At 38.9% G+C, this 144,179-nt stretch overlaps 1 long non-coding RNA gene across 1 annotated transcript; it reads right to left on the bottom strand.

The window, feature by feature from the left end:
• Window positions 1-1,532: 1,532 nt before the first annotated feature.
• On the bottom strand, window positions 1,533-64,146 carry LOC141419225 (uncharacterized). Its single transcript, XR_012443925.1, has 6 exons — window positions 64,055-64,146; window positions 56,952-57,004; window positions 54,272-54,390; window positions 53,099-53,311; window positions 3,712-3,805; window positions 1,533-2,503 (listed from the first exon to the last, which is right to left on the bottom strand). It is a non-coding gene; the product is annotated as an uncharacterized lncRNA (long non-coding RNA).
• Between the last annotated feature and the right edge of the window lie 80,033 nt (window positions 64,147-144,179).

Here is a 144,179-nt window from a genome sequence, read left to right on the forward strand (position 1 = left end):
GAAAAAGTCATGTCTTCCACAATGTTTTTGGCAGGACCATGCAGATGTGCTCCCTGACACTGTTTTAAAATGAGGTTCTCTGACATACATGTGGTACACTACCTTTTTTGATGATGGATGGCAGTCACAATATAAATCACAAGAGACTATAATGCATGCATTAAGATGAAGAAGAAAGGTGGATTTGAAAGTCATGTATCTGTTTAAGGAACTCCAGTTAAATAATATGAAGGAAAGAGCTGGAGGTGTGGCTCAAGTTATAGAGTACCTGCCTAGCAAGAATGAAGCTTTGAGTTCAAGCCTTAATTGCATAAAAATAAAACAAAGCAAATTATATGATGGGAATTATCGTGTTTTGTGCTTGACTAAGTGTCACAACCCCTTAAAGAATGAACAACAATCATTGTCTAACTCTTCTAAGGAAACAAAACTTGGCAAGGAAGAAGTGGTTACTGATACTTAAAACTGGTGACTGGGTAATGGGAGCATGATGAAACACCAGAGACAGGGAGAGTCATGGGAGTCTGATGGTGACTTCTGGAAGCAGGTGCACCACAGTTTGGAATGGTAGATAATAAGGAGACTGCTTTAGGATTCTCACCTTATGTACCTGTGCATTCCCTGAGTTCATGGTTTCTTGTTTATGGATGATTTTGTAGAGTTGTGCCATATAATACTTTTAGAAAAACATTTTTTAACAAATATGTAGGTAAAAATGACCCAAACATTGTATGCACATATGAATAAAAGAAATAAAAAAACAGAAAACCCAAATATGTAGGTAAGAAGATAGCACAGATACTATACAGATTTTCATATGCCATTCAACTTCCTGTAGTGTTTTTATTTCCCATTTTAATTTTTTTCTGGAGTGCTAGTTAGGCACTCTGCTGTTTGAGCTCCAGCCCTTCCTGTAGTGATTTTAGTTACATAATGATACACATTTATGAAAACACTGCAAGTATCACTGGGTACAAAACTAATAAATATACTATAAATCTTCATATTTTACCAGGTTCAATACTAATGCCATTTTTGTGATTCAGGATGTCATTCGATGCCATACTATATTACTGCCAATTGTATTACTTATAAATTGTTGCCTAACAAGTTACTATTTAGCTTACTCACACACACACACACACACAGACAGAATTACCCTTGGGTTAGAATCCAGATGTAGATGACAGAGAATTCTGAAGTATCAACTGAAGACTCAGCGTTGGAAAGAACCCTTCACATACTTATGTGATTGTTGTTTTAAATCAGTTCCTGCCCAAGTTGAGAGGACTTCACAGGTGGATTATCATACACCTTTAAAGAATTAATAACAGTCTTTCTCTAAGAAAATAAAACAAAATGAAATAATTGAGAAGAGAAAGCTTCCAAATGCATTCTGTTAGGGCAATTTACCTTACTAACGAAATGAGTCAAAGACATTATAACAAGGACAAAAGTCAATATGCCTTATGAAGACAGAGTACATCCCAAAGAAACACTAGGAAAACAATTCAGCAACATGTAAAAAGCAATTAAGCAAGGGGATTTTATTTAAGAAAGCAAGTTTTCTTCAATGTCCAAAACATAATCAATATAATATAACACAATACAATGTATTAATAGAATAAACAACATGTTTACCTATAAGTATGGTGAATAAATATTTGACAAACCAAAAATCCACTGATGCAAAAACACTAAACAGATTAGTCAAAGAAGGGAATTTTACTTAAGAAGGGCATCCATGAAAATTAACATAAAACAAAGGGTGTCTTGGCAGTCTCTGAGATTTTTTAAATGTTAGAATTATGATAAAGATGCCCAATCTTGTTTCATCATTGTTCTGGGTAATGCAGCCTAAGTCAATAGGTGAGAAAAATAAATATAAAATATTCATATTGAAAAAGAAAGTGTGAGCCTGATGCTGGTGGCTAATGCCTGTAATTCTAGCTAATTGGGAGACTGAGATTGGGAAGATCATGATTTGAGGCCAGCTTGGGCAAAGAGTTCTTGAGACCTATCTCCAAAATAACCAGAGCAAAATGGACAGGAGGTGTGGCTCAAGCAGTACAGTACCTACCTAGCAAGTGCAAAGTCCTGAGTTCAAACTCCAGTCCTGTCTCCCCCCCAAAAAATAAGAAAGAAAAATGACTTCTCTGAGAAATATGGTTGCAAGGCTAGTCTTAATGAAATCTGCTAGCTTAGTACATTGTTGGAAGTTCTATAATTCATACTATCAGAGAGTCATGTCTGGTGACTTTATGTGTAGTACTGTAGATCTGTGTCCATGACATCATGCTGATAAAGTCTTGAGTTATCACCATTCTGGTTCTAACTGTGGGCAGTCAGAACTCAGGGATCTTGATTTACTCTTATGAGATGGAGCATTCCTTCTCCAAATTCTCTTCTGGCTCATTTATAATATTTTACTCTGCCTTGTTGTGCCCAGAGTGTAGGGATGAATGACATTCAGTGTATATCATGATACATGAAAAAGTTTTCACTGAAATGAAAAAGAAACAAAGATTGGATAAAACATTTAAATTTGATAGAAAAACCAGTTATAATGAAATGAATGCAATAATTAAACATGTGTTAAAATGTGGAATATAAAGGAAGCTATCATGTCTCAGAGAGAAGTATAATGCTAGGTGCCAGAAGATTTTTTATATTACATGTGCTCAAAACAACAAAGCCTAAATATAAGAAGTGAGAAACTTTTTCAAAGTCAAACTCGAATTCTCATGCAGGTATTAAGGTGGGAGGATCTCAGATTTCATTATCTATGTGGATATAAGAATATACCCATGTTACAAACAGTAAAATCATGGGTGATGACCTTATGGAAGTCCATGTAAGTACAATATGTATTCCCATGACTTTCAGAAGGCTTTGTAGACATGTTTCATGGATACAACCCTGGAGCTGACCAACAGAAAGCTATGGATGTGAAGAGGCAGCTATGTGGGAACTTTCTTCATCTTAAAAGAACATGGACAACAAAAAAATCACATAACATCATAAATTATGTTAAAGTCTCTATATTTTCCCCAATGACTAGAAATAAGACAAAGATGTCCACTCATATCACAACTACTCAACATTCTATGCAGGGGGGTAGCCTATGCATTCATGATAGTAAAATGAACATGAGGTATCTAGATTGGAAACGCAGACTATCTCTGTTTGCAAATGACTTGAGTTTGTAAAGAGAAAATTTTAAGTATTCTAACAAAATTCAAGTATTATTAAAACATAAAAAAGAATTTAAAAACTCCAATTTCAGCAAGGTTGTAATATACAATGTCAATATAAAATAATTATATTTATATACAGTAGCTAGTAACAAACAATCTAAAATAAAACTCAATTGAATTAGCAGAGTGCTTCAAGTGATAGAGTGGCTGCTTAGCAAGGGCAAGGCCCTGAATTCAAACCCCAGTTCTGCCAAACAAAATAAATAAAATAAAACTCAAACAAATGTTTCAATGAAAACAGATTCCTAAAGGAAAAATTGGAAATAAAAATAAAAAATGTGGAAAGCATGTACAGTGAAAGCAATAAAATTTACTGAACAAAATTAATGAAATGCTAAATAAATGGAAACATTTGATGCTCAGTGACTAGACAGTGAATTAGTCTGTTTTCAGTGGCTACAATAAATACTTAAGACTGGGTACATCATAAAGATAAGAAATTTATTTAGCTCACAGTTTTGGAGGCTGAATGTCTACGATCAGACTGTGTCATATGAGAGGGCCATGGTGAGGGTCTAATGGTGGATTGGGTCATAGGGGATGAAATCCTGTAGAAGACATTATATGGTGAGATCCAAGATAATGAGATTCATGCCAGAATTGACCTTTGATGACAACTCATTACTATGGAAACTAACTGGGGTTCCATGAGAACATGAGTCACTTACAAAAGTGGCACTTCTCATGATATGATCATCTTCTTCTAGACCCCAGTACTTAGAGGTCCCGATACCTGTCAAAATCAGCACACTGAAGACCAACCTTCTAGCACATGAATCTTTTGGCAATGTAGTCAACCATTTCTCGTCCAGGTGGACAATAATTAATTATTCATATGGAAATACTATCAAGTGTTTCTTCAGTTTAATTGGAATTCCTTTTCAAAATCCTAGATGGTATCTTTTTGTCCAAATTGACAAACTGATTTTATGATTCATATGAAAATGCAACACATCTACAACATTCAAAATAATCTTGTAAAACAGCAAATTTGGTGTAGTATTTAAAGATTTACTATAATTCAATAATAATCTGTTTTTTGTCATACTGGAATAAGGTTAGACACATGGATGAATGAAATAGGCATAACAGATTTTCACCACTGCCAAGTCAATACATTGCATAAGAATTTTTTCCATCAAATGCTGTTGGGATAATTGAATATCTACAATGCTAACTGGACTCCTTCCTCACATTGTATACATAGTTCACCAAATACTGATCATATGTATAAAAGTAAATGTTGAAAAGACAAAATCCAAAAAGAGGACATAGAACTACATTCCCAAACACATAAAGACACGATAGCAAGACATCTTTGTGGGCCTAAGTTATATAATATTTTCTAGGATAGGATACCAAAAGCACAAGGGACAGAAGAAAATTACATTGAACTGTATCAGAATTAAAGTCTCTTACGATACAAGGTACACCATTAAAGTGAAAAGACACCCAAATAAATGAAGAGAACCTTTGCAAGTCACATAAATAATACGAGTGTCTATCCAGGATATATAAAATAACCTTACAACACAAAAATAAAGGAGCAACAGTCCAATTAAACACAAATTATTTGAATAGATGTTGCTCTGAACTCTTGTGTTCAATCAGCACATATGACACACGCACATGGAAACATGCTACCAGGGAGGAGGGTGCCCTTCTGGTCAAAGATCAGCTTACTCTGTCCCAACTGTCCCACAGTCACCCTTAATTTACCCAGACAGAGCAGCCATTGACTATACATGGCTTCCTTAGAGCCTAGGATGCTGTACTAAAGCTGCACTTTAACCCCTATGCAAAAATTACCCCTACAACACTGTCCCTAAGCATAACACTAACTAAAACCTGAGCCTGCCCCTGAGCCTTGTGATGATCACTGTAACCCTGAAACTGACCCTAATCCAGACCCAGTCTCTAACCTTGATTAGAACCTAACCCTGACCCTATTCTTAATGCTAACCTTAAGACTCATCCTATTCCCTTAAGATTAGTCTTAGTCTGAATCCTAACCTCATTCTCTTGTTCCTATGCACTTGTATGGCTATTTGCATTTGCCTCTGGGTTTGTGAGTGTGTACTTATGCACCTGCATTTGTATGTCTGTGTGTGCTGAGAGTCCCTGCATATGTTTATGTGTACCTATTTGTCCACGTGGAAATGAATGTGTATTTTCAATCAATTTCTGTAATGGTCTCATCACCAAGTTTTTTACTGCTGAGGCAGTAGATGCACTCAGGCCTACCTGAGGATGGTTGAGTAGGACAGGTGTGCTCGTATAACTGTATCCAGATGTGCACATGGTGATGTGAGAGTGAGCTGTCAGTAAGCAAGGGGATCTTTGGGAGGGTCTTGCTCAGGTAAAGGGACCCCAAGAGGTGATCCTAATTCCTAGATAATGACCCAACAGAACATGGAACCCTGGGAGACAGGCAGCCACATTCCAGAGTCAGTTAGAGCCAGTTCAGGCCAGAAACCCTGTAGAGAGCAGGATGTTCTCTTGCTGTCTCCCAACTTCCTCTGCCTCCACAGGAAGCCCACAAGTGCCTTGTCTACCTCAGGAGATTCTGGATCAGGCCTGGCACCAAACCAGGTACCTCTGGCCATTTTTCCAGAAGGACTCTAAGGGGACACAAAGCTGTCAAGGGCAGATGCAAATAGACCAAGCAACTGTTCTGACTGCCCCCCCTTCCACAAGTCTCCATTCCCAATATCATGTATGGTTCTTAAGTCTGAATACTGAGGACAATCCTTTCTGTGCAGTTTTCACTTCACTATATGGCAATGAGTAATTTTTCAGTTTGCTATAGTTTCCACATTTAAACTGTTCCTCCTTGATTCTGCCTCAGGGTGAAACTGAGTCTATTCCTGCCCTGGATGAGATCTGCAGGGTGAGGACCCTCGAGTCTAGCCTGATGGAGCAACTTGTGAACCACCTGGTGCCCGCCCTACAGAGCAGGGGCCCCTTCTTGGTTTCTGCCTTCCTGTGTACCTACTAAAGGTTCTCCACCACCCTGAAGGTGTTGTCTGGGGGCATGGCACAAGCAACAGAGTGATGCCTAGCAAGAATTATATACTGAGTTTAAGCCCCACCTTTTCCCCGACAAAAACAAAAATGACTTGTAGTGGGCCATCGTGCACACTGAGATATCTGGGAAGAAGAGGTCAGGTTCACTAATTGCACAACTGTTTATGAATCAGGTACAATGTGTAGTCACTCAGTATGCAATTCAGGGAAGAGTACAGACAAATTTTCCATCCCTTCCCAGATTTCCATTCCTACCTGGGAATTAACCCATTCGCCTAAAAGTCAGAATATTATATGATGCCTTCCTGGCTTCCTGTAGGTATGGATATTTCCACTTTGATTGTGAGGAGGATGAGCAAATAAAGAAGTGAGTGGACTCCATCCCTGAGGATGTTAGGGGGTTGGCAATGGAGGGAAGATGAGATTTATTGTTTCAATTACAAGGATGAAGCCTGAGGGTTCAACCTACAGGTAGAAAAATACAGAGCTGTGGGTGGAGTCTTGGGTATCAAGACAGCCTAGGGGATCTTGAAGTTCAGAGCCAGCTCCTGTGAAAATCTATACCTACCAACATCCATCCAAGCCAGGCTCTCCCTGCACTATCTTCCATGAGGGCATGTAAAGGAGGTGAGGTGAGCACTCTGATTTTACATGGGCCTCACACATCTCCCAAAAATTCCCAGCTGCACGAGGCTGTATAGCTCGGCATGATCATCCTGGCAAGGTGCCATTTGAGGACTAGGAAGGAGAGGTCAGGATGTGACACTACTAACCAACATGCCCCTAGTACCATATGCTCCTTCCTGGGAACATGGATGGTAAGAACCCTGAGAATTTTTACACGTCCAAAGACCTGGCCATCTTTAACTAGCTGATGGCCTATTTGCTGCTCAACACGCCCTCATGCTCAGAGCTGGCAATCTGTATCCACCTCCTGACCCAGCTGGAGGACCTGGAATCCTGTGAGGTAGAGATCAATAATAGTAAGAAGGCTTTAGGCAAGTGCCTGAGAACATGTGAGTATGTGGATACTGGGTCACCTGGAAGGAGACTCCAAAAAAAATGGTGTCAGGCAAGTAGACACTGGTGGATCCCAGTCTGGGAAGATGTGTTGTTGCTAGGTGAGGGACTGGGACTAATCTGGAAAGTAAGGTCTTCTGTATGGACAGGCTCAGGCAAAGCCACTCATCAAGGGAATCTTGTCTCCTTTTGCAAGTGCAGTGCAACTTAACCTTCTAGAGTTGCCTGCACTAGCAGTGCATCTGTTTCCAGCCATAGACTTGGAGCTTGCATAGAACATTAATCCTGAGCTCAAGCAAAAGCTTCCATCCATAATACCAGCAACTCCAACTACTACAAGTTTCTCTAGAACTATATGGAGGTCGAGAGCCACCACAGCATTCTGTGTCACTTGTGAAGATATTGCAGGTTGTTTCTGGGGCAGAAAGGCCAGAATACCTTAACACTTCTGTGAGTCTCCACCTGGTTTGCACATCTCCACCTGGCTTTGAGCCAGCCGTGGCAAAAACATCTGGCTATTATGGATCTCTAGTTGCCTAAGCCAACATTAGCTAAAATTGAACCACTTTTACATGTAGAGGAAAAACTACCTCTAGGAGATAGAGTCAAGTCAGATGCTAATCTAAGCCTGCCAGAACATCTTTTGGTTGCTACAATGGTAGAGCAAGTTCTACCCCTGCCCTTGGTATCACCTGATGAAATCCACCTAGCATCAGCGCCTGCATCAGAAGTGTACCTCCCCCCCGCCCCAGAAAATATCTGTTTTACTTTTCCTGTTGCATTTTTCACTGTTTATTATGTCAGTTTAATTATCAGTTTTAACAAATTTTCACTGTTTATTTTGAGTTGCATATTTCAGGAGTACCAAATCCACTGACCATGATGTAAAACCATGAGTACTATGTAGCTGCAGACTGAAGACCAAAGCACAGCATGTGGATCCTGTACACATGAGCACAATCCTGAGCACAATCACAGCCCATCATGGAGGAAGTAAGAAGCAGACTTCTGGCTTTACAGTGAATGCCCAAAGAGGCAACACATCCAGGCAAAAGGGAGATACTGACGTGCTGAGTTAGGACATCTGATGGTTAGGGGCATGGGCTCTTTGCTCAGACATACCGTATGTCCTAGAAAGGTGCTCCACTTGAGAATCAAAACTCTCATCTATGAAATCAGGTAAGAATTTCTCCTCCTGGTTTAGGATGAAGACCAATTGCATGCAATGGCATGAGGAGCATCCCATCAACTCTGACACAAAGTTGTGGGCATACACCTATTCTGGTTTGTATAAATATACAATGCAGAATTTGAAGGAGGAGCAGTTAATATTCAAGAAACTTTTTACTCTATGTTAAGGGCATGATTCATTTCTTAAAGATTTGCTAAGGATTGGAGGTAGGCTGTGAAGGATGAATCTGAGCCAAATAAGTTTGTGGGAATGGCTTCTAAGAAATCCTGCTACCACTGATCACCACCACCAAATGGCACCTGTCATGCTGGGCATGTGAAGTGTTGCCTACCCAGTGAGAAATGACCCAATGGGAGGAGTGTTATCTCAGGATTACTGGGTAACTCCGTTTGATTTCTGAGGAAAAAATCAAAGCTAGGATGCCTTTCATCCTAGCTACTTGGTAGATGGAGAAAGCAGGATCACTGTTCAAGGTCAACTCTGGTGAAAAGCATAAAACACTATCTGAAAAATAACTAAAGCAAAAAAGGCTGAGGACAGCTAAAGTGATAGAAAGCCTGCCTATGAAGCGTGAGTTCAAGCCCCTGTACCATCAAAACATAAAAAAGAAAAGTGAAATTAAAGACATCCATACACAAAAGTGAAAGCAAAATCTATATTCTCATGCCTTGGATCACCTAACACTATGTACAGAAAATCTTGACAGATCTGTAAAATACCATTAGTGTTAGTAAAGAAACTCATCAAAATTATATGCAATATATTGAAACAAAAAAGTGCAGTGGCCCACAGAGCCCATGAAAACAGTGAAATTATGACTGTTGATTCACTGTGGAACAAATGAATAGCCAGAAGAGGACACACATGGGAAAAGATAAGTAGCACAGGGATAAAGTTTACATGTCCTCTCTTGGCAGCACCCTTCCTTCATCTCCCTGTGTTCAGTAATATTGAAGTTTTACAAACCCTGTCCCTTCGGATGTCTCTACAGTTTCTTAATGGATTAATCATTGACTAAGTCATTAATCGGTAGTGATCACATCAATGTCCTGACCCTATGCACACTGCATATGTCTGGACAGGCCTCAAAACTTCTACTATTTGATCACATGATGTTTTTCTCTGCAACCAAGCATCAGGGCCATTGAGGGCCCTAAACCATCAGTCACCTCACTAGCTTACAAACAAACTAGTCCCTTAGACAGTCTCAAGGCTCAAAAGATAATTGCTAGAAAGGGAAAATAGAGATCAAATATTTATTTAGGATTATGTCATAATAGCACACAAAATGGAAGAAAAAAATTCATATTAAATATCTGAAAAGAGTCTATTATCTGAAATATACAAACAATATTTATGTCACAAGGACAAAATATAAATAAACCAATTAACAATTAACAAAGGAATATACACTTTGTCAACAAACATAAAAAGTATGCTTATCATCAAAATCACCTTCACTGCTACTAGAATAGTTACAGTCAAAATGATTAAAACTAGCTGGACACTGATTTTCTATGACTGTAATCCTGTCTACTTGGGAGGTTGAGATTGGAAGGGTCTCAATTTGAGGCCAGTCCAGGGATATAGTTCATGAGACCACCATCTCCAAAATAACCAGAGGAAAATGGACTGTGGTGTGGCTCAAACAGTAGAGGGCCTGCTTTGTAAGTACAAAGTCCTGAGTTCAAAATCCCAGTCCAACAAAGAAAATGATTAAAACAAGTGTTAGCTGGGCAACAGTGGCTCATTCCTATAATCCTAGCTACTCAGTAGGCAGAAATCAGGAGTATATGGTTTGAAGCCAGCCCAAGCAGTAGCTTAAGAGGCCTTACAAAGAATATACCGAACACCAAAATAGGCTGATGGAGTGGCTCAGAAGGTAGAGTGCCTGTTTAGCAAGCATGAATCACTGAGTCAAACCCCAGTACCACCAAAAACAACAACAAAAAGGATGCACATGATTTGGAACTCCTAATCATTGCTGCGACAGTATAAAATGGTGCAGCCTATGTGTAGAGTACTTTGGTGCTGTCACAAGGAGTTAAAATCAATTACCATACACTCATCAATTAAGCTTATATCCAAAGAAATGAAAAAGGGTGTCCAACCTGAAAGGAAGGTAATAAAAATGTGAGGCAGTCTCAGGAAAAGAAAATTAGATCCAAATCCTCTTTTGCCAAGCCTAAGCTTCTGGCTACTGGCTTTCCCCACCTCCAACTTTTTGCATTAGCAACAGGTGACACCAGCTATTATGGTTCATTGGAAACACAGATGATTATGGACATATAACCATGATAGCTGGCATGGACACAGAAATTAAAATAATCCCAGGGAATAAGTGGGGATGCTGGAAAGACCCTGAGAGGTCAAATAACTTGTCCAGGTTCACCCCTGGTAAGGATGGGCTCTGTCTGAAACTAGTTCTGCCTCCTTGAAGCTAAGGCACTGGTGATTATGCTATAAAGAGAGGATCATATTTTCTCAATCCTGGCTCTAGTATTATTTTTTACTATTCATTTCATAATATATGTAAAAACATGCACATGTAATGTATATATATCAACAAACATATATAATGAAACAAATTATCAATTGTTACAGTTTCTCAAAATATTTGTTAAATTTAGAAAACAAAGTTTATATACTAGGACAACCAATAATATAAGTAAAACAAAGATTCATGTTTGATATGCTAAGAGAGAAAATAGAATCACATAAAATGCTCAAACCTCAACAAGCAGAAAACAAGGGGAAGATACAATAGAACAAAGAAAAAAGACAGTCACACATACCTGTAATCCCAGCACTATGGAGGCAGATATCAGAAGGACTGAGGTTCAATGGTAGTCAGAATGAAAAGTTAGTGAGATTCCACTTCAAAATATAAACTGGGAATGGTGCTTTATATCTAAAATACAGCTATGTCAGAGTAGTAGTTTAGGGGATCATGGTCCATGGTTAGACCTGGGTTAAAAAGTGAGACCCTATCTGAAAAATAACTAAAGCAAAAAGGGGTGAGAGCAGGAGTCAGGTGGTAGAACACTTGTCTTGCAAGTACTGCCAAAAAACGTAGAAAAAAGTAACAAATATGGTAGATATTAATAGATTTATGCCAATCATTGATTTGACGTGAATGGTCTGAATGAACAAACTAAAAGGAAAAAAGTATTTGGAATGAATAAGAAGACTTATGTACATGTGGTCTGTAAGAAACATTTTAAATATGAAGATACATTTAAATAAAAAGTAAGAGAAAGTAACAAAAATATGCCATGAGAATAATAATGACAGAAATCAAGAATTGTGGCATTTAGTTCATAAGGAACAGTCATGAAATCAATGAGGGTTATGAAGAATGAAGAAGAGTATGAAGAATGAAGAAGAGTATGGCATAAAATAAAGGGGACAATCCTCCAATAACATATAAAAAGCCAAGTGTATGCACTAACCAATAGCATCAAACTATGTGAGACAAAAATGATCAAACTGCATTGACAGACATATGAGTCTACTGCTACCATTGTATTTACGAACACCCTGTAACAGAAACGACAGACGGGGGAGGGAGAAAACTACTAAGAACATAGTTTGCCTAAACATAAGGACCAATCAAGTACATATATTGTGCAAGCTGTTTTAGTAATTAATGGACAAATTACACATTCTTTGACCAGTCCACTGGACCACTCACCAAGATAGACTGCATCAAAGACATAAACACACTTTAGCACACTTATGAGAATGAAAATCATGCCATGTTTTCTCTCAGAACACAATGGTATTAAAGTGGAAATCAATAACCAAGAGTAAGTGGAAATTCCCAAAATATGTCGTAATTTAATAATGTACCTTTAAATATGTATCCATGACTCATGAAGAAAGATCAAGAGAAACTTTGAAATACTTTGAAAATTCAACTTAAAACACAACTTATCAAAATTTTTGTAAAACCAGCAAAGCAGAACTTAATTGGAAATGTAGAACATTGAATCCATAATGTAGAAATCATAAAACATCTAAAGTCTATTACTTAATTTTTCACCTTTTAATTAAAAAAATGAAGGCAAACTGAATTAAAGTAAGTGGAAATAAATGTAGTATTGTTAAGGAGAATAATACAAGGGAAAAGTTAGAACAACTACAAATTACAAGTGAGTATCAATAGCTTAGTAGCTCTCGGGCATTGAAGTCTACCAATTAACCAAAGAAACACACACCCAAAAGAATCCCATTGCTTAAGGACATGCAATGATGATGACCAGGTGAAATGAGCAGATTTTTCTCCATTTTTTAACCACACAAAATAATGGGCTTCTCTGTCTTTGGCAGGAGGGAAAATAGGTCTTTTCTGGGGGTTAGTAGTAGTGGGAGGTAGGTGGACACAAGGAAAGGGGGAATGAGAGAGTGAATATGGTGGATGTATTTTGTGTCCATATATGAAAATAGAAGGTTGAAATTGTTCTAAGAAGGAGGAAGGGAGGGAAAGGGAAAACAATGGAGGGGACAGATCTAAGTAAGATATATTGTAAGCACATATGCAAATATTACAATATATTCCCCTATACAACTATTATATGCTAACAAAATTAAAAAATAGGTTTATGACATTTTCATACATGTATAAATGAATATCCATCATGTCCACCCATAATTAGCCACTCCTGTCCCCCTTCCACCTCATACGGGCCTTCTTCCTCTCCCCAAATCATGTCCCTTCTGCTTCTATGAAAATGAAGAGATATTAATCTCAGAAATGATAAAAAAGGCATAACAATGTGTTGAAATTTCAATTGTTTATGGTTAACAGACACTTCGCCTATGAATAATTCATAAAATGAGAAGTAAAGTAACTATTGCTATGTGCATAATGTAAAAGTTTAGAAACAATGAAGACCAAACATATATTATGACAGAGACACACAAGAAAATCATGTGGACTGAGTTAGTTATTATAGTTAGAATACATAAGAGTTCATGTAGGCACAGATGTTGGCCATGTCCAAGGAGAAACATCTCCTAGACACCTACCAAGTCTTGTGCACAATCCATTGCCTGAGCTTGCCCTGTACCCCTCAATTCTGCTGTTTCTCTGGGATCCCTTCTCCTGGGCAGCTGGAAACATTACTGTAGGCACGACGCAAAAGTTTTCCACTCATCTCCTTCTTCACTTCAGAAACACCCAGTGGTCACGAGAACAGACCCTGAAGAGGAACTCCTGGTGCTAATTGAACTCTCTTTGACTTGTTTGTTTTTTGAAACTGGGTCTGTTGGCTCAAACTCATGGTCCCCTCTACCTCAGAGTACTAGGATTAGAGGTATGCACCACCAGGCTTGCTGTGAACTCTCTTAATAACAAGCTGTATGTACACAGAAATAGAGAGAGAAAACCAATGAAGGAAAAAGTGATCTCAAAAACTAATACATGTATACAGAAGGAAACCATTTTAAAGAACACAAGTGGAGAAAAGACTGATTTTCAATTAATAGTCCAGGATGTTTAATAGCCATCTGGGGGAATTATATATAACTTTAAAAACATATAACACAAAATCAAGCCAAGTAGATTACAGACCTAACTATCAGGATAATTTACTTCAGTATATATAATGTAGATTAGGAAAATAATTTCTTGACAAATGGCTGTAATCTGGTCTACTCAAGACACAGAGATCAAGAGGATCACAGTTCAAAGCCACCACATGCAAATAGTTAATGAGAACCTATCTCAAAACAAAACAAAACAAAATCCATCACTAAAAAGGGGCTGATGGCTCAAGGTGTAGGCCCTAAATTCATCCCAAGTACTGCCAAAAAACCCCGGATAGAGTAAGAAATCTTAAACTAGACCTAGAAATTGTTTATTGTATTGGAGAAAAGTTATCCACACACAGTTGATATGAGCAAGACTACAGAGACAGACTGGAGGGGGCTCTTCATTCTTCTTTTCCTTTCTTGCAGGACTTTATCGCAGATTCAGAACTGGACCAGGGGAGTGGCAACAGTGCCTTTCTCTTGACATGTGGTATGGACTCAATGAACTAGTAAGATGTAAAACTCGTAGACTAAAGCTTATTGTCAAACAACTTTTCACCAAAAACTTTAGGTAGGTAACCAAATTAGATGCAGAAAAACCACTAAGTATTTGGGAAAATTAAAAAATAGGTGTATCAATTATAAAATATATCTCCTTTATGTCACGTTGAAATATTGAAACAATTGGAAAATTATGTCAAAACTGTATAAACTCAGTGCTGGTGGCTCATGACTATAATCCAGGCCACTCAGGAGGCAGAAATCAGGAGGATTGCAGTTTAAAGTCAGTCCTGGCAAATAGGTCCCTGAGACCCTATCTCAAAAAAAAAAAGTCACAAAAAAAGACTGGTGGACTGGCTCAAGGGATAATCCTGAGTTCAAACTCATTACATCACCAGAAACAAAGGAAGGTTTATAGAACAAATTCTGGTCTATGATGATGTTAATCACATTATGGTTGCCTCTGGTCAGGAATGATTTCACAGTACTAATTTATAATTCATCTCTTTGAAAGATCTGAAAAATTTCCCTGTAAGTTCCATGGGCTACTATTTTTTCTCTGTTTCTGTCCCTTTCTTTGTAAAAACATGAGGACTCATCTGCTGTGTTATTTAGAAAACATGAAATATAGTTTCATATGTTAACAAACCATTCCTAGTCATGGTCTTGGAGGTGCCTAGCAGAGAGCTGTGAGTAGGAACAGGAAGCTGTGGGGTGAGTGTACAATCATTCCTGCTGTGGAATTCTTTGTTTGTGCATCAACTGTACAAATATAATTCAGCCTTTTTCATCTCTAGATCACTGTATGCAGGGTTAGGATGTCTTGTGATTTACTGTCCTTTTGTTTTCTACCAGGCTTTCTACATCTGTACACAACACCCATGTATCATCAACTTACCTTCACCTTTCAAGTAACTGGGGTTTAGAGGTTCATTTTCAAGTCTATTAAAGCAAGGACTGCCCTTATCCTCATAATTCTTTTGTTAATTTTATCATCTGGACTATGGCATCTCTTCTCGGGGTGTGGAGTTTGGCAATGGGTAACACAATTCTTTGAGAGTGTGAAATGGAAAACATGACTCTAAAGAATTATTGATGGTGTTTGTAGAAAGAAAAGTACTCAATCATGTCAATATTTTAGTTATGGCAAAGTGAGCCAACATGTCAACTGATGTTCCACATGTTTAGGAAAATGTTCTTATTTCACAATTTTTTAAGCTGGGTGCCAGTGGCTCACACCTGTATTCTTAGCTACTCAGGAGGCAGAGATCAGGAGGATCGACGTTTGAAGCCAGCCTGGGCAAATAATTCACGAGGCCCTGTCTTGAAAAACCCTTCACAAAAATAGGGCTGGTGGAGTGGCTGAAAGTGAAGGCCTTGAATTCAAGACCCAGGACCACAGAATAAATAATACAATTAAAATGGTTTTCTTGAAAGCTTGAAGGTATGACTGTTAATTTGAAGCTTGAAAAAGGAAAACCTATGTGACGAAAATAATTTCCAACATGCAGAAACAATATTTATGTTGCCTATGCCTGATTTTAATCTTCACTGCTTTTATAATTATTTTTTAAATTTTCATTTTAATTTACCTGTAATAATTTTCTCACATATGAGATACAGTATCATAATACAATACAAGCATATAATATGCGGTCAAAAAGCATTACCATCATCTCAATTATGGCAATTTCTATGTACTGTGTCTTTCTTGGCTACTAATGAACAGAAGTCATGTTTTCCAAAAGATTTTTGGTAGGATCCTTCAGATACAGCCATGGACACCTACAGAGAATGAGGCTTTCTGAGATACATGTGGCACAGACACCTGTCTATCAAGAAGTTACTACTGACACTGAAACTGATGATGGGGTAATGGGAAAATGATGAGGAAGAGATTTCCTGGAGCTTGGTGATGTCTTCCTAAAGCAGGTGCTCCTGGGTAATAAGGAGGGTATTTTGATCTTCACACCCTACATGTTTATATATTACCTTATCCTATGGTTTTTTCTTTACATATGATTTGAGTAGTGTTTTGGTGACCAAATCAAAAGTTTGGAAAAATATTTTGAAAAAAATTCAGATTTACTTAAGGTATCACAGAAAATATATGAATTTTCATATATCCTTCACCTTCCTATGTGGCTTTTAATTAAGATATTATTTATGTGTTATTGATAAAATTAGTACATGAACTAAAAACATTTTTCATATTTTACCAGTTTTGCTACTAATACCATTTGCTCTGTTCCAGGATCTAATTCACTGTGAATTGCATTTCTTATTGATTGCGTCTTAAGTTAACATTTAGCTTAATGGTTCAACACTCCACCACCCCCAACACACACACACCCCTCACAGTTTCACTGTGTTAGCAATCCAGTTGTATATGACAGAAAATCCTGATGTTTCAATTGAAATCTCAGCTTGGGAAGGATTCCCTTGCAAACTTAATTTATGTGATTGTTGTTAGGAGTCAGTTCCTCCCACTTGTTGTTCCCAGTCTGAAATTTTCAAGATACGGTTTTTTAAATCCAAGATCTAATGTGCATTTATTCTTTTATTTAGTGGGACTAGGTTTAGAAATCAGGGCTTCATGCTTACAAAGCAGGTGCTCCCCACTTGAGCTGCACCTCCAGTCCATTTTCCTTTGGTTCTTTTGGAAATGTGGTTTAAAAACTATTTTCCTGGCCCAGTCTCCCAATCTCAGTTTCCCAAGTAGTGAGAATTATAGGCATGAGCTACAGGTACTCCACTATGTATTTATTCCTAACTCATCTAACATATTAGTATAAAGGTTTCATACTAAATACATGATACTCAATAAGCCAAAATAACACAAAAGGAAGAATTTACATAAAGTTTTAGTAGTATTATTGAAAAGCAAATGTGCAAATTTTATCATTGAAATAATATCAATTGTGTTTCTTAAGGAATTTCAAATAAACCTAGAAGTAGGTGTGAAAAAGATCTACTTTTTATGTCTTTAGCAAGTTTCCCTGTAGTAAAATTTTCAGAAAATACTTTGACATTAATATTTTCTTTAATAAGTTTCTTATAACATATTTAAAAAATATTCATCTCCACATTTAAAATAGAAATTTCACTAACCCATTAATAACTCCAGTGTTGCTAATTGATAGATGAAAGAGAAAAGAATGGGACAGGAACAGAAATGTTGCCATTTTATCATGTGTACCTGTGAAATCAAATTAGGAATTTTGATATCTGTGAGGTGTCCTCTCTTACGTATGGAACTCTTAACTGTGGTGTGTTAGTCAGTTTTCCATTACTTTCACAGATACCTGAGTAAATGGGCTGAAGAACAGAAAATGTTTACTTTAGCTCACTCACTGGATTGGAAGTTTATGTCCATTATTAATTGGCTGCATTGTGTTTAAGCCTATGGCAGTATATCATGGCAGGAGTGTGTGGCAGAGGAATCTGATAATCTCATGGCATCACGGAAGCAAAGAATAGAAGAGGAAGGGGCTGGGGTCTAATTTCCTTTGAGGTGTATCTCTCAATGACCTAAAATCTCCCATTATGTACCACTTATTAGAGATTTGTACCACCTCCCTGACAATAGGGTAAACTGGGTATTAACCCTTACACACATAGGTCTTTGAGGGACATTATTGATATAAACTATAGCATGTGAACTCATTGATCATTAGCCAATTTGAGCTGGATGATTTCTTGTCAACATCTACATGTAGCCCTTTTATGACATGTAACTCTCTTGTGTGTTTGTGTATATGTGTGTGTGAAGGGTTTGTTGGCAGACAAAATTCATAATACATGCCACACATTATATAACATATGCATTGGGATGAAGGGGAAAAGGTGATTTCACACAATAATTTAGCTACTAAATGAACTCTAGCTAAAATGCAATGAATTTTTTCAACAACTCTGAAGAACATTATTGGTATTTTGATGAATCAGCATTGAATATGCAGACCATTTTGAAAATATGGATTGTTTAGGAACATTAAATCTTAAATCTTCTGAGTGTAATGGCCTTGTCTTCTGCCTTTCTCTTTTCCTTGCTCATATGCTATGTTCCATTGCTTTCATCAGTCTCAGGGTCTCCTTGAGGCCCTGCACCCTGCATTCAATTTATAATTAGTGACTGAGGGATACTCCTGGGGAAAGTCACCAGATGCTCAATATAGAAAATGACTTTACTGAAGAGGAGGAATCCCAGAAAAAAGGCACCAATTGTGTGCAGAGAAGTGAAATGTTGTGGTTAGCACTGGAACACTTTAAAGATGATACAAACAGTAGATGTGCTTCTCTGTGTCCAGTTGTTAATATTAAGCAGTAGACATGTGAAGGTCATATTGGACAAAATATAAAAAGAGAGACAGTACAGAATTTAGCAACTCATACTGTCTTGGCAGAGAGGAAATGTCAAAAGATTAAGCAAAGGGCATTTCTTCTGGACAATAACTGTATTTCTGTAATGGTACATACCTGATACTGTTTTGCAATTATTACAGACTTCTCTAAAAAAATGTTTTGATTTTTAGAATTTAGGATTCAGAATGAATCCATATTGGCTTACATTTTGTAAATATTGGATTTCCCATTTTTAAAATTTTCAAATGCTTAGCTCTAGAATTAACATAAATATGAATAAATTAAAAAATATGTATTACTTCATGATTTGGGATCCCAGGTAAAAATGTAGAAAAAATGGTATAACTGTATAACAAATGTATTAAACAACCCACTGAAGGTTGCAGGTTAAAAGTGGATAACCTAAAATCTTAAAAAATAAATGAAGAGGTAACTCTAAAGTTGAAAATATTTGTAAATAAGCATTGTACTTAGTTAAAGTTATTTTACATGGGGTATGCACCAAGAATTCTAATATCTATTTACACAATTAGATAGGCAGCAATCAAATAAATGAAGTAAATTTTTTCACTTGTGGAATGGGATATTACATACAGTAAATGAAAATGGCTAGATGGGTTTGCTTTTCTGGTGTATTAGTAGTTCACTTTAGAATTTTATCCTATTCTTCCTGTCTCACTCACAGGTGTAAACCCATAGCAAAGAGAAGAAAGGAATTAGATGAAGCGGATTACAAATGCACAAGGCAGGGAAGGGAGTGGAGAGTCAGTAGGGAGAGCTATATCATTGGAAGAGGGCACCAGGACCAACCATACATGAATAAAATGGAAATATAAGATAGGACATTGGTGGTTCATGCTGGTAATCCCAGATACTTAGGAGGCTTAGAACAGGAGGATCACAATTTGGGGCCAGACTGGTCAAATATGGAGGCTCCCTCTCCAAAATACCCAAAGCAAAATGGGCTGTAGGTGTGGCTGAAATGATAGTGTGCCTGATTTGCAAGCATGTAGCCCTGAGATCAAATCCTAGGCCCTCCAAAAAAAAGAGAATGGAAGGGAATTCAAGTCCCAAAAATGTGACAACAAGCTGGGTGTAGGTGGCTTATGCCTGTAATCATAGTGGCTCAGGAGGCAGAGCTCAGGAAGATCTCAGTTCAAAGCCACCCCAAGTCATATAATTCTGGGAACCCTATCTCAAAAAAAAAGATCACAAAAAAGGGTTGGCAGAATTGCTCAAGCATTAAGAGTGCATGCCTTGCAGGCACAAGTCCCTAAGATCAACTCCACTGCCATCACAAAAAAAAAATTCCAACAACAAATAAGATGATCTAATGAAATTGAAACACTTCTAGAGGGACAAAAACACCAATTAAATGGATTACAAAAGAACGAAAAATCTGAATGTAATAATAAGAATTTAAGATTAAATAAATAAAAAACTTACCAATGAAGTAGTTCCTATCAGAGATGATTGTACAAATCTCTCCCTATGTTAAAGAATAGTTCACATATTCTTAAGTAAAATATAAAAAGTAAACATAAGAGAACAGTTTATAACTGACAATATCAGTGTACCCTGATCTCAAAAGTAGGTGAAAGTAAACTATCTCTATTTACAAATGACATGGCAGTGTGTGTAGAAAACACTAAGAAAACCACAAAATACTATTAGATCTTAACATGAGTTTAGGAAGGTTGAACTACAGGCTATGGTTTGGATTTGAGATGTCCCTTCAAAAGGCTTCTATTTTGAAGGAGTTATTCACAGTAAAGCAGCATACAGAGCTGGGGCTTTTGGGTAGTGATTCAATCATGAAGACTCTGATTTCATCCTTGAAATGATCTCTTGAAGTATTTATAATATGGTGGCATTAGTGGTAGATGGTTGAAAGTAGGAGCTGGGAGCTTCTTTGAGGAAAGGGTCACTGGGCAGTATGCACTTGAAAGATATACCTTGCTAAGAGAAAGTATAGACAAGCGGGACTTCATAAAACTAAAAAGCTTCTGCACAACAAAAGAAATGGTCTCTAAACTGAAGAGACCACCCACAGAGTGGGAGAAAATATTTGCCAGCTACACATCAGGCAAAGGATTGATAACCAGAATATACAGGGAACTCAAAAAACTAAACTCTCCCAAAATTAATGAACCAATAAAGAAATGGGCAACTGAACTACACAGAACTTTCTCAAGAGAAGAAATTCAAATGGCCAAAAAACACATGCAAAAATGCTCACCATGTCTAGCCATAAAGGAAATGCAAATCAAAACCACACTAAGATTCCACCTCACCCCTGTTAGAATAGCCACCATCAAAAACACCACCACCAACAGGTGTTGGTGAGGATGTGGGGAAAAACGAACCCTTGTACACTGCTCATGGGAATGCAAACTAGTGCAACCACTCTAAAAAAATGTGGAGGTTTCTTAAAAATCTAAACATAGATCTGCCATATGATCCAGCAATCCCACTCCTGGGGATATACCCAAAGGAATGTGACACAGTTTACTCCAGAGGCACCTGCACAGCCATGTTTATTACAGCACTATTCACAATATCCAAGTTATGGAAACAGCCAAGGTGCCCCAATAGTGATGAATGGATTAAGAAAATGTGGTATTTATACACAATGGAATTCTACTCAGCCATGAAGAAGAATAAAATCTTATTCACAAGTAAATGGATGGAACTGGAGAACATCATTCTGAGGGAGGTTAGCCAGGCTCAGAAGACCAATAATTGTACATTCTCCCTCATATTTAAACTTTAGATCAATGGCAAATACAGCAATGTGATTGGACTTTGATCACATGATAAGGCAAGAGCACACAAGGGAGGTATGAGGATAGGTAGGAAACCCAAAAACATGATAGTAATTGATGTCCTCAATGCAAAAGAACTATTGCAGAAACTTTAAAGCAACAGAGGCCAACAGGAGATCAGGAACTAGAGAAAAGGTCAGTTTGAGAAGAATCAACTTAAAATGTAACACATTTGTACATGGAAGCAATGCTAGGAATCTCCTTGTATAGCTATTCTTATCTTAACTAGCAAAAATGCTTTGTTCTTCTTATTATTGTTTATACTCTCTCTTCCACAAAATTAGAGATAAGGGCAGAACAGTTTCTGCCTGGAAGTGGGGGGGTTTGGGGGGAGAGGGAGGAGGCAGGGGAACAGGGGGGAGAAATGACCCAAATATTTTATGTACATAAGCATAAATGAAAATAAATAAATAAATAAATAAATAATTCTAAATCAATTTAAAAAAAAGATATACCTTGCTCAGCCTCATGCTATCTTTTTTTTCCTCTGGTATTAGGGATTGAATTCAGGATCTCAAGCATGCTGGGCAAGTACACCACACTTGAGCCACACTCCTAGCCTTTGTGTTTCTGGGTTTTTTTTGAGACAGGCACTTGCTACCTTTTGCCAAACTGTCCTTGAATTTATGATCCTCTTGCATATTCTATTGGATAGACTGGGATTACAGGCATGTGCCACAATGTTCCCATGCTTGACCCTTCCTCTCTCTCTCTCTCTCTCTCTCTCTCTCTGTCTCTTTCTCTCTGCTTCCTGTTTACTAGGAGCTGAACTGCTTTGTTCTACCAAATGCTCCCCAGCCTCCCCAGCCTCCCCAGGTCTGCAAAACAAATAAGCCATGATATATGGACTGAAACCTCTGAAATAATGAGAGAAATTATACCTTTACTCCTTATAAATTGTTTCTCTCAGGTATTTGTAGCAATAAAAAATTGATAATACACTTAAATATGCATAAATCACATTTTTATGTATTATTTGTTCACAATATAAAAGTAAAAACTAAGAAATGAATTCAACTTAAAATAGCATAAAAAAGCACACTCCCTAGGAATAAATTCAACAAAATAAATATAAAACATACATAATGAAAACAAGAAAAGTCACTGAAAAAAGTGAAAAACAAAAATAGAAGGGTAGCGGCATGGATGGGTCAAGTGGTAAAGCTCCTGCCTGGACAGTACAAATTCTGAGTTCAAAATCCAGATATCCCCATCCCCCAGAAAATTAAAGGAGACTTATCTAAATAGAAAAATATTCCTTGTTCATTAATCCAAAGACTTACTATATTTTAAATGGCAATGATTTCCACATTGGTCTATATATTCAATGATGTCCCTATCAAAATTCCAAGTGACTATGCTTTTGCATAAATTGAAAATTGAATATAAATGCATAAGGAAAGACAAGAAAACAAGAACAATCAAAACAATCCTATGAAAGAAGATAAAGTTGGAATGCTCAACTCATACTTCCTGACTAAAAATTTAATACTGATAAGCAACAAGACATTGTGATATGAAAATAAAGATGGATCAATACTCTAGTGATTAAATATGAGCACTGAAATGTTAATCCTTAATTTTATGGCATGTGATTTTGTAAATGTGTCAGATCAACTCAATGTAAAAATATATTTTTCAACAAAAAGTATTTGCTAGGGCACTTGGACTCTTCCTTCATATCATACAAATACTGGTATAAAAAAAAACAGTTCATATATCTCTTAGAAATGAAAGAAAGCCCAGAATGGATAGGTGGGAAATGGCTGATATGCTAGTATAGGGTTTATTATAGAGAAGTTGCCCTGTGGAGGGGGTTGCAGCAAGAGAGCTGGAGCTTCCAGTCACTTACAGACTGGTAGTATTTATAAAGTGGGTGGAGCAGCCCCAGGAAGGTCACTGGGCTGGATAATCCTCAATGGTCCTCTGACCCTCAGGAGATCATGGCTTAAGGGTAGGTTTTCCATCTCAGCCAGGTGAGGAGTTTCTATTAAATGGCTAAAGGTGTATGTCTATTTTTATTTAGGGCTGGGTGGAGAGTTTTCAACATGTCACCTTCAAGGTGGAGGGGTCCAGGCACCCAAGGTTCATGCTTGCAATCCTAGATACTCAGGAGGCAGAGATCAGGAGGATCAAGATTCAAAGCCAGCCCAGGCAAATAGTTCATGAGACCCTATCTCAAAATGACCAGTCACAAAAAAGGACTGGTGGAGTGGCTCAAGGTGTAGGCCCTGAGTTCAAACCACAGTACCACAAAAATAGGCACGGGGGAGGGAAGGGGTCCATTTCTAATATGGCTTCCTTTTGTTCACCCTAATATTCCTGCCTTTTGATACATATCTATAAGAGGGAATGGGATACCAGATGTTCCTCTATCCATTTCTGCTCACCCTAACAATACCTAAGTATAAGAATAAGAACTATGAAATTTATAGATGATAGGAACACCCAAATGACAAGTGACACAAGAAAATAAAAGTGAATTGAATTTCATTAGATAGAACATATTTTGTGATTCAACTGGCTCTCTCTTGTAATCCTAGTTACTCAGGAGACAGAGAGGCTGGTGGAGTGGCTCAAGTTTAGGAGTGCCTGCCTAGCAAGCCCTGAGTTCAAACCTCTGCACTGCCAAAAAACTCCTTTTCACTGGGCACAAGTGGCACACGCCTGTATCTTAGCTACTGAGGAGGTAGAGATCAGGAAGATCACAACTGGAAGCCAGTCTGGGCAAAGAGTTCTGGAGACCCTATCTTGAAGAAACTCATCATAAAAAAGGGCTGATGGAGTGGCTCAAGGTGGAGGCCCTGAGTTCAAACCTCACTATGGCAGAAAAAATGCAGAAAGAGATCAAGAGGATAGCAATTTGAAGTCAACCCAAGCAAATAGTTCAGGATACCAATTTCGAAAAAAACCCATCACATGGGTTCTTAATTACCTATATAAATATGATAGGAAAATAGATTAATACATTTACGTATATCGATATATTGATATAGTCCACGTTTTTTGTTGTTATTTTATATTCCATTTATTGCTTTATATTTTGTTAGCCATTCCTTATTTTTGGGCTTTTTCTTTGGAAATGGGGTCTCAGTAACTATTTGCACAAGTCGGCCTTGACCCTCGATCCTCTCAATCTCAGACATTCAAGATGCTAGGATTACAGGCATGATGCACCAGTGCCCAGCTCAGAGAAAATATTTTCAGAATCATGTAGTTGACAAGAATTTATTTTTAGAATATATAGAAAATAAGGTACAGATGAAATAATATATTTCTAGAGATAATAATCTATGCTTTGATAATGTAAACAGAGGCATAAGCAAGAAAATTACCTATGCATAAAATATTATTTCCCTTATGTAAAACAGTATTTTCAACAAGATTGCAATATATGATGTCAATACACAAAATAACTATTACAACCACTCTGGAAAAAAATCTGGAGGCTACTTAAAAAGCTGGACATCGATCTACCATTTGATCCAGCAATACCACTCTTGGGGATATACCCAAAAGACTGTTACTCCAGAGGCACCTGCACATCCATGTTTATTGCGGCACTATTCACAATAGCCAAGTTATGGAAACAGCCAAGATGTCCCACCACTGACGAATGGATTAAGAAAATGTGGTATCTATACACAATGGAATTTTATGCAGCCATGAAGAAGAACAAAATGTTATCATTCGCTGGTAAATGGATGGAATTGGAGAACATCATTCTGAGTGAGGTTAGCCTGGCCCAAAAGACCAAAAATCGTATGTTCTCCCTCATATGTGGACATTAGATCAAGGGCAAACACAACAAGGGGATTGGACTATGAGCACATGATAAAAGCGAGAGCACACAAGGGAGGGGTGAGGATAGGTAAGACACCTAAAAAACTAGCTAGCATTTGTTGCCCTTAATGCAGAGAAACTAAAGCAGATACCTTAAAGCAACTGAGGCCAATAGGAAAAGGGGACCAGGAACTAGAGAAAAGGTTAGATCAAAAAGAATTAACCTAGAAGGTAACACCCACGCACAGGAAATCAATGTGAGTCAATGCCCTGTATAGCTATCCTTATCTCAACCAGCAAAACCCCTTGTTCCTTCCTATTATTGCTTATACTCTCTCTACAACAAAATTAGAGATAAGGGCAAAATAGTTTCTGCTGGGTATTGAGAGGGGAGAGCGGGAGGGGGTGGAGTGGGTGGTAAGGGAGGGGGTGGGGGCAGGGGGGAGAAATGAACCAAGCCTTGTATGCACATATGAATAATAAAAGAAAAAAAAAAAGAAGAGAAGTGAATACATAGGGGTAGGTGGAACAGAAAAAAAAAACTATTTCAACACATTAGCAATTGACAATCTAAAAATAAACTGAAAAATATCCAATTAAAATAGATTCCTGCCAGTAGTGGTAGCTTCTGCCTCCAATAATCCTAGCTACTTGGGAAACTGAGATCAGCAGGATACTAATTCTAGGCCAGCCCAGGCAAATAGTTTGTGAGTCCCCATATGCACCACAGTGAACACAGCTAAATGGACTAGAGCCATGGATCAAGGGATAAAGCATCTTCTTTGCAAGCACAAATCCATGAGTTCAAACCCCACTCCACCAAAATAAATTAAAACAAAAAAAATTCTTAAAAAGAATCCTGAAAATGTAACAAGGGTGCCCACTTTCTCTACTACTATTCAATATTGTCTCTTGGCTAGGAAGCCAGAGCAATAGGCAGGAAGAAGAAATAAAAGGAATATAAATTGGTAAAGAAGTCAAACTATCCCTGTTCTCAGATGACATGATCTAACACCTGAAAGACATGAAAAAATTACACAAAAAACTCCTGCATAAGCAGGATACAAAATCCACTTGCAAAAATCAGCAGTCTTTCTATACACCAACAATGAACAGATTGAGAAAGAATATAGGAAAACAGGTCCATTTATAACAGCCTCAAAAAAAAAAAAACCTAAGAATAAACTTAACATAGGACATGAATGACATCTAGAAGGAAAACTACAAACCACTAAAGAAAGAAATTGAAGAAGAATACAGAAGATGGAAAGATTCCCCCATCTCAGGGACTGGCAGAATCAACACTGTAAAAATGGCTACACTACCAAAAGCAATCTACATATTTTAACATCATTCCCATCAAAATCCCAATGACATTCATCACAGAGGTTGAAAAATCAACCTTAAAGTTCATTTGGAAACACAAAAGACCTGGAATAAGCCAAGGCAATACTGAGCAAAAAGAGCAACTGGAGGTAACACAATAACAGACTTTAAACTATATTACTGAGCAATGGATCAAGGCTCTGTGCAAAACAGATATGAAGACCAGTGGCACAAAACAGATATGAAGACCAGTGAAACAGATAGAGGATCCAGATATGAATCCACACAGCTACACCCACCTAATTTTTCAGAAAGATGCTAAAAACATATGATGGAAAAATGACAGCCTCTTCAACAAATGTTGCTAGTAAACTGGATATCTAACTTCAATAAACTGAATCCATGTTTATCACCCTGTACAAGTATCAACTCAAAGTGAATTAAGAACTTAATATCAGAGCCGAAACACTGAAGCTAGTACAGGAAAGAGCAGGGAATACATAGGAAGCAACAGGCATAGGCAAGGACTTTCTCTGTAGAACTACAACGGCTCAGCAACTAAGAGAAAGGATTTAAAATGGGGCTACATGAAATTAAAAAACTTCTGTACAACAAAAGAAATGGTATCGTAATTGAAGAGGTCACTCACGGAATGGGAGAGCATCTTTGCAAGCTATGCATCAGACAAGGGACTGAAAACCAGAATATACAGGGAGCTCAAAAAACCAAACTGCCCCCAAATCAACGACCCAATAAAGAAATAGAACTTTTTCAAAAGAAGAAGTCCAAATGGCTGAAAAACACATGAAAAAGATGCTCACCTTTCCTGGCCATACAGGCAATGCAAATCAAAACCACACTAAGATTTAACCTCACTTCTGTTAGAATAGCTACCATGAAGAATACCAACAACAATAAATGTTGGCAAGGATTCAGGAAAAAGAAACCTTCATACAGAGCTGGTGGAAATGTAAGCTAGTAAAACCACTATGCAAAACAGTATGGAAACTCAAAAAACTAAAAATAGATCTGCCATACGATCCAGCAATACCACACCTAGGGTGATACCCAAAGCAATGTAACTCAGTTTACAACAAACTCACCTGCACACCCATGAGGACACCATGAATTATTTTTGACATGGGGACTCCCCTTAATCTGACCTTCTACTAGGCCCCATCTCTTACCGGTCCCAGTGATTGTTATCATCAGTACACTGAAGATCAACCTTCTAGCACATGAACCTTTGTGGGGATATACTCAAACCATAACCAGACCAGGGGAAGAATATTTAATTGTTCATATGGCAATACATTCAAGTGGATTTTCAACTTCAATGCAATTCCTTTTCAAACTCCCTTATATTTTTTCCTCTAAATTGTCAAACTGATTCTAATATTCTTACAGAAATGCAAAGATTCAGCACTCTCAAAATGAAATGGCTTTATTTCAAAACTTAGAATACAATAATAATCTGCTTTTTTGTTAATGGTCAAAGGTTAGGTTTGTACATGAATGGGATAGAATTCAGTGCTCAAAAATTAACCATTACATTTAGGTTCCACTGATTTTCAATATTGTCAAGTCACATGAAGTTTGAGTTATATTGTTGAAATACAAATATGCAGATTTTATTACTGATAATCTATGAATTGGGTTTCTTCATCAGGAATTTCAATTAAACCTAAAAGTATGTGGGAAAAATTATTCAGTTTTTTTTTGGTGGCACCAGGGATTGAACTCAGGGATTTGTGCTTGCAAAGCAGGCACTTTACCCCAGAACCCCACCTCAGGTCTAAAGTATCCAGATCTTTATGTCTTTAGGAAGCTCCCATGGAATACAAACTTTCAGTGAGTATTTTGCTATTAATATTTTCTTTCTTAATAAGTGTTTTGATAAATACTTTTAAAACTTTCAGGGGGCACTGGTGGTCAACACCTGTAATTCTAACTACTCAGGAGGCAGAGAAGAGGAGAATCATTGTTTGAAGCCAACTCAGGCCAACAGTTGACAAGACCCTATCTCAAAAAAACCCTTCAGAAAAAAGGGCTGTTGGAATGGCTCAAAGTGTAGGCCATGAATTCAAACCCCAGTACCTCAAAAAAAGAAAAGAAAAGAAAACTTTTCATTTCCACATTTAAAATAGAACTTGTACAACCTCATTAATAACTCTGATGTCATGAATTGCTAGACAGAAATATAATACTATCAGTCAGAAGACACAAATAAAGCCAATTATGTCATCGGTACCTGTGAAATCAAATTAGTACATTTTGGTGTGTGTGTGATGAGGAGATCACATAGGGAACTCTTAACTATGGTGGGTTAGTTAGCTTTCCATTACTGTTACAGATATCTAAGAAAATGGGCTGAAAAACAGAAAAGGTTTACTTTAGCTTACTGATTCGGAAGTTTATGTCCATGGTTGATTGGCTGCACTGTGTTTAAGCCTGTGACAGTACATATCACAGCAGGAAAGTATGGTAGGGGACTCTGATCATCTCACGGCAGCCAGGTAACAAAGACTAGAAGAGGACGGGGCCAGATCTCATTATTTTCTTCAACTTGTGCCCCTGAAATACCTAATGAGACTGGAAGGTAGGAAGAAGGGACCAGTCAGGCAGGTTAGGGAAAAGGGGACTCATGGAATTTACCTTTGGCCCAGAGGCAAGATAGACAGGATATGGGGAGACTTAAAACTGCTTTCTGGAACCTTGTAAGGGCTGCAGCCAATGGACCATGAGTGAATGAAATGCAGGACCAATTAGATCTGGGCAGAAAAACATACATAGTAGACTGAGGGCATCTACTAGTTGATGCCGGTGAACAACTGGAATTAGCTATGGTGTTGCAACACAGAGGGCTTCCCTTTACCTGGAAAATAAGAATCTTATTCTTAAATAAAACCTCAAGATAAAAGAGTATCCATCTTCTCAGCGTTTCTGACACCCCTTCCAGTGCAGGGCCTTTTTCTGATCTTTTTCTCTCTGCTCAATAAAACTCTGCTCTTTTGCTTACCCTGTTGTCTCTGACTTTCTTTTATTCTGCAATGTTTTCTGCACAGTTAGCACAGGAGAGACCACTGCATTACTAAGATCTCCCTTTATGGACCTTTTATTACAGATTTCTACCACTTCCCTGCAAATAAGGCCAGCTGGGGATTAATCCTTTAACACCTGGGTTGTTGGGGGACATCATGTGAACTCATTGGGCACTATTAGCAATTCAGATCTGGGTCATTCCTTGTCCATATCTACATGTAGCCCTTTCATAACTTTTAACTCTGGTGTGTGTGTGTGTGTGTACATGAAGGTTTCTTGGCAGACAATATTCACAATATAATCTATGTTATGTAATACATGCATTGACATGAAGAGAAAAGGAGATTTCACATATATTTAGCTACTAAATGAACTCTTGCCAAAATGAAATGACTTTTGTTCTACATCTGTGAAGAACACTGGTGTTATTTTGATAGCACTGTATATTCAGACCACTTTGGGAGATAAGGATAGTTTAAAACATTGAATCCTATGAGTACAGTGGCTTTGTCCTCCAGCTTTGTCTTCTCTTTGCACATATGCTGTGTTGCACCACTCTCATCAGCCTCTGCCACACTGTCTCCTTGAGACTGAGCATCATGCCTTCTATTAAGCTGCAGTGTTTTGCTGAATAACTGTTTGAAATTGGTGTAAAATTGCTGAACAATATGTGACTCTGAAGACCTTGTTGGAGGATTCAGTAGACAATGGCCCAGTTCCTCTACCAAGTATTAATGTAGCAGTAACTAAAAGCTGTGTGACCCAAAAGGATAATGCTCCTTCTCTGAGGATGGTGAGAACAAAGAAAAGCAGACTATTCCTGCTAGGATCCAAGATTCCCTGACATTTACCTAAGACACCTAATACGGGTGAGGAGGTTATACTGGATATACTGCCCATGTTTCAGTTGACTGACATAGGGCTGAAGGAAGGGCATAGACATGACATTGGAGAATTTCCCTCAAGCTCAAACAAAAAAGGACATTTTTGAACAGCATGAAGGTTCCAGTCCCTGGGATATGTCTTGCTTCCAATGTTCCCCTGTAAAATGTTTGGCTGCCTTCTCTAGTTCTGGCCTCTTAGAAGGCAGGATCTGGGAGCATAGGAAGCAAACAAAACTGAACCTCCTTGATCACAAATGGAAGGGACAACACTCCTCACACCACCTCCCATGTCTTACTGCAGCTACAATTCTAACTCCATATGTCTTTCTGTGACATCAGACTTTCTGTGAGTTTAGAAAGTTCTGCTGGCAAGATTGAGAAAGAAGCACTCCTTGTGACTGTACTCTTTGCTGGACTGCTCTTAAGTTAAATTCATGCCATCTGGCATTAAAGGGAGGTTGGGATCTCTCCATGCATGAAAAGTGAGTCTTCCAACCAGCTTCTTCAAGAATAATACACCCCAGAAGTTCCCACATGGAAAAAGGTCTGAGATATGTATTTGCTTGCATACAGGACAGAACTTCCTATGTCTTCTTACAAGACTTGCTCTAGAGATAATTCCAGGTCTGCATACTTCCTTTGGGACGAGGTTGGAGTTCTCTATGAGCTAGAGGGTCTCTATGCAGCACCCCCATTGTCCTCTTTACCTGCTTGCTCTGACAGTAGCTCCTTGAAATGTCTCATTGGGAGATATTGCATGTGTGTGAAAAGTAAATGGGCACACCCTTGCATATTCTTTACAGGCTGGTTCACAAGTAATGCCAGACCAGGAAGTTCAGCTGCTTGTAGAGTGTGAGACTGCTGCTTTCTTGGACAGAAGAGTGTATTCCCAACAAGACTGGGTTACTGTGCTCCATTATTTCTACACTGATACATAGATCACATAAGATGGAAATTCTGCAGAATAAAAATGCATAGCCACAAGAAGGAGGCATTGGAATGGCTTCAAAAACCAAATATTATCAGAACTCAAATCATAGATAGACCCCAACACAAAAATACTGGGAGACTTCAACTAACCATCCTCATTTCATCCAGATAAAAATCATCAACAAAACAACTACAGAACTAAATGACACTATGCAAAAAAATCATCTTATGATGTGTATAGAATATTTCACCCAAAAACTACAGAATGCCCATGCTTTTCAGGATCCCACAGAACTGTCTTCAAAACATACCTTATTTTAGGACAAAAAATCATAACAAAATTAATATAACTTCCTTCAATTTTTGAGGTATAGTGTAATAAAACTGAAAATCAACAACAAAAGAAGCTAGCAAAAATGTAAAATTATCCTGAAACACCATTCTGGGAATATGTATATCAATGGAATATATTCAAAAAATAATATGAAATCTTTAAAAAAGGATGAAATCTTGCCCTACATGACAATATGGATAAGCTTTGAAGGCAATATGTTAAGAAAAATAAGCCACTCCTAGAAAGACAAATTCTGTATGGTCATAGTTATATAAAGTATCAAAACAGTCAAGCTCATGGTTTGAATAGTAGTTGGCGGAGATGGGGGAGAATGCTATGGAGAGTCACAATTCAGGAAGGGTAAAAGGTTCCCTATACAATAATTTCTAGAGATCTTCTTTGCAACAGTAGGCCTAAACATAACAGTATTTTCCAGAACACATTACATTTGTTAGAAAAGTAGATATGGTGTTAATATTCTTACCTCAAAAACATAAATGAGTAAATGGGAGCAAATCTTTTTAACCTAAGAACTCAATGTAATAAATATAAAAGGAATAAATGAAGCAAAGCAACAACAGAAGGCCATGATAACAGTAATAGAAAACATCCATTGGTGATGCTACAATTGGTTAAGGAATCATTAAGGATAAATAGGACACTTAAAACTGTCGAGCTGACTCCCCATCTTACATACTGTGCTGTGTTTAAAATATGGCTGCTAAATTACTAAACAATCCTTCCTTTAAGAGATGAAACTTAATTCCTCTCTCCTGTTGCATATGGGATGAGCTTCATGAATTATTTCTAAATCATACAGGGCAGAAAAAAAGAGAAACTGCAACTTTACAGAGAAGAAACCTTGCAGACATTATCTTAATGAAGTGATTTTAACATCTCCTGTGAAAATCATGCTTATATCATGTATCACCAATATAATGAGGACATGTGACCCCATATTATTCTTCCCAAGCATCCGTATTACATACATATGGTTTCTTCTCTGAAATGAAAATAGTTTGAAAGTTATTATACCTACCCATGTAATAAGAAACAGCTGAAGAGACAGAAAACCAATTACTTTTCTGGGATCCCACCAGAGAATAGGAATCATAGTGCAATCTGAACACCAAAATATTGAGAGAAAAGCAATTCAGAAGAGATACAAGTAAGATTTTCTTACCAGAAGTGAATGGGATGGAGCCATAAACAAGTAGGGGCACCTGTCAGCATTATACTGACAAATTTGACTAATTTCCTAGAACCTGAGTTAAGGTAGCAGGAGAGTGAAAGATTCCCAGAATTCTTGGTCCAAGAGGGGTTTTGTAATTTTATGGACTTTCCTCCAATGCCCAGAAACTTCTCTCTAAGAAGGGGTCACTTTAGAAACTTTATTCTACCTCTGTCTCACTCAAGGGGTAAACCCACAGGACAGAATGGAAAGGGATTAGAAGAAATGGATTCCAAGTGCAATAGGCAGAAAAGGGAGTGGAAAGACAGTAGGGAGAGGTGAATCATTGCAAGAGGGCACTGCTATCAACAACACATGTATAAAATGGGAATCTAAGGCAGGAAGCCAGTGGGTCATGCCTGTAATCCCAGCTACTTAGGAGGCTTAGATAAGGTGGATCACAGTTTGAGGCCACTCCAGTCAAATGGTTGGAGGCAATATCTCCAAAATAACCAAAGCAAAATGGGCTATGGGTGTGGCTCAACTGGTCCAGTGCCTGATTTGTAAGCATGTAGCCCGGAGTTCAAATCCCAGGCTCACAAAAAGAGAGAATAGAAGGGAAATCAAGTAACAAAAATGTGATAAGAAGAGACACCTGTAACCTTCCCTACAATCAAGAGAATCTCTGTTTCAAGCCAGCCCCAGGCAACTAGTTGATCTACAATGCATATGGAAATACAAGAAAACAAGACTAGTCAAAACCTGTGAGAGAAGACAAAATTGGAGTACTCAAGTCATACTTTGTGACTTTAAAAACTTATATCACAAACTAATAATCAAAAAGATATTATGACATCAAAAAAAGCTGGACATATATCCCAGTGATTAAAAATGAGAGCTAAAGGTTAACCCTTAATTTTATGGAATGTGATTATACAAATTTGTCACATCAACTCAATATAAAAAAATATTTTTCGACAAAAAATATTGCTAGGAAAATTGGATTCTTCCTCCATATCATACAAATACTGGTACAAAAAAACAGTCCATATATATAAGAATAAGAAATATGAAACATATTGATTATAGGAACTCCCAAAGGACAAGTGATACAAGTAAAAAAAGTGAATTGAATTTCATTAGATTTAAGATTCTTTGTGATTCAACTGGCTATCTCTTGTAATCCTAGCTACTCAGGAGGCAGAGAGGGTGGTGGAGTGACTCAAGTGGTAGAGTGCCTGACTAGGAAAAATGAGGCTATGTGTTCAAATACCAGCACTGCAAAAAGAAAAAAAGTTATTTTTGCTGAGTGCTGGTGGCACATGCCTACAATCCTAGCTACTGAGGAGGCAGAGATCAGGAGGATCACAATTCAAAGCCAGTCCAGGCAAAAAGTTCATGAGAGCCAATCTCAAAAAAACCCATCACAAAAAAAATGGCTGGTGGAGTGCCTCAAGGCATAGGCTCAGAGTTCAAACTCCAGTATGGTACAAAAAATAAAAATAGGAAGCAGAGATCAAGAGCATAGCAGTTTGAAGCCAACCCAAGCATATAGTTCAGGATACCCTATTTCAAAAAAAAAAAATCACAGTTTCTTTATTGCTCAGATAAAAATGATGCAAAAATGGTCTAATACTTTCCTGAATATTGATAAAGTCCACTTTTTTTGTTGTTATATTTAATATGCATCTTATTGCTTTATAATCTAATAGCCATTTTCTTAATCTTGGGCCTTGGAATTGTTTCAATTTTTTTTCCTGTTTATCTGAGACAAGTTCTCACTATGTTGTCCAGACTGGTCTCTAAATCACAATCCTCCTGCCTCTGCCTCCTGCATACTGAGATTACTGGCATACACCACAGATCAATTCAGGTTAAATTTGTTCTATTCAGTTATGGTGTTGTCTCAATGAAGGACAGACTGAAGGAGGTCAAGGAGACACTTCTCCTCCCTTGGAAACGGCAATTTGCATCTGAAAGGCATCTCCGCCCTCAGGCAATGCAAAAAAAGGCTTTATAAAACCCACTCCCCACCCTGACTCAAGGGATCACAGGTTTCTGGGTCCCCCTGCATTCCCCAATATGCAGTCTTTCTCTTCTCTTCTCTACAAATAAAATCTTTGTGACCTCTGCTATTAGAGTCTGTCTGTGCTTTCATTCTCAGAGCAGGCTCAAGAATCCTGAGTACCTGAAATTCCTGCACGTGTCATCTGTGCATCATCAATATTTACTTAATTTGAATTGTTTTGTGTTGGTTGCATTTTAAATTTATTTTACTACTGGAAAACTTTTGGGCAAGTATTCTCTTTAACGTGTTCTTGTGGATTTTGTCAATTGTAGCTTTATAATGTAAAATTCGGATGAGTTCATTGCCATTAACTTAAAACATAATTTGGTGTTGTTGACCACTTTAACATCTTATAAAATAAACATTGATTTTCTTTAAAAAAAAGAAAAAACCCAACCAAAAAGGGTTGGTAGTGTGGCTCAAGCAGTAATGGCATTTGCATAGCAAGTGTGAAGCCCTGAGTTCAATCCACAGATTTTTTTTTTTAATTCAAAGAACTCTATCAAAGGCAGGCATGGTGACCCACCTCTATAATCCCAAATCTTGAAAGGTAGAGTAAGGAGAATCAGAGATTGAAAAAAATCTGGGCCACTCATCAAGTTGAAGGACAAACAGCTCAAAAAACCAAGAGCTGGGAAATTTAGCTCAGAGTTAAAGTCCCTGACTAGTATTTGCAAGACCCTGAATTCAATCCCAGGCACCACAGTCAATTGACAGATTAACACAATCTCTACTATGAATATGTGGAAATAAAATCCAAAGACAGAAAAAAACATTGGGGGAATGGAACTGGGGTTGGAATTCAGAGCTTTGCACTGGCAAAGCAGGCACTTAGCCAATGGAGCCATACCTCCAGTCATCATTGCTCTTGTTATTTGGAGATGGGTTTTCACAAACTATTTGCCCAAGTTGGCCTTGACCTCAATCCTCTGGATCTCAGGCTTCCAAAATGCTAGGACTACAGGCATGATGCACCAGTGCAGGCTGAGAGAAAATATTTTTTGAATCATGTTGTTGACAAAGGTTTGTTTTCAGAATATATAAAAATTATTAGAAGACAACAACAAAAAGAAAAATATCCCATTAAAATGGATGAATGAAAGCATGGGAACATGACTCCAGTGGGAAGGCACCTGATTAGCAGTACTAAGCTCACAGCATGGCATCTGTTCTGCATTTCTCTATCTGTCTTTGCTCTAAGCCATTCTCTTTGAAGTCACTTTGCAATCACCTTGAATTCCAAGAAAGACAGATACTAACATCTTCATGACAAGGGACAGAAACTACCCCCAACAGTAGACCTTCCTCAGGATGGATCACCTGCCAGTTGAAAAGGAACTCAGATAACAACTCTTGGACCTCTCCTGAGATAATGACCCATCAGAGCGCACCTGTGATTGAACTGTTTTTACATACCTTTTGTCCCCTAGACCCAATTCTTCACTATTTAACCCTATCACTCATGCTTGTTAAAGAACACTCAGGTAGACATAATGTCACCAAATGGATTGAAAAAGTGCCTGTGTCCAGTTTTCCATGAATGGAGAAAAAATGGAATGACAATGAATCGAAGTAACTGTTTTAGGAATCTCATCTTTAAAAATCTACAGAGAAATATAACAAAATTTTCAAAAAGAAGTAAGTAATATATTCCAATCATCCAGATTTGCCTGCCTTCCTCTGTGGCAGTCCCCACTCCACACCCCCACTAAACTGCTTGCCACAGGGAAGCCAGAGGCAACTGTGTTCTCTGTTTTGTCTTAGTAAACCATACCCCACCTCACTGTAACACTTCTAGGAGGGGGCTGGGTGTGGCTGAAGTTCCAGCCGGGCTGAATTTAGCAAATAAACTGGGCCATTCCCTGACTTTGTATAATGTAAGGAGCGGGATGATGGCCCTCTTTCCTGCTGTGCCTTTGCAGACCTGTGCTCCTGCACCAGTGGCCACATGAGGCTGTCTTGCATTCCCCAAGTGTGTTTCAGTCTTGATTCTCAAAACTGAGAGCGATGAAAACAAGACTAGGCCCAGTGCTGGGTGCCTGTGTGTGTCTCACACCTAAAATTCTAGCAGAGATCAGGAGGATCACTGCTGTAAACCAGGCTAGCAAATAGTTCACCAGACCTAATCTCAAAAAAAGACATCACGAGAAAGGCTTGGTAGAGTATCTCAAGGTGTAGGCCCTGAGTTCAAACCCCAGTACTGCAAAAAAATAAAGGTAAAATGACTAGGTCCTGTGGCGTCACTTGACACAATTCTCACAATTCTGCACAAATATGCAGAAGTCACTTCTGCACATTTCACTATTTTACGTAACAGACACCAAAGTAATGATTCAGAATATAATAGGCAAATAAAGTAAACAAAATATTTCCCTTTATTTCAGGAATGGGGCAGGTTTCCAAAACCAAAAAAAATGCACAGTGGACCACCATATAAAAGATCACTGAAATATGATCATCTCCTTAAATAAAATCTCTGCTCACCCCTTCCCTGCTTCTATTCCTCCTAGGACACAACACAGTGTTCATTCTGCTCTCCACGGGTGTCTCTCATTTCAGACACCCAAGTGATCCCAACACCCACCTAGCTCCTGGTCCAGCATACCCTTACCATCACCCTGTCATGGACATCGCAGCCATCCCAACATGCACTCTTTCCAAATCATGTCAGAAATCCTGGCACAAAATGCTGATCTCAAATAGACTTGACCACCCACCCGCAAATCCCATGTTAATACAAAGCATTCTCTAAACCTCAGCTCAGCCCTGCCCACCATCTTCAACTCTTCACACACCAGGGCCACTGAGACACATAAGGGATCCTGGCTGAGGTCGGTCACCTTGGCGTACCATCACCCAAAAGGCGGCATTAAGTGCCTTTCCCTCAAACTGTGTAGTGGTGGCTCTCCCTCTTTACAACACACCACCATCCAAAACAAGTTCCAAGTCCCTCCGACTTGATGGGCAAACTTCCACCACGAAAACACCTGTGGTGACAGGACAGGAGAGATGGGGCACATGCGGCACTTTGCCGCCAGGACAAAGCGGGACAGAATCGCTCAGTCTCAAGACTCCAAGTTTACCAGGGACTTTAAGTGCAAGTTCTACAAACTCAGAGTATTTGGAGAATAAAAACAAATTCTTCCTAGGATCAAAGACACCTCCACGCTGCTGATCTTGTTTAGTTCATCTGCTGGTGGCCTCTCTGGCGGTCTCCCACCTCCGCACAGGACTCGCATTTCAGAGCGGACTTCTCAAGCCATCTGCTGTGTGTGTGTGTGGACCTCTCTGTTCCAGGACAGGGGCCCGCTGTGCTACCTGACCCGAGATACCAGGCCCACAAGTTATAGGCAGAACAATACCCAACCACTACCTATAAAACCCCTGTCTCTCAGCCTCGTAAGAAGTAGAAGACTTTCCTTAGATTTTTTTTGGTAACACCAGCGTTGGAACTCAGGGTCTTTAACCTTGCTACCCAACACTGCTACTTGAGCACTGTTGCTAGCCCTTTCGCATTACTTGTTTTTCAGAGATTGTTCTGTCAATTTTTGCCCCTGCGGTCTCACTACGAATATTAATCCACTTCCACACAGTCTAGACTGAATTTAACAAGACTAAGTTAGCAAACTCAAATGGCTTTCACATGGGGTAACCCCGCCCCCTCCCCCACTAATTTTTTTTTTGTAACATTCTCTTCCCTAACTCCACAGAGCTGTTTAACCACAACTTGCTATTCCTCTTTATCTCTTATAGCAATGTTGCCTATGTACAAATTAAAATTTACTTCCATTCATGACGGAATTTTTCCTATTGCAATATTTTTGGCTTTACTGGGCTTGAACTCAGTGCTTCCTGGGCAGGTACTCTAAAGCCTTGGCCACCTCTATTGCAATTTTTTACTGACTAAACTCTGCACAGGCCTCTTTTTTACTATATAGTTTTATCTTTAGCACAGTAAGACAGAAGAATCATATGCAATGTGAGGGGCTAATAGTGAGAGGGTCAGCAGAAAAAATGAAAAAAAAACCAAGCAAATTATGAATTTCCTTGTAAGAAACTAATGATAAAATTTTAGTAGAATTTACAGACAAGTATAAAATAACTTCCTTTAAAGTGTGTTAAAGCACAGATATACATAACTGAACATTTTTCTGGGAAAAATAACCTATATTTTAATAATTTAAACCAAGGCAACAGCAAGAAAATGATCTATGCATAAAATATCTTTTCCCTTCTTATGTAAAGCAATATAATTTTCAACAAGGTTTCAATACACAATGTCATCATACAAAGTCTATTTCTACATAGTAGCAACTGACCATCTAAAAATACACCTCAAAAAATGTTTCAATTAAAATAGAGGCCTATCAGCAATGGAGGTTCATGCCTGTAATTCTAGCTACTTGGGAGGGTGAGATCAGGAGACTTACACTTCCAGGCCAGCCCAGGCAAATAGTTTGTGAGTCCCTATATCCAAATTAACCAAAGCAAAATGGACTGTAGAGATGAATCAAGGATTAGAAGCCCTGCCTACAAGCACAATTCCCTGATTTCACACCCCAGTCAAACCAATATAAATTAAAACAAAAATAAAAAATAAACTGCTACAAGAAAATTGGGAAATAAATGTAACTAACATGGAATGCAAGTACACTGAAAACAATAAAATTCTGAACTAAATTAATGAGATGCTCAATAAGTGGAAAACATTCGGTGTTCACTAACAACAAAATGCTCTAGTCTGTGTTCAGTGGCTATAATAAAATGGCTAAGCCTGGGTGTTTTATAAAGATAAAAAATTTATCTAGTTTATAGTTTTGGTGGCTTAAGTCCAAAATCAGGTTGTGCCATCTGATAGGGGCATGGTGAGGGTCTCATGGTAGATGGGGGTCACAGTGGATAAAGTGCTTGGGTGCTTGCAGAGGGCATTACTTGGTGAAACAGGAAGCCAAACATATTCAGGGGCAAGACTTTTTTTGTGTAGTACACTGGTTTTTAAACTCAGGGCCTCATACTTGCTAAGCAGGTGCTCTACCACTTCAGCTATACTGCCAGCCCTTGATTTCTTTATTTTCATTGTTTTTCCCAGTTTTTGCAAAGCTAGGGATTGAACCCAGGGCTTTGTTTGTAAATGCTAGGCAAGTGGTTTACCACTGAGCTATACCCTTAACCCAACTTTGGTTATTCTTTTAACGATTCTTTACTATAGCAACCAACTAGAGAACTATTAGACCAACATGAATCATTTATGAGAGGGGCACTCCCCATGTACCAGTCTTCTACTATACTCTACCACTTACAGGTCCTAATGTATGTTAGCAATCAATACACTGAGGATGAAACTTTTATCCCATAAACCTTTGTGGGGATATACTAAAACCATGCCCAAACCAGGGGAAGAATTTTTCATATGGCAATGTTTTCAAGGGGATCTTTAACTTCAATGCAATTCCTCTTCAAAGTCCCAGATATTTTTTCTCTAAATTGTCAATCTGATTCTCATATTTTTCTAGAAATGCAAATATCCAGCATATTCAAAATGAATCTTTTGAATATCCAGCATATTCAAAATGAATCTTGAAAAAGAAAAAAGATTTTGTATTAGATTCATATGGCCTCATATCAAAACTTAGTATACAGTGTTAATGGTAGAAGATTAGATATGTAAATGAATGGAACAGAATTTGGTGCTCAACAATTAGGTGTGCTGACATTTAGGTTAAAATGAATTTCAACATGGCCAAGTCACTTTGTTGCATAAGATATTATTTTCTTCAAATGTCCAAAAGTGGACATTCACAATGGGAACTGGATTCTTTCCTCACTACATATACATAGTTCACTGGAAATGGTAAACTTGCCAAAATCATACAGGAGAACATAGAAATACATACTTAAACACATGAAGACGTTATAACAAGACATCTTTGTGGCATGGGTTAAATAATATTTTCTACTTTATGACACCAAAAATCACAAGTTGTGGGCTGGCAGAGTTGCCCATGTAGTAGGGCACCTGCCTAGCAAGCGTGAGGACCTGAGTTCAAATTCTAGTTTAAAAACACCCCCACAAGTTGATAGAAGAAAATAAGAAAATTATACTGAATTTTCTCAAAATTAAAATCTTTTGTGAGTCAAAGCACATCATAAAAATGAAAAGACACCTATATAAAGGGAGGAAATATTTAAAATCACATAGATATTATGAGTCTCTTATCTAGAATACATAAAAGCAGCTTACAACTCAAAAGGAAAAGAATAAATATTCCAATTAAAGACTCAAATTATTGGGTTCCAGAGTGGCTCGAGTGGTAGAGCACCTGCTGAGCAGATACAAGGCCCTGAGTTCAAGCCACACAACCATAAAAAGTCAAATTATTTGAATAGACATTGCTCCATAGAAACCACTGCTAAGCACATGTAAATGAAAAGATGACTAAAACCTTCTTTCCTTAGAGAAATGCAAATCTAAGTAACCATGACAATACTTCACAAATCTAAAAGACTTATTGTTCAGTGAAAAGAGCAAATCAGAGACAGCAAGATTCTGTGTAATTGCACACATATGACACTCAATAAAAGGCAATATAGTAATAGTAAAGAGATTAGTGGTTACTAGGTTCTTGGAATATAAAACATAAATCCAGGAGACTGTGCCTGTGGCTCAAACATGTAATCCCAGCTACTCAGGAGTCAGAGATTAGGAGGATAATTGTTAGAAGCCAGCCTGGGCAAAAAGGTAGGGAGGACCTATCTCAAAAAAACCCTTCACAAAAAAAGGCTTGGTGGAGTGGCTCAAGGTATAGGTCCTCAGTTCAAGCCCCAATAATGCAAAAAAAAATGTATCCAGGGAATTAAATAAGAGACATATAGCATTCTCTTTTATACTGTTACTGTGCTTGCTTCACACTGGTTTTCAATAGCTAAAACAAATACTGAACCTAAAATACTCAAATTAAAATCATTATTTAGGAGGCTGAAAAATCCTATATTGAAATGGAGACAAAATATGATTACAGTAATACAAATACATGAAAGGACAAGAATATATATGCATATTATATTTATATATGCATATATATGTGTACAGATAGATGTATATGAAAACATTAAGTAAAACAGGCGTTGTGAATGAGAAGGAGGAGGGAGAGGAAAAGAGAAGAATGAGGTGGAATAATGCTGAAATATAAAATCATCCTCTGGTCATTCATCCGAAGCTTAAATAGTAGTAAACTGAAAGTATTCTCCAGAGTGATAGCTCTAAACCTTATGGAAATAGCAGTTCACTTTAAATATTTTCTCTACTTCATAAGTTGATTCTAAAATGTATATGATTATAAATGTATAAGTTGATTCAAAAACACAAAAGTAAATAAGATAAAAAGACCAACAGATCAGAAAGAAAAGGAAAGTTATGAAATAGCTTAAAAGGCTATGAAATGATATTAAGGAAACTCAGTGAAATACAAGGGGATACAGATAAATAATTCAATTAAATTAGGAAGACATTTAAGGAATGTAACTGTGCATGTGGACACATGCCTGTAATTCCAGGATCAAGGAGGACCAGGGTCTAAGTTGAACCCTGGGTAAAAGGGAGGAAATTCTACCTGGAAAATGAAGTAAAGCATAAAGTACTGGGGTGTGGCTCAAGAGGCAGAGCACTTTCCTAGAAGAGTAAGGGCCTAGGATGAAACTCCAGTATTGCCAAAATATAAAAAGATGAAAGGAAATTGAAAGAAGAGAAGATGACCATCCCACTGGCTTAGACCAACTAGACCAAAGGCATTTCTCAGAATTGAGACCTAACTGCATTTTTTACCCCAGCACACCAGAATCTTCATAAGGAATGCCATGGCAGATAAACAATTTTGGCTTATCAACAACCTAGAAGGCATTGTAGAACCATCCTCTGCCAGGACCCTGCTGTTGGGACTGTGGGCACCTGAGAGTTTTCCAGTGTTCAGTGAGGACAGGGTTTCCAGCACTGTCTCCCACCTCTAGAAGTCTCCACCTCTAAATTAGTAAATGAGCATTTCCACTCAGCAGTACAAGTATATCGGTTCTTTATGATTTCCAGACATTTGAAGGGAAACAGGGATATATTTGGCCTCACTGGCTCTTAGAGAGAAAAACTTGACTTCAAAGCAGTAGACCTGACATGCCTATGTGGATACACAATGTCAATTTATTGGGACCAGGACAGCAACTGATCATTCTTGCTTTCCTTGGTGCTTCATATACTATACCAAAGCTGGAGGTTGTACTGATCAGTACTCTTAACTCCTATCGGAACCCTAGTTCTATACCTCTCTAAGTCTTATAGAGACTAACCTAAAACCTGACACTGACCCTCACAGGCCATGAACCGCAGCCAAACACGTGAGGTGAACCTAACCTGATGCTGCTCTTAGCACCAACCCTACCACTAATTCATTCCCAGGACTCTAACTTCATTCTGCTGCACTTGTGAGGGTCAATGTTCGTGACTGTGTGTTCATGAGTTAGCATGTACCTAGCTATCTGCATTTGTATATTTCTGTGTGCTTGCAGGTCTCTACTTGTGTTTCTATACATTTATTTGTCTTTGTGGGAATGAATTTGAGATTCTAATCACTTCCTATGGTGGTCCCTTCACTAAGCTTTTGCATTAGCAATAGTTGATACCAGCCCTTGTTCACTGGGAACAACTGATGATGGGCATGTATAAATGACAATATCCTAGTATACAGAAGATAGAATGATAACCATGGAGCAGGAGAGTGGGATGCTAGTGAGGCTGTGAGAGGCAAAATGACTTGTCCGGAATCACAGAAATGGTAAGGAGGAGCTGGGTCAGTTTCTTGAAGTGGAGGCACTGGATGCCCCCAGGCCTGCCAGAGGACAATGGGTGGGATAGTATGTGTTGATGTAACTGTGTACAGATGTACCCATGCTGTTGTGGGAGGGAAGTGATCAGCAGAAGGGGGTCCTTTGGAGAAATCTTTTCTGAGGATGAGGCTTATGTAAGGATATGGACATGATAAGTCTACTTCTTTGATGTTGACCCAAACAGAGCATGGAACTCTGGTAGCCAGGCAGCCACGTTCCAAGGCCACTAACAGTCTGCTCACATTGGTAGAAAACCTGTATAGACCAGGATATTCTCTGTCTCCCAACTTCCCCTACCTCAGGCCTAGGAAATCCCAGAGGTGTACCTTGTCTCATTCCGGAGATGCTGGATCAGGCCTCACCATCCAATCAGGCACCTCAGATCATTTTCCCAGACAGACCCAAAAGGGACATTGGGAAGGTATACACAAACTAGGCAACTGCTCTGACTGAAATCCAATCTCATTAGTACCCCAAACACTCCTCCAATGTGTGTTGGATGTGAATACTGAGGATAAGTCTTTCTGTGCAGTTTTCACTTTACTATGTGCCAATTAGTCAGTTTTTAGTTTGTTACAGTTTCCATGTTTGAACCATTCTTCCTTGATTAATTCAGCATGAAAATAAGTCTATCCTTACTCTGAATGAGCCTGGTCAGGTAAGGACCCTTGAAACTCACATGCTATGGCAGCTTGTGAACCACTTGTTGTTTGCATGGCTGAGTGGGGACCTCTTCTTTGATCTTGCCTTCCTGTGCACCTACTGAAGGTTTGCCACCACCAAGGCGGAGCTCTATATACTCTTCCCAATATGAGAACTGCAGCTCTAAGGCCTTGCAAGCTGACCACCTTCTTTCCTAGTGTTGTGAGAGATTTGTAACATTCTGAGTCTGTTTGTACCAATACTGTGTGGTCAACATGAAGTGCGATAAGCACTAAACATGTTTTCTCTAGACTTATCCATGTGGAGGAATCCTTCAAGGGCTGTTGTGGCTTTTGTGTTTGACTGACTCCTCTCCCATGATGAAATTCTCTGCTTCAGGCCTCACTTACCGGAGGCCTCCTGGAGGTTCCAGATCCAATTTTGGGGGAATCCCTGAAATAGCTGTAACCAAAGTAAGAGCCTCTAAAGGTTGCCTGAGCATTCTTCTGCTCAGCGAGATATTTGGGAAGCAACTGGCTGGGTTCACCCATTGCACAAACATATATGAAGCATGTACAAAAGGTAGGCATATTAGGAGTCACTTAGAATAGAATTGAAGGAACAGTGCAGACAAACCTTCCCTCCCTCCCATAACTCATTCCCATCTGAGAGTCAGCCTCCTGGAAGTTGAGAGACATAGAACAGTACAATTGACACCCTCCTGGCCTTCTGTAGGTACGGATACTTTTGCACTGATTTTAAGGAGGCTGAGCATGAAAAGAAGTAAGTAGATTTGGGTAAAAAGAAAGGACTCCCATCTAGAGAGTGGAGGCTGGCATTGGAGGATGGGCAACTCTGGGACCCCACACTTAATGTAATTTCCACTAGAGGGATGAAGATTGGGGCTTTAACTTCATGTAGAGAAACACAGAGCTGTGGCGGGGAGCATAATCCTGGACACTCAGAGAACAGAGAGAAGAGGTTGGGTGTCAGAGCTGGTCCCTGTGAAAATTCATACTCACCACAGTCCATCCTAGCCAGAATTTCCCAGCATTGTCCTCCATTAGTGCTAGACAGGAGGTGAGGAGTGCTCATAGGCCCGTACCTCTACCCTTAATGTCCTGCTCCATGTGGGATGTGGAGTTTGGCATGGGAGCCCTACAAGCAAAGGTCATTGGAAGCCTGGAAAAGAGAGGATGGGGTGTAACACTTCTGCATGCCAAGATGCCCCAGCACCATCTGCTTCTTCCTGGGAATGTGGTTTGACAAGTACCCCAAGGATTTTTGCAAATCAAAGGACTAGGATGTCCTGAACCAGCTGATAGCCTACCTGTTGCACAAAATGTCATGCTCAGAGCTGGCAGTCCATATTTATCTTTCCTGACCCAGATGGCAGACTTAGAATCCAATGATGCAGAACCCAATTATGGGCAGAGATCTTGGATAAGTGCCTGAGACCATGTGAGGAAGAGTGGGACCCACCAGGAGGGCACTGCACAAAATGGTGTTAGGCCAGTAGCTATCAGTGGACCCCAGTCTGGGAAGGGGTCCTGTTGTAGGTTGAGGTACAAGAAGAGGAACTTCACTCTGTATTGAATGGCTCAGACAAAGCCAACTAATTATGGACACTTTGTCCTCCTGCAAGTACAATGTAACCTTGACTTCTAGAGTTCCCTCCATAAGTATAGAATCTATTTCCATCTTTAGATTTGGGTCTGCACAGAGAAGTGATCATAAGTCAAGCAAAAGGTCCCATCAGTGATACCAGCAACTCAAACTACTAAAAGCTTCTAGATCTACATGGAAGTTAAGAACTACCATAGCATTTTGTGTCACCTGTGAACACATATCAGGTTATTTCGGTGGAAACAGAACATCATAATGCTAGTATGACCGTACACCCGGCTGTGCCCACAAAAACTCATATACACAATCCTCTGGCTGTGGCAGCAACAGAAGAGCCTGAAGATCTGGTTACTGTGGATCTCCAGCTGGCTCGTGTGGTTCTCCAACAGGGTCTCTTAACATTACCAAAAACTGAACCATCTCAACCTTAGCAGGATAAGCTAGCTCTCCATAGAGACAAACCAGATCCCAATCCAAGTCTGTCAGAACATCTAGTTGCAATGATGCTAGAACCAGTTCTGGCCCCTACCTTGGAGTCACCTCCTGACATCTACATAGCATCAGCTGTTCTTCCCTTCACCTGATAATGTTTTATTTTCTGGTTCATTTCTTTCAAATGTTTGGTTTGTCAATTTAAGTGGTAGTTTTAATGAAATTTCATAATTCATTTCAAGTTACATGTTTCTGGTGTACTAACTGAATCCACTGACCATGATGGACAACCACGAGCACTACGTACCTGCAATCTGAAGGCCTGAGCACAGCATGTGGGTCCTGTGTTGAGGACAATCACAGTCCATCATGGAGGAAGTGAGAGGCAGACCTCTTGTTTTTTTGGGAGTGGATGAATTGCCCGAAGTAGCAACACATTCACGCAGTAGGAGGATACTGGCATGTGTGGAGGTAGGACATTTGATGGTTAGGGCATTGGGCTGTGTTCTCAGACACTCCATGTGTCCTATACAGGTGTTCTACTTGAGACTCAGGATTCTCATCTGTGAAATTGCATAAGAAGTCTCTTCCTGGTATAGGATGAAGAACAACTGCATGCAATGGCATGTGGAGCCTCCTGTTAACATTGATCACAAGGATACATGAACACACCCATTCCTCTTTGTGCAAACACAATGCAGAATTTAAAGAGAAGAGATGTTAATTTTCAGGAAACTTTTTACTCTACGATGTTTAACGCCATTACTCATTTCCTAAAGATTTGCTACACATTGGACGTAGACTGTGGAGGATGAATCTATGGTAATGGAAGTTGCAAAATGAGTTTGTGGTGATGGCATCTAAGAATTCTGCTGAAGTTCATCACCACTCCCAAACTGATGATGTCAAATGTCATCCTGTGTATAAGAAGTGCTGTCTACCCAGTGAGAGAAGATACAATGTGAGAAATGCCATTGTAGGGTAACTGAGCAACAGAGTTTGGTGGCCTAGAGACAGAGGGAGCCCCTATCATTGGTCACCAGAATATTTGGTCCAGGAAATGATTATACACATCAGGACACTTTAGATGCAAGTGTCAACATTCAGGATTATTAGTGCATGAGGCATTCAGCTACGATGCATAGTTGTTCCTAAAGGTTGGTAGACTGATGGGTCTAAGGGTAGGAGGACACATACTAAAGAGCCCGAAGGAAAAACCCTACTAGACATGAAGACAAGCTTGCAGTGGAACATCCAGTCACAATGAATCAGGACTGCATAGCACAGGGAACAGGGTAGGAAAAGGCCAGATCTGGTGGCTGCCGTAGGCTGAAGATGTGGTGACATCAACAGGAAATTAATGAAATAAGCCAGTTTGTGTGGTTCATGCCTCTAATCTTAGCTACTTGAGAAATGGAGATAGGAGGATCCTTGTTCAAGGCCAGCCCAGGAAAAAAGCATAAGACCCTATTTGAAAAACAACTAAAGCAAAAATGGCTAAGAAAGTAGCTCAAGTGAGAGAGGGCCTATATACCAACTGTTAAGAACTTGAGTTCAATTCTTGATACCATCAAAAAGAAAAGCAAAATGAAATCAAAGGCATCCATACACAAATGTAAAAGTAAAACATATAATCACATTTCACAAATTATCTAACATTATACATAGAACATCTTGCCTAATCTATAAAGTAATATTAGTAGTTGTAAAGAAATTCACCACAGTTGCAAGCAAAATATCAAAGCCAAAAAGACCCATCTTTTATCTCTATGCTAGCAATGGACAATCTGAAAGTAAAATTAAGATCAGCTAACTTAAAAAAAAGTCCACAGTAAAAATATACATAAGAATATACTTGGGCTGGAGGTGTGGCTCAAGTGGTAGAGTCCCTGCCTAACAAGCATGAAGCCCTGAGTTCAACCCCAGTACTGCAAAAAAATATTCTTAAATAATGGTCAAAAATATTACAAAGAAAATTACAAAACATTGTTGAGGGCCAGAGGTGTGGCTGAAGTGGTAGAGCACCTGCCTAGCAAGCAGAAGCTTTGATTTCAAATCCAAATTGTTGTTAAAAGAAACTAAAGAAAACATACATAAATGAAAATAGATATTTCATGGGTAGAAAATTATAATAGCTTTAGATGGCTATATTACACAAATCAATCCACACATTCATCCTATTCCTATAGGCAGAATATGAAGGCTGATCTGAAATTTGTGTGGAATTTCAAGGTACCCACACAATACTGAAAAAGAAAACCACATTTTGAGGTTATACTTCTAAATTTCAGTTCATACCACAAAACAAATATAATCAATGCAACGTGATATGGAAATAAGGATAAACAAGATCAATGAAATGAGAATACAAAATAAAACCCTATACCTATAGTCAATTGACTTTTGATTAGTGTCAAAAACATCAAATTAGGAAAGAATGTTGTTTTTAACAACAGTGTGCCTTTAACACACATTGGTTACTGAAATGCAGTGGAAGGAAATTGTATGCTTAATGCATGCAATATCCATAAGTCAAGTTTCAAGGGAACAAAGGCCTCAATGTAAGAGGTAAAACTGTAAAGCCCACATGAATGCAACATGGTTAAATCTTCATGAACGTACATGCAACAATAGTTTATAAAATATAACATGAAAATCACAGTGAAAAAGGAATACTTGATAAATCTGATTTCCTCAATATTCAAAGCTAGTATGCATCAGAGACACTATGAAGAAAGTTAAAAGATAATTCTTTCACACTAAGAAAAAGCAAACTATTTCTCCTAATCTACTCTCAACACTCAGAACACATCTGGAACCAAAATAATAGGCTTTCCCCACAACAACTCATTGTCAGACACCAGTAATGCAATGGTTTTCGAACTTGGTCCCTTTGGGTGTCTCAGGAAGCTTCATTATGGATCATTTATTGATTTAATAATTGGCCACTGGCAATCAGATCAACCTCCTGATCCCTCTGCCCACTCATAAGTGGGATCACAGTTCCAAACATCTGATCAAATATTGGGATCCCTTGCAACCCACCATCAGGAGCCTGAACCATCCATCCTTTCCCTAGCTTACAAACAGCCTTGTCACTTAGACCAAATGATGCAAAGGTAAGTGCCAGAAATCTGGAAGAGAGACCAGTAAAACATACACACAGAAGAAGACCTCTCTCCAGGTACAGAAGGTAATGACATTGAAGTGGCTTGTGAATTGGATTATCATGGAGATACCACTTTGATTTCCTGATTTGGGGTTATATGATGGTTACATGGAAGTGGTTCTGCTGTGGCTAAAATACAATGGAGTATTTTGTGTGGACTTCAAATGTGGAATAGTAATAACCATTGGGGAAAATGAGTGAAAGGATAAAGACCTTGTACCACGGTTGCAGGTTTCCTCTAAGGTTGGAGTCATTGGGAAGAAAATTACTTTATAAAACACCCTGTGAATACCACACCAGAGAAACACGTATCAATCTTCACTGCATTCATTCATACATGCATTCATTACATGAGAAATCCAATTACATGTAAACTGTGAAACTTTTTCCCTTATAGGAAAATCTGGATGTTAATAGAGAACACTGTGTGAATGTTTTATGAGACAGTACTGAGTAGATAACACATTAATATTAAAGTCACTGTGTGCAAATCATATTAGTACTCAAGAGTCTACTGTGGATATTAGATAGGTAGTAAAGGTCACTATCTGGATGTTGAAATAATAGTTTTAAGAGTCTGTGGTGTAGGGCTGGTAGAGAAGAGCAACCAGTAGACTGCCTGCCTAAGAAGCATGAGGCCCTGAGTTCAAACCCCAGTACCACCAAAATGTATGGACATTAATATTAGAGGGCACTCTGGGATATGATACTTGTGTCTGGGGTCACTGTAGATATATTTGTATTAGATGAAACTATGGATATTTTATTAGTATTAAAGGCATCAGTAAGGACATTGAAATGGTATTGGGGCAGTGTGAATATGAAATAATATTAGAGGCAGCCATATGGATACGATAGTAGTATTTGAGTCCACTGTGTAGATCTGATAGGCCACAATTGAAGATATGAGTGTTTATGTACACAGTATGAATACTATATTAGTATTTAATGCCATATTGCGAGCCACTGCACCAAGGTAAATTGTACACATGAAATGGGCGAACTTCATGTAAAAAAATCTGAATAAATCCAAGTGATTTCAGGCAGGAAATGGAACAGATTTGTCAAGAGTCAGGGCTGCCCACATATAACCCAGGGAACAACATGGTCTCCTGTGTACTTTATGAATAAAGTTTATTTTGGGGGGCAAAAGGCTGACCTCAGGGTTTCATGCTTGCAAAGCAGGTGCTCTATCATTTCAGCCACATCTATAGTCCATTTTGCTCTGGTTATTTTGGCTGTTCTGGAATAGATATGAAAGAGATTGTGTGTCTAGTAAAGCTTGGTGGCATTTACTATCCAGTCCTTTGAAAACAATTTACCTAACTTTTGGACAAAAGCGTGAACTCAGGGGCAAGCTTTAAGCTCAGATTCAGGCTCTGCTGTATGATAACTACAAGCTTTCATTGTGTGTGTGTGAGAGAGAGAAAATGTGTGTCTTTCTGCATGCATGATATGGGTGTGTGCATGTGTGTGAATAACCACTCTGTACAGCCATCATCCCATTACCTGTACATATACTTAGTTAAGACATGTAAAGTGTAAGAACAATAAATGGGTGGACTCAAACTTTGGTCTTTCTGTTTCCAAGAACAGCTTGTGATACCCCAAGTGTTTCATAGAGCTCCCAGTCTCTAAGTGAACTTTTCCCTTCCTTGACTCTGAGACAAAGGGTAGATTGCCTGTACAAACAGGACTCTTCGTATTCTTTATCCCAGTCTTTCCATGCTCTGTCTCTTTGTAATTAACACCCACACCCCACCTGACAAACACACAGCCCACAAGTCTTCAACATCATGGCCTCTGCCAAATGGTTTCCAACCTCTGTCCTCTCGCACCAAACTTAGCCATGACCAAGGTCACTTCCATAAAATTTATGATCTCCCCCCATTTTGATTTTATACAACATCAACATACAGTTTTTATATTCCTTATCCAAAATGTTTGGTACCAGAAGTGTTTCTAATTTTGCAGTTTGCAAATTTTGGAATGTTTGCAACAGACTTTTTTACTTCTTCAAAAGACTTCACAATTTGGTGTACTTGAGATTCCAAACTGTACAGTACTTTATGCGCCTCTGAGTGTTAATTCACATTGGAGCTTACCCTATTGCCTGAACTTCTGGCAGCAAAGACCAGGACCATCTTTGTAGCATTCTTGGTACTTTGACAATGCCTACTTTAAGAGATTTCTCAGATTTTGTCTACAGAGCACCCACCCAGAACTATGTGTGTAACAGATTTGTAATCAAATCCTTTCTGGCTGGGTGGTAACCAACCTATCTCAAATGGGGAAAACATGTCTAAGAGTTTAAGTAGTTAAAGGGATGAATGAATACAGGGAGGAAGAAAGGGTCTAGCAGATGTTCAGAAACAGGATTTTGTCCTCCACCCACATGGATATATGGCCATGTTTGAGGATATTATGATTATCCCAATGTGAGGGTCATACCAACATCTAATAGGTGGCTAAACAGCTCCCAGGTAATTATCCTGCCCCAAATGCCAATCTATACTGTCTAGAACAAGGGATATTCATCTACAAAATAGAAAAATAAGAAAACAAAAAAGGAAAATAGAGACAAGGACCAATTAGCAAAGCTTACAAAAACAAGGTGACACTGGATCCTGACTTGTAATTTGGAAAGATCATCTTCTGAGAAATCTCTTGCCTGACTTGTACTATCTTCAACAAGAATCTTCATTTTTATCATCTGTAGCATAGCACTACCCATGGAAAATGAAAACAGTGACAGACTATGACATAGAATAAGTACTTAATATAGTAAGTAATCAATACGTAGTGACTGATAACTGGAAACATTTACATTCTATGTTAAATCCCTCCCAAAGTTAGGCTACCTTCAAAAAAATGCCAATTTCATGGCAGTATTGGGGTTTGAACACCAGGCATTGAGGTTTCTAGGCAAGAAATCTATCAGGTGAGCTATGCTCTGGTCTATTTATGTATTTATATGCAAAAAAAGCAAATATTAATGACCCAAGGAAGGAGTTCCTCAAAAATGCTGTTTTCTAGCAAATAAATGCATTCACCTGGATCCTCATAAATTCTGTAAGCTTCTGGCAGACTCTGCTTACCTGTATAAAGTGAATCTTCTTAAACATGACTGTGCCTGATGTCTTCCCAAAGCTGATCTTGCATTTTCAGTTGCATGGACTTTGCATTAGATGTAGTCCTATATTAAAGATATCCAGTCAGAAGAGTCTTGGTTGACTAGAATTTTGTAGCTGTCCTGAAATCTATGAGTCTCATCACCAGGTAAATCAGGAAATGTCCATCAGTTAGATATTCTGAAATAGGAGAGATAGATAGAACACCTCTACCACACAATCTGTTTTGTTTTGTTTTACAGGGGATTGAACTTAGGGTTTTCAGGAGGGTTGACCCAAACCTGCCAAGGGCTCTATCCCCATTGCAAGAGCATTTTCTTTAAATCCTTGCCTACTTGCAGGGAGACCACAACTAACTATTCCAGACAAGCAATAAGCTTCAGCTGATTTAGGACACAGCAATAAAACATTAGCCATCCAAATACCCTGTGACTTCAGCTTTGCTTCCACTACATGAGATTTGGGAGGCAATCCAGGTCAGAGATTCTCAAACTATAAGGGGCACATGGCTAATTATGGATCCTTTTGCAGTAAGTATGGGGTTAAGTTTATGATTTGATTTGTGTATTTGACTCTCAGCAGCCCTTCTTGACCCTTGAGGGCATTTGGGTATTAAAAATATTCATCTTCATATTCAAACTGGGATTCAGGTCTGCTTTCCTTCACCTTCTGTACACTGCAGTGATTTTTCTCCACACCAGATTTTCTAACTCTAATTCTAGTAGGGGAGCACCTCTCAGTGTCATTCTCATCAAAATATTTGATTTATTACAGAACACTAAAGGACCATGTGAATTTTAACCCTATGAAGTAGTTTGTGCTCAGTGTTTTTAAGAAGCCCCCAGGTGATGCTCATGCACACTCAAGTGAGAGAACAATTGCTTTTCTCAGAAGGGCATAGGAAAGTCAACCAGACCCACTGGAAAAAATAAATTTTCCAAAAGATATTACTGACCAAACCCTGCAATTTAATTGTAAATAAAATTATATCTGCAAGAGCAATATGAAAATTTGAAAATTTTATGATTAAGAAAAAAGTTCTCTAGTCATCTATATCTGAACGGGATGCAGACTAAACAGAATGTGTATGAAAGCTGGGGTAAAGAGGAAGAGGTTAAGATATGTAACACTTTTACTTACATAAGATAAAGTGGCTTAAGCATTTTGTTGCAAGGGCAGCAAAATCTGTGGTGGAGACTCTGCTGAAGAAGCAGGTTCAGGGAATTTTGACTTCTAAGTTACATTATTACACGTGGAATCTGAAAATCACAGAGAAAACATAAAACAGATCCTTCACAACACAAGTGCATGAATCTAGAAGTCATGCAAAATGCTGTGTTCCCTAGAAAGGGGAGGAGAGAGAACACTTTATCAAAACTTGAATTTCTAGTGACTCAACCCAAGATCGGCAAGCATTCTACCAATTTAGCCATGCCTCTTTAATCAGGATTTAAAAGATGCTTTTGCTTTGAAGCACCAAGTTCTTTCTTGGGCCCACAAATTTACTAAAGGCTGGAAACAGGTGATTGCAATGTCTCTTTTCTATATAAATGGATGGAATAAATGGACAGTGGGAAAATGTAATGAGGATGACTAAAGGGAAAATTTTTTGGTTGTAGCCAGCATGTGTACTGGCCAATTTACTCCGCTTGTCAACTAAACTGATATTTTTTCTCTTTTTCTACATGCTTTAGAGTCCAAGCTTAACTTCTTTTACTTTTCAATTAAAACAGGCAGTCTGTATCCCTTCTCTCTCTCTTTGACCAACAGAGTAGTAAATGTGTGAGCTAAGACAACTTCCGAGATTTGGCACCAGACACCTGGAGGATCATGGCCAGCAGTCAGCCTGCACATGCATTTTATCAGGTAGTCAAGCTGAGCCCCTGACCTTCCCTTTAAAAAGTTTTCACTTAGCTGGAGTCTGTGACTTATACCTGTATTCCTTGCTACACGGGAGGCAGAGATCAAGAGGATCACAGTTCAAAGCCAGCCCAGACAAATATTTCTAAAAAAAAACCCATCACAAAAAAGGGCTGATAGAGTGGCTCAAGGTATAGGCCCTGAATGCAAACCCCAGTACTGCCAAAAAAACAAAAAAGCAAATTTTTCATGAGACCCCCATCTTGAAAATACCCAACAGAAAAAAGGAGCTGGCAGAGTGGCTCAAGTGATAGACAGCCTGCCTGGCAAGTGTGAGGTCCTGAGTTTAAACCCCAGTACCATCAAAAAAAGAAAGAAAGGGGCATTTTATCTCAGAATTGGGACAGAGCTTTCAGAGGGTTATTCTCCTGTCCTCATTTTTGTCTGTTGAATAATAACCCTTGTTTTCTTTTCCTCAAAACTTGCTCTCATCATTTGTGAATTGGCATTGAAGTAAAGGGACCAGATTTCCTGTAACACCTCCATTCCTTCTATTTTGTATTTTGTTGTTTCTTTTGGGGAAGTATAAAGGGAGTTTATTAAAAGTTTAGGGAAGAGAAATACAAAGGGAGGCATGGTCAGGCCCAGATGGAAGCCAGAAGCCAAGAGCTCTATTTTGTTTTTGAGACAGGGTGTTGCTAACTTTTTCTGGGGCCAACCCTGAACTTGTGATCTTCCTGTTTCTGCCATATACAGGCTTACACCACCATTCAAGGCTTAGTTTTTCTTTTCCTTTTTTCTTTTACTTATTTTTAATTTAAATTTTTTTAGTATGGGCTTTAGAGATGCTAGGCAAGTGCTCTACCACTAGAGTCATGCCCCCATTCCTTCAGGTTTAAAAAGTAAATAAAAAGATTTTAACATCTATGTCAATTCGAGAGATTGCCCTCACTTTTTCTTTTATTAAATGGTTAAAATATGAAAAAAAACCTTTAATTTCTGGTCTAGGGGTATAGCTCAGTAGTAAAATAACTCCCTAACCTGTATCTAGAACACAAACAAACATCACCACAGAAACTTAAAGTCTTCAAACTGAAAAAATACTTTGCTTAACCAAACACTAAGCTTCATAACCTTTTTTGATGTCTTTGCTAAAAGTCCACTTTTAGCAAGTTTCCTGCTCAATTAATTTAGGAAGACTCATATAGTGTGGATATGTTTTCTCATCTTTCACTATCCCCTGGGTTTTATCTAATCACCATGATCCATTCTTAGCCACAACCTCCACTTAATACTTAATAATATTTCATCTGCTAGTCCCCTCTAGAAGATCATTGGCTATAAACAGCCACTTGCCTATGCTGTATTCTGCATTCAGTCCAATAATATTCACACATAGGAAAACAATATTGGAATGAATCTTTAACATATCCAGACCTCGAGTTTATCATTGCTTAAAAAATATCACTGAATTGTGGAAGAGTGGCTCAAGCAGATAAGAGCACTTGCCTACTAAGTGTGAGGCCCTGAGTTCAAACCCCAGGGCCAACAAAAATTAAAAAAAAAATCACTGAATACATTTTCATTAAAACACATATGCACACTGGAAATCAAAATAAACTGCTTCATATTGATATGTTAGCCAAGATACATATCCTCCTATGAGAGGAACTGTGTCACAATGTGCAATCATGCGCTACATAGGTCTTGTTTGGGGCCACTTGTTTTACAGTCATTTTATAGAAAAATGATAGAGTGGTGCAATTAAAAGCAAACTGTGAGCCGGGTAATGGTGGATCACGCCTAACCTTGGCTACTTGGGGACAGAGGTTGTGAGGATCCAAGTTCAAGTCCAGCTAGGGAAAATATTTCCTGATACCTTATCTCAAAAATACCTGACACACACACACAGACATATAGACACACATATACTCACACACAGACATGGTAGAGAGCCTACCTTGCAAGTATGAGGACCTGAGTTCAAATCCCAGTGCCACCAAAAAAAGCAAACTGCACAGATGAGAAAGCATACACAAACACAATATTTAAGGGGAATCTCACTTAAAAAGGAATAAATGTTATCATTAAATCTACTGAATAATTCTTTAAGTATTTTTGGTAACCATATTAACAACACCACAAATATTTTAAAGGATGAAACATAAATAAAATGGTTAACAGATGATTTCTGTAACAATACAATTAATGCAACACAATTTTCATTTTTTTATAGAATCAAAAGCACATATTAGGTCACATTTGAGGCCCAGACAGAAGGAAGCAAGAAAAAAATATTAAAACAGAGATTGTATATTTTAAAATCAGAACTATATACAGTATATTGTTAAGATTTTGGATGTAAATTTGTTTGAAAAAAATTAAGTGGTAAAAATAAAAGAAAAACAACAACAACAAAAATGTAGTACACTGGCACCAGTGGCTCACCCGTTAATCTTAGCTACTTCAGGGGGATTGGGTTCACTGTCTGCCTAGGCAAACAGTTTGTGAAACCTTATATAGAAAAGACCCAACACAAAATAGGGCTGGCAGTGTCTCAAGAGGTAGAGCACCTGCTTAGCAAGCGTGAAGCCCTGAGTTTAGCCCCAGTACCACCACTACCACCACCGAAAAAACCACACACATCACTCCCCAGTGACTGAACCTCCCTGCTCTTCAAACTCCAACAGCAGTTCAGGCCCCTGAAGACCGAGGTCCTCAGCTGCACCTCTTGTGCCCATAGAGCCCATTGCATGGAATGGTGATACACCTCCTGCAGGTCATTTAGCCTTAGAGTTCACAATATTAACTGGTGTTTTGTCCAATACGACAGGGTCTGCATATCTGTGAACCAGGAAGTCAGTATTTTGCAGGAATATACTAGAAAAGAAAAATACTTCCCTTCCAGCTATTTTAAACAAAGATGTCATTTTTTCAAAAACAGGGAACAGGAAGGTAAATCAAGTCCTTGTCTGTGGTTGGCACAGTGGGAGGGGGAAGGATATAAGAAAAACATATAGGAGGGTGAATATGGAGGAAATATGTACTCATGTATGAAAATGGAAAAATGAGACCAGTTGAAACTATTCCAGGAATAGAGAGAGGCGGAATAAAAAGAAGAATGACAGAGGGGGTGAATTCAACTCTGATATATTGTAAGAACTTTTATAAAGTCACAATGTACCTGTAGCACACCAATTCAAAAAAGACACTTAGGAATTCCTATTTTCTTAAATTTTTCCCCTTATGATTTTCCAGGAATAAGAATTTAATAACATTTACCACAAACTTTTTTTTCATAGTATTTGACCCAGAAGGAATTTAATATTTGATGTGTGTTGGGAGTGGGTTTTATGAAACCACAGATTGCAAAGAAAGTTTTCATTCTTTAATTGTATTTGTACTTCAATGTAAATTCATCACTTTCAAAAACTGGATCTTAACTAACATTTCAAAATTGTCCCAAACTACTCCATTCATAAATACTTGCTCTTTCTTTGTGTGAATCTATTATAATATTGTAGGTAAATAATACATGTAAATTACAATAGAGCATAAAAATACAGAGACTTCTTTTTCCAGGTTGGGATTGAACCCACAGATTAACATTGAGTTTCACTGGAGTATAGTGTGTAGGATGCATATGTGAAGAGTGACAGAGTATTTGCTTTATTAAAACTTAGGCTTCTGGATTTTTGTTTGTTTCTATTTTGGGTCCTGGTACTTGAACATAGGCCCTCTGTCATGCTAAGCACCACTGAGCTAAAACCCAGTCTTTATTCTGGCTTCTGAATCTTCCTTAAGGACCATTCAGTCTTTTTTTTTTTTTTGTAAAATACAGTCATACCAAACAACTCTGCTTAGTCACTAAAGGCAGAAACCCTTCTCTCTGCAGCCTTGACAATGGATCACCCTGAGCATAAGATTAGTTTCCCCATCCTCCACCAAAATTCCAGTGATGTTTGAACATCCTGTCATGTCTTTAATAAGAAACCTTAACCATGGTGTTTTTTTTTTCTTCGTAATTTTCCATCCATTGAACTTTGTATTGTTTGTTGGTTACAAATTTCAGGTTATCCCTGAGTTATTCAAAATTGAGCCCAATGTCTACCTCAACATGACAGACAAATCCCAACACAATTAAATCTTATAATGTACCACGGTATCCTAATAAAGTCTTCCTTACTATGCTTGTACTATTTTTCAGAATATGACCATATATGCCATTTTGTCCTTGAACTTATCATCCATGTGAGTTAGAAACACCTATCAAGACCCTTTCTCAAATAAAACTATCTAAAAAAGGGCTGGCAGAGTGGCTCAAGCAATGAGTGCCTGCCTAGCAAGCATGGGGCCCTGGCTTCAAACCCCAGTGTAGCCAAAAAATATGTAATCAATAGATGCTGAATAGTACTCACAACATTTACAATAAATGTGAATTCAGTATGTTAAATTCAACCCCCAAAACCCTGGGATTCTCCCTGAAAAGAGCATCTATTTTTGGTCAGTACTGGGGTTTGACTCAGGGCCTTTAGCTTGCTACCAAGCACTTTAACAGAAGAGTCATTCTCCAGCCCATTTATTTATTTATCTATTTATTTTAAGAGCAACTATATAATAAGCCAAGGAGTACCACAGAGAATTGGCTTGCATCACTGTGCCCAGATACTGCCTATCAGTTATGAGACAATTGGCTAAACATATGTTCATTTATCAAACTCTTGAAGCAAGCTTCCTGTGATACTGAGCTCAACTTTCTGCTGGTCCTCTTAAACCACTGCATGACAAGGATGGACTAACACTGCCTGCTGTCTGTATTTTAACCATTCCCTATGCTTAGGTTTCTGAATCCTAATTGCTCCCACTGTCTAACCTGGACAACAATGTGGGATCTCCTTAAGTTAATAATGAAAGCTGCTGCCTGAATGCACACTGATAAGCTTCTGGGGCTATCTGCAGGATTACTATCTGAAAGGAATTTCTCAAAAATCCCACAGTTTTGTCACAAATCATGCATGCATCTGTATCTTCACAAATTCTGACTGAGCTTCTGACAGATGCTACTCCTCTGGTTAAACTCATTCTTCTCAAACATGATTGACTCTGAAGTCTTTACAAAGTTGAACTTGCATTTTTCAGTTGCATGAACTCTTTGTCATATATGGTCCTGTATTACAGACAGCATTCATAAGAGCCTCGAGTGACTAGAAATTTATAAATACCTTTAGCTCTATGTAACTTCGAGAATTTGTGAGTATTGCTGCCAGGCAAATCAGGGAGGGTTTGCTACACATCAATTAGATGTTCTGAGACAGGAGGGGAAACAGAGCACCTCTAGTTACATACTCTCTCATACTCCATATGATCTGAAACACTGCCACAAAACATTAACCATCCAAATGCTAATGCGGTTGAAGTTTGCTTATGGCACTTGAGATTTGTGAGGGAATCTAGTTCAGTGATTCCCAGGAGATATGGATTAGTATGAACTTTCTTTAAGTATGTCTGGGGTTGACTTTATGGTTCCATCTCTATATCTGATCCCTTACCCACCCCCAGCACTTGAGGGCCTTTGATTAGTAAAATACTCATTTGCATATTCAAACTAGAATTCAGCTCTCCTGTTTCTTCATATTCTGTACACTACTGTGTACTCCATGGCTTCTCTCAGTGTCATCCTCAAATCAACACAGGCACTAGTTAGAAATGCAAATTACATTTAGACCTTGTGAATTTTTACCCTAGGTACAATTTTGTGCTCATTGTATTCAGAAACCTTGAAGTTCCAGACACCAGTGGCTCATGCTCATAATCCAAGCTAATAGGGAACCTCAGATTGTGAGGATCACAGCTCAAAGCCAGCCTGAGAAAAGAGTTCATGAGATCCCAGCTCCAAAATAACCAGGTCATAATCGATTTGATGTGTGGCTCAAGTAGTAGAGAGCCTGCCTTGCAAGAAGAAGCCATGATCTCAAGTCCCAATCCCCTCCCTTCCACCCCCCACAAGAAAAAAAAACAGGTGATGGCTTTGATGTATAGGAAAGTCAAACACAACCACTGGAGAAAAGTCAATATCCAAAAATGCAAACTTAAATTTAAATAAAATTATAACTGCAAGGTCAATATCAAAATGCTTTCATGATTAAGAAAAATGTTTTAAAATCATCCATATCAGAAGAGGTGGCAAGCTAAACAGACTGTATGAAAGTTGAGGGTAAAGATATGCATAGTTTTTCTACTTACATCAGAGAAAATACCTTAAGCATTTTGTGCCAGGAGCAGCAAAATCTGCAGAGGAAATTCTGGTGTAGGAGTGGGTTCAAGGAAATTTCACTTCTAATTTCCACTACTACATGTGGAATTTGAAAATCAGAAAAAAACAAAACAGGATTTTCAGAACACTGGTATATAAATCTAGAAGTAATATAAAATGTGCTTTCTGTTCCTTCAAGAGGGGAGGTATACCTATACCAAGATTAACTCAAAATGGATCAAGGATCTTAATATCAGACCACAAACTCTTAAGTTGATACAAGAAAGAGTAGGAAATACTCTGGAGTTAGTAGGTATAGGTAAGAACTTTCTCAATGAAACCCCAGCAGCACAGCAACTAAGAGATAGCATAGATAAATGGGACCTCATAAAACTAAAAAGTTTCTGTTCATCAAAAGAAATGGTCTCTAAACTGAAGAGAACACCCACAGAGTGGGAGAAAATATTTGCCAACTATACCTCAGACAAAGTACTGATAACAGAATATACAGGGAACTTAAAAAACTAAATTCTCCCAAAACTAATGAACCAATAAAGAAATGGGCACGTGAACTAAACAGAACTTTCTCAAAAGAAGAAATTCAAATGGCCAGAAAACACATGAAAAAATGCTCACCATCTCTAGCAATAAAGGAAATGCAAATTAAAACCACGCTAAGATTCCACCTCACCCCTGTTAGAATAGCCATCATCAGCAACACCACCAACAACAGGTGTTGGCGAGGATGCGGGGAAAAAGGAACCCTCTTACACTGTTGGTGGGAATGTAGACTAGTACAACCACTCTGGAAAAAAATTTGGAGGCTGCTTAAAAAGCTGGACATCGATCTGCCATTTGATCCAGCAATACCACTCTTGGGGATATACCCAAAAGACTGTTACTCCAGAGGCACCTGCACATCCATGTTTATTGCGGCACTATTCACAATAGCCAAGTTATGGAAACAGCCAAGATGTCCCACCACTGACGAATGGATTAAGAAAATGTGGTATCTATACACAATGGAATTTTATGCAGCCATGAAGAAGAATGAAATGTTATCATTCGCTGGTAAATGGATGGAATTGGAGAACATCATTCTGAGTGAGGTTAGCCTGGCCCAAAAAACCAAAAATCGTATGTTCTCCCTCATATGTGGACATTAGATCAAGGGCAAACACAACAAGGGGATTGCACTATGAGCACATGATAAAAGCGAGAGCACACAAGGGAGGGGTGAGGATAGGTAAGACACCTAAAAAACTAGCTAGCATTTGTTGCCCTTAACGCAGAGAAACTAAAGCAGATACGTTAAAGCAACTGAGGCCAATAGGAAAAGGGGACCAGGAACTAGAGAAAAGGTTAGATCAAAAAGAATTAACCTAGAAGGTAACACCCACGCACAGGAAATCAATGTGAGTCAATGCCCTGTATAGCTATCCTTATCTCAACCAGCAAAAACCCTTGTTCCTTCCTATTATTGCTTATACTCTCTCTACAACAAAATTAGAAATAAGGACAAAATAGTTTCTGCTGGGTATTGAGGGGCGGGGAGAAGGAGGGGGCGGAGTGGGTGGTAAGGGAGGGGGTGGGGGCAGTGGGGAGAAATGAACCAAGCCTTGTATGCACATATGAATAATAAAAGAAAAATGGAAAAAAAAAAGAGGGGAGGTATAGATGGAAGAGAGGTAACATTTCATTATAACTTGATTGCCTGGGCTTAATTTATAGCACATTGCTGCAGTACCTCCCCAGCATGCATAAAATTCTCTGTTCCAGCCCCTAGCCCACACCAACAGACAATACGACAACAACTTAAATTCCTCAATTCAGCAAAATTATTTACTTAATAAAATTTGGTCAGGCTCCATAACTTTTGCCAAGGAATTTCCATATACTTTTTTTTAATATTATCCAGTTTTACCATGATCTGTGCTAACTTCATTTACAAACATGTTTGTACTCTTGATATCTGACCTAGATGATATCTAATCACCCTGGTCCCATCTTCAGCCAGAATCCCCCCCCCCATAAATAATATTCCATCCACCTGCCCCCTCTAGATCACTGTCTACCACATGCCTATGGTATGTTCTCCATTAAGCCTGATATTCTTTTGGCAAAAACACTATATTGTTGGAGTGGTCCCTTTTACATATACAGAGGGTCAGCTTTATCATCATTTAACAAATATAACTGAATAAATTTTAACTAAAACATATATATACACTAGAAACCCAAACATCTTCTACTAGTATTAACTTGTGCAAGATCTGTTTAATCCTTTCACATGAACTGTGTGGCAGTGTGGCAAAAAGAAAAGCCCTTGTTTCTGGGCTCTTTAATTATAGCATTTGTAGAAAGAGAGAGAATGACAAAATTAAACGATAATACTGTACCCTCCCACACACAATATTGAAGAGTTATCTTATTTAAATAAAAAAAGAATAAACTACCTTAACCTACTGAGAAATTTGGTGAGCACTTTGACAAGTATATTAAAAAATAAGTATTTTTAAAGGACGAGACACAAAAAATTGGCTCACGATAACTTTTGAAATAATAGAATTAGCTCAAACCAATTTTCAGTTCATATAAAATCAAAAACACTCTTTAGGCCACATTTGTAACAAAAGATTCAAAGCAAGAAAGAGAAATATTAACAGAGAGATTCATGTATATATATGGTACATTAAGATTTGAAATGTAAATTTGTTTGAAAAACATAAAGTGCTAAGCAGAAGAAGGAGAGAAGAACAACAAAACACAACATAACTGCGACCCCTAAAACTGAAAGCAACTAAACACACTGGCATCCATCCAGGAGTCTCCCACAGCACAGGCAGCAGTACTTTAGGCTCCTGCCAGCCATCATACTCCGCCGCACATCACCTTCCGGCTGCGCACTCGGCGCAGAATGAGGACGCACTTCCTGTTGGCCGCTTGGCCTTGGAGATCGCGAGTTTACCTGGCGTTTTAGCCAGTGCGACTGGATGTGGGCCGTTCCGGAAAGTAGTTGGAAGTCTGTGGTTAGGTTGGTTTTCAAAAAGTCTATGCTGGAGAAGAAAAATACTTCCAAATTGTTATTTTCTTAAATCTGTCCCCTCATGATAGTTCAGGGAGAAGAATTTTAAGCAACTATGGTGCATAAAATAACATCTACCTCCGAACTATAGTTTTACGAAGTATTTGATCCAGAAGGAATTTAATCATTGATTTGATGGAGGGAGGAGTGTGAAACAACACATTTCAAAGAGTTTTTTACATTGTGTTCGTATTTCAAGGTAAATTCATCACCTTCAAATCCTGGTTCTTTTAACTAACATACCAAGCTTTGTGCATACTACATCGTTAGCAAATACTGCCTTGTGTTTCCTGTCTTGATTCTGTTACAATATTGTAAGATAAATAATTCATATTAAATACAATGGAGAAACAGACTTCTTTTTTCCATGTTGGAATTGAACCCATGGATTAACATAAGCTAACAAGTGCTTATTTCATAAGAGTAGATTTAAGTAGACATATTTAAGTGAAGATATTGGAAGGTAGAACTGCACAAATAAGAAACTGTGGCTAAATGTTTATTTCTAAATGTTCTGAATCCTTTTAATTTGATAAATGAGCAGAGAATTCTTACAAAATAAGCCAATATGACCTAAAAGTAAGTTTCTTAATATGCATGTGTTTGTGTGTATATATGTATAAGAATATCACCTACGTGTGTATAAATGTATACTATGCTTGAGTATGTTCACTTTGGTACTAGCAGAAGATTCCTGAAATTGTCGTAGGAGTTTTCTGATTTTGGAATTATTCCCTACTTCTTACTTTCTTTTTTTCTGTTTTTGGAGGTAGTGGGGTTTGAAACCAGGACCTCACAAGTGTTAGACAAGAGATCTACCACTTGAGCCACTCCCCAGCCCTCCCTACTTCTCCTTAAATTTCTTATAGTAGGAGGATTTTAATATTGCATAATTTTTAAATGTTAAATCCTGGGACTTGGAAGTATCTCAGCAGCACAATATGTGCATAGCATGTTCCATGCCTTGTTTTGATCCCCAGATCGAAATACACATACATATACACACACACACTCCAACACACTGAATTAAATTATGAATGAATAATGAGAAAATGAAGAATTCATAAATTGGAGAAGTTCTCCATTTCCTTTTAGGATACAATTGAACCAAAAAGTAAAGATAGTATTGAGAAAACAAGTCAGCTCATAAAAATATTTGGGCGACAGTGTGCGTTCCATTGGAGTAAAGAGTGTATGATGAATATGTAAAGAGTGACAGAGTATTTTCATTATCCAAACTTAGGCTTCTATTTTTTTTTTGGTTTGGTGATGATAATTGAACCCTGGTCCTCCTGCATGCTAAGAACCATGAGCTAAAAAACAACCCTTAGTAAGGTTTCTGAATCTTGCTTAAGGACCATAATGCTTTTTTTTTTTTTTGTAAAATCTAATTATTTCAAAGAACTCTGCTGAATCAGTATAGATAGAAATCCCTTCCCCACCCCTGATAACTGATCACCCTCAATATATAAGTTTTCTGATCCTCCCACAGTTTCCAAAATATGATCATCCTGCCCTGTCTTTGATGAGAATCCTGTCAGGTGAGTTTAGCCACTATCCCCTCCTTAACCCTGATGTTTTTTCTTAGTACTTTTCCATCATCCATTAAGCTTTGTTCTGTTTCTTAGCTACAAATTCAAGGTTACCCCTGCTGTGTTCACAGCAGTCTATCATAGTGTCCTAATAAATTCTTCCTTACTATGCTTTTACGACTTTTCACAGACACATTTTCCATTTTTTTTGCAGTACTGGGACTTGAACTCAGGGCCTTCACCTTGAGCCACTCCACCAGTCCTATTTTTGTGAGGGATTTTTTTTTTGAGGTAGCATCTCACAAACTATTTGCCAGGGTTAGCAGAGATCCTCCTGATCTCTGCCTCTTGTGTAGCTAAGGTAACAGGTGTGAGCCACAGGCACCTGGCTCATTTTCAATTATCACTGAGTAACTTTTCTTTCATGGCAACAATGCCATAATTTGGGTGTGATCATATCGACTGTTTTGCCTTTGAATTTATCATCCATGTGAGTCAGACACCTAAAAATATCCAACATGCTCGGAAAAACAAGTTTTATCAATTAATTGATTTTGGTGGCATGGGTGGTTTTTTTAAAAATAATTTTCTATCTATTGAACACTGCATTGCTTCTTTGCTACAAATTCCAGGTTACCTCTTTTGTACTCAGAATTAAGCCAAATGTCCAACTCCAACACTACAAAATTCCATCAAAATGAACAAAATGAATCCTATAAGCTACCACCCTTGACCTAAATGTCTTTCTTGCATTTTTTTTGGCAGTACTGTGGTTTGAATTCAGGGTCTCATGCTTATTAGGCAGGTGCTGTACACTCGAACCACTCCACAGCCCTTTTGTGTTCAGTGTTTTTAAGATGGGATCTTGTGGATTATTTGCCCAAGAAGGCTTCAAATCGTGATCCTCGTGATTTCTGCCTCCTGAGTAGTTAGGATTATAGGCATGAGCCACTGGTACCTGGCTCTTGCAATGCTTTTACAATTTTTTTTACAAATAAATTTTCAACAAACATTGAATAAATTTTCTTTCACAGCAACACATCCATAACTTGGATTTGACCATATTGACCACTTTGCCCCTGGAATTCTCAACCATGTGAGTCAGACACCCGAAGCCACTGATGCTGGTATTGACAACTTTTGTTAACTGATTGATTGATTTTTTAGTTTGGGTGATTAAACTCAGGGTTTTACACGTGCAAGGCAATTATAAAACAGATTATTATGTTTTTCAATTTTTTGGCAGTACTGGGGTTTGAACGCAGTATCTCACCCTTACTAGGCAGGTGCCCTACCACTTGAACCACTCTGCCATTCCTACACTTTTATTCTTAAGTTTAGTATACTCTCTGAAGCTGAGTTAGTATCTTAGGTTTCTCTTTAAGAGCACCTAATGGGATGGAAGGTCTTCATTGTTCCACTTACTGGGGAGATATATTCCGTTAATACCTGGCTATCAGTCTGATTTTCCCTGGCTCTTTTGAGTGGCTAGGAAAATGTTCCCCCAAAACATGAAGGATTGTTGAGGTATGGATAGTTAAGAAAAAGAAAATTCAAGAAAGTTCTCTTGGGGCTGGTGGAATGGCCCAGGCGGTGAGACCACCTGCCTAGCAAGTGGGAGGCCCTTAGTTTTGGCTGCTCTCCCCTGCCAAAAAAAAGAAAGCAAGTTATCTGAGGTGGTGTAGGTATGGCTCATGTGGTAGAGTACCTGCCCAGCAAGCATGAAGCTCAGAGGTCACACCCCAGTACCACCAAAAATAAATAAAATAAAATTTAAAATTTAATTTCTGTGTTTTCTCTTTCTGTGACTAATACATCACATAGTTACAAAGACAAAATTAATCCTACCCCATTTCTAGCAGTGTGAACAATTTAACCACAGAAGGTAACTTAGAGTCTTATCATGAAATAACAGAGGAATGTCCATTAGCATTGTTTAGTAACTTTTTCTTTTCACATATAGTTTCACTGTTTAGTCCAGGTGGTCATGAATTCAAGTTCCTTCTGCTTCAGCCTACTGATGAAATATTCATAATAATAAATGCTTGGAGCTAGGATGTAATTAATGTGTAGAGCACTCTCTTTTCATGAGTCATGGTATAAATTTTTTTCCACTGCTTCGGCACACCCACCTTTTAATATTTGTTTTATTTAAGGTGAGATTTTTAGCTCCCAAATCATTCACTCTCTCTCTCTCTCTCTTTTTTTTTTTTTTGGTGGTACTGAGTTTTAACCTCAGGGCCTCACGCTTGCTAGGCAGGTGCTCTAGCACATTAGCCATTCCCATCTTTTCATTTTTATTCAAGGAAAACACAGAAAAACACAATTTCACCAGCACAATATAGGGAAGTCAGTTGATAATTTTGGAAAAATTATTTTTGTATTTCTCATTAAGACTTGTTGGCAATAATGGCGCCGATAGGTTTCAGTTCTTTCTTCACCCTTAAGCTTCTGTTTCCCAGGGTCACAGGTCCTGCCTCAAGTCTAGCTTGAATTCTCCTTCTGCCCCAACCTCCAATCAGCATGAACCATAAGATCCTAACCAATAAGATCATGCTGAGTCTCACTGAGAGGTATTTAAGCCCCCCCCCTCTCTTTCTCTCTCTCTCTCTCTCTCTCTCTCTCTCTCTCTCTCTCTCTCTCTCGGCTCTCTCTCTCTCCCACCCAGCAATAAAGAATCTCTTGGCCAGATCACTCCTCTCCAAGTGGTCACTTTTGGGGCCTACAAGACTGGCTCATGAAATATTTTGGGATAAAAATTTTCAAGTAAATATTTTGCTGCTGATTTTGAAAGAATAAAATACTTTTAAAAATATGATTGTAATAGCAATAAAGGGTTTTTTTTCCACTACTGGAATTTGAACTCAGGGCCTTGGACTTGCTAGGCAAGAGCGCCCTTGCCCTAAAACATTTTTTGAAAAGTCTTCAAGCTTGCTAATAGCTAACACCTAAGTTATGCCAAATATTGTTTTTGGTTTTGTTTCCCTTATTGTTGTTCTAGGTGGGAGTACCTTGTAGCATTTACAAAATTCTTACAATGTATCAAATATCATACTTGAATTCACCCCTTCCACAGCTCTGCTTCATCCCCCTTCCCCTCCATATTGTTTTAATAAGTTATATCCTAACATTATATTGTCCTAAACTCTAGGAGATAGAGAGCAGCATTGTCTATAAAAGTAAAGATAAAGCAGTTAAGTAGCTCTCTTGAAGTTGAAGGTCTTTAAATTTTCTCCCATCCAATTCAGTCCTTATACTTTCTTGTAGAAATAAAGCAACACATAGCTTACAGTTCAGAAATTCTTGGTGAGGCTCTATCAGCTCATACTCAGCTTCTATTCAAAAGCAGGAGTGTACTGAATACTGATAACATGAATTACCTCTTTATGTCAAGCTGCAATTACTGAAAAAACATTCTTCTGCCCACAAATGCTTCTCACTTTGGTGAGAAGTGACATAAGTGAAGATGGAAATGGGGAGTGAAATACAACATGCTTTTAACACTCCATACGCAAAAAAGACCAGGATTTTGAGAAGTTTCTTCTATAAATATCACTTTCTAGGCAAGTTTTTATTATTTTCAATACCTTCTCCCTTACTGATGAAAAATTTTAGGACTGGTTGTAAGTATAGCCTTCTTCATGAAGGCTTTTGATAATGGTTTGACATTCACAATCCTGTCTCCTTTGCTTGGATGTCATTTTCTCAAACTCTTCTGGATCATGTGGATTCACAGATGCAGTGACAGGGACAAAATACCAGCACCCTGCATGTTGAGAAGGGGAGAATTGAGGCTCACGCCTTGGCACAAGTCCAAGGTTGCACACTGCATATGGCAAGGCACAGACAAGCAGAGTTGCCATTTTCTAAGGCTGTGGCATAGCGACAGCCATCATTCCTCAAGAGCCTAGCAAGGAAAAAGTTGCATGTTCACTGATTCATGCTTTCTCAAGGGGGCTGACGTCCTGGAGAACTGCTGTAAAATCTGACACAAGTATATTTCTTCCTCCCTCCTCATTACAAAAACGTCCCACCAGGGATTAAACTGTGGGTGGCAGGCACATACTCTCCTTCTGCAATGCAGCACCTGTCCACTCCAGGTGTCACGTCTAGAACACGGGTAACCCATCACCTTACCAAGATCCAGAAGAAGATCGGTACCATGATGTCGAGCTGGAATCTTAGTAGGAGTTGAACATAGTGTCAATGATGAAGAGGCAGGGCATCCAGCACACTCTTCGAGTGCCATGATGATAGGACATCCAGATCTGCTCCTGAGGGGCCCCACCACTGCTAGGAACCTCTACCATCCAGGAGCTGGGTGGCGGCACAGGGCTACCTACATAAAGCAAGCAGCACAAGGCATCTGGGCTGGGACGGGAACTATGGCATACAACTCTGCACCTCCCATGCTCCCTTCCACCTCTGCAGTCTCTCTCACTCCCTCCCCTCCCCGCCAATCCACCTGCAGGGAGCAGATGGAGGCAGTGTTGGAAGCTGCAGCAAAAGGGGCGGTTCCTCAGAGGTCTCTGGAGTTTTGTTTTTGGCTCCTCCTCCCTCCACCATCACGCCAGTCCAAGGAGCACTCTCTTGACGCCTGCCTGCATTTCCTTCTTGTTTTAGGCTATAGGTTTGATCATCAGTACGGTCAAGAAATAAAATCACAAACTTTCCATGTTATTTTTCTTTTGTCAACCCAATGTTTTTCATAGCAGTAAGTCTTATCCAAAAAATATTATATATTGGAACTTAATACATATGGATTATTTTTCCCCTATATTTTCTAAGTAGAAATGTTTCCCTGACTCACCCTGGAAGACATTAACTGGCTCTGTTTTGGGTTTTTTTACTCCATTTGTACCAATTCTAAAATATACTTGATAGGGGCTTTGCATGTAGCTTAGTGTTACAGTGTGTGCTTAGTAAAACAAAGGCCCCAGGTTTCATTCATAGCATCATTACCATCAACAAATGCACAAAAACTGATTGTAATATACTATTCAGTTGTTTAAAAAAAGAAAATTGTCATTTTATCAATATAAATAAGCCTTGAATACATATATCAAACAAGAGAAGAAAGACAAATACTGCATGATCTCACTCATAGGAGGAATTTTTTCAAAGCTCATCTCATACAAATAGTAAAATGGTGGTTTCTAGAAGCAAAGGTGATTGACAGGGAGGGGAGATGAAAAGATGCCATAACAGAGCCCAGAAAAGGGATTTCAATGACTCCTACAATAGAGATAATGATTGAATTGACCATCATCACTCTTATACTGATGGATACTTTACTATCCACAAAATTACTAAAATCAAACATATGTATCCCATCAGAGTGACAAAAAAGGGATGCATACAAAACAGGAAATGACCACATTGAGAGTATAATTAGAGCAGGCAGATACCAACAAAAATTCTAATGGCTCCTAAGCTGATGCTCTAAAGGAAGACAGAGCCCACTTATATTTTGATGAAATTTAGATTGTTAAATATGCTGTATGAATGGAAATGCTAGTTCATTACTGGCTATAGAAAGAATATTCTTTTAAGATCAGTCCTGTTCTAAACAAAAACTATATCCTTTAAACTATTTCCAAGAGCTTTTACTATAGAACACTTAATAAACAGTAGCAGAACTGTTGATGAACTTTGTCTCAACAAGTCCTAGTGACATAAGACAAATGATTACTCTTTCAGAAATATTTAAAGCCTTTATTTAACCTAGAATTAATTTCTGCAAAGCTAGCAATTCTATAAATGAAAACCCTGATAAAATCAAATCCCCCCAACATTTAACTCTAAATTTTCTTCAAAACTAAAAAAAGAAATGGAAAGTGATTCTGTTATATCACTGCTCTCTTTGGCTTCACTTTGCTGGTGGGTTAAACCCAGAGCTACACCCCCAATCTGAGTTAGTAATCCTTTAGATTATAGAATGGTCCTTTTAGGCATCAACAATCTTAGTATACTAAAATAAAGGAAAATTCTTGGAAATAATCCTTTTAAATAGTTCCTAACCATTTTCAAAATTGAAAGCCAATTGCAAAGCATATAAAATTCTAGAGATGAAAGAAAATAGCTCCCATGAGTTCCATCTAGGAATTTGGCTCTCTCAGTCTCCTTGCCAAAGCTAGAGATAATCACTGATTTGTAGTTGTGGCCATATCTAACAAAATCTCTGTTATGGATAAAAATACTAGGTCTTACACTAAAATATTTTATACAAGACCATAAATAACTAAAGGGTGATTGTACAAGAAGACATTTATAAAAAAAATAGGACTGGGTTATTAACTAATAGATTAAATCACACCCAGCAAATAATTTACAGATTTTTCTTCTAGCATGACCATTAAATCTAAGGCCTTAAGCATACTAGCCAAAAACTTTGCCATGAGCTGTATCCCCAGCCCAGGTAAACAAATCTCTAATCATTGAAAACTGCCTCTGTATTAAAACATCATGCTTCTAGGACTGAAACTAGAAAAAAATTACAAATAGATGTTATTGGAAAACATCTAGACAATCAGGATAATGACTAGCTCAAACAAAAGCTGAGATGAACTTTTCTTGGATTCCACATATGAATGAAGTAAGGCTGTACTTGCAGTCATATATACATGAAAAGTCAAAACATTTCCATCCCAGTCAATATATCACTACTTCCAGTACCATTTTACAGTGAAACACTCATTAACTACATTACTATGCTATGTTTGAACATATAAATTAGGTTTTTCCAGGGATTATGTCACAAATACTAAGAATAGAACACTATTGGTGTCAGGATGGACTAATATATTTTTCTTAGATCTGAGAATCAAACAAAGCGCCTTGTTTCTGGTAGCCATGGGCTTTACCTCTGTGCTCCATCCCTAGTACTAATTTAATTTTCATGGAAGCCTAAGCATATAGGCTTAGGCTTCAACACATGTAAACATCATCTCTCCTATGTTGACCTCAGTTGACAAAAAGATCTTCTCCTCCTCATCAACATTAACTGTACCACATATAAGCACACCCAGAAATATATCCATAAAACATTCACAGTATCACACTTTCAAGATTCAAAAGCCAGAGCCTTAAGCCACATGCATGCACACATTTGTGTGTGTGAAAAGAGAGACAAAGATACTGAGGATAAAATTTCAAATATACTCATCAGAAGATTTCTTCTGTCAACCCAGCAGTTAATGTGATGTTTAACTCTAATTGCCTAATGTCTAAGTGCTTTACTTGTGAACAGCTATCCCTTTCACAAGAAAAATGTTTATGCTGTTGAATTCTCTTGTGACACTTATCTGACATGTTCCCAATTTATTTATACCAAGATAACCAATTGTAGGAGCATTCTGCCCAAGAGAAGTTCAGTTCAGTTGTATCAGCCATTAGGCAAGACATAAATAAAACAACACGATCAAAACATAAGAAATAACAGAGTAATGTATTAGTTCTAGATATCAGAGAGCAGAGGGAGGCACACATCACAGGGCTAACAGTGAGTAGGAAGTGATTTACTCCAGCAGTGGATGGTAAGAGTATTCATTATCAGAGGGAGGAAGGGAGAGGAGAAGGGGGAAAAGGAGGGGGAAAAGTGGGCAGACAGAGGGAGAAGAAGGAGGAGGAGGACAAGAAAGGGAGGGAGGGAGAGAGAGAGAGGAAGTGAATGAGGGTAAGCAACAGTGAGTGAATGATCTGAGGGTCAAAACCTTTTTGGGCTTCAGGCTGTTACTCAAATAGGTTTCCTATAAGGAATTCTAATCAGTGAGTTTAAAGCAAATAAGCATGAACCCTGGGGATTCAAATTGTGACTGAGAAGTGGTCCTTGTGAGGAGATCAGTGAGAAGTGATCATATCTGGGCAGGTTTTTATAGGAAGTGGCAATTTTTCAGCCCATGTCACTGTAAGTTATGTAGTTTTCTGCTGGTTTCCCTGTGTGAAGGTTTTCACTGGCAAGTGATTTTATAGGACAGCTGTTTTTGTGGACCACCTTGAGGACTCTGGTAATTTTGGAGATGAGATCACATGAACTATTTCCCTGGGATAGCCTCATCCTATGTTCCTCCTATCTCAGCCTCCCAAGTAGCTAGGATTACAGTTGTGAGCTCCCTACACCCAGCTGGGTATTTTTTTTTACCACTATTGTGTATGTGATTGTTTTTCTGATTCTCATCTCAGTCTGCTTTATGTTGAGGAGTGTTTCTACCATTCCTAGGTCGTTCACAGATTTTTATACTGAAAGCATGTTGAACTTTGATGAAAGCATTTTCTGCATCAATTAAAATGATTATGTGATTTTTGTCCTTGATTCTGTTTATGTGTTATATTACATCCTGTGTCACTGAGATGAAATCTATGTGATCACGGGTATGTGATTTTTCAATGTGTTTTTGGATTTACTTGCACATATTTTATTTTTGAGTCTGTGTCCATCAGGGAAATTTGTCTTTATCTTTCTTGTTCTGATGTGTCTTAACCTGGTTTTGGTATTAGTACAATACTTGCTTTGCTGGATGAGTTTGGTAGTATTGATTTTCTTTGTATATTTTAGAATAGCTTAAGAAGAATAGATATTCATTCTATTTTAAAGGTCTGATAGAATTCAGCTGTGAATCCATCTGGGCCTGGGCTCTAATTTGTTGGGAGTGTCTTCATAACTGTGTTAATCTGAATACTCTTTGTAGATCAGTTTAAATTATTGATGTCCTCTTGCTTAAATTTCTGGTGGCCGTATGTGTTGAGAAATTTATTAATTTCTTCTTGATTTTCCAGTCTAGTGGATTTTCAGTTTTCAAAATATTTCAGTATGGTCTTCTGAATTTCATTGATATCTGTAGTAACACCCCCTTTTCATCTGTGATTTTATTAATTTCAGTCTTCTCCTTTCTTCCTTAGTTTGGTCTAAGTTTTGTCTATCTTGTTCATCTTTTCAAACAAATTTGTGTTTCAGTAATTCACTGTATTATTCCTTTGGTCTTCAGTTTATTAAATTCTTCCCAAATTTTTATAATTTATTTCTGTCTCCTACTTTAGGTATCTGGGTCCTCTCACACAACAGACAGGTTGAAACAACAGCATTCAAGCTGTTGATTAGGGCAGTGATGGTCCTTTGTGATGGACCTTTGTGATGGTCCAACCTTCATGAAATAATTAAGTTTCAAAAGCCTCTTAATACTATATCTTTGGAAACTAAGATCCAACATGCAAATTTTAAGTGGACACTACCATTTAGACTATATCAATGTGTGTCTAATCTTCATTTTTCCCACTATATCTATTTCTTTGTTTAAGACCAATTTATAAGTTGTAAGGAAGGAAAAATCTGGGAAGTCCTTTGGGAGGGGCTAACATGGCTGGCAGGTTTATTTAACATAGCTTTATCACAAAACAAGGGGTATTCTGTGCATGTGCTTAGGCTAATTTTTGGCCTTTAATTATATGTATAAAATAGTAGGAATATTCAAGGGAATGTAAGTAAGACAACTTAGACTCGGAGGTCATATTGGGGGCAGTCCCCCTTTTTTCCCCAAAGCAAGGGAGACACAAAGGCACCTCTTCTGGATGCCATCTTGCAAAAATATTTATGTCGCCAGGGTATTTACTACTTAGAGGGGATTTATTGCTCTAGAGATTGTTCAGGGATGTGCTGGTAGGCCTGTTAGCTTTGTTTACTTAAGAGAAGAGAGCCCCTGACAAGTTATTTTACCTGCCTTCTTGTCAGGGCCTCACATTTGCTAAGCATGCACACAACCATGTAAGCCATCATCTAGCACTTGTTTTTTGAGGTACTGGGTTTGAACTCAGGATCTCACTGCTTCTAAGCAGGTGCTCTACCACTTTACCCACTTTGCAAGCCCTCACCTTGCACTTTTTGCTTTTAGGTATTTTTTCTGTAGGATCATATTCCTATGTTTTGTCTTTGGCAGGCCTTATTCCACCATCTTCTAACTATGGCCTCCAGCATAGTGTGTGACACCACACCCAGCTTATTGATTGAAATAGGGGTCTAGAAAACTTTTTGCCCAGGCTGGCCTCTACCAGTGTTCCTGCTGATTCTGCCTCCTCAAAGAGTATGATCACAGGCATGAGTCCCCATACTCAGCCTTCAAAGAGTTCTTTATAAACTAATAATCTGTGTATATACCATGCATTTGGAGGTGCCAAAAAAAGAAAACATAAACATGCAGGCTTTATCTTTCTGAACCTGGCTTACATAACTAAACATGATGTCGTATAATTCTGTCCATTATCTGCAAACAACATAATTTCATTCTTCCTTATAGCCGAGTAGTACTCCATTGTTTGTGTATTTTCTTAATCCATTCATCAATTGTATGGCCGTTTCCATAGATTGGCTATTGTGAATGCTGCTGCAATAAACATGGGTGTTGTAAGGAAATATAGGCCCCAAAAGTGACCATGTGGAGAGGAGTGATCTGGCCAAGAGATTCTTTATTGCTGGGTGGGAGAGGGAGAGAGCTGAGAGCCAAGAGAGAGAAGCAGGAAGGGCAGGGGCTTAAATACCCCTCAGTGGGACTCAGCATGATCTGATTGGTTAGGATCTTATGGTTCATGCTGATTGGAGGTTGGGGGCAGAAGGAGGATTCAAGCTAGACTTGAGGCAGGACCGTGACCCTGGAAAACAGAAGCTTAAGGGTGCAGTAAGAACTGAAACCTATCGGCGCCATTATTGCCAACATTCCTTCCTTTTTTGTTTGTTAAGGAAGGGGAGCATTGTGTTCGCTCTGGCTTCTTTGAGCTGGCAAGGGGCGGCGTAGGGGAAGGGAGGGTTAGTTGGCAAACAATGTTGGGGTGGTGAGCCTCATGATGGCGTACACCCAGGCTCCGAAAATGAAGATTTCCTCTTCCCTGAAGTTGATGAAGGTCCCTTGTAGCCATAGGTCATAAAGAGTCTCAAGCCAATCCTCCGACCTCCGCATGGTGGGTATCAGCCAACTATCCTGGCGTTTTGGAGAGGTTGGTATCCCTGGAGGTACAACTGGTTAAATTTTTGATTAGCAATAACAGAAATGTAGTATGATACAAGGGAGGAAGCTCAAGAATAGGAGAGCAAGAAACATAGGCATTAGGATGGGCATTGGCCAGGAGAATCACTGTGAAATGTTGTTCCCTAGACAATTTCAAGAGTCCTCCAACTACAGAGATAGAAATGGGTGGCCATACATTATCTAAGAACCAACTAAGAATATTAGGAGGAGCATAAAAAGTTGTCTGTTCAGAGACTACATACCTAGGGATCTAAATTCTACAAGATCCTATAACTTCCAGGAAAGCTGTAAGCTGTTTTATGGTATGGTTGGGAAATGGAAGATTGGGTTGATGCATTTATGACTCAGGGAGTGAGTCTGTCCCTTTAAGGCCACACCTAGGTAGGTGACCTGTGGGAGGCAGGGACTTTCAGGATTTAAATGTAACACTCTTGGATAAAAGAGAGCCTTAGCTCATTATTTTATATAAATTGACACTTTTAACCTTTTAAATGTTTGTACCATATTCATATAACACTGTTACAAGGTGGTCATTTAAGACACATAAGCATATATGTGAATGAACTCTGATTTAGTAGTACTTAAAGCTTGACAAAATCAGCAGAAAACACGAATAATTTCTTTGATAAAATCTTTCTCTGTAATGGTTTTTTTGTAGATGTTACTCAGAGCAGAACAATATTAAGATAACCTTGTTATTTTATAGACATAGAGAATTTTATTTTAGTTTGACATGACCCTAAAAATCTTTTAGGCAACTCTTAGATTATATTCAACTTTAACTTTGTCACACACTGAAGCTTTTATTATACACTTTTCAAACTTACTTAGACCTTCATACAACATATAAACCCCTTGATAGTTTCTCCTTATCCTTCCTATTTGAAACAATCTTTAGGACAAACCCTTCTTTCCTAAATTCCTTCTCATCCAAAAAACATTCCTTTTTCCTTTAACTTCCCCCAAAATACATTTATTACCTATCTATATCCTTTCCAGTTGTTTACTTTGTAACTTGTATTTTAAAATTAACTTTTATAAGAATTTTAAATTTATTATAGGGGCTGGAGCAACAAATTAGTAGCCCTTGTTGTTTTAAGGAATTTATGATGGGCATAAGGCCTCATCATCCCTCAGGCTTGAGGGGATATTGTTTTGGGTGTGGAAACTGTGAGGGATTTTTGAGTTTTATTTGAATAGGGAGGGCTGTCCTGGCTCACCCTACACTCATCTCATCAGTCCACACGGTGGAATCTCTTTGTTTCTGAAGGAGGGGACAGCAGAGATAGCTGCCTGGGGGGAGGAGAATTTGAGCCTTTAATTGAGATAGTAAATCCCATCCCAGCAGGGACACTGGAGTTTTAGGTACTATGAGGAAAGAGTGACACAAGAAGAGGTCTCCCCAAGGGCAGGCCAGAGGCCAGGTAAGCTAGACCTCTAGGGGCTGGCCAGATTTTCCTGAATGATAACTTTTGTCATTGGACCAGGGACCAGGAGAAAAAGCTAAAACAGAGAAACCGGTTCCACTGTCTAGGAGGAAAATGACCTTTTGTTTTTCTGCCATTATAGCTCCTCAACATTGATGCCAAGAAGTGGAGTGTGGACAGGAGGCTTGGACCCATCAATCTATAGGAGGTGGCACCTCGCCTTCCATCTGGAGGTGGGGGCACTTAGACCTCCAGTGGTTACCCTTGCAGAGGGCAGGGTCACAGTTGGGGGCGGGGCTGTCTCCCAGGCTGTCCCCTCTTAAGCATTCTCTGCAGAAGTGCCCCTCCTGCCCACCACAGTAGCAAGTTCAGGATACAGGCCCCAGTTGGGTGGGGCCCTCTCTGAGAGCAGCAATGAGGCCATGGTGTCTCTTATCTTTTTTCTCTCCTGTTAGTAAGGTCCTAGACATACAGACATAGCCATAAATACAGACATGGCTAGCTGTATTACTTGGTTCAGTGACTTTTCCCTTCAGCCACAGTCTGAGTTTTTTACGAATATCTGGGGCTGTTAGAAGTTTATATTTGAGAAGAACCTCTCTCACCTGTGACTCTGAGTCCACTGTGGTATGCTTTCTGATAGCGTCCTTAAGATGCTGTAGAAAGGTAAGAGGATTTTTTCTTTTTCTTTTTTTTTTTTAGGTTGTTGCTGTAAAGTAAAGTTGTTATTTTATATTGACACCTGACATTCTGGGGAGCAAGTCTCTGAACTGTTCTGGGCCTCAGTTTCCTTACTTGAAGAATGAGGGATCTGGTCTAGGTTAAACTACGTTTTTCCACTATGAGATGGCTGAAGTGACATTAATGCCACTTATCTTATTTACCATTTTAAATTTTTTTTAGTAATGCTGGGGAATTGAATGCAGGGCTTTGCACATGCTGGGCAGACATTCTCCCACTGAGCTACTTTCTCAGCCCCAAATATTATTCTTTTTTACTTTGGCTGTACTGGGCTTGAACTCAGGACTTTATGCTTGTAAAGCAGCACTCTACTGCTTGAGCCACATAATCATTTCCAACCTGAGTGGCCTGGGCCAGAACCCATTTCTTTTCTAATGAGAGAAATTTGTATAGAGGACCTCAGTTTACTTTTTTTTTACTTTTATAGAAAAGGTCTAATTGGAGTATGGTATTGTAATTTAAGGAACTCTGTGAAGGCCACTCCTCTTGGTCACCCAGGGCATATTGAGGCTGACCTCAGTACAAAGCTTCCAACATCTACCAGCCAGAAGACTGGAAGATGCAGGGCCCATCTAGAAAGAACAAAACATTAGGATCCTGTCTTTTAGCTAACAGCAGGCAACCTCTTTAATAAAGGCTACCTTTTTAACAAAGAAATAAATCATTTGTAAAGTTAGAGAAGGGCATTCAGAGGGCATTTCAGGCCAATAACAGTGCCATACGGGACAACTAGTGTTAATATTTGGAGGGAAAAATTTATGCTGAGGCCAAAGGTACAGAAAATTCTAAGTGAGAAGTTTAGAGACCACAGTAATGTCTATTTAGTTATTTCTGGAACTATAACCTTGAACTAACAATTGACTTACAAGGGTCTGATGCCCTGAGGTGTGAGGTGGGACTAGGAACAGGGCTTGTGAAAGGTGCCACGCCCTCCACACGCACCTGGGACAAATGACTCTGACTGCCTAGGCCTGATCCTGCGGCCTGTCACCCCTCCTCCCTTCCTGTGTACTCTGCACATGTTTATTCTTGGGGAAGTGGCAGCGGGCTGTGGCCATCACCACATGTGGCTGGCGGCCCAGGATGTATTGGGTCCTCTCTATGGATTTTCTTAGGTATGGCAGGCATTTTTGCTGTGTCCAGAAGCCAGCATCCTGTGCACAGGTGCGCCTATTTGCTTTCCCTACTCCCCTTGTGGGGGCGGATTTAGAGCATAAGCATGGCAGCTTCAGTTTTTTGTAAGTGCTTTTGTAAAGCAGCTGATTTAAAGTTACTTTTGAGAGGCCTGGCAAACTAGTTGGAATAACTTAAGTCATAAGGTACCATGTTACAGGTTTTTCATGGGAGGCAGGGTCCCAGTAAGCCCAGGGAGGGGAAGGCAGACAGAGACAAAGGACATGTTGTGAGACCATGGAGGAGGCAGAAAAGGTGTGCTGACATCTTATGTAAGGGAGGGGAAGGCAGAGCCTGCAGGCATGATACACGCTTAAGGGATTAGCCATCACCTGTGTCTCTAGGTTCTCCCATTGATTGGTACTGGCAGGCTTTCAGGAAATGAAACCTCCACTCTCTGGTCACCAAATAAAGCATGAGCTCCCCAAAGCTGGAACCGCCTTGAGGCCAGAATTGGCAAGGAGTGGATTGCTTAACTCCATGACAGGGAAAGTTTTTCAGGAAGATAGGAGGAGATAAGTATGGTAAGCAGTGCAAGAAGCCTGCTTACATGGGGAAGAAGGAGGTTTGGGAGAGGAATTGGCTGATTTAGAAACTGGTTTACAGGCTGATAGAATCTGCGCAGGGGAACAGAAAGGACAGAGGGAGGGTTTGAAGTCAGAGACCAGATTTAGACGGAGGTATGAAAAGGCTTTGACTTAATGGAATCTCTCCCCATCGTCCTGATCACTCACAGTATTTATATGTCCCGTAAAAGGTTGAGATCTAAAAACCCGAAAAGGGGCTAGTGACTTTGGTAGTCTAAAGGATAAGTGGGCCAAATTTGGGTGCAAAAGCAGACTAAATTTTTGTTTTTATGTCTGGGGCCAAACCAAAGGTGTCTAAATTATTGAGGAGGCATCTCAGTGGGGGATCAGACAGCAGAGAAGATGTAGAGGCACCCATTATGAGGGATCCAGTCACAGAATGGGAGAGGAGGATATTATGTACTGTGGAGCATCCTCATGCAGTACAAATATCTGAGAAAATGCAAAGCACACGAGAACCAGTCGTCACTGAGTTAAGGTGGTTTGCAGGCCAGAGGCTGGCGGCTTGGATTACCTAGGCCTAGGTATTGTAGGGTCCTGGACCATGTAAAATCCAAACCCTGCGGAGAAGGGGATCCCTCTACCATCTGAGCCACCCAGAGATAGCCCAAAGCAGGGGAAATGCTTGGAACCCAGAGACACCAGAGGGAGAGACTGCAAAGGGAGCCCAGAAGGGTATGTGGACTCACCAAAGAATGTCCAGTGTTGGATGCAAGCGAGGGTGATCAGGAGGATGAGTCCTGGCCAGTCACGTCCTCAGGGTGGTCGTGGGGTGAGTCGGGATGGGGGTCCCACCAGGATTAGTGGGGAGCCCCCATCCAAATCATGGCACCAAATGTAAGAAAATATAGCCCTCAAAAGTGACCACGTGGACAGGAGTGATCTGGCCAAGAGATTCTTTATTGCTGGTTGGGAGAGGGAGAGAGCCAAGAGAGAGAAGCAGGAAGGGCAGGGGCTTAAATACCCCTCAGTGGGACTCAGCATGATCTGATTGGTTAGGATCTTATGGTTCATGCTGATTGGAGGTTGGGGGCAGAAGAAGGATTCAAGCTAGACTTGAGGCAGGACTGTGACCCTGGGAGGCAGGACCGTGACCCTGGAAAACAGAAGCTTAAGGGTGCAGTAAGAACTGAAACCTATCGGTGCCATTATTGCCAACAAGTGTACAATTTTCTCTATTGTTTCCTGACTTATATTCCTTCAGGTTTATGCTCAGGAGTGGTATCACTGGATCATATTGTAGTTCTACACAAGTTCAGTGAAGTAAGTCAGGTTCAGAAAGGTAAAGGTCACATGTTTTCTCTCATATGTGGAATACAGATGCAAAAGTTAAATGTATATACAAAAAAAACATGATCATATGCTGTTATAACACATTTATATATAAAACATGTTTGAAGTAGTCAAACTATACTATTGAACTCAGGGGAGGGAAAGGAAAGAGAATGATAAGAGTCAACAATATGGAAATACATTACATCTCTGTGAACATATGACCTAATTATACATACTGAAAGCTGGTAATGGAATGTAGGAGGGAAAAAGTAAGGGGTAATAATAAATATGGCTAAACTGACTAAGTACAGGATATTCACAGCTGAGATACATCAGGAAATCCCTTTGAAACTTGACTTTAGAATTAAAAATGAAAGACAGGTAAAATACGTCCTGTGAAGGCAGGTACCCATGGGAAGAGTGAGGGTGCATGGACAGGATAAAGAAGAGTGAATATGATGGACGAATTTATATACATACATGAAATAGAACAATGACAACTTTTGTCATTGCTTTAAATAGGGGGGGTGGATGATGGAGAGAGATGGTGGGGGGAACCTAACAAATGTATAATGTAAGCATATTAAAAAATGTCACAAAGAATACCCCTGCACAACTAATTATACTAATAAAAGTAGTTTGAGAAAAAAGTTGGAATTTTACCTGTCTCAACTGTGAATAACAAGTCATCACACAATTTTATTTAAGTCAATGAAGTAAATAATTATATTAATTTTACTGTTAATGTGCTTACAGTCCTATACAGTTGGAACAAGAGGATGAGTATTTGCGTTTAGGTATTCAAAAAATCACCTTGATATCTGATTCAGGTTTTCCATGTCCATATCCCCAGGTAATACGTGATAACCCTCACCTGTCTTCAGTAAGAATTCTCCTTACTGCTTAATTTTCCATCCACTAAGTGCCCTTCCTGCCCCTGATCTATAAATTCCAACTTGCCTATGCTGTTTCTGTGTTGAATCATTCTGACAGCCCTGAATAATTTTTAGATAATACCCACATACACACAGGAAACCAAAACAAGCCCTTATATATCCATTCTTTAAGATAAAGTGTGTGGTCAATACTCTCACAAAAATCATTGTCTCTGTCCTTAGGGATAGTTTGGTAGAAAAAGGATAGTATGGTAGACTCAAAATGAAACTGTACATGTCTCTTAAATATTGAGAGTTCATTTAAATAAACAAAGGAATAAACTCTGCTAATAAATGTACTGAAAAAACAATTCAAGAGATTTGACATATATATTAAGTGAACACAGAAACGTTTTAAAAGGATGGCAGATGGGTGGTTTCTGTACTCATAGAATCATGGCAAAAACTCTTTTCATTTAGTTCCATATAACAGCAAAGCTTTGCTAAGTTCACATTCATAAAGCAAGATCCAAAGGAAACCATTAAAATATTAGCAAAGGAAGCTGGCTTTGTGTGTAAAAATTTTTTTGAGAAGTTGAGTAAAATAACATTATCGGAGGAAATGTGAATAAAGCAATAAAGTTTTTCATTTTTAATAATTAAATGTATCTATGGTTATTTTTCTTAACAAAATTGGGCAACTCTCATACATTATGAGTGTATACACTATGTGATACATAGTGTACACATTTTTATATGTCTCAGTACTGTCTTACAAATCCTAATTTAAGTTTTTCTTGCATTTGGGATTTTATATATAATATATACTACTTAAAATGTTATGTGTATATATATATATGTAAAGTTGAATATTTAAAATCTGTACTAAATATATTATTAAGACTGTAGATGCAAACTCATGTTTAAAAGAACTAAACCCTGCCTTCCAGCTGCCTGGTGATGCAAGGTGGTTATCACAGCACTCGGGAGGCGGGGACAAGAGGTCTAAGAATTTCAGGCTACACTGAGCCACAGAGGGACACCCTGTCGCAAAACAAAAGAAACACACGTAAAAAAATCTAAATTCTAAATATAAAAAGCGCAAAAAACCCAAAAGGTCTCCGTCCTGGAACGATGGAAATCTAAACCAGGATTTTTTGCGGTGCCAACACCTACGCTCCGCCTCCTAATGCACAGAAGAGCAGGTTAGGGCCCTGCTCACCACCACGTCCCCCGCCAAGCGCTTCGCTTCCCTAGAGCTGCCCGCGGGAACAGCTGCGCTGCCCGATGACGTACTTCCGGCTGCGACCAAACTGAAGAGTGCGCCCTTCTCTCCACCCGCTGAGCCAAAGCTATGCCAGGTTGCAGTGTGCTGAACGCTCAACGATTTTTTTTTTTTTCGGAAATACTGGTTTTCCAATGTTCCTGGCTAGGTAGAATATTTCAGATTTATGATTTTTTTAAATAAAAACTCATCTTACGGTAGTTTAGGAATAGGATTTTAAAATTATTGCAAATTAAGCCAACATCTATTGTATAACATATATCCTATTAAGAAGTGTTTAAGGACTGGCGGTGTGACCCCACCGGTAGAACCCTGGTTTGCAAACCCAAAGCTCTGGGTTCAAATCCTGATCCCATCAATAAAACAAAATGTGATTCAGAAGGAATTGAATCATTCATGGGGAACACATATGTCACTATAAATTACAAAAGAAGTTTTGGTTTCTTAAATTTTATTCATATTTTAATTAAGTTATAACCTTCAGTACTGGTTCTTAAAATTTCAAACATAGCACATAGACATCCTTTAAAAATTGCTGCTGGTATTATGTAATTTAATTCAATTATACATCTTAATTCAATTATATCTTATTAATTATATAGCCTACATAATCCATACAGACAATACAATGAGGCAAAGTTGTTATTCTTGTCCATGTTGAGGACTGAATCCAGGGCTTCACTGAATCCAGCCCTGAACTCATGAATATATTGTCTCTGTCTCTGTGCCCATCTCCCTCTCTCCTCTTCCTTCCTTCCTCCCTCCCTCCCTCTCTTTCTTCCTTCTTTCCCATCCTCTGTCTTTTTAGACAGGGTCCTCCTTCAGTGTCCTATATCACCAATTATTAAGAAAACTTGCAACTGGGAGCTGTTGACTCAGGTGTGTAATCCTAACTACCAAGAAGACTGAGATCAGATGGATCACAGTTGGAGGTCAGTCAGGCAAATACTTCCCTATATCCCATCTCCAAAACAGTCAAGAGTAAAATAGACTGGAGGTGTGGCTCAAGAGGTGGAGTGCCCATTTGCAAGCAATAAGTCCTGAGTTCAAACCTCAGTACTGCCAAAAAATAAAACAAACATAAATCTTGCCTTTGTGCAGCTCACAAATGAAACATTAAAAAATATGCAAAGCCACTTTCACAAGGGGCCAATGAGTAATGAATTCATATATGAGAAGTAACATCTTACTAAGTAGTCTTCTTTTAACTAAACTAAGTGGAAAAATACAAAATATATAGTTGATGATACCTTCAAACAGTTGTGCTATGTTTAGTATTTTAACATATTAGATTGTAAATGTTTCCACTGATATTGTTGTGGGAGTTTGCTAACTGCAATATGGGACTCTTGAGGCAATAAGCAGGAAGCAACATTTTATTGTGCCAGCACAGGCTCAGCGGACTCATGTCCAAAGGCTGAGCCCCGAAAACAAAGGGATCTCACCTTATATACCCTTGTAAGTAGGTTACAGGAGCAAAAAAGTAAGGTCTAATCCATATATGGTTATATTTAATTTTATTGGCTACCTTTTCCTAGCACTATGTGACTTTCCCCTCCTTCGTGGTACCTGACCTTCCTCATGTTCAGATTTCTTAGGTTTTATCTCTTTGCTATGCCATCCCTACCTCCCTGCTACTTTCTCAGGACTCAGGCCTAGTCTGTTTTTTTTTTTTTTTCTGATCCTCCTCTCTGCTACAATATGTTTAATACAAAAAAACTTCATTTTTATTCATATATTGAAGACACATGAAATTGAAAGTTGGACTGGGGCTGTATGTCAGTGGTAGGACAATTTCCCAGCATATGTGAGGCCCTAGGTTTGAATAACTTGAATTTGTATTAATACACTTCCCTAAAAGCTGTGATCTCCTTTGACTCATTTCTTCTGCACAATTCCTAGTTGTGCTTTTTCTGATTTCAACACATATCTATATGCTAGTGAAGTCAGAGGAAGTGACCAAGCTGATTGTGAATTAATCAAAGTAAAACAAATTCTGCCTACAAATGCTTCCTTTTTTTCTTTGTGTTCTTCTTATTTTCTTTTTTTGAAACAGGGTCTTACTATGTTACTTAGGCTGTTTTTGAACTGGTGGGATGAAGGTATCTGTTTGCCTCCACCTCCTAATTAGCTGAGAGTACATATATGCATCACAGAAATGTTTCTTTTCTCCTATTTTGTTCCCAGGTGCAGATGCTGTAATACTCACACAAGCATGGGTTTTGTTCTCATAGTATCAACAGTCCAACTGGATAACCACTACTGGTAGAGGGAATTTAGACATCATTTTCAAGAAAATATTCTTGGGTGACTTTCTGGTTACTTTTAATTATAAATGGTGAAATCAGGCTTTGTAGGAAACTTTGACCTTCAATCTTCTACAAATGCTCTCATATTAAATACATTTTGTTGGAAAAATAAAAAAATGAGACTTGATAGAAGAACATAAGGAAAATAAATGATTACACCAGAGTTTTCAGCAGAACCATTCAACCCAAAGATGATACAAAGTTAAAGAGCAAGAGCCAAAACAATTATATGCACCCTGAATAGGAAATTTTTTAATGATAGTCTCATGTTAAAGTCTTCTTGACTCAAGCATTCAAAGCAAAAATTCCAGTGGTTGCTTTAAGGCAGAGCAGAACTGACCTGAGAACAGAAAAAGGAAACCCTGAGGGGTAGGGGTGTCACTCTCCCTTCCCTCCTCAGTTCTATAAGAGCAGATGCAAACGCAATTGATAAGCTGCTTGGGCTGCTGGTGTCCCTACCAGCCATGTGACCTTCACACAGTGCACAATAGGCTGGTCAGCCATGCTGAAAAATGGTGCCTTTCCTGTGATTATTGGAAGTGCTGGTGGCACTGGGTGAGTAGAACTATGAATGGTAAGATATCAGGAGCCTTGGCAACCTGCCATGGAGACAAGAGTGCATTCACTTGATCACTCTATCACATTGGAAAATAATCTAAAGAAGAATAAACTATCAAAGCTTAGGTTAAGAGATTCCATTCACTTAGTGGGACTTACTCCAGTGAGACTAAAGAGAAAAATGATGTGTATGGAAACACACCGAAACACAGTTGATCAAGAATAAATGCACACAGTGCAAGATAAAGGATGTAGTTCCATATGCTGTATGAACTGTATTCATACTCCTCTACATCTGTGTTTGTAAATGGAATCCATTAGCCTAATTGAATCACATTGACCTTTAACCCTTGGGTTATATGTAGGAAGTGACAGAAAATTGGACACAGGACAGTCTTTCCTGTTCCTTTACAAGGATTTATTATGAACTGATACTCCTCCCAGCTATTATGCATTCTATTTTAGCTTTGAAATATTTAGTTTTTGAGCACTGTGCCTTAATTGTGTTAAAGAACATTTTATTAAGCTAGTCATGAGTCCCCTGTTTTGTTAGATGCTAGATGGTGCTGTGAGCATGGGGTGCACTGATTGCCACAGGCATAGTGTGGCAAATGCTTTTGAAATTCAGGTTTGAGTTATGAAAGAAACTTGTGCTTAAGTTGAAATGCCTTCTCCCAGGCAGAAAGTATGGGGAGGCCTAATTAGATTAAAAGGAGGTTCTACCTGATTATAAATTACTGGCCATTTTTTCCTGGACCTTTTCTCATTTTCCCCACTCCATACTTTTTTTTTATCCCTATAAGGATGTACCCCAAGTCACATATATATAAACCTTCTTCTCCAAATGACAAGACTCACAAATTCCCATTTTAAAGTTGAATGAAGTGCTGGTGGATAGAACCACCAAAGAAAAAATTAAAACTATAAAACCCAAATACATTGACAGGAAGAAAAATAATTTATATTCTTGTGTTGTCTAAAGTATTTAACTCTCTACATGTCCTGGTCTCTATCTGAATGTTTATCTTTCCTTTGAGGCTGGTGGGGTGGCTCAGGTGATGCCTAGCAAGTTTAAGTCCCTGAGTTCAAACCCCAGTACCACCAAAACACAACAACCAAAACACCCCTTATCTTTCCTTTGTCTGCCCTAGCTTTAATTTGAATGGTTTTCAGCTACTTTTTCTTTATGTATTCAATTATAAATTGCTTCCTCCAGGGAAACTTTAAAGACCATTTAAAAGCTGGTTGTATGAATGTGCACTTGTGGATTTTCACAGAATAAGGTATATTCCTTACTATGTGATTTGATTTATACTGCCAAGTTGATTGAATCTATTACTTGATTTATATTGTCTGTCTGATCAAATCTCAGTTTGACTAAGATTTGGCTCCTTAAATAAAGGAGAAATTATATTTGTTGTTCATATTTGCGTGCTATGCACACGTATGTAGCAATGTGCCTAACACATGGTTGCCACTCATCCTTCTTGGTTTACAAAATGTGTATGTCAAAATCAATTGTCTTCCAATATAAAATAATGAGTTGAGTATCAAAGTTAAAATATTTTATACTCTTTTTTTTTGGTGAAACTGGGGTTTGATGTCAGTGCTTCATGATTGCAAACAAGGCACTGGACCACTTAGGCTACACCTCAAGCTCTAATATATATTTTAAAATAGCATTAAAACATGATGTACTTAGTGACAAATGTGATGAAAATACATGCAAAGTTCATACTTTTGTAAGTTTAAAAAACTGATGAGTCTTAAGATGATCTAAATGTAGAAATACCCCTGATTCATGGCTTTGAAGAATCACAAATACTAGGTCAATCCTTAAAATGTTTTATACATTTGCTAGATCCCCAATCAATATCCCATTAAAAATAATTGTAGAAATTAACATGTGGATTCTAAAACTTGTAAGAAAGAAAAGGACACAGTCTAGCCAAGCCAATTTAGAAAAAGAGGACCAATGGTGAATGTACATATCACCTAATTCAAGGACTTACATGAAGCAGCTTTAGTCAAGGTAGCGGTATTTGTGTAAGGATAGGAATTTAGATAAATGGAATAATGTAGCATCTAATAATAAATCAATACATAGATGATCAGCAGACTTCTGGGTAATGTGTCAAAGAAACTTAATATGGAAGTGATAGCAATTCCAACAATAATTGCTAGAATTATTGAGCAGTCATATACCACAAGGATCCAACTCCAATTTTTCACTGTATCCAATAATTGAATATTTATAATAGGTATAAATGGCAAATAGTAACATAAAATGATCTCTAAAGATAACACAGCAAATAATCTTTTTAACTTTGTACTAAACAAATACTTCATATATAGAGAGTAAATATTATAACACGAAAGAAAAAATGCATGTATTGTCCAAATAAAAAAGAAATATTAATCTTTGAAAGAATGTTAAAACAAGAGGAGGTCATCATGGCTCAAGCCTTTAATCTCATCAAAAAAGTTCAGGAGACCCATGTCAGTCAATGGCTGGGTGAGGTGGCACAAACTTGTTCTCCCAGCTATGTGGGGAAGCATAAATAGGAGGATCACAGTCCAGGCTGGCCTGGGTATCAAGTGAGACCCTAGGTAAAAATAACCAAAGCAAGCCAGGTGCTGGTTGGCTCATACCTAAAATCATATCTACTTAGGAGGCAGAAATCGAAGGATCAAGGTTCAAAGCTGCCTGGACAAATAGTTTGCCGGACACTATCTTGAAAAAACCCAACACAAAATAGGGCTGATGGAATGGCTCAAGTGGTAGAGCACTGCTTAATAAGCATGAGGCCCTGAGTTGAAAACTCAGAACTACCAAAAAAAAAAATCAAAGCAAAAAGGGCCACTGGCCTGGCTCAAATGGTAGTTTCCCTAGCAAGCAGGAGACACAGTTCAATCTCCCAGAAATGCAAAAATACTACAGCCTCAGGGAAAATATTTACAGAACAAGAACATAACTGATACAGGTCTTGTATAGTTTACACATGTACACACTCATACACATACACATATAGCCAATAACAAATGCTGGTGAGAATGTGAAGTAACTGGAGAAAACAGACATAACACATTGAATGCAGGATGTCCTTCAAAGCTTTTCCAGTGACTTACGCTGTCCTTTAGAATATAACACAGGATGGACTGTTTTTTGGAGTCCTTCTACTATAGCGAAGTGGGATACTTTCAGTTGAGACTCCCACTATCCTGGACAGCTCTGAGTGGAGCTGAAGGTTAAAGTATTGTCTCACAATTGACCATAGGTTTTCATCTGCTCTTGCTGCCTATCTATAATAGTATGTTCTACCTAAATGGTGTGTGTGGGTTCTGTCTCACTAAATTTAACCAACTGGTAAAACTACATCTCAGGATGCACTGGAAAATAGTCTTTGGAATCCTGTTCCTGAAGGATGGCATAGCAGTTATCTCTGCCATCTTTCATACAAGTCCTTACTTGGGGTTTTGTTTTAGTGAAACTGTTGCACAAAATTGGTACACTGAGTAGGATCTGGTCTGACAGAATTATCAGGTTCTGGACAAGTGGGAGGGCCAATTACCCTCCGTTACCCAGTCCAGGACACAGATGTTAGTTTGGGGACACAGGATCTGGCCATGCAATTGGAGGAATTATGGGGAAAGATGGGTGATAACAAGAACGTGAACCACATTACCCAATACAGATGTAAATGTGCTGGCTACATGGATTAAGACAGAGGGAAAGCATTATTGAAAAAAAGGGTCATCGTGCACCATCTGTTGGTCATTGGCCATATGTGACCACTTACTGCTAGTGCTTGATGGTTGCTGAGGAATAGAAAAAGCCAACATATTGTAATGTTGGCCTCCATAGATGGGGATACTCATTATTTAATAAAGAGGAAGCCCAGGGAACTCTCATGAAGTTTGGCTGATAGGTGTGTTTGATAAAAAGATATTGCAGACACAACTGTCTCATGCTGCAGAATATATTTAGAAATGGATCCAAGGCCTCTGAGTACACACTGGAGGTCAATGACCCTATATCCCTGTCATGATAAGAGGGGAAGTAAGCATGCTTTCTTGTGCCTATAGTCCCAGCTACTTGGGAACCTAAATTATTTGAGCCTAGTAGTTTGGGGCAGCTTAGACAACAAAGGGAAACCCAATGCCTTGAAAAAAGGATGGGAACAAAGACTTTTCTACTTGGGTGTCTGTCAGGAGAAAAATTAAACTGATGAGATTGGGAAGTTTGACAACAAACATGGAAACACTTAATATTATATCTGTGTATAGACCTTGTCTTCCTGTGGGTGGAGCCTTTTGGCCATATGAGGTGCCAATGAGTGACGCTCTCACTGCTAAGTCCTTTATTAGTGGCAGAGAACATCACTGTTTCTTGAGGGTGCCTAATGACAGGAAAAAATTCTGTGCATGTGTAATATAGACACAAATTTTTCTTTCAAATATGTTTGATCCATTGATCCATTGGATCAATGGATTCTGCAGGATGACTGTATTTTGTTGTCTCAGGACATACTTGTTACAGATAAAAATGGTGCACAACTGGGCACATGTCTTAATCAGTAGAGTGCCAGCCTCAAAAGCAGGAATCTCTGAGTTCAAGTCCCAGTACCACAAAAAAAAAGCTAGTGGTGTCTAAAAAATGGTATAACTGACCCTGATAATATTAAATTAAATAAGTCAGTCACTACGTAACTGTGAAGGTTTGCTTATCAAAAACTTCTCTGATACATGCAGACTATGAATGCCAAAGCCACTTGAACAAGAAACCAAGAATGAATCCCAGGATTTTTTGAGACAGTCTACGGTTCCCAGGCTAACCTGAAACTTGGCATAAAATAATCCTCGAACCTTAGCCTGCCAGGCAGCTTGGACTCTAGATATGAGACACTATACCTGTCTCCCAAGAGAAAATTTTAATTCTGATGACACTCATTAATAAAAAGGGGCCTCCTTTGGTCCTGGAGCCAACTTTTCAAGGTGTTATCTTGGCCCCTGTAGTCTACAGTGAATGGAGACCACTGTAGATGAGTGAATGTAGGCTTTGGGAACTCATCAACAAGTGGTCACTTAGGCATTGCCTTTAAACCTTTAGAACCTGAGAGCCTGATGAAGTTATGGTGGTCTATAACCTTCATGCATGTGGATCAGAGTCTGTAGCAACACAAAACTGTCACTTGGGTCACCAGCTTTTAAGACTTTGGAAAGTAAACTGCCTGAGGCAGCCACTGATCTTCTCCTTCTCCTTCTTCCTCCTCCTCCTCCTCTCCCTCTGTGTCTGACTCTTCCTCTTTCTCTCCCTCTCACTGATACTAGGGACTGAATTTCAGGGACTCATGCTTCCAGGACAAGCTCCCTGTCCTTGAGCCAACTTCAATCCTGATGTGTCTGTCTTGATTTGCAATCCTTGCTATCGGGCACTGATATAAATGTTATTATGTAACATGAACTGTACATTCTGGCTTGGATGCTCACAAATCCCACTAATAAAACTGGAGTGTGCCTATTTGGTTTGATTATCAACTGGAAATGGTGCATTGTGTCCAGCCAGAATCTCAAGGGACAAATAGGCCCCAGAAACAAATGGCTAGCTCCCTGAAAAGACCGAAGATTCTATAAATTGTGGGACAATATGAATTGAACTGGAGATCATAATATTAAATTAAATAAGCCAGGCACAGAATTAGAATTACTGCATGATCTTATTCATATATGCAATGAAAAGAGTTGATCTCATAGAAGTTGAGAGTAGCGGTCATGACCAGAGGCCGGGGTAAATATGGGAGAAAGGGAAGATGATAAGGTATGAAGTTACAATTAGATGGAAGAATATCTGGTGTACCACTGCATAGAAGCATAACCTTAGTTAACAGTAATGTACTGTGTATTTCACAAATTTAGAAGAAAATAATGTTTCCACTATAGAGAAATGATTCTGAGAAGATAGATACACTTACCTGATTTACTTATTACAGAATACATGGTACTTTATACATATGCATGATTTTGTATTCATGTATCAATGAAATGAGATTTAAAAGTGAAATGAAGTAACCCTCCAAGTTTAAAGTCTAAATGTAAATGTCTATCCTTAATCAAAGAGTTAAGCATGAATTTGGAGGGGTCAAATAACAGCATCTAATTATCTACTATCCTTCTTTCAACATTACCTCACTCTCTGGGTCTCTAGGGCTCAGGTGCTCATTTTATAACTGAGGCTATGATACTGGTGTGTGGAGTAAACCCCATCAGGATGGTTCATAAAATCAAGTGTCTGGACTGAGGAAATCCATGGAAATGCAATTTGCTGTCCCATGGTTTCAGAGACTTTGTAGACATGGTTTCTGATCATAGTCCTGGAGCTGTCCAGCAGAGAGTTATGGGTGTGAACAAGAATCTGTATGGTAGGAGTGTAGTTCTCCATGCTACAGATTCTTTCTGTATCAAACACATGTAGACACCACAGTCTATGACCATCTCTTAGATTATTATATAATGTGTTGTAGGTATTCTTTGCTGTAATTCTTAATTTTTGTTACTTCTAGACTTTCTCCACCTATTTACAACATGCTCAGAGTCATTCATTTAATTTAACCTGCCAAAATTTCATGTCTAAGGACTTATTTTTAGGTTGGTTGAGCAGAAAATGACAAGTTTTAAAATACTGGTTTGCATCCAATCAGTTTGCAGCCATACAGATATGGCAATAATTAAAATAATTATACAACATATGGCTGGGTGTTATTTCTTAATCCAATTTGCCAATGTGTTTATTGATTGGGGAATTGAGGTCATTTACATTTAGTGTTACTATTAGGGAATGTGTAGTGATTCCAGTCATCTTTATTCCCCTGATGTTTACTTTTCCTTCATTCCCTATTTAGTAGTCTGCTTGGCCAAAAAGGTCTATTATTTCTTATATTTTCCTGGTTGACTCTAATCTCTCCTTCTGTGTCTAAGAGTCCTAAAACACTTTGCAAAATGCACTATATTAATAGAATAAAAGACAAACACCAATGATCACCTAAAAAGATGGAGAAGAAGCAAATGACAAATCCAAAACTCATGAGAACATTTCTCAACAAATCAGACACAGAATGAGCCATTCTCAACCTGAATTGGGGATCCGCAAAAGTCACATACCATCATGTATTATGTAGAAAGGGCCAGTACTTCCCCAATATGAGAAACAGCACACTTTGATTCATGGAAGTAGAGGCTACAGTTATGTTAATTAAGACAGTTATTTAGAAAATTAAACATAAGATATCCAGACTGATAAGAAAGAAGTCAGATGGTGTGTGGCATGGTGGCTCATGCCTGTTATCCTACATCTCAGGAGGGAAGATTGAGGTCTGAGGCTAGCCTGGGCACAAAGTGAGATCCCATTCTAACCAAGAGGCTAAGAATGAGGGCGCATGACTATAATCCCAACTAATAACAGGAAAAGTCTCATATTTAGTACCTACAGGTACAAAAAGGAATTAAAAGTAAAAACCTTTTTCAGCAAATTTGCAGCACACAAGGTCAATAAATGAAAAAAAAAAGAGCACTTCCAAACACCATCAATTAGCAATGTATAAGCAAAACTAAGAACATAACATCATTTGAATAGCACAAAAAAGAAAGATATTTAGGAATTAATAAGACAAATAAAAATAAAAAGGATTTCATTCAGGAGATGTGCCACAAAGTGGTAGAGAGCCTGCTTTGCAAGTGCAAAGCCCTGAGTTCAATCTGTAGTCCCACCAAAAAAATGGAAATGCAAACTGATAACTATAACAAGTGTTCTAAGGAATATGAGAGATTCTGCAAATGGCAAGAAACTCAATGTTCATGGATTAGAGCATTTCAACTAGTTACAAGCCATTTTTTCTATTTTGCAAAATTTGGCAAAACTGAAATTTTAAAATATTTTTAAAATCACATTTCTTCACAGAAATGGTAAGAAGGATTCTTATTTATTTATTTACTTATTTATTGGTGGTACCGTGATTTGAAATCAGGGCTTTACACTTGCTAGGCAGGTACTCTGCCACTTGAGCCACCTCTTCAGCTTTTTTTTGTGTTTTCGAGATCGGGTCTTGTGACTATTTGCCTGGAAAAGCTTCAAACGTTGGTTCTCTTGATCTTTGTTTCCTGAGTAACTATAATTACTGGTGTGAGTCAACAGCACCTGGCTGATTGTCCACCTCTTGAAGCTGAGGAACTGACTGTACCCAAGGCTGCATGGAACAGTGTGTGTTGGTGTTAACTGTGTCCATATTTGCTCAGGCTGAAGTGGGAGGGAAACAGTCAGATGGCGGTGAGTCCTTTGAAGGAGGTCTTGTCTGAGGAACAAGATCAGGTAAGAGAAACATCAGATGATCGTACTTCCTTGATGATGACCTAACAGAATATGGAAACCTCGTTTCAAGGTAGCCAGGCAGCAACATTCCAGAACCAGTTAGAGCTAGTTCAATTGGCTGGAGACCCTGTAGAGAGCAGAATGTTCTCTTGTTGTTTCGCAACTTCCCCTGGTTTAGGCCTCAGGAAGTCAAAAGTGGGTGACTTGTATAGGTGTGGACATGTTGGGTGAGCCTTGTGACTGACACAGGAACTTCAGGCCATTTTCTGAGAGGGATCAAAACAGGACACAGGGAAGCCAAGGACAGAAACACAGAGCAGACACCTGCTATTATGGAACCCCTACTCTGCCAGCTCCCTGGAAACCTGTCCCATGTGTGTTTGAGTATAAATATTAAGGATAATTTTTTTGTGCAGTTTTCACTTAACTATACAACAATGAAATTTTCTACTATCCATGTTTGAACCATCCCTTCTTGACCACACATCACAGTTAGAGTGAGTTCATTCCTGCTCTAGATGAGCCCTTCCAGATGAGGACCTCAGGCCTGGCATGCTGAAAAGTCTTGTGAACACTTGGTGCTTGCCTTGCCGAGTGGGTACCCCTTCTATGTTCCTGGAAGGTGTTGGATCTGGTCTTCAAAAAGAGAGTCACTGAGGTCTCAGCCTATGGGGGCCCACCACTTCCTAGCCTGCTCTTTTTAAAAAAAAAACAATGTTTCACAAATTTATTACTAAGCCATGCATAATGTAATCAAAGAAAAACCAGATTTCCAATTTAAAGCACCCAACTGTCCAGGCAATGTTGGCACTTTCAGTTTAATGTCAAGGCAATCGCTGACCACAATTCCTTCTAGACCCAGTTTGCTTTGGCACCGGTATCTTTTTTTAGAATTGTACCTTATTTTGTTACCAGCTTTCATCCAATGCATGAGAAAATGGGAACATTTTGCTTTTGTTTCTTGGGCAGGAATTGCTTGACACTGAATATCTTGTGAGAAGACATGCTGAGAAACTGGGCCAATCATGTGCACCATGGTGGTGGACAAAAGCAGAAGAGTGAGTTGCTCTTCAGAGTGCTCTGCAATACTGACTGTGCCTGTTACAATAGGGCGCTGTTCAATTAAGTGTGATGATTCCTGGAAGAGCTTTCCCCAGGGATCTCCTATTTGGAATGAGCAGTCCAAGTTGCTATGCCTCTTGTATATGACTTTGCTTCCCACATGAAGAAACTCTCTACCTCAGGTCTAACTCATCTGAGTCCTCATTAACTGCACTTTGCCATTTGTAAAGGAGGTTCCAGATTCCATGCGAGGAAAGAGTCCTGAAATAGATTTAACCAGAGGAAAGGCCTGTAGAGGTGGTCTGAGATGCCCTGTGTCTTCGGCAGAGGATTCTTATCTGTGAAGTGGTGTAACAGTATCCTCCTGGTTTAGGATGAGTACAAATTACAAGCAATGGCATGTGGAGAATCCCACAAACCCTGAGCCCAAGACTCTATGTACACACCCATCCTCCTTTGTGCAAATCCACCAAGCAGAAAATTGAAGAGAAGTCAGGTAGATGTTTAACAGCATTTTAATTCTAAGATGGTGATAGACATGATTATTATTATTGATTTTCTAAGCTTTTGCACAAAGATTAGGGTAGCCTGTGAATGAGGAACCAGAGCCAGTGGAACTGCACACATGAGTTTATTTGTGGGGATTGCCTCTACAAAAAAGCAACCACCAAATGGATTCTGGAACCTGTCATCCTGTGCACATAAAATGCTTTTTACCCAGTGATGGAAAAGTCAAATTAGGCAGTGCTCTCTCATGGTCACATAGGAACTCAGTTTAGAAGCCAAGGGAAGGAGGGAACCCCCACAAACATCAACCAAATATTCGTCCTAAGAAAAAATTTCACCTCAGGGCACCTTAGAAGCAAGTGTAAACACACAGGATAGTCAATGTCACAGCATGAGAAAGTGAGCTACAGTTCATGTGTATTACTGGGCTTGATGAGCCTGGTGGTAGAAGATTCAGTGCTGAAGAGCCCAGCTCAATGACACCCACACTAAGGTTGAATCACAGTGTCAGGCCTGCTCAGCACAGGGAACAGAGTGAACACAGGGCAGACCTGGCAGCAGCAGTAGACTGGTGGTTTGGTGACACCAAAAGGAAATTAAAATATTTAGGTCAGGTTGGGTAGCTCATGCCCCTAATGCCTACTATGTGGGAGATGGAGATAGGAGGATTATGGTTCAAGGTCAGTTCAGGAGAAAAGCACAAAACACTCTGTGAAAAATAATGTCAAAATGACTGACAGTGACTCCAGTGGTAGTGGGCCTGCCATTCAAACATGAGACTCAGATTTAGCCCCAGTATTAAAAAAACAGCAGAAAAAAGAGAAAACAAATTAAAAGTACAAAAATATAAAAGTAAACTACAGACTCACATGACATGGATTATATATTAAAAATCTTGGTTAATCTTAGTAGTCCTAGTAAAGAAACTCATTGAAGTAACAAGCAAAATATCAAATAAAAAGACCCATTTTATATCCATATGCTAGAAATGAACAATCTGGAAATGTAATTAAGAACAATCAACTCTAAAAAATGTTAATAGTAAAAATATATATAAGAAGAAACAAATAATGGGGAAGACTAATGCAAAGAAAACTATAAAAATTGTTGAAAGTAATTAAAGAAAACACAAATGAAAATGGCTGTCATGCTCATGAATTGATAACTTAATAATTTAATTTGGCTATATTATAAGATCAAGCAACATACTCATCTTATTCCTATGAGCAGAATAGAAAGGCATTTCAAAAGATGCAGTATCCAAAAGACATTCATGAATAGAATAAGAATATGCAATGAATCAGGCAGAGAAGGGAATTTTCTTTCCCTGAAGAAAGCATTAGTAACAAGCAACAAAAAAACCCACAAATCATATAACATCATAAATGGTCTTAAAGGCTCTTAAAGTTATTCTTGAAGATTAAAGAGATGACAATTGAATAATTTAGTCATAGCAAGGAAAACTGCAAAAACTATTCAAGTACATGTAGATTTAACAACATATTTTTGTGGTTTTGGTTTTACTGGGGTTTGAACTTAGGGTCTCAGCACTTACTAGGCAGGTACTCTTCCACTTGAGTAGCTTCATCAGACCCCATTTTTGTGTTGGGTATTTTTGAGATAGGGTTTCATGAACTATTTGCCCAAGGTGTCTTTGAACCGAGATCTTTCTGATCTTTGCCTCCTCAGTAGTTACGATTACAGATATAAGCGATGAGCACCCAACCAAATAACACATTTTTTGAAGGATTAATAGGTCATTGAAGTAAGTAGGAAAGAAAGTAAAAAAAATTCCTTGATTCAAATAAAAATGAGAACACAATCTACCTGAACCTATGGAACACAGTAAAGGCAGTGCAGAGTGCCTACATCAGAAAATCAGATCTCAAATAAATGATAAAATGATGTACCTTTTGCTCTTAGAAAAACAAGAACAAACAATTCTTCAAATCAGAAGATGTAAATAATAAAATTTAGCACAAAAATTAATGACATGCAGACCCAGAGGACAATACAATTAGTCAATGAAATCAAGAGTTCTTTTTTGAAAAGACAAACAAGATTGATTAACCTTTAGGGAAACTAACAAAAAGAAGGGAGAAGACACAAATTGATAAAAGTAAGGATAAATAAGTCAATACCATAGAAGATACCAATGGAATTGAGTTCATTAGGAAATATTTTAAAAACCTGCAATTAACCAATTAGAAAATATAGAAAATATAGATTGGTACCTAGACACATATGACCCACCGAAGTTGAACCAGAGGTTATATTCAAACAGATCTAGAACAAGTACTGAAATTGAAATATTTATATTCTCCTGAAAAAGAGAAGCCTAGGACCAGATGGATTCACTTAATTCTATCAGACATATAAGAGGAAGTAACATCAATGTTCCTCAAATTATTGCAAAAAATAAAGAGAAAGAATACAACCAAACTCATTCTATGAAGACGGAATTACTCTATACTAAACCCAGGTAAAGACACAAGAAAAAGAAATTTTAAACCAATTTGCTTGACAAACATGAAGGCAAGAATACACAATAAAATACTTGCAAACCAAGAGTAAGTCAAGCAGCCCCAACTGGTACAGCATCTGCCTAACAAGCATAAGACCCTGAGCTCAATCCTCAGTTCTACCAGCAAAACAAAACAAAATGAAATATATGCAAACAACATCCCTGGTTTCATTCCAGGGATGCAAGAATGTTTCCACATATGAAGATCAATAAACATAACACATAAACAGAATTAAGGACAAAAAACACATAATCTCAATAAATTCTGAAAAATTCTTTGACCAAATTCAACATCTTTTCAGAATAAACAATCTAAGGAAACTAGGAAAAAATAGGACATATAGTCAAGAAATATAGACTATATATGATAGACTTTTTCAGCAAATTAGCATGATACAAAATCAGTGTACAAAAAATTCAGTAGCTGTTTTATAAACCAACTCTAAACAGGCAGAGAAATAAAGAAAACAATCCCATTCACATTTGCCTCCAAAAATAAAATACCTAGGAATAAATATAACTAAAGAGGTGAAAGACTTCAAAAAAGAAAAGTATAAAACACTGGATTAAGAAATCAAAGAAGCTCATGCCTATAATCCTAGCTACTCAGGAGGCAGCGATCAGAAGGATTACAATTTGAAGGCAGCCTGGACAAATAGATCACTGACCCTATCTTGAAAATATGTATCACAAAAAGGGCTGGCAGAGTAGCTCAAGGTGAAGGTCCTGAGTTCAAGCCCTAGTACTGCAAAAATAAATAAATGAAAATTAAAAAAACCTTAATTAGAACCTATTCTAAGAATGTGGCTTGGGTAATGACCTGGTTCTCCATAAAGATGGCAGTTCCCTGATCCCCCATTTAGTCTTTACAGTTTTTTCTCTTCTCCTAAACATTGTAGGTAGATAACCAAAATTGGTTTCCACTTCCCGTTAGCCCTGTGGGCTTTGTGAGACAGTTATCTCTGCGATCTCTAAGTAATACCTTACTTATCTCATTTCATATTTTTTAGCTTTCTTCCTTTGTGCTTCACTTGATCATCACAAGATGATTGTACCTTCTTTCCCAAAGCAGTACTATAGGGTTGCTATTGTTAGAAATAAAGTAGACATATATCAGACAAATATATCAGACATATATCAGACAAAACCACTAGGTCACCTATTCATATGAACAAGTTTCTTATGAAATGCTTACCTTGTCACAGAGTAGACACATGGCATCAGGTCTAATCCATCCTGCATCCGTCTACCTGAATGAAGATATCCAACGATAAGCACATGATCAATATTAGGATTAAGCCCATGTAACCCAAAAAGGCTCCATTGTCACTGCCCAGAGAAAGTTCTCAGGAGAAACTAGTTCTCAGGATTTATACAGAAACAATAGCACAACTGTGCTTCAAAAAATTCCATTGTTTGGGACCCAAACAAAAGAAAAAGGAAATGTCCCATTTGTTTATTCTGTGTTTGGTGTTTGTTTTCTGTAACACAGTTTTATGCTCCATCTAAAACCTATGAAATGATGCCACCATGACAGGACTGCTGTGGTTCCTCCAGTGGCCCAACTCCATAGCAGCCATCTTTGCCATGATGCTGGTTTAGCAGACATGTGGTCTGTGCCATCTTGTTACTCCTAGGGAGGGTTGAAATTAACCTATTGCCAAAAGGTCTAAGAGTGCTCTAAGTTAATATAATTAATATACACATAATATATTACATATAACATACTGTCTATAAATTAATATATAATTTATAACATTTAAAACTTTTTGTGCATATGTACATAAACATCTATAGGATGATTTTTAAAATGCTATTATAAAGCTAAAATGCAAAAAAAAAAACTTGGTTACCTTATCTCAATCCTAACTAAAATGCAGGCACTCAGGAATTAACTCTCAGGTGCAGACTAAAAGAAAAAAGGGGCCATTTTGAAACTCAAAGTGGCAAAAGGGATCTTAAATTTTGGGTGATAGATAAATGATATTAGTCTGCTTCTTCAATACATGGGTCTATTGACAAGTATGTTTTGTAAATGATTATAAAACAGTTTAAGTAATACTTTCTTCCTGATTCTTTATTGAAATACAAGGCTACAAAGAGTTTTATTTTATTGGTCAAAAAGTGTTTTGGGATAGAAAAGGATTTTGTAAACTTTGTCCTAAAAGACTGTTCTACAATGGAAAAACAGACAGAACAAAAACTAGGAGGCTCAGAAAAAGTTGCAAAAGAATATGTGTGGTTCTTCTGTACGCTTATGAAAAGTTTATGTGTATGTGGTTACATTGGCTGCAATTTAAAAGTTATCTAAGGATCTTCTGAAAGACTTAATACACTAATGTAAAATTAACACCCAATTCTATATGTGTATAACAATTGAGGCTATCTTAGCTTATTGTTCTGCTCTTAGTAATAATTACTAAAGAAAAGATTTTTTTTCAAGATAATTATATGTGCTTTCTGTTGAATTTTGTGAGGGTTTTGACTACTGAGGAGATGGAGTCTAAACTAAATAAAGTTCATTTAAAGGTCTGTTTGTATCAAGTCTTCTAAGTGACATGTGAAAATTGTGGTTTAAAAACTATTATTTTTAGTGATTCTAATACAGTTAATGCCCTTTCTGTCTGTCACTAATGATAAAGTTATGCGTATAAGTTTTACCAAAATTTTATGTAAGTGTTCAAGTACAAAGCTGATGTGATGCTCTCTTTAATCCAAGATGCACTGCATCTAAACCTACACATAAAAATGATCAATTGGACATTTGACATTTCCATTATTTATGGTCAGTGCCATTCAGACAGGGGTGGCTGCCATTTGGGGAGCCCTGCTGTTTAGAACCTAGACTACATCTGTTTGTCTTGTTTGGACAGACATTGTTATATATGAGATTAATTGAACATTAAAAAGTGGAGGCTGTCTGGGGTCACTGTCACTGCCTCCCAACTGGTGGGAAATCTAAGATTTTAAAGTGTTAGTGTGTATGCCTGTTTTCTTATTTAGCCAAAGAATCAAAGTTATGTAACAACCTTGATTAAGAGTAACAACTAAATTAATATGTATGTATGATATCTGTAAAATTATAATGCTAACTATTGCTGGTTCATTTGTATGTTAAATGTATTTCTGTTCTTCAAGTATATAAATCTTCTAAAATGCAATGTTTGGAGAAAATGTTATACCAAACTGGTGTCTGCCAAATTTAAACTGTTAATAACGGTAGCCAGTTACAGATTTGCTGCAGGTGTTCCTAATTATAATGAGGCGCTAATGTCATGTGCAAATCATGATTATCCTAAATTGCTAAATGTAAAAGGAAAAACTAAACTGTTGTCAATTGCTAAACATTTAAAAATTCTAACAATGATTGTTACAGCTGTCCTTTTTATCTATAGTTTGGGTCTTCCTCTAAGGTATTTACAATCAAACTCATGGAAAACATCTCTAGCAAGTACTTATTTTTCAAACATTTGCTTCTTTAAATATTTACTCTCATTGGTTTAGTTTTTTATTTTCCTTACTAAATTTTGTAACTTTTGTCTGTTGACATTCTATAGAAGTACAACTTATGTCTAATAAAATATACTAATGTAGATTTGTTTTTACAATGCTAGAACATTACCTACAAAGCAGACAAAATTAAACTTAATGGATTTCAGATAGGCTTAGCTTAAAAGTCACTTTGTAAACCACTTTATTGCTTACATTTGGCCAAAAGGCTCTTATTATAACAGACTTTGATCTGACATGTCTGTTACTCCCCTCCAATATGGGACCAAATTAGACCAAATCAAACTAAATATGGCATCAGATCCTGGCAATGAAGAAAGACTTCCTAGGACAAAATTATCCCAATGACTAAGGACCACTGAAAAACAGTTTAAGAGAAAACTGGTCAGAAGAGTAGAAATTGTCAGATTCCAAATGGGAGTCCCTTATGCCCTGTCTAAAAGTGATTAAAGCTGAGAGGTTGAAAAGGAATAGTTCATAAGCACGATTACCCAATACCCATGCCTGTCTTTCTTCCAATTGAACAGGAAGTCCCCTTGCCTTTCTATCACACTGTATTTCTCTAATTCCAGGAGAAATCCAGATGCTCCTTATTGAACCTTATTTCAAATTTTAAACCAAGTTTGTTTCATCATTTCTCTAGGCCATAAAACTCAAGTGCTAACTCCACTGAACTCTGACCATGACTCCTCTTCCTTAAACACAACTATCATGATTATGATCTCAAAGATATACCCCCTCTCCAGGGATCCCTTGGATCATTCATGACCTGGGATTCCAACTGTCTCCATCAACAGAATGCAAAGACAAGACTATGCTCCTTAGCTGCAGGAAATAGCTAAAGATTGACTACCACCATTTCCATTCTCTAAAAGATTTTTAATATCTCTAGTACTTGAAAGGGAATGTTAAGTAGCAGTTAGCCATGAATGATTGATGAGGCAGGATAGATTAATGAGGAGACAGGGAAATAATATTATTTTAATAAATATTAAAAGGGCCATACTCAGACATTGAAACAAAAAATTAAAAACTAAAAAGCCAGAGCAACTGGTCACCTCTCCCTTCTCTTTTTAGATGTTTAAGATGCAGGAGTAGAGCTATCTACATTCTAGGGCTACCTCTGTCAGTTATTCTCTTTGAGATGTTAACATGCTCCTAGGCTCCTTGGGTGTGTAAAGGGACAAAAAGAATGAAAGACATGTCTAGCAAATGGAAGTGGTAAAGCACACTTTTGTCCCTGTGATTTGAGCAGGCCTGGATCACCTCCGTTTTAACACCCAGGTTAGCCACCCAGATCCAATATCTTAATGACCATGTATATTCCTCCAGCTCAGAATGTGAAAGACTAAGCGATGAGGACCACCCTTTTGAGTTTTTACTCCCATTTCCTACATGTGGAACAAGAAGTATTTCTCCCTTTTCCCCCATTTCTTTTAACTTTTATCCTATTATAGTAAATTTCTTTTCTAATAAACTTTACTATTACTTTTACTATAAACAGTCCTTTGATGGAATGCAAAACATGAGAAACAGGTCTACCAAATTCATATTGAAGTAGTGTCTTTCACTTGTGGGTGGACAGCATATATCATTTATGAGTAGTTACTGAAAATGTAGTTGCAAAATGTTTTTCACAAATGCTGTGGCATGCCCACGTGTTTCTTTGAATGATTCCAATTAGGGGAGTTTAAAAATGGAATGGGTATTACAGTTCATTGAAAACATGCTCAACGAAGAAAAAGCTCATGTAATTTATAACTAGGATGTTGAATGTTTTTGTACCTGGAGATTCAGGTTCCACAAAGGGTAGGTAGTTTAACAATAACTCGTGATCTGAAACATATATATCATTTTCTCATTATACTCTTAAATTCTATTCAGTCTAGAATATGGAATCAGTGCTGGGATTTGCTTCAAAAAGATTAGACAGAACCTGTAGATCAGACAGGTAGACTCTCTTTAACAGATATAAAGTTGGATAACATTTGTCTTGATCACATAGATCATTACATAATATAGTACATGGAAGCAAATTACATTCACAAGTTTTATGCCTAAAATTTCTTTTAATCAGATTAATCTCTTCTGTGTCACTTTCCAATGAATTCTATCCATAACTTACAGTATCATCATCTGTGCTAATTAGAAGCTTTCTGATGTCACATTTCTGTAGAGATACTGACACTGGTCTTTGTGACATTATCTTTCCCATTATCCAAATCCCTCTGCAAGGTTGGATGTTGATATCACCTAAAGAGATCAAGACAAAGTCTTTAGACCAAGTTCATGTATATGTACAAGGACAATCACATAAGCCTTTCTTATTGCCTATTGTTTGACAATATCAAATTTTAGATCCATTTCTATTTGAAAGACGTGAAAACATACACTATAGGATGAATGGGGTATGGTATTTCTCTTTGGAACTGCCCAGTTTTCAGTGTTAAATACAGGGGCTAATATGTTGTATTCTGGTCTATGTTTTAGCAAATATGCTTAGATATATTTCACATCAATTGTCCAATTCAGTTTACATTCCACCTAGCTAAAACATATTTTTAGAGTTGTTACTGGATGAATGTAATTCCCATTTGATATATGAGAGAAAAATGTATCAGTAATACTTCAAGAAATACACTGAGGAAGATTATAATTTTAAAGAATTATAAAATATACACTGGATAAGCAGCTTTGTAAAGACTTTGGAAAAGCATCTGTCCTAAGAATTTTTGCTCTAATTTGGAAATATGACCAATGTACCTTGAAATCTGCATTTCAAAACTACTTATTGAATTGAAAGTATTTACATATTCATCTTTTGCATGCTTCCTGTTGTCCTTCTAATTACATAGATGGTGTTCACACAAATTAAACATGTGATTAGTTCCTGAAGATAGAGACACACTATGGTCTCCATATAAAATTTTGCTCTATCCCTTTTGGTCAACTCTACTCTTGGGTACTGGATTTTGGGGAGGATTTTGGTGAATACATTGAATAATAATTCAATAATTATTTAGGAGGCTGCTTGAAATTTCACCTTGGGTTTTACATCCCAGGAAGGCTGAATAAAATGAACAGCAACTTCTAATATCAAATAGAGGAACCATTCATCCACTGAATTCTGTCCAACAAACAGGATAGTGGGAAGACAGAGTTTGTTCTTGCTACATGATGTAACCTAAGAATCTGGAATTTTGCAAAGATTTCTGAGACTCGTGATGGCCAGTCCAACCTTCATGAAATATGGTGTTTAGTACTTCTGGGAAATCATATGTTGAATTCCATTATTGAGTCACATGAGGGGATCTGCTCTTTGTGCTTTTGTTCCTGTGACATCATGTTAATTCAGTCCTGTGTTATCACTTGTCCTCTGCTAATTGTGAACAGATAGAACTCAGTGATTTTCATTTACCACTAAGATAGGGAACATTCCTTAACTAGATTCTCTTTTGGCTCATTTAGAATACTATATTGAGATGATTTTGCTCAGAGTTTGTTGATATACACAGTGTGCACTATGATAGAAAGTTTGTACTGAAATGAAGGAGAAAAGTAGATATGACAAATCATTCAAGTAGTACATAAAATGAAATGAATGGAATAACTAACTCACTATGTGTTAAGGTCAATATTTAGCTTCAATGCAACTACTTTTCTAAATACCAGATGACATTTTTCTCTCAATTGAAAAAGTGATTATAATATTCTTATGGCTGTGAAAGACATCCAGAACTCACAAAACAATGTTGCAAAAGAATAAAGCTGATATAATAGATTCATATGTCCTTACTTTAAAACATAATATGATTCAACAATAATGGGGTTTTGTGGAAATCTATCTATATGTATGTATATACATACATATATATATGTATACACACACATATCTATAATGCATATATACATATATTATATTGCTCAATAAGTAACCATTACACTTAGATTCAACTGATTTAAGGTTGCCAAGTCAATACACCACATATGAAATGTATTCATTGGTCATTCTCATTCTTACTCTAGAGATGGCCCACTTTCACTCTATTGTAAGAATATTCCTTTCCTAATATGCTTTACTATCACTTCCACTAAAAAAATTGCTAAGTCAATTCATTGTATAAGAAATATTTTCATTAAATGTCAATGTGGTAAGTAGAAATCCACAATGACAAGTGGAATCCTCCCTCACACTGTATGCATGCTTCACCTGAAACTGATGATGTGTGTAAATATAAATGCCAAACAGGTTGACTGCATACTAGAAAACAGAAATAATCAAACCCACAAAGACAGCACAGCAAAACATCTTTATGGGCTTAGGTTAATACTTCCTAGGCTGTAACACCTAAAGTACAATGTGACAGAAGAAAATTATATTGAACTTCATCAGAATTAAAAACTCTTTTGATTCAAAGAATACAAGAGTTTTTTCACTAGCAAAAGTGAAAAAAAATACAAATAATCAGAAAAAAATCTATGCAAATCACATAACTAATATGAGCCTCTTACCCAGAATACATAAGTGTTGTACAACTGAAAAATAAAAGGACCAATATTCCAGTTAAAGAGTCAAGATAGTTGAACAAATATTAATCCAGTAAAGCTATTGTTATGGCCTTAAAGAACATAAAAAGGCCATCAACGCTTCTTGTCCCTAGAGAATGCAAATCAAAACAACCATGACAATCATCCCACAAACCTAAAGGATAACTAAGTGAAAATAAGAAACGAAAAGACCACGTACCACCAGTACAACAATAATAAAAATAGATTTAAACAGGGAAATGAAAAAGGACAAGTTTCAGTTTATGTCAACTTATATGAATCTCTGGAAAAGGCACACATACAAAGATAATAAAGAGACTAGTGGTTACTAGGGCCCGTGGAAGATATGGAGCCATTAAATTATTCCCTATGATATTGTAATTGTGTGCACATGATTCTGGTTTTCAAAAGCTAAAATTAACACCAAAAAGTAAAGATTAAAAATATGTTGAGAAGTGCCCAGGAGAAAAGGAGAAATGCATGCAAAATATTACTATAAATGCATGAAATGACTTAGGTACTCACATGGAAACTCTGAATCCTGCATGGCACACACATAGTTTTGGTCCAACAACAACCTATGTGTCTGTATAGAACCATCGTCTGCCAGAAGCCCACCACTGGGGCTGTGCCCACCTGAAAGATTTTGAGTGGCCAGTAATGACAGGGCTCCCATCACAAATTCCTGAGTGCCTCTCCAGGAAATGGCCAATAATAATGTGCAATTCCACAAAGTGGTCCTAGAATTTTGGCTCTTTGTGGTTTTCAAAGAGTTGGAGGAAAAACGGTTATAATTTTAGCCTTGCTGGCTCTCAGAGAGAACAATTTGAATTCAAAGCAGCAGACATGACATTCCTGTGTGGATTCACACTGCCAGAGAGTAGGATACTCTTGTAGTGGAAGACACGCATGGTCTATCTCAGCTGCACTATAGTGACCCTGAATTTATCTGAGACCAGGAGAGCCACTGACTATACTGGTCTCCTTATGGCATGAGGTGCTACACTAAAGCTGCAACTCATACTGATCACTACCCTAACTCCTATCTGAACCTTATCCCTACCCCATTCTTAACCCTATAACACTAATCCAGGGATAACAATAGCCATAATCTAACCATAACACTAAGCTTAAAATGTTATTCTGATCCTGCATCCTAAATATGACTCTGACACTGGTCTTAACCGTAAACCTGGTTTTGTTTGTGCATGAGCATGTACATGTGTTTGTGTCCTTGCAGCTCTTTGTGTATGTTTACATGTACCTATTTGCCTGTGTGGGACTGAGTATGTGTTTTCAATCATTTACTATGATGGTCCCATTTCCAAGTTTTTAAATTAGTTAACAGTTGATACCAGTCATTGTTCACAGAAAAAACATCTGATTAAGGGCATGTATACCTCACTATATCCTAGGACATAAATGTAAGACTAATCCCCAGGGAGCAGGTGAGGCTGTGAGAGGCAAAATGACTTGTCCAGGATCACAGAAATAATGAGAGTCACTGGGTCAGAAGAGTCAGATTTTTGAAGCAGAGGTACTGGCTATATCCAGGCCTGCCAGAGGATGGTGGGGTGAGATAGGTTGTATTGTAACCATGTTCAGATGTGTACATGTTGAAGTGGGAGGGAAGCAGTTAGAAGTGAATGGGTACTTTGGCTGGGTGTTGTGTGAGGAAGATACTCAGGTAGGGAGGCTCCCAGAGGTGAACCTACTTCCTTAGTGATGATCCAACAGAGCATGGAATCCTGGTTGCCAGGTAGCTAGGCAGCCATATTCCAGAGCTAGTTAGCTCTCTTGGCTGGAGACCCTGTAGAGAGCAGGACATTCTCTTGCTCCCTCCCAAATTCCCCTGGTTCAAGTCCTAGGAAAATCCAGAGTAGGTGTCTTGTATGGGTCTGTAGTCAACTGGATGAGCCATCACAACTGACCCAGGGGACTCAGGCTATTTTCCCATAGGCAACTAAATGGGACACAGGACTCCAGGGGTAGGTGTACACAAGTCAGGCAACTGCTTTGACAGAGCCCACAAGCTGCCAGTTCCCCTAAGTATATTGGCTTAGGTGTGACTATTGAGGAAAACTTTGTGCCGTTTTCACTTTATTATATGTTAACAAGTCATTTTTCAGTTTGCTATAATTTTCATGTTTGAACTATCCTGCCTTGATTACACCTCAGGGTAAAAATGAGTCCACCCCTGGCCTGCATGTGCCCTAAAGGTGATGGCTCTCGAGTCTAAAATGCTGGGGAAGCTTGTCCATTGCAGAGTGGAGTCCCCACCTTTGTTCCTACTTCTTGTGTAACTACCAAAAGTTTGCAACTACCTGACAGGTGGTGGACCTGCCCTTTCATAAGGTGAGTACACAACAACAAGCCCATGGGGGTTCATCACCTTCTAGCCCAGTCATGGGTGAGCTTTGTGACACTCTGTGTCCATTTGCTCCAATAGATTGCTATATAAATGTGTGGTGGAAGGATTTCACTCAGGCCTATTCCTGTGGAGTTAGCTGCCCAGGGCCGTGTGCCTCTTGTGTGACTTTCTACTTTTCCATGAAGAAATTCTGCCTCAGGCCTCACTGATCCAAAACCTTATAAATTGCCCTTTTGCTATTTGTAAAGGATGTTATATAGATATGGGCAACTCAATGTCTTTACAAGGATCTATATATTTAGGATCTTTGCTCCTCCCTCCCTTCTGAAAGCCATCATGATCACAGGTGGAAGAAGAGTTGAATGTGTGATATTATATGATCAGTGTCATTGAGCTTCTGTAAGCTTCCCCAACTCAGGAAATGACCCGGGCTTTTGGAAGCTTCACCAATTTGGGAAGTTGCACACAGATGAATGGCAGCATAATTATTAGGGCGCTTTGCTGAAGCAAAGGTGAGGCCTTCATTGGAAAGGCAGGGGAAACTTCCAGAAGGCAAGCCAAAGCAGTAGAAGAATAAATGGGAGAGCCCATGGTATGGAGTATGGGAAAGTTCAGGGTGACAACAAATCCTTAAAAGTGACTAGAAGCCCAGTCCTGCAAGTTGGGGCCAGAGAGAGGCTGGTTATTGGTATCTCTTCTTGTCAGCCATTGCACCAATACACAATACCAGCTGGAATGGGCTCTGAGGAAGTGGAGTCAGGTATCTCTCCTTCCCATGTCCTGATTAAGGTGGGGGATTATCCAACTCTAGCCTAACATACATACACTGATGTGCAGGGAAGTAACCATCTGCACCCATACCTCCAACGGGGATAGGAGATAGAACAGTTGAGACCAAAGAAAGGGAAGAAGACCAGCCAAAACACAGGACAAAATTCACAGGGAGAAGGTGGCTAGGAACCAATCTCAGGAGGCATGGAGGTGACAGGGAACTAGCGTCAGGAATAACAGCTTTCATGTTGCACCACATGCTTCACAGTACCAGAGGACACCAGTTTTGGCCTAAGGTCAAAAAATTATTGCAAATTTCAAAGCATCAGTGGCCCTGTATGAGGGTGGTCCTGTGGAAAGGGCACAGAGATTGGTATCTGGCTGGGAAATAAAACCACAGGAGATCACTGTGCAGCTCACTGACAGGGGAGGGCAAGTGAAGGCAGCACCACTCCACAAAACAGGCCCTAAGACTAAAATGTTTTGTGGTGGCTTTGTGAATTGGGGGTTAAGGGGTGGAAAAAGTTTTCGTGACCTCTGGCCAAGGTTTTGCTTTTTCCAAATGAGCAGCAGCTCTGGGCACTTGCTATCTGAAGCAAGCAGAACCCTTGAACCTGAAGCCTCACAGCTGATTGTTTATATTAACAGGGAGACACACTTCCCTGTCCTGGTCTGAGGCTGGCCACGAAAAACATTAAGCAGTTCAAATAAACAAACACACTCTGGATGCTCACTTGGCCTGAAGTTTAATGTCACACAATGATGCAACCAGAAGAATGAATTGACCCCAATTCTAACTTTCCAGTGCAAAGCTCCATGGACAAAGTAGTTAAAGCACCTTAAGCCACAGCAGTAGGCTGTTCAAATGCTAAGGGAATCACAAGAGGAAGGAAATTTCACCTGTGGTCAGGAGGCACACCCTGGGAGAGGGACTACCTGAGAGGGAGGGCCCAAAGGACCCAGGGCTTCTGACAGCTGAAATTCAGAGGGTATGTACTACCTGGAACACGCAGCATGAGGAAAGGTGAGGAAGAAACATCTTTCATAACCCTGAGCACAAAATACTTGAGGATGGAAAACTACTTTTGAAATCATTGACAAATGGCATCTGCTCTGCAAGAAGTCTCAAGCTATAAGTGGTTTTGGTCCATTTGCTGTAACAGAAGACCTGAGATCTGAGTTTGGTTGTTGAATACTCCCAAAGGCCCCTGGATTGAAGACATGGTCACCAGTTTATGGCACTACTGGGTGGTGGTAGAACCTTTAAAAGGTGGGACTTGGTGGGAGGAAGTTATGTCACTCATGGTGTTCCCTTGAAGGCTGCTATTGGGAACCCTGGCTTTTCTCTATTCTTTGCATCTTAGTCTCAGTGAGGTGAATGAGCCTTCTTTGCCACATGACCCACCATAATGTCCTATGTTGTCAGACACCCAAAACGGTGCCAAGTGTCCATAGTCTTTGAAACCATGTCCTAAATTAAATATTTCTACCTTATAAGGTGAATATTTCTGGAATTTTGTCACACTAAGATAAAATTGACTTAGACAATGGATAATTTATAAAGAGACATGTTTATTTAGCTCACAGTTCTGGAGGCTGACCCTTCTGGCAAGGACCTCCTGTTGAGCAGCATAACATGATGGAAAAACAGGGAAGGGTAAACAGCTGTGTCAGTGTCTGTGTGCATGGAGAAGACATAAAACATGAGGGGAGAGCTAACTTCAGGGTAACTAATCCAGTACAGTAAGAACGACATTAATCCCTTGTAATGCTCTAATCATCTCTTAAATGGCCCACCACTTCTCAACCACTTCCTGTCTCAGAATCTAAATGTGCTCACCTTCGAGTAGAGAGGTCTACCTGCCCATCTACTGTGGGCAGTGTCACTCAAACTGTCCACCACCCAATCAAAACCACATGAATTTGCAACAGGAGAAGGAAAAACCAAAACATCCAAGGCCCAGCTTTTTTCTTTAAAGGTACTTTAAAAAGAAAAAATTACATATTTATTTATATTTTATGTTTTTGTACATATTGCTGGGGGTCAGTCATTTTTAATGTACTCAGAAGACCAAACCAGCCTTCAGAGTGTTCTCTGTCCTATTTCTGACTTTTTTCTTTTCTTTTCTGACTTTTTTCTTTCACTTTTTTTATCTATGAAGTTGCTGTTTAATTTTTTTTGTCCTGTTTGATGTATGTGTGAAACAATGTTGTCCAACAATAAACTGGAATTTTATTTTGCTCAGTTGCTCTAACACCACCAAAAACTCTCCAACAGAATATCACTCCTATTAATAAAGACTCTATCAAGATATACCAATTATAAACACATATACCCTGTGGGTGCACCCACATCAAAAAGCAAAAGCTACTGGACATAAAAGCATAAAGAGATTCCAACACAATAACACTGGGTGATTGCCATATGTGAATCTCACCAATAGATAAGTCGTCCAGATTTTAAAAAAAGCATAAATAATCTTCACAATTAAATGACAGTACATATCATACATGTACATATTAACATAGCATCTACAGAGTATTCCATCACACAGCTACAGAATTTATGCATAGTAAGTGCAAAGCCCTGAGTTCAAACCTTAGTACTACCAAGAAAACAGTAAAAGAAAGCTTTGGAAATAAATCCACATAGTTATGGCCATCTGATACTTGACAATGGAGCCAAAACCTACATTGGAGAAAAGACAGCCCCTTCAATTAAAGGTGTTGGGAAAGTTGGATATCCACATGTAGAAGACCAAAACTATATCCATATCTATAGTGTGCTCAAAATACATTCAAAATGGAACAAAGATCTTAAGGCAAAAGCTGAAACATTTTAACTACTTAGGGAAAACACTTGCAGATCTAGGATAATGTAATATTTTTCTGAGTAGAAATCCAATAGCTCAGGAAATAATAGCAATAATTGGACAAATGGGATTGCATTAAATGGAAAATATTCTCCAAATCAAAGGAAACATCAGAAGAGACAACATATAGAATTGGAGAAAATATTTGCAGGCTATTAATTAAACAAAGGATTAATAACCAGAATATATATAGAACAAAAATCTAAACACCAAGAGAAGAAATAAACTAAGCAGACAATTGTCAAAAGAAGTAGAAAATGCAAACTAATACATGATTAAATCTTCAACATCCTTATTTATAGAGGAAATGCAAATCAAAACTACACTGAGATTCTGTCTCACTCCAGTGAGAAAGGCTACCATCAAGAAAACCAAACAGAAATTCTAGCAAAGCAGCAGCAAAAAAAAGCCCTTATATACTGTTGACTGGAAAGTAAATTAATGGAGCCAACATAGACATCAATATAGAAGTTCTTCAAAAACTAAAAATAAAAACACCATATGATCCTGTTATAATACTCATGGGAAATATATAAAGGAATGTAAGTCACATATGACAGAGATGCCTGCAATACATGTTTGTAGAAATACAATTCAAAACAGCCAAAAGATGGACTCAGCCAAGGTATCCATCAATATACTTCAATATATCCACCAATATACTTCATTGGTATATATATATATATATATATGTATGTATGTATATATATATATATCAATGATATATATATATATATATGTATGCATATATATATACACCAATTTATATACATATATATGAAGCATTTATTATTCAGTCATAAAAAGAATGAAGTTATGTCACCTATAGGAAAATGGACAGACTGGAGATTAACATGCTAAGCAAAATAAGTAAGAATTAGATGAACAAATCACATGTTCTCTCAGATGTTGTCATCTACATATGAAAAAAAAAAACAGAAACACAAGTGTAAAACAGGGGACAACGTTGGGGTGGGAACCAGGGCAGACATGGACAAAAGAAGAGGGGTAAATATTATCTAAATATTTTATATGCCTATATGAAAACAGAAGAATGAAATCCATTAAATTCTTTTTAAAAGGGAGGTGATTAGAAATGGTAATAGAGGGGGATGGATTTCATCCAAAACCAATAAATGCATGTGTGGAAACAGAACAACAAAACTCTTGTACAAGTATATATACTAATATTTCTTAAAGTTTAAGATTTGATCTAAAATGTGTAACAGATTTATTCTTTGAACTATATCTTTCATACAAGTTTAGGTTTTCAGTTAGAAGTCTGGCTTATTCCTCATGATGTGGTCAGATGTTGTGAGGTTTGCAATGGGATCTCTGAGAATTCTTATTCCCCAGCATCTTTCAGAGAACTCTAGTCACTGGTGCTTGAGTAAGTTGCAGGATTCCATCATATCAGAGACAAATGTATTCTCTGTTCCTGGGACATCACATTAGCATAGGTCAGGGTCTTCCATTGTCCTCTCTTGACCCTAAGCTCAGAGCACAAGGAACCACTTTCCATTTTCAGCCACATCACTTCCTATCCACATCTACTTGTGTCTCCTTCACGGTCTGTATTTGTCTTCTTGGTCCTTATGTTTGGTGAGTGGATGATTCTCAGTCCATACATGAAACTGCAATATATACATTGAGATGAGCAGAAAGCATTAACTGGTGAGTCACTAGATTGCAAGAACTTTTATTATAATGAATTAGCATTCCATTTTTATAAGATGCTGATTTTAATGTGTCAGTCATTCTCATACCTAGTATGAACCAGGAAGGGTGAGAGGGTGTACTGAATTAACATATCCAAAAAACAGCACATACATGTCTGGCATCCTTGTTTAAAAAATGAGAAATGTGGCCAAGATCAGCTGTTTTTAATCAATCTATATATCTGGGCCATAGGACCTAGATTTAATACTGAAGCTATGCATGTATTATGAAAAATTTATCTCATAATTTCATATTCTTGCTTGTGAGAATGTTCATGGAAGCTGGGTGCTGGTAGCTCAGGCCTGTAATCCTAGCTATTCAGGAGGATCATGATTCAAAGCCAGGCTAGGCAAATAGTCTGTGAGATACTATCTCAAAAATACTTAACACAAACAGGGCTGGTGGAGTGGCTCAAGTGGTAGAGTGCTTGCTTAGCTGCCTAAGGCCTTGAGTTCAAACACAAGTACCACCAAAACATGTTCTTGGAGAGCCATATGAAGTACCATGGTTTTGTAGGCATGGTTCTGGACACAGCCATAGTGATGCCCAGCAGAGAACAGTGGGCTGTGAACAGGGATCTATGGGATGAATAGTCAATCCTCCCTGCTACAGGATTCCTTGTATATCAACCTATATACAGAGTTATTTAGCCTGTGACCATTTCTTATATTAATGCGTGGAAGGTGTTTCTACCATGATTCCTATATTTGTGCAAAATAGATTCTAAATTTCTCATTTGCCTACTCCTGTCAGAAACCTGGAATCTTAGAAACAAACAAACAAACAAACATACAAAATAACAGTGTCTGGGGCTGGAGTCATAGCTCAAGTAGCAGAGCAACTGCCAAGAAAGTGCAAAGCCCTGAGTTCAAACAGTATTTCTAGGTTCATAACTATTAATCCTGTTCAACTGCTTCCATGATAACTATTCTGTGATTTTTGGGATTAGAAATAAATAATAATTTCACTATGTAAGGGTGAAAAGTATACGTAGGCCAATTAATGCTTGACTGAGTTCACGGCATAAAAACTACTTAAATATCACAGTGTTCTCTCACAGAGTTGAAGGTAAAACTGCCTTTTGAAAACAAAAAAAGAAAAAAACTACACTATCAAAACACTGGCCTATATGCACATATATTATTTATATTACTTGTCACGGATTATTCTCAGTGTAGTCGTGTAATATCCAGGAGCCATGGAATTCTTCACAAGCAAGTTTTTCATTGTATCTTGCATCTACAGCGCCAGATTGAGGCCATCTGAGACACACACAAGTCACCAGCATCTTTGTCAAAGGCAAGATTTTTAACACTCAAACTGGATATTGAATAATGGAGACTATAAGGAGCAAGAAGAAAAGTAGACTAGTTCCTGGAGCTTGATGGTGTGTTCCTGCATTAGGGGAACTTGTGTTAAGAATGGCAGATTATCAGGAAAGCTGCCTTTTCATGCTATTGTCATCTACTTATATTTCCCCTATGTTCAAGTTTTTTGCTTTTTTAAAAAGGTAATACTGACCTAGAGCTAGCAAGTATTTTCTCCCACTCTGTGGGTGGTCTCTTCAATTTAGAGGCCATTTCTTTCGTTGTGCAGAAGCTTTTTAATTTCATGTAGTCACATTTTTTATCCTTTCTCTTAGTTGCTGGACTGCTGCAGTTGTACTGAGGAACTCCTTGCCTATACCTATTGTTTCCAGGATATTCCCTGCTCTAGAGAGCTCAAAAAACTAAACTCCCCAAAATTCAATGAACCAATAAAGAACTAGGCAACTAACTGAACTAGACAGAACTTTTTCTTTTTTTTTCTTTTATTATTCATATGTGCATACAAGGCTTGGTTCATTTCTTCCCCCTGCCCCCACCCCCTCCCTTACCACCCACTCCAGCTTCTCCCCTCCAACTCCCTCAATACCCAGCAGAAACTATTTTGCCCTTATTTCTAATTTTGTTGTAGAGAGAGTATAAGCAATAACAGGAAGGAACAAGGGTTTTTGCTGGTTGAGATAAGGATAGCTATACAGGGCATTGACTCACATTGATTTCCTGTGCGTGGGTGTTACCTTCTAGGTTAATTCTTTTTGATCTAACCTTTTCTCTAGTACCTGTTCCCTTTTTCCTATTGGCCTCAGTTGCTTTTAAGGTATCTGCTTTAGTTTCTCTGCGTTAAGGGCAACAAATGCTAACTAATTTTTTAGGTGTCTTACCTATCCTCACCCCTCCCTTGTGTGCTCTCGCTTTTATCATGTGCTCATAGTCCAATCCCATTGTTGTGTTTGCCCTTGAGCTAATGTCCACATATGAGGGAGAACATACGATATTTGGTCTTTTGGGCCAGGCTAACCTCACTCAGAATGATGTTCTCCAGTTCCATCCATTTACCAGCAAATGATAACATTTCGTTCTTCTTCATGGCTGCATAAAATTCCATTGTGTATAGATACCACATTTTCTTAATCCATTCGTCAGTGGTGGGGCATCATGGCTGCTTCCATAACTTAGCTATTGTGAATAGTGCTGCAATAAACATGGGTGTGCAGGTGCCTCTGGAGTAACCTGTGTCACAGTCTTTTGGGTATATCCCCAAGAGTGGTATTGCTGGATCAAATGGTAGATCGATGTCCAGCTTTTTAAGTAGCCTCCAAATTTTTTTCCAGAGTGGTTGTACTAGTCTACATTCCCACCAACAGTGTAAGAGGGTTCCTTTTTCCCCGCATCCTCTCCAACACCTGTTGGTGGTGGTGTTGCTGATGATGGCTATTCTAACAGGGGTGAGGTGGAATCTTAGCGTGGTTTTAATTTGCATTTCCTTTATTGCTAGAGATGGTGAGCATTTTTTCATGTGTTTTTTGGCCATTTGAATTTCTTCTTTTGAGAAAGTTCTGTTTAGTTCACTTGCCCATTTCTTTATTGGTTCATTAGTTTTGGGAGAATTTAGTTTTTTAAGTTCTCTATATATTCTGGTTATCAGTCCTTTGTCTGATGTATAGTTGGCAAATATTTTCTCCCACTCTGTGGGTGTTCTCTTCAGTTTAGAGACCATTTCTTTTGATGAACAGAAGCTTTTTAGTTTGATGAGGTCCCATTTATCTATGCTATCTCTTAGTTGCTGTGCTGCTGGGGTTTCATTGAGAAAGTTCTTACCTATACCTACTAACTCCAGAGTGTTTCCTACTCTTTCCTGTATCAACTTAAGAGTTTGGGGTCTGATATTAAGATCCTTGATCCATTTTGAGTTAATCTTGGTATAGGGTGATATACATGGATCTATTTTCAGTTTTTTGCAGACTGCTATCCAGTTTTCCCAGCAGTTTTTTGAAGAGGCTGCTATTTCTCCATCGTATATTTTTAGCTCCTTTGTCAAAGACAAGCTGGTTATAGTTGTGTGGCTTCATATCTGGGTCCTCTATTCTGTTCCACTGGTCTTCATGTCTGTTTTTCTGCCAGTACTAGACAGAACTTTTTCTAAGGAAGAAATCCAAATGGCCAAAAGACACATAAAAAAGTGCTATCTTCCCTGGCCATACAGGAAATGAAAATGAAAAGCACACTAAGAGTCTACCTCACCCCTGTTAGAATTGCTATCATCAAAAACACCACCACCAACAACTGCTGGTGAGGATGCAGGGAAAAAGGCATCCTCATAAACTACTGGTGAGAATGTAAGTTAGTACAACCACTTTGGAAAAAATATGGAGCCTCCCTAAAAAACTAAACATATATCTGCCATATGATCCAGAAATACCACTCCTAGGGATATACCCAAAAGAATGTGACTCACGTTATTACATAAGCACTTGCACACCCATGTTTATTGCAGCACTATTCACAATAGCCAAGCTATGGAAACAGCCAAGATGCCCAGGGAATATTACTCAGCCATAAAGAAGAATGGAATTTTGTCATTTGCAAGTAAATGGATGGAACATCTTCTTAAGTGAAATTAGCCAAGCTGAGAAGGCCAAAAATCGCATGTTTTCTCTCATATGTGGATTATAGACCCAAAACAAATACAGTAAAATTATTGGACATGGATCACACACTAAGGGGAGAACATGCACTGGAGAAATAGGGAAAGTAAAGGAAACCTAAAACTTGAATGTGTTTGGTGCTCCCTGTTGAGGAACAAATAAAATAATCTTAAACTGGTGGAGGCCACAATGGGAAGGGGACCAGGAAGTAGTAAATAGGTGTGGTAGAAATGAACCAATGTGGGTTGCAATACACAAGTACATGGGAAGAAACACTAGGAATCTCTCTGTTTAGCTCTCTTTATCTCAAGCTAGCAAAAATGCTATGTCTTCCTTCTTATCTCTTATGTTTTCTCTTCAACATGCTCAGACAAGAAGAGGGCAGAACTGGTTCTGCCCTTTGTGTGGGGGTAGGTGGCACAAACAATGTATACATGTAAGTAAATGTAAAAATGATAAAATAGAAGGAGAAAAGAAAAAAATCTAAAACAAGTTAAAAAGTAATACTGATGTTATGTAAAAATTCCATTTCTAAATAAACTTGGATTCATATAAAGTTGTATAGTTGATAAAGAGCGTTTCACATACCGTCAGCTTCTTGCACTATTAACATATTAAATAGCCATAGCTGAACCAAAGAAAAACCTAAACAAGCCCTCATGCTATACTTTCTTTCAGTTGACTTTAAAAAATCACTAATTCGGGGGCTGGGGATATAGTTCAGTGTTAGATTTGCTGCCAAGTAAATCTGGCTCTGACTTCATCAATGTACTAATCCTTCCATCGATTTATAAAATGGTAGCATTATTAGCAGATGGTGGAAAGCAGAAGACAGAGTCTATGTGAAGGAACAGATAACTGGGTGGGTACCATGGAAGGACATAATTTGTCCAAAATCCATTCCTATCTTTGTGTGTGTGTGTGTGTGTGTGTGTGTGCATGTATGTATGTGTGTGTGAGTTGAGTGTGAACTCAGGGCACCACGAATAATTGGCATGCATCAACCACATTAGCCAGTCCCCAAGTCCTTCTGTTTTTGTGACAGGGTCACAACCTCACTGGCCCTACACTGGCCATAAGCTCACAACCTTCCTATGTCTGCCCCAAAAGACTGTAATTACGGGCATGCATCACTATCCCCAACTCTCCCCCATCCCACTTTCTGTTCACTATGAGGTGAGCTGCTTCTTTTTACCACTTGTTCCCCTATCTCACCAGGGCCTAGAAAAAAAGGAGCCATCCAAACATGGACTTCAACTTCTAAAACTAAAATAAATCTTCTCTTCTTATGAATTGATTCACTCAGATATTTTTAAAGCAGTGAAAAATTGACTAACACAGCCAATATATAGAAATCACTTGTAGTTTTATATGCTATCAATTAACAATGTAAAGATAAACTAGCTCAGTGGTAATGTGCTTGCCTAGCCTGTTTGAAGTTCCTGGTTCAATTTTCAGTACAGAAAAAAATTAGAATAAGTAAATACAGTTCCAAGGAATAATTTAACAAAATAAATAAGACATGCACAATGATAATTTAACAAATGTCATTTAGAGCCAAGCACCAGGGGCTCACACCTGTAATCCTAGCTTCTCAGGAGGCAGAGACAAGGAGGATTGTGGTTTGAAGCCAGCCCCAGCAATGGTTTATGGAGCCAATCTTGAAAATACCCAACACCCAAGAAAAAGGGCTGAGAAACTGGATCAAATGGTAAGGTACCTGCCTAGCAAGTATGAGGTCCCGAATTCAACCCTAATACTTCAAAAAAAATGTCATTTAATAAAGAAAGAAGACCTATCTAAATGGAAAACATCATTTTGTAATTAAGAGTTAACATTTTCAACTGGCAATAATTTGCAAATTAATCCATATATTCAATGTCACCCTTCTCAATATTCCAGCTAACTTAGGTTTTGCATTAATTGAAAACTTAATTCTAAAATGCATAAAAAATATAAGAAGTGAAAAACAGTCAAACAATTTTGTAGAGCCAGGCATGGTCTTGAAAGTCTGTAATCCTAGCAGAGGCAGAAGGATTGTGAGTTCCAGTGCAGCTGAGGCTACATAGTGAGTCCAAGGCCAGTTTGGGCTGTATAGTAAACCCTGACTCAGAAAAAAACAACTATCTTGTAAAACAGAGTAATCAACTCATATTTGCTGACTTCAAAATTAACTACAAAGTGATAATAAACTATAAAGTGATAACATAAGGCTAGACATATAGAACAATGAATAAAATTGATTTTGTAAACATTAACCCTTAAATGTATGGATGGTACTAGCCGTCCAAATGTTCTCTGAGCTCAGCTTTGCTTCGGGCACTTGAGATTTGGGAGGCAATCTAGCCCATTGACTCTCAAACTCAGAAAAATGCTTGGATTCAATGGATTCTGATTCACTAGCTCTGGGGTTGAGTTTATGACTCTATCTCTCTATCTGATCCCAACCCTGCCCCCTTCCAGCTCTGGAGAGAACTTGAGAATATAAGACACTCATTTTGCTCTCTCCTCAGACTTGGTACACTTTAATGATTTCCTCTAAGCCAGGTTAGGAAACTGCAATTCCACTGGGAACTATTATTTCTCTCTGTGTGGTACACAGATCAACACAGGCACCTATTATATATGTAAATCACAAGCCCCCAAATAGACCTTTTGAATTATAACTCAATGTAAGAGTTTATGCCTAGCATTTTAATGAGCACAAAGTTGATGCCGACATATACTTAAGTATGAGAACAATTGCTTATGCCAGAGGAATATAAGAAAGTCAACCAGAACCACCGGACAACTGTAAATATCCAAAAATGGGGAAGGGATTAAGTTCTAGAAATAAATCTTAAGTATATGATAACTGCATGAGCAACATAAAAATGTTTTTGATTAAGAGAAAGATGTGAACACGTCTATATTAGTAGAGATGGCAGAAGAAACAGAGTGCATGCAAGTTGAGAGTAAAGCAAAAGAGGCTAGAGATATGCAACATTTCTACTTACATAGGGCAACTACCTTCAGCATATTGTGACAGGGCCAGAAAAACTTGCAGAAGATATTCTGGAAAATGAGCATGGTCAAGTAATTTTGAGTACTAAATCCCACTATTCCATATGGAACTTGAGAATAAAAGAGAGAACAAATTTTTGGTGGTATGTCCTTGCTAGTTAGACACTCTACCACTTGAACCACCCCCTCTTCCTTTTCTGCACTTGTTTTTAAGATAGATTCTCACATTTTTGCACATGGCCAGCCTTGACCCATTACCACTCTGATCTCTGTCTTCCAAATAGCTGAGATTACAGACATGCACCACTATGTTTGAAAATACATAACATAAAATACATAACAGGTTTTATAAAACAGAAGTATATAAGTCAAGAAGTGATGTAAAATGAGCTTTGTGGTCTAGGCCTTGAGGAATAGCTGGTAGTGCAAATGCCTATCTAGCCCGTATAAAGCTCTGGGTTCCACCCCACAACCACACCAACAAAAAACACCACAAAGTTTCCTGAAACCACAGAAGCTGTATGCTTCATCAATAACTTTTCTTATAAAATTCAGTTTTAGTAAGCTTCTAGCTAACTTGGTTTAGCAAGACTACAGCATTATCACATATGAATAGGTTTCTCATCCTCTACCATTCTCCAGATGGTATATGATCACCCCAATAGATCTTTAGTCAGAATCACCCCTTAATGTGTTGATACTATTCCAACCACTGGACCTCTGTAGGGCTCCTAGACTATAAATACCCAGTTGCCTATGCTATATTCTGCACTTAGCCTAATATTTCTCCCACACAGGAGGTCTTTTCTGTAGTAGTCCCTTTACATATCCAGAGGGTGACCTTTAGCATCCTTTAGTAAGCATCATCGAATATGTCTTACATAAAACACATATACACACTCAAAACCAAACTAAACAGCTAATCCTAATAGGTTTTACGAGATTAATGGTCTTTTCATTACATATATTTTTGTAGAAAAAATGATAGAATTATAGGATTACAAACTGTGCACACACACACTTTAAAAGGAATCTCATTTAAATGAAAAATGTAATTATTAAAACTTCTGAAACACTGTTTTAGCACTTTGACAATACTTCTGGACACCAGTGGCTCATGCCTGTAATGCTAGCTAGTTGGGAGGCAGAGATCAGGGGGATCGAGGTTTGAGGAAAGACCAGGCAAATAGTTCTGGAGACCCCATCTTGAAAGTACCCAACACAAAAAAGAGCTGCTGGAGTAACTCACATGGTAGGGCACTGGCCTAGCAAGTGTGAAGCCTTGAGTGGTAATAATCCTTTTAAATATGACTTAACCATTTTCAAAATCCAAAGCCAGTTCTCAGACATACAAAATCCATGAAGTGAAAGAAAAGACTTCCCATGAGTTTCATCTAGGTATTTTGGTTCTCTCCATCTTGTCAAAGATAGAGACAACTGCCTATTTGTAACTGTGGCTACATCTGACAAAACCACATATGTGAATAAAAATACTAAGTCTCACTCATACTAAGATATTTTATACAAGACCACAAGTTACTACTACACAGGGTAATCCCACACAAGAAGAAAATAGGACTGGACTGATAGCTAGTAGGTAAAATGACACCCAGAGAATACATTTATCAATTTATTTTTTTCTGACACTGGGAATCAAACCTAGGTCCTTGAGGCAAAAATTATTATGACACTAATCTATACCTTCTAACCCAGTTATACATACTTCTAATCATTGACAACTAACTCCATATTAAAACATGCCACTAAGGTCCAAACTGAAAAACATTACAAGAATGATGTTATTGGAAAACATCTAGACAATAAGGACAATGCAGCTTAAACAAAACTGAGATGAACTTTTCTTAGATTCCACATATGAGTGAGATAATGAAGCATTTACAGACAACTGTATAAACATGAGTCTGAACACTTCCATCACAGCCAACGTACTACCATTACCAATACCATTCTACAGTGAAACACTCATTGACTCTACTAAAACTATACTACTTAGAAAAACACATGCATTAGTTATTGCAGGGATTACAATGTGACAAATATTGACAGTACCACATTATTGGTGTCAGGATACACTAAATATTTTTGGAGTTCTGGGGATCAAACAAAGGGCTTTGCTTCTGATAGATATGGTCTTTACCTCCATATTACCTCCCTAGGACTGATTTTATTTTCATGGAAACCAAACATAAATGAAACAGTTTTACCAATTTCTACAGCTGGCTCCTTTAACTCAGCTCCATTCTTCAGCACCTCTGAACATCTGTCATACTCTGACCTAAAGTGACAATATAGAACTTTTTCTCTTATCAGAATTAACACTATAACATTTAAACACACTCAAAAATGTATTCATAAAACCCCACAGCTAGCAGTGTGTGTGTGTGTGTGTGTGTGTATGTGTGTGTGTACAAAAGAGAGACAAATGTAGTAATGTAGTGTAGTGGGAGCATAAAATTTATACACACCAGAAGATTTATTTTAGTAACCCTGCTTTCAATATCATGCCTAACTCCAATGGTCTAATTCCTAAGTATCACCTATGAACAGCTGTTCCTCCCACTGAAAATTCTTTATACTGATAGATGCACTTGTGGCTTTTGTCTGACCTGTACTCAGTTTGTTTAAAATAAGACATTCCTTCACTAGGAGTCTTGATCAAGAATAGTAACGTTTAGGTATGTTAGCAGTGAAGTGAGACTCAAAAGGAGACAGCCACCCAGAACACATGAACTAAAAGAAGCAGTGTATTACTTTCAGATTTCAGAGAGTAGACAGAAACACACATCATAGGGCTAACAGAAAATGGGTAGTGATCCAATTTAAACTGTGGATGATAAGAGAGTTCATAAAACAGAGTGAGGGAGGGAGGAAGGTAGGGATAAAAGGAAGGAGGAGGAAGTAGAGAGGGAAAGGTGAGAGAGAGAAAGAGAGAGAGAGGGAGAGATAGGGAGAGAGCGACAGTCAGTTGATTACTGATAAGGGCCGAAAATGTTATATTGGGAAAAGAATGATGCCTTTAATAAGCTGGGTTAATCCACTGGATACCCATAGGCATGGGTATAAAACTGTTCCCTTAATGTACACTATACACATAAATCAGCTTCAAAGGGAATTATAGCCTAAATGTAAGCAATAATACTATCAAGCCAATAGGAAAATGACACAGGTAAATATTCATGACCTTACGTTTAGCAATGACTTACAAAATGTGACACAAAAAAACATAAAATCAAAAGGGAAAGATGATAAATTTTTATTCCCTCAAGATTCAAAACATTTATGCATCACAAGATACTATCAAAAGTGTTGAAAGGTAATATTATGGGACAAAGTATAAAAAAAACCAACTGTTTTCTCCTACTATACTCTCTATGCTAAAAACAGAACACTTATGTGACTGTATATGTGAGTCTTTCCCCACAACAATCTGTTCTCAGACACCAGCCACTGGTCCTGCTATTCCATCCAATTCTGACTCCATTTATGTGGAGACAGCATCAGATCCACAGGTTAAGGGCTCAGGCCAACAGTGAGTGTGAACACAACCACAAGCAATAGGTTCCCAGGTTACCCACTGCTGTCTGACCTTGCTTCAAAGCAGAGGTTCCCATATTCCCTAGGAATATGGTATAATTAGAACTGCTGATGCACAGCCGGGTTCATCTTAATGGACAAAAATGAGCAGCCAGATAAGGACAATGTGGGGAAAGTAAGAATGAAGTGGAGTTTTATGCCCTCTCCAGGTACCATGTTCCCACCACTTCCATGTGTTCAGCAAAGTGGAAGGTCTATATAACCTTCATTATGAATCAATGATTGACTAAATCATTGAGCACTGGTGAGCAGATCAACCTCCTGACCCTCTCTGCACATCCAATGTGTGCGTGGCCTCAAAGTTCCAGCCGTCTGCAACCAAGAAAATTAAAACCATAGTGAGATTCACCTTCAATACTAGTAGAATAGTTAATATCAAAATGACTAAAACTAACATGTGTTAGTAAGGACACAGAGGATTTGCAACCCTTAATACTTGCTGTCACCGTATAAAATGGAACAACCTATGCGTAGAGTACTTTGTTGTTCTCTCAAAAACTTAAATATAAAGACTGGTGGTGTATCTCAGTGGTAAAGCATTTGCCTAGCATGTGCAAAAAGCCCCAGGTCCAATCCCTAACACTGCAAAACAAAGTTAAAAATAAAAGTTACAATACACTCAACAATTCCATTCTTAGTGTATACCACAATGAAATAAAAACTGGTGTCCAAACAAAAATAGGTGTGCTCTTATTACAAAAATGAGAGACAGTCTCAGGAAAACTTACTGAAAAGTAAACTAGAGTCAAATGACAAAAGGACAACTCTGAGGCTGGAGATGTGGTTCATTTGTGGAGAGGAACTTACACAGAAAGCACAAAGTCTCTACTTAAACCCAGTACAACATACACATAAAAAGGACCTCTCTTCAGTTGCAGTGGGTAGTGACAGTGAAGTGGCTTGTGGGTTGGATTATCACAGAGATATCACTTTGAATTCCTTATTTGGCATTATGTGGCAGTTACTTGAAAGTGTTTTCTGCTGTTGGTAAAATACAGTGGAGTGCTTTGTGTGGACGTCAACTCTGGAAAAGCATTAAGCACTGGGAAATGGGAATGAAAGAATAAAGAGTTCTTTGTACCACTGTTGCATGTTTCTTCTAAGGTTGAAATCATTGGGATACAAATTACTTTTTAAAAACATCCATGTGAATACCACACATGAGAAACAAATACCAGTCTTCATTGCAAAGGCTAATACTACACAAACCCAGGTCAGCCTAAGCTGTGAAACTGTAGCTCTTATTAGAATATCTGAATATTGGTAGACGCCATTGCATAGCTATTTTATGAGAGGACACTGCATGGATATACAATAGCGTTAAAGCCCTGTGTGGAAATCGTTTTAATAGCTAAGAGTCTACTGTGTGGATATTACACAGTTAGTAAAGGCCACTGTCTGGACATTACTGTAATAGTATGAAAGAGCTATGGCATGGACATTAATATTACAAGGGCTCTCCATGGCTATAGTATTAGTGTCTGACATGACTGTGTGGAAATCACATTTGTATTAAAACACATTGCAGTTATGTTAGCATTAAAGGTCACAGTATGGACGATACAGCTGTACTGGGGGCAAAGTGTGAACATGGAGTTGGTATTACAGGCTGCAATGTGGCTATTATATTAGTATCTGGTGTCATTGTTTGGCTATTTCATTATAGAACTAATATATGATCCAGTGGTACCATTCTTGGGCATGTATCTGAAGGAATGTAAATTAATATACAATAGACACACCTGCACACCCATGTTTGTTGCAGCACTATTCACGGTAGCCAAGCAATAGAATCAGCCTAGATGGCCTTAAACTGATTAATGGGTAAGGAAAATGTGAACTATATGTAACAGCTTATTATTTTGTCCTAAAGATGGATAAAATTATGTCACTAGCAGGAAAATGTATGAAACAAGTGATTATAATGTTACATGAAGTAAGCCAGGTTCAGAAGGACAAAGGTCAAATCTTTCATATGCAGAATGAAGATGATGAGTGCAATTGTGGAACAGTTCAGGAGAGATGAAGGGGAAGGAAATATGTAAAGAGACTTATGAGTATAAATAACATGAAAATAAATTTGGTCTATGTATGAAGATGGCATAAGGAAACACATTGAAAGGTATTCAGAAATAGGGGGATGGGGAAAGCAGTAGACAATAGAGTGGATTAATCTGATCAGGATACAATATATTTCACATGTGAAATGTCATGGAGAAATCAAATATTGTTAGGAAAATTAGATATACATACACATGCAAGTTGCACTCCTTCCTCATGCCAAATAAAGAATGTGGTAAAAAGAGACCATATACCTAAATGTGAGAGTAAGTGCTACAATAGGGCTGGAGAAATGGTTCAACTACTAAGGCACCTTCCTATCAAGTGTGAAAGGAGATGTTAGGAGTAGAGGTGGTTGAAGCCAGGTTTAGGACTGTCTGCCATCTTCCCCAGGCTCAGACTGCAAGACCTCCTACAAACCTGCCTGCTCCACCAAAGTGTGCTGAACCTGAGAATCCAGTGCCCTTCCCAAATGCAGCACTTCCAGTTTGGGGCAGGGTGGGGCTGAAATATCAGCAGGAGGGAACTGAGCAAATGACCTGGACACACCTTGCACCTTCTCTATTGTAAGGAGAGAGGGACCTGCCCCACCTTTGCAGACTATCACCTTGTGAAACAACAGCTATCTTTTAGGAATTTCACAAATGTGCTGACAAGGCCAGGCATCCTTGTGTCCCTGAAATACCTTTTGGCTTTAACCCAGCAAAACAGGGTAACCAATACAAAAAAGCGGGCTACTGTGGCTTCACCTGGTACAACTCTCAGTATGCCTAAAAGCAACTTTTACACATTTCACTGTCGTACACAACACACACCAAAAGGAAGTTTCAGGCAGGACTAAAATGGGCAAGAAAACTGAACCGTCCCAGTTCTGCAACTGTCACTTTATTCTAAGTACAAAGCAGCTGGAATCAATCAGTCAAAAGCACGTTGGCAATATGCACACTGGAGCACCTCAAAGTCACACAAAAATTGCTATTGTCTTAAAATCTTACCCTCTTCCACCATTCCCATTTCTTACCCTTCCCTCTCCATACCACTCTCCATTCCCGATTCTGCCAAGTGCTTCAGACACCCAAGGCGTAAACACCTACCTAAGGGTCCCAACACACCCTCCCCACCACTCTCTCTGGGTGACTTCCAAAGCCCCACACTCAAGTCTTGATCATGGCCATGCCGAGGTAAACCCTGACCCACCTTGTCCATTCACCTCACAAACCTGTGCTCCTGCAAAGTACATGGTCAGTCAGATCTCCCCACCCACTCCCAGGCCACTATTACCCCGATGTATTTCCTGAACCTCAGCTCAAGTGTACACACCACAACCACATGTCATGTACCCAGTGCAATGTGGACACCTAATCTATCCTTCCTAAACTAGGACACCTTGGTTACCATCGCCTAAACCACGAAAAATCTCACATCTTCCCTTAAAATGAGTCGCAGGTGTCCCCCTCCTCCCCACACACTGTGATTCATAAGACACAGTAAGTTCTTCAGATTTGAAGGAAAAATGTTTACCATGAGAAGATCTGCAGTGAGAGGATAGAAGAGATGTTAACAAAGCTACCAGGACAATGTAGAGTGGCAACTCTTGAGTCCAAAGCCTCCAAACGTGACCTACCAGGTTCTCCAATAATAAGTATTTGGGAGCTGGAAAATTCCAACTTTAAATACTCCCAGTTCTACAAACTTGGAATATTTAATAAACAAAAATGAATGTTCCCTGGGCTCAGAGAAACTACCTGTTACTAACCTTGCTCACTCTACCGCCTCAGTGACTGGTCCTCAGATAGAGTCTCTGACATCTCCAACCACCCACACATCTCTGTGCTGGATTTGCTGTACTGAGCCAGGTTTTCGATGTCAGCTTCCCTGGCTGACCAAGAGCGCCCACTCAGTCAGCCCCTCCCTCCACGCATGCGCACCTCTTTGCTCAGCTGCTGTTTGCATCCTCTAAGAACCCAATGCCTGGGGTATAGGGGTATCTGTATCATGACGCTCATAAAATAGGTTCCTGGTGAGAGAGAGTTCAGAAACCACTAAAAACCTGGTGTGAAAGAAAATATTGATCTATTATATATGTAGATAAGGGCCAAGATAAAATTCTGTTTTTTGTGTATTACTGATGATTGAACTCAGGGTCTCATACTTGCTAGGCAGGCGCTATACTACATTAGCCACTCCACCAGCCCCTTTGGTTTTGGCATTTTTGAGATATGGTCTCATGAACTATGCTGTGGTTGGCTCGGAACCGCAATTCTGATTAATAGGGTGAACATAAGGCAGCCCTGTTAGGACAAGACCCCTCCCCCTCACAGGTGGCTCAATGGAAATGCTCCACCCAACCCTAAAGAATAACAAACATCATCTTTAGCCGTTTACTAGAAACTCCCCACCTCAAACAATGACCGTCCCTTAAGCCATTATCTCTGTAGGGTCAGAGGGCCAACTGAGGATTTTCCTGCCCTCTGAACTTCCTGTGATTTCTCTCAATAATTTCCTATAACTACCCCAGTTTCTAAGTGGCAGTAGGCTCTGGCTCTCTTGTTGGAGACCCCCTCCACAGGTTTCTTCTCCAGAATAAAGCCTATGCTGATGTCTCCTGCCTATCCTTCCATGCCCTTTTTTCAGTCTAACATCTGGTGCCAGCTTTTGACTCTGGCAACTTGGGAGGTGACCCTGAGCAGAAACTTTAGTTGTCCTCCCCTGTCCACTGCTGCTTCTTTCACCCTTTTCTTCACTCAAAGTCTCCCACCTTTTCCTTCCTCTCCTTTCTTTGATGGCTTCATCAGGGACCACACCCCATCTCTGGACCCTTATCCAATACCAGTCTTCAATTTTGGTGAGTTTTCACCTTTACATTTTTTCCATGTTTGTCTTACAATGACCATCAGAGTTCAGGACTCTATCTCTGAAGCCTGGGCTTGACAGGAGACTCTCCCTCCACCAACTGGGTGGATTCATCTGTTATTTTCAGAGTATACTTAGAAAAAATTTCAGGTGCACTGCCTCAAAAGCATATCATAGACTACCAATTGGTAGTAAGGTTGCTCTTGTTCCCAATACATCTGTCTTACAAGGTAGGACCATTGTGGGGATTGATTAATTACTGCTTTTTCCACAAAAATGGAGCAGAACTTGTCCAAGCCCCCATGGGACCGTCCACTGCCATGTCTCCTCCAAAACCTTTAGACCCTGGGTCTCATGAAGACCATTAAACCAAAATAGCTAATTTTCTACTGTAGCACAATTTGGCCTCAATATAAATTGGACAATGATAGCCATTCGCCTGAACAAGACACTTTTGATTTCCAAATTCAGTGCAATCTCAAAACTTTTCTCTAGTGCTACGGCAGGTAGTCTGAGGTCCCATACTTACAGGATTTCACTTTTTTCCACTCAAAACCTTCCCTTTGTCACTCTTGTAACTCCTTGCAGATCCTCCTTGTAAATGAAAAGCCCTCTAATGTCAAACCACTAAATAAGCTTTCCCCTGAACAGTCTTTTGCTGCTTTTAAGCCCACAGAAGAGACTTTTCTTCTCTCAGCCCCCAGCCTGCACCCCCTCCTCTAGCTGAGGCTTCTTCTGCTCCTGCACCCTATCCCCAGTCCCACCATGTCTCCTGTCACACCTATATGTGATCCTGTCCCTGTACCCTTCTCTACACTCCTTGTCTTCAGACCCAGTCACTGTCCTCCCCCTCTGCAAGGTGGCAGGAGTGGAGGGCCCCGTCCACGTTTATGTTCCTTTCTCCTTCTCTGACTTACCACAAGTTGAAAAGAGCATTGGCTCCTTTATGTAAGATCCCACCACACACTGCAAGAAATTCATTTATAAAATCCAGTCCTACAATCTGCCCTGGCATGACATGTATGTCATCCTCTCCTCCACCTTTCTCCCTAAGAATCGGGACTATATCTGGTATCTGGGCAACCAGTCAAGCTTATGCAGACACACAATAGAATGCTAATCATCTTATTAGGATGATTCTAAGTGGAACTATCAGGAGGTTCCAGGATCTAAAATGAAGGGGGCAAATGATAATCTGTGTCCTGGCAGGGATGGACAAATCTACTCTAAAGGCAGTCAACTATGAAAAGATTATGTGCTGTTATTTTTTACAGTACTGGGGCTTGAAATCAGGTCCTTAACCTTGAGCCACTCCACCAGCCATATTTTTGTGAAGGATTTTTTGAGATAGGGTCTCAAGAACTATTTGGCTAGGCTGGCTTCAAACATTGATCCTCCTGATCTCTGCCTCCTGAGTAGCTAAGATTACAGGCTTGAGCCACTGCACTCAGCCCCATCTGTCCTTTATCCCTGCTTAACAGAGGCAATGATTAAATATATCCATGTAATACTTGAGATTAACAAAATCCTCTTTTATCTCCACCTTTATTTTATCTCCCAGTCTGCCCCAGACATAAAAAAAAAAACCTCCAAAAATTATGGCCCAGAAATACCCAGAGCAAAAATCTTAAACAACAGAGAAAAAGAACAGAAAGCCCAAAAATTCAAAAGGGATCAGACCTAACCCCTGATGTTGGCAGAGGCTATTCAAAAAGTGTTCCAGAGCGGCTCATATAACACACCAACAAGGGGCAAAAGTTCCTCCTTAGCCACTGCCAGGGCCCTGAACGTTTTTTTTTCTCTTTTTTTGGGGTACTGGGGTTTGAACTCAGGGCCTACACCTCGAGTCACTCCATGAGTCCTTTATTGAAGGTTTTTTTCAAGATAGGGTCTCACAAACTATTTGCCTGGGCTGGCTTCGAACCTCAATCCTCCTGATCTCTGCCTCCTGAGTAGCTAGGATTATAGATGTGAACCATCAGCGCCTGGCTGGGGGGCCTTGAATTCTATGCAGTCAAACAGGGCCCTGGAAATCAAATTATCCACAGCAAGATCCACCCATCTGCCCAAAGACAGCCCATATTTGCCAGTCACCTACCCTGACCCAAGACTGGCAGACCTTCTAGGCCTGGCAATAGAAGATTGATGGGACCCAGAGTCGCAGTTGCCAAGAAGATCATCACTGCCTTGGAACCCAGGGTAACTCTGTCAATATCAGGAAGGAGGATCTCTTTCCTTATTGACATGGAGGAAGGGAGGGTGTGTGTGCAGGGGGGGGGCACTACATACTCGGTTTTACTAGAATTTTCTGGGCCCCTATTCCCTTCTTCCCTCTCTATAGTAAGGTTAATGGAAAGCCCTTTACCCTGCTCTCTATGGACCTACTTTGACACCAGTTTTCATACTCCTTTTTTTGGTATCTCTCAATGCCCTACTTGGCTTATTGGCAGGGACATACTCCTCAAATTTAATGCTACTCTATACTTTAATAGTCCCCCACAAACACTCCTGGCTCTCTAGTGCCCAGAGACTGTACCTGCTTCAATAGATCTATCCTCCACTGACCCCACATCCTGACTCCCTCTTTTCAGTCAATCCCCATGTATGGGACACCTCTCTTCCCATAGTTGTTACCCATAATAAGCCTATAAAAATCAATCTAAAGACCACAGATCTATACATCTGACAATCCCAATACTCCTTGGGAGTACAAGGACTACAACGTCTACAAGTTGTCATCTCTCACTTTCTCCAGGTAGGGATCTTCAGACCCACCAACTTCCCACATACTACTCCTATTTTAGCAGTAAAAAAGGGATCCAAGAACTACCACCCAGTCCAAGATCTCTATCTCATTAACCAAGCAGTGGTCCCTATACAACCCACTGTTGCCAATCTCTATGCTCATCTTACCCACATTCTACCTACCACCACTCATTTCTCTATGATGAACCTCAAAGATTCTTTCTTCAGCATCCCCCTAGATCCTCACAGTCAGGATCTGTTTGCTTTACATGGACAAACTGCAACACCCACGTTTCCTCCCAGCTAACCTGGACAGTCCTTCCTCAGAGCTTCTGAGACAGACCCTACCTGCTCAGCCAGCCCTTGGCCAATGACCTCATGCCTCTCCTCTTTCTCTCTCCCCAAGCAAACTTTTACAGTATGTAGATGGTCTACTCCATAATCTCTCTCACTTGGGATATAAGCCCTTACCCCATCTGTTACACGCCCACCTAAATCACCTCTCTTGCTACTTCAGATCTTAGTCCCTTTGAACTACATACCTCACTCCTCCCAGAAGATATCTGGCCACTCTTCATTATTCCCTACAACAGCTTAGACAATACTCTGACACCCATGTTCCTAAACCTTCCTCTCACCGTCCAGTTCAGTCTACTGCCATACAACCAGGGAACTGGGTCTGAATTGCTGATTTCTCAATGTCATTAAAAGCTAAATGGCAAGGACCACATCATTACCATGTAATTTTAATTACACCCAGCCCAAGTCAAGGGCTACCACATTGGGTCTTCCACAACCGACTAAATGTACTCCCTGGTCAGCACCCAGACAACCCAATGTAGGCTCCCAAGCCACCCCCATACATAAATATTCCCCTCTCCCCATGGGACTCACCTCACTCTGCCTGTCCAGGATTACTGAGACATCCTGACCCATCCATGACATTTTGAGTCATTTCTATACTATCTTGCAGAGGACTTCTGCTGGTATCTCTTCCTTGCCCCGTATTAGGGCCCTCAGTCCTCTTCTCCCTCCTACACAAGCCATGGCATCAGGGAACCTTTCAGGACTTTTCTCCAACCCAGATTTTCTTGTTCACCTTCTGCTTATGTCTTCTTTTGTTTCTGCAGTCCCTCCCACCAGTTGGGTCCCACTTGTCAGCCTCACACAAAGGCTATTGGCAAAAAACAACTCCTCATCTTCTGATTGCTGGATCTGCATTTCCACACAGACCCGGTGACCACTCTCCTTCCACATGACCTCGAGCACTGGTTAACCTCTTCTTTGACACTGTAGATTACATATTCAATAGCCATGTTCCCAGACTTCCACCCCTCACTTGCCTCAACTCATATCCTTCCTGCAATAGCAATGGTGTCTCTGGTATTAACTGCCATGATGCTATTCTTTTCAACTCCATACACTGAGTATTTATTAACTCCCCCAAATGGTCAACTAATTCCTACCACCCTTCACCTCCACCTCTTCCTAGGATTAGAGACTCCATCTCCACACAGAGGATGCTGACTTTCCAGGTACCTTGATGTCTCAGCTGAAACTTTTCTGACTCCCAGCTTTGTCCACCGTGTTTGCAAAATCCCTAGAAGGCTCTTCAACCAAAACCTCACCCTCTGTCCCTATTCAAACCATCAAAGTCTCCGAATACCTATATCAACAGCCTGGTTGGGCTAATCCCTTATGCTTTTCTGGACCCGCAAAATAGCCAGTACTACTCCCCCAGCAGCTGCCAGTGGCAATTAGACTGCTCGCAGAGCAGGGCCCAATTCTGGAGCTCATGCTCAAATATCGCTACCTGTGTTACCCTTACTCTCTTTAATAGCTCCCACTCCCTGGAAACAACTCTCTTTTATCCCAAAATCAGGAGTTGACTTAGTCACTCAAAACCAACCTTTCACAAGGGCTGTGCTGTCTGGATCCTTCTCAGTCTGGGAATTGGTAAAAGACTACTCAGTTGAGACATATGGCTGAACAAGGCCAAAGAGATGGTCTCCTGACTGCCTACTTTCACTTATGACTTCTGCCTATCCATACCAGGCCTCTTTTTCCTATTTGGAAATTCTTCCTCTCTTTCTTTACCCACTAACTGATTCAGCACCTATTCTCTCATACAATCAATTCCTGATATAGGCATACTAACAAATAATCAAATGGTTTAGGTCACCCTCTCAACGTCCCCACTCTCAAGGGTCCAAGCCCAAATTGCTGTACAGATCATTCCACTCCCTATTGGCCTAGGAATCTCAACTTCCCTGGGGACTGGGATAGCAGGAATAACTACTTCCACACTATAATTCCAACAACTCTCAAAAAGTTTTACCAACACCCAACATGATCTAAGTCAATCCATCTCCACCCTCAAAAACCAGTTTGATTCCTTGGCAGGAGTAGTCCTTCATAACAGCTGAGCACTTGACCTCCTAACTGCTGAGAAGGGTGGAACTTGCCTATTCTTACAGGAAAAACACTACTTTTATGTCAGCAAGTCAAGGTTGACATTACCATGCCATTAAGAGACTTCAGGAACCTGTTGCCAATCTCTCACAACAAATAATGAACAGCTGGGGACAGTGGTCTTCCTGGGCCCTCCCTCTACTTGGACCTCTTTTTTTTCCTTGTTCTGCTGACAATTGGACCTTGTCTTTTTCAAACACTTTCTCACTTTGTTTCCCAGAAGCTACAGGTTTTCATCCAGGATACTACCCAAAGGCAGATCAACAGCAATACTACTCCTAGGGATATACCCGTAGGAATATAAGTCAGGTTACAATAAAGACACCTGCATACCCGTGTTTATTGCAGCATTATTCAGAATAGATAAGCTATGGAAACATCCAAATGCCCCAGTACTGATGAATGGATTAAGAAAAAAAGATTGAAATTTTGTCCTTTGCATTTTAAACAGGTAGACTTAGAGAACATCATCTTAAGTGAAGTTAGTCAGTTTCAGAAAACCAAAGGCTGCATGTTTTTTCTCCTATGTGGAATACAGATCCAATACAAATACAACCAATATTATGAAAAACAGGTCACACTAAGGAGAGGTCACTAACGGGAGAGGAAAGTTAAAAGAAGGAAGTTAAAAAGGTGAATATGGTCAATGTATTTTCTATATAAGAATAATACAGAATTTTTAAACCTGTTGAAATTGTGATAAGAAGGGGACTAAGGTAAGAAGGAGAAAAATAGAGAGGATGAACCAATTTGGGTTAGAATACATATATACATGGAAATGTCACAATGAAACACCCTGTATAGGTACCTTAAACACAAATTTCTTTTTTCAAAAATGGAGAACATAAGGTAAAACAGGTCCTGGGGGGTGGTACTAATGGGATGGGGGAGGATGTAAGGAAAGGGTCCAAGACTGTGAATGTGGTGGAAATATTGTATATTCCTGTATGAAAATGGAAAAAAGAGACCTGCTTCTTTCACAGTAATAATGCCATAACTTGGATATGATCATATTGTTTTATTAATATTGATTAGTATGGGTGATATAACCCAAGGACTAGAACCATATTCCAAGTCCTCACACTTCCTTTATCAGTAGTTCCTGGGATGGAAAGTTTTCTTTCTAGATTCTTCTCAGTGGGATTTATTCCCTCACTCCCTGGCCAGCAATTCTCATTCCCTATTCTTGTGAGAAGCCAGACTATGCCACTCAAAAACATGAAGGATTGTTGAGCTATAGACAATTAAGAAAAAGCAGATGCAAGAATGTTTTCCCATTATGTGCCCAAAAGGATCACAGAGTCACAATGTTGAAATTTACCCTATTCCTTCATTCTACATCTACCAGGGAGAACAAAGTTTAACCACTGAGGATAACCTTATACCCTTAAGGAAATATTACCAGAGGAATGTAAATTAACTTATTTTTCAGACATGGTTTTACCTTGAACCCAAGATCCTCTTGCCTCAGCCTCCCAAGTTCCCTTTATTCCCATGGGAAATACTTCCCTTCTGCTTCGTTCATCATCTCCTTTCTCAAACTGCAAATTCCACCTTCTCTGACTACTTCTCATAGAATATACCATGGTGTACTAGTACATTGATTCTAGAGATGGTCAAAACCCTTTTCTGTAATAAGTCATTACAATTGCCACAGCCTTCCTAGGAAGCACTGCAGGCCAGTCACTGGAAGGGACAGATGCTCCCAGGCAATGAAGAAACAATGTCTCCCTCACCACATCACCTCAAAGGTGGCCAGGCCTCCATGGGGCCTCTTAGCTCAGTGCACATTGGGAGTCTAAGAACCTATCCATCTTTATGTCCTTCATAATCATCCAGTCAAAGACTAGCCCTGCCAGGATGCTGATGGCATTCACTGTAAGAGCATGTGAGGATGTAAAAATGCAATTGAGTTTCTCCTCAGGGTCAAGGAAGGGGAGATGGAGACACAGATCAGATTCAGGAAACATGTCCTCAGCACTGCACCCTATAAAGCACATATCATAACCCCATTTCAGGAAGAGGTAAAGAAGGCTGAAAAGAACAGTACCACTTGATCACAGTCATGTGGTCATGAGAGACTGAGTCAGGATTTGAACCCAGGCCTGTTCCAAAGTATATCCCCTTACCAGATCGCCTCAAAGGTGGCCAGGTTTCCATAAGGCCTCTTATAGTATACACTATGCGAGTCTAAGAACCTGCCCATCCCTGTGTCATCCAAAGTCTAGCCCTGACAAGTTGCTGAAAGTTTCCTAGGAAGAGCACATGCGTAGACAAAAATGCACTGGATTTTTGTCCCTCCAGTGCCCAGAGAAGGCAATCGCATGCAGGAATCATGCTGTCAGCACTATACCACTGGAAAGCATGTGTCATAACCTTCATTTCAGGAAAGACGACTGACAGCTGAAAGGAACAATGCAGCTGCTCAGTCACGTGGCTATGAGCGGCTGAGTCAGGATTTGAAACCATGCTTTTCCTAGGGAAAATTCTGTGTACTTTCCATGCCTCTAACTGTTACAAAGGCTCAGTATAGACATAACACTAACTCCTGTATAAGCATTTTACAGTTTTGGAGGCCACCACGATCTAAGTCATTCATCACACCTAACCAGCTCCAAGGGAGGAAAACTTTCTTTGTTCCCAGGGCAGAGAAGGACACTAATGGTAAGGGGCAATGCCCCAACTGTCTTGTATGAAATGATTGTTTTTGTCTTTTCACCTTGACTAGCATACCCAGGGGGCTCAGGGATGGGCAATAAGATAACTTGGTCCATCCACGCTAAGTAATGAAGGCCTGGTTTGCAATATATGAGCCTTCTGATCCACCCTTTCACTTTAAGCAATGCCTTATGCAAATCCAACTTCAAACTTTTCTTACCCAAAGAACTGAATGTCTGGGCCTTCTTCCCCCTGCTGACCATCAACTGGCTTAGTTTCTCCAGTTGGGCCATATTCTATGAATTTACACACTACTGGCTCCACCTCGTTGTCCCACACCTCTCCCATGTCCTTCCTCCACATTCTCTGCCTGGCCAACCACCAAAATATACATCTGGAAGCAACATTGGGCTTTTTGATAAAGGGTAAGATCTTAGATTTGGAGAGACCTGAGATCTTACTGACTAACATGTAAAATCTCAATAGCCAAATTAAAAGTTACTTAGTGAAAACTGCACTATCATTTCCATTACTTCGTATGAAATGTTTTAGAATGGGTAGCCTCTCCTTATAGTTCTGTAGCTGACGTTCCACCACTCTTGGCCACTGATTACAAGAATACACACCTTCTTTATGATGGAGGATTTTTTTCTTAGAAGTTTAAGGGAGGAAGTTGAGCAAATCAAAAGTCCATGCTTTCTCAAATCTCAAAGAATGGACATACACTGGCCTCACAAGTCACAGAAGTCTTCTAGTCAGCCACAGTATGTTCCTTTCCATAGAATCAAAGATGAGACTTTTCTTCCACACTCCAACTATTAGGAGTTCACAACCTCCCACCCACCCTCATCTCTGTTAGGTAGTGCTGACCATGGAACCACCCTCCTCACAGTGAACTAAATTAAGATGCCCATAAAACACATCCAACCCAAATTCTAGCCCTCCTATGGCTGAGCCAAGCAAGTTGACCATTCAGTATACTCATGGTGATAAGGATGAGTATCTTGTGATGACATTATACAGAGAAAAATTTAGCAGCAATTTAATACAAATTCTCAGTAGGCACTTTACTAGATTGGTCATATCTTTTCAACAACCCCACAAAAGCATTAGGAACATCAGTATTGAAAATTTCCACCAAGTTCCTCTCCAAGGACTACTTTTCTTTTCTATAAATGGGAGTGAAAATAACTACCCATCAGGTTCTTGGGAATACCAAATAGGGATATCACCTCCATTGAGACACATAGTACTGTGCACTACAAAGAAAGGGCAGTAGAAGCCCTACAAAAGAGTGTCATATTATGGCAGGTCATATATTTAGACAGTTCAGAGGCTACACATGAGGTTTCTTTATGGTCCTTACTCTCCCTTCATTCTCCATTTCCTTGAGAGCACACCATGTTCAAGGTTCAAGAGATGAATGTGTGATGACAGAAAAAATAGTAAGTGTCCTTGGGCTTCCATAATGTCACCAACTCAGGAAAATATACACAGGATGGCCAGCATAATTTTCATGGTTCTATGCTCACTCAAAAGGAAGGGAGACTTCCAGAAGAAGGCAAAACAGAAGGTTGGAAGGAGAAACAGGACACCTCCAGGCATGCAACCACTTGAGGGAGTGATAATTTAGGGTATATGTTAGAGTGGGGTGAAAACACAACCTTAGAAGAGCCTACGATCCTTGCCCTGCAACTCGTTACACACATGGGCCAGCCAGAGAGTGGTCGTTGCATTACTCTCCTGCTAGCAATTGCATGAACACTTCGAATCCTAGCTGGATAGGAATCTCAGGGGTAGAGTCACACATTTCTCCTTCCCACGGATTGCTGAATGTGTGTGTCCCTGCCATCCTTCAGCCTGACATACTGAGTCTCATGGACCCAATGCTCCCTACCCATGCCTCTACAAGGGACAGAGAATGGAAATGATCAGTAGTAAGGATCAATAGTAAATGATCAAAAGGAAGGAGAGATAAGCCAGGAAACAGGACACACTTGACAGGGAACAAGTAGCTACAAACTCATGTCAATAGGCAACGGAGGAGGTACAGATGCAACACCATGAATTACTGAGGTTCCATATATCAGCACATGCTCCCCTCTCCCAAAAGTCTCCACTTTAAAAATACAAGTTCAAAAAGTATTGCAAATTTCAATGCAGCTGTGCCTTAAACTAAGACTGGGCCCTGACTAAGCCAACAGACATTGATGAAGCTGCCCTGTGGGTAGAGTATAAAGAGAGAATTCTGGTTGATAAAGACATGGGAGTCCACACTGCAGTCCACCACTGTGACCTCTGAGCATGCTGAGATGGGAGGGCAAGTGACAAAGGCACTATTCCACCAAATAAACCAGACTGGGGTGAGGTAGCAAAAGGGTGTCAAGAAATTGTTTCCCAACATTTTGCTTTTTCTATTTGAAAAGTAGCTATAAATACCTACTGTGTATTGCAGACAGAGCCCTTGACCTTGACACATCTCAAAGGAACACTAATATTACTCAGGAGACCCAGGGTCCTGAATCAACACAACCTGTTGTATTCCAAGGATGGACATAGAAATAAATTTAACATTTCAAATGAACAAATATATTCTGGATTCTAACTTGGCTAAAAGTTCAGTGTCAAACACAGAGATAGCCAGAAGGATAAAGTGATCAATTTTGGTGAGTCAAGGTAGAAAAAACCCTACACACCAAAGCAAAGGACCAGTGAAAGGCCTTTTAAAAGCAGTGAGGGACAAATTTCACCACCAGCATTTAGGGAGAGCCCCATGGGGGTAGGGTATGACCCTGTGAGAGGGAAGGTTCAGAGGACCCAGGGCTTCTGACAGCAGAAATTTGCAGGGCAGGATTCTCCCTTTAGGACATATAGCATAAAGAAAGGTGTGCATGTGAGGGCAGATCTTTGGTAAACCCAAGCTCATCACTTTTACTGAGCACAAGGGTCTTGAAACACTTTTTGAAAACACTAAGAGGCAGGTACTCTGCAAAATGTCTCAGGCAAAAAGATGCTTTGGTCAATTTTCTGTTGCTATAACATACAACCTGAGAATGGAAGGATCACAGTTAAAGGCCATCTTGGGCACGTAGTTTGCAAGATCCCATCTCCAAAATAACCAGAAGAGCAACTAAGAGATAGTATAGATAAATGGGACTTCATAAAACTAAAAAGCTTCTGTTCATCAAAAGAAATGGTGTCTAAACTAATGAGAACACCCACAGAGTGGGAGAAAATATTTGCCAGCTACACATCAGACAAAGGACTGATAACCAGAATATACAGGGAACTAAAAAAACTAAATTCTCCTAAAACTAATGAACCAATAAAGAAATAGGCAAGTGAACTAAACAGAACTTTCTCAAAAGAAGAAATTCAAATGGCCAGAAAACACATGAAAAAATGCTCACCACCTCTACCAATAAAGGAAATGCAAATTAAAACCACATTAAGATTCCACCTCACCCCTGTTACAATAGCCATCATTAGCAACACCACCACCAACAGGTGTTGGCGAGGATGCGGAGAAAAAAGAACCCTCTTACCCTGTTGGTGAGAATGTAAACTGGTACAACCACTTTGGAAAAAAATTTGGAGGCTACTTAAAAAGCTAAACATTGATCTACCATTTGATCCAGCAATACCACTCTTAGGGATATACCCAAAAGACTGTGACACAGGTTACTCCAGAGGCACCTGCACACCCATGTATATTGCAACACTATTCACAATAGCCAAGTTATGGAAACAGACAAGATGCCCCACTACTGACGAATGGATCAAGAAAATGTGGTATCTATACACAATAGAATTTTATGCAACCATGAAGAAGAACAAAATGTTATCATTCACTGGTAAATGGATGGAACTGGAGAACATCATTCTGAGTGAGGTTAGCCTGACCCAAAAGACCAAAAATCTTATGTTCTCCCTCATATGTGGACATTAGATCAAGGGCAAACACAACAAGGGGATTGGACTTTGATCACAAGATAAAAGTGAGAGCACACAAGGGAGGTGTGAGGATAGGTAAGACACCAAAAAATTAGCTAGCATTTGTTGCCCTCAACGCAGAGAAACTAAAGCAGATACCATAAAAGCAACTGAGGCAGATAGGAGAAGAGGACCAGGAACTAGAGAAAAGGTTAGATCAAAAAGAATTAACCTAGAAGGTAACACACATGCACAGGAAATTAATGTGAGTCAACTCCCTGTATAGCTATCCTTATCTCAACTAGCAAAAACACTTGTTCCTTCTTATTATTGCTTATAATCTCTCTTCAACAAAATTAGAGATAAGGGCAAAATAGTTTCTGCTGGGTATGGAGGGGGTGGGGGGGAGAGGAAGGGGGCAGAGTGGGTGGTAAGGGAGGTGGTGGGGGCAGCGGGGAGAAATGACCCAAGCCTTGTATGCACATATGAATAATAAAACAATATAAAAAATAACCAGAAGAAAATGGACCACAGGTGTGGCTCAAGCAGTAAAGCACCTGCTCTGCAAGCATGAAGTCCTGAATCTAAACCCTTGTCCCGCCTAAAGGGGGGGGTATCAATTTCTCAAAATAGAGAATTTAGAAAGTAAAGAAAACAGTAGGGGCATAGAGTAGTCAGCAAAGGTTTCAAAGAAAAGGAGACACTTGGTCTTTAATTGGAATTTTGAAAGATAATTGAGAGACCTCTTTTGCCTAACTTGTACTTTCTTCAACATGTAACTTCACCTACATAATTCAGCACTATGGTTAGGATAATGGTCCTCCAAAGGGGCATATGTTGAAGGCTTAGTCAGGTGACCTATGGACTTGGGAGAAGATGATGAGTCCATGCAGCCTCATCAATTAATCCAAATGGGCTACTGGGGTGGGGAATATTGGTAGTGTGTGAGTCTAAGTGTGAGGGGGTTAGGAGAGCATGGGAACTGTGCACTTTCTATTCAGTTTTTATGTGGACATGAAAGCACTTTTTAAAGATATAAAATATGTAACAAGAGAACTCATCCTTTCCTATTCCCATATCTGAGAAACAGCATGGTACAGCTCATTTACAGGCTCTTGAGAGCCAAGATCTGGGTTCCCAATCAGGGATGTAAATCCTAGCCCCATCTACAAGCCCTAGGCTCAATAATGAAAGGGTTGAATCACCTTTCTTATCACCTCTTCACATGCAGGGAATTAATCCCAGAGTTTAATAAATACACAGAAGAGCAGAGCTATCCTGTTCCAAGTTAGAAAGGACATTTCCATGGGCTGCCACTAAGATTTCCTAGGGACTTCAAAACCAGGCCAGAAAACTTCACCCTTTCACTGCAGATACCATGTTGTAGGGCGCATCTTTCCTTAGCACAGCGCTATAAATAAATACATCAAATGTCACATTTTTATTTTCAAACCACCATATAAAAGAGATACATCAAATGTCACATTTTTATTTTCAAACCACCATATAAAAGAGTATC

Source organism: Castor canadensis, chromosome 19, assembly GCF_047511655.1.
Source record: "Castor canadensis chromosome 19, mCasCan1.hap1v2, whole genome shotgun sequence".
In the NCBI taxonomy this organism is placed as follows: Eukaryota; Metazoa; Chordata; class Mammalia; order Rodentia; family Castoridae; genus Castor; species Castor canadensis.